Below are 122,536 nucleotides of genomic sequence, written 5' to 3' on the forward strand. Positions count from 1 at the left end.
TCCACAAAGGAAGTTCAGGACAAGGTCTGACCCTTGCAATTTGGTGGTCTCGAACTGGGCAGCTTAAGGGGTCCCTGCTCAGAGCACTATGTAGTAGTCTTGCTGGCAGGCAAGAAAAGTGCAGTTTGCCATGAATCTCACTGAAAAGCAGAGGTGACTGTACAGAAAACATTTTAAACAGGAAAATTTTCCCCAGATAACATGAGTTTTGAAAGACTGAAAAATCAAAGCTTGGCAGAGAGATAAAAAAGATGCTTTTCTTTGTAAGAAGAAATGACAAAAATAAGGGATTGTTCTTTTTTTTTTTTTCCTTTTTTCTTTCTTACCGTTTTCTGGTTGCTTACCTCTTTCCTTACTTTTCCTCATTCTATTTTGCCATCATTGAGTTGCAGGAGTGGAAAATGGCAGAGAAAAAAGAGACAACTCGAGTTTTAAATTGTCATTTAAGAACTGAGCAATCACAACTATTTGAAGAACTGTTATTATTCTATGCATTTTTTAATCAAAACAAACTTTTTTTTTTTTTAAAGATGGTATGTTTTTAACTTCTAATCAAACCTGCTTTTTATCAAAGAGGCTCAACTGAATTTGCAAGAAGTCCCAAGTGAAAAATGGGAAGTTGCTACCTACAATCTGTGTGTTACATATTTGTAATTATGGAACTGAATCCTTATCAGATTCAAAATAAATAAATAAATAGAAGGCATATTTTGCAATATCTGTGTGTCAAGTTTCTAAAATACACAGTTATTCCAAAACCCTGCATGGAAATGGTTAATGAAGCAGTTTCCCTTACCTCATGTTTTAGCTCTCCTGAACTACCTGGCAAATCCCAACAGAAAATTCTGCCTTAAAAAAAAATCATAAAGATATAAAAGTCACTCCCTGCAGTTGTACTCATGAACACTGGGCTTTAAAGCTAGACAAATTCAAATGATAAATAGGATGTATTTTTGCCTTAGACTTTAAAAAACTGTAAAACACCAGATGGCTTCTCTGTTAGTGTGACTTTCCGTGTAAAATACATTTTTAACACTTTCTGATTTCGCCACAAATAGGGCACGAGAATGATCTGCAGCTAATTTCAAAGTAATTTTCCGTGTGAACTTGGCCAGGCTGGACACAGTTACCAGCAGGCTGGAAGATGCCTTCCCACCACTGGATGGCATTCAAGGGCCATAAATACTCTCACATCAGCAACCGCAGCAAAAGAAAATGCCTCTTAGAAAAATTAAATCATAAAACGCCTGAAGCCTTTGGATCCTCAGCAATGCTTCCATAATATATATTCATATTTTCAAAATCCCAAGAAAATAAATCTGGAAAAATGCAAAGAAAAATAAATCTGAGGAGAAAGGAGCTTTTCTCTGAGACACAACTGAATACACATGTAGGCTGCGGGACAGGAGAGCTGAGGGATCAGCTCTGAAAGCAGTATTTCATTTAGGAGAATTCACCACATAAATTCTGCTGACTCCACCTATGGCAGCATCAGTAGGGGTTGGCAGGAGGTAACTGGAAGGGGCTTTTCTTCTCTCTTCCAGATATGGACACAATGGAGAGAGAAAAGATGAGATGTTAATTGATCTCACACAAGCCTGCTGTGAGCAGGAGCCTGAGCTGGGGGCCTCCTGGGATCCTTCTCACCCAAACAACATAGTTTTTCAGAATAAAGACACTGTAATTTTTTTTTTATAAAACAGAAGAGCACCCACTGAGGTAACAGCATTTGTGCATCTGAGACCATGAGTAAGATCACAACCAGGAGCGAGGGGTGAGCTTGGCAACAGATAAGCATTTAGAGCCATCACTAACCCGTGTCCCTTAGTGCCACAGTCAGAAATCTCTGAAATACCTCCAGGCATGGGAACCCCGCCACCTCCCTGGGCAGCCTGTTGCAATGCTTGGGCCACCCTATCCCTGAGGAAATTCTTCCTGATATCCAGTCTAGACCTCCTATGGTGCCACTTCAGGCCATTGTTGCCTTGCATCCTGTCACTTGTCACCTGAGAATAGAGACTGACACCCTCCTTGTTACAATTTCTTTTCAGGTAGTCATAGAGAGCAATGAGGTCTCCCCTCAGCCTCCTCTTCTCCAGACCAAGCAACCCCAATGCCCTTAGACGCAACTCATAACTCTTGTTTTCTAGTTGCTTCACCAGTTTTGTTGCTCCTCTGCACACACTCAAGCAACAAAATGTCCTTCTATCCAGATCCCTCTGCAGAGCCCTCCTACCCTCAAGGCAGATGGGCAGTCCTGCCTAACCTGGTATCTCCTGCAAACTTTCTGAGGGTGCACTCGATCCCCTCATCAAGATCGTCGATAAAAGTGCTAAACAAAACTGGCCCCAAGACTGAGCCTGAGGGAATACCATGGGTCGCCAAGACTGAAAGAGCACAGCAAACTACATGCTAACCACAGGCAAGGAGTGTTTGCTGAGTTTTGTCAAATTAAAGACTGTTAAATAAGAGGATATTTTGCACCTCTGTTAGTACAAAGAAAGGCTCGAATGAGGAGAGGTGACAGTCACAGCTTCTGTGGTGTAAAGACAGGGTCGCAGCAATGAAGTCTCACCAGGGAAAGCCGTGGTGTTCTAGGAAAACAGTGTCTCTGCCAAGTCTGTCATCTTTGTTGAAGAGCCTAACTATGAACTTCAGTTCCCACTTTAATTTCTGCAAATCTGCCTTGTCATGGCCCAGGGGATAGCTGCCTCAGGATAAAAAGGGGGAGTGTGACGATACATAAGTTAAAATGGGATCTTCTCCAGTTATAATATAGGACATTTTATAACAAGGAGAGGTGTACAGTTGATGGAGCTTCATATTTGTACTGCAGTATATGTGTAGTCAGGCAGTTCACCCATCCATCCATCTGTCTACTTACATATCTATCCATATTCATGTCCCTGGACGTGTCCTTTGCTCAGAGAACATCCCCAGTGGTGCATGGCATGCTCCCCTCACAACACACTGATGCTGTCTCAAAGCCCAGCAATGCACAGCTTTCAGGGGTGCCTGGTTGCTGGTTTTCTGGAGAGGATCATGTTGGTCTTTGATATATGATCACAAGTAGTGACCTCTCTGATACAGATTATGATGTCTAAAAAGAAGATGATGGAGTTACAACAGTCCTGCACATACTACCTTGTTCTTCCACCCTTTGCCTTTTTTTTTTTTTTTTCCACAACAGGGCTTAAGGGTAGGGAAATGTCTTCAGGGTGCAATCTTTGGGGATTTTACACGATCTGATAAGAGGACTCTATCAGATACAGAATTTGTCCAAACCTGTCCTGTAAGGCCAGTTTTGTGTCACCTGAAGAGGTAGAAGTGGGTGCTGTGGTTTCTAGCCTTAAGCTACAATCTACCATGCACAAGAATTTTTGCCCAGCTCGTTGAAATGATGTTTTAAAATAGCAAAAGCAGAAAAACACACTTCTTTCATGGAAGAAAACAGTAACAATTTTACTTGATATTTTATACTTCAGTGTAATATAAAACAGAAGAAATGGGAAATATCAAGGGCAGAGTTTCATCTATAAGTATCAAAACAATGACTGTAGATTGGGTTTTAGAATCTACAAAGCACAGTACAAATATACGATCATTTCCCAACAGACATTATGTATACAACAAAGAAAGGTGTTATAGTTTAGCACATTCCTCATTTAAGATTCCTGGTGTTTTCTTTGCCCCTTAGCCACTCTGTAATCAAGCAGCCCAAAAGGAAAAAAGCTTTGTTATTACCTGTGCTGAGTTTATGGCTACATGGACATAGTGCGTCATGTCAGCTACTAAGAAACGTTGTCCCATGGTCATCAGCTTCTGCTTGCAGCACCAAAAACCCAGTCCAAAAGTCAGGAGCACCAGCTCCTTCCTGAGCTGATCCACAACGCAACCACGGGCCGAACCATAACATCACCACCTTTCCTGTTTCCAAGCCCTTCATAGAAATCTATTAGACTCATGACACCAACAAATATCCAACGGGCTGATGGTGCCCAAGGTTGAGGAGACAACCCCAAGAACCAGAAAGGCCAGTCATCATGATAAAGCTTAACATTGTCTCCACAGGCTACCTTATTATTGTGAGCACTCAGCTTTTTTTCTAGTCTCCATTTGCTCCCCACTACCTGACAATATATCCAGAGTAAGAATGTGTTTTCTGCTTTGTTTGGGACAGAAAATATTCAGTAAGACTAAGAAACTAGAAAAGATCCTTGTTAGGAACCCTGTATCACTAGGAACTGCTGTACCATCGCCCCAGGAATGGATAATATCTCCAAGGAAAAGTAAATAAATATATAAGTAAATGGCAAAATGAAGAAAAATGGCCATGAAAAAGCATTTGGGCTGACCAAAAAACGCACAAAGAAAAACATTGTCGCTAATGCCTACAGGGCCAACTTCCTTCTTGAAGTGCTGGATTTGTTTATGCTTGCCATTATCTTTGCATTCATAGCTGCAAATGTTACTAATGGCCATGCAATTACACATTTCTTTTAAACGTTAAATTAGAGCAGTTTCAGACGCCCACCTCCAGCCCTCCACTGTGAGGCCCTGTCAGCTGGAACCCCTTCCCCCAGGCTCCTAAGCTCCCTTTATGTCTTTTCAAAAAATACACGGTCCAATGTTTTGCACTTTAATTTATTTGGTGACTTTTTGGAATTGCTTTGTTGTTATATCCTCCTCTGGGAGGATATTTGCATGAAAAGAACATTATGAACTGCTTAGGATAAAGATATAAAACAACTGAAATGACAAACACATGTTAAAACATAACTATTCCAAATCAAGCTAACACAAAAACTTTCAGGGGAAAAAAAAAATAATAATTCTCCCTTCATTCCCTCGCCTGGCCTTATCTTACTTGGCAAATTACTGACTGTACGCTCTTGTAAAAGAGTGAGAACAAGGAAGAACAACCTCGAGCCTTGTCTGCTGAGGATGAGAGCTGATGGGCCTCTGCACTCACCAAAGTATCACTGTGGAAAAGATGGGCGGAGAACGGCAAAAGGGAAAAAAAATGGAAAAGAAAGAAGAATAAAAAAGAGAAAGAGTATGCTGGCTCTTCCTCTTTCAGCACTATTAGCTGCAACTGTGCGGTGGAAGTTCTTGTGTTGATACAGGCTAACAGTAACTTACTATAATAATTCCTGGAAGGAGGAGAAGCAGGGACAGGAGCTGTGGTCGGAGCAGTGGTTTTGTTTCTGGCCCCATTCTTCTCTGGGCTCGCTCCATGCAGAGGTGCTGGAAGTGGAGATGCGGCCAGGAAACCTGGATCCTGCTTTCCCCAAGCCTAATTACAGCTAGGCTTGGTCCAGAAGAACATACCCACACTGATTTTTCAGGAAAGAAAAACAGGCTCCATTGCAAGCAAACCTGACCCCAAACCCAGTGGCAGAGTAAAGGCAGCTGTTCGGTCTGTATCAAGTAGCACTTTGAGGCAGCTTGACCTGGATGCTAAGATTTGGGGTGTTTTACAGTCATAACAACACAGAGAATGGAGACATGCCAAAACAATGCTGGAAGAGCATTGTTAAAGAAATTTACGTTGCCACAGGGTTGGAAGAAAGGCTTCTCTTATGATGTGAGAGCTGGCTAAAGGATGGAAAATGAAGGATAGGGCTTAACATGGCTTTTCACTTTTCAAGTAAAATGCTGGAACCAGTTTTGTTCAACATATTCGTAAGAGATCTGGTGAAGAAAACCCACAGTGAAATTTCCACATTATACTCAAGTCTTTCAGGCAGCCAAATGTCATGCTGATGAATAACTCCAGAAAGACCACACACAACTAAATGGGCAACCATACGGCAGATTAGCTTGGGAGGAGACAAATGTAAGGTAATGCAAGCAGGGAAAAATAATCAAGGCCACAACTATGTGATGCTGGATCCAAAACTAGCAGCAGTATGTCAAAAAAGAAAAAGATCTTAAAAGTCATCGTTAACAGGTCCCCGGTCATCAATAAAAGCCAAAACAATATCAAGAAAAACAGTCCCAAGAAGGCTGAGTGCATCATTTTGCTGCTACTTATAACTTTGGATTAACCACACTTGAGCACAGTTCATGGTCTGCTCTCTGCACCTGAGCAAGGATGCAAGAAAGTTAAAACAGGTACAGAGAAAAACAACCAAAATGATCAAGCAGCTGTCTGACAGTGGAGAACCTGGAAATGTTGGGCTCTCTGTCATGGAGAGGAAAATGCTAAGCAAAGAAACTTTTGAGGATTACAAAATCATGAAGGCAATATTTGGAGATAGTTTAAAACAGATTAAAGTGTGTTTCTGTTTTGTTTTGCTTTTTACAATTCTGTAACTTGTGACAAGAGGTTATGGAGGTAGATAATAGCAGCAGCTTCAAACAGGACTAGATAAATTCATAGAAAAGAAGTCCACAGGTAGCTACAAAAAGGACAAGGAAGAGAAGTACCCTCTAACACCCCCATCAGACAAATGTGGACACTGGGGGTGACACAAGGGGAACTGCCTGCAAGAAGTGGCCAGCCTCATGTGTGCCCTTTAGCAGCATCTGATATGGCCGGAGTCAGAAACAGAGTCCTTGGGCTTGACAGCTGAAAGCATTGACCTGAAAGGCATTTCTCATGCTTTTAGAACAATCAAACTGTGGAGAGAGAAAGATGTTTTCAAGAACAAATTACCAAATAAATAAAAAACAAATTCCCAAGAAACTGCAGTGAGCTGAAGCCCTCTCACAAAGCAAATTTGCTGTCTTTTTTTGTTACCCTTGTTGAATACTTGTTTCTATCATACCTCAACACCCTGAATGGTCTGGCAAGACAGAGACTGTGACATTTACTGCTCACATGTGTGCATATAACGCATAAGCAGAGAAGGCATCTTACTACAACCTGACTGCGGGCCACTTGCTGGGTTAGCATGTGCCAGAGACATAGGAAACTGCAGAGCAACAGGGAGGAAGGAAGAAGGAGGAAATCCTCCAGACATTAATGAATTGTTACTTTTATTCCATCACAAAATGTGTTTACACATTTACTAAAGTTATTTTCGAATCTCTCTTTCTTCATGGCGATGCTCTTTGACGTAGCCGAACAGCCTTCTCCCCACTGCAGGAGGCTCCTGCTATATATAAATATATTCAGCTCTCTTCCAAACCAGAAAGAGCAGCCTTCTTTCACCCAGCTTGTAGTCTGTACTTAGCCAGCACAGGTCCTGGGATAAGCTTCTCTTTCCCCCTCACCACTGTTTAAAATCATTGTTTAGACAGGGTGACAGGATGAGGAATGGAAGGCTACTGCTAATTTGCAGCTTCCCAGACTTCCTAAGAGTAAGAACGCCTGTCAGAAATTTCATTTCATTAAAATCCCTACAGCTCGAGAGCTTTATCTTCCTACTGAGAGCTCACCCTTCCTGATCTTGCCAGCTGGGGACTGGAAATTGCAATCTCTCTGAATCATTGGAAGGATTTTTCGCCCAGTACCTTACAGCATGGAGGCACTCACGCCGTCTGTCCATCTGCACATCTGCTTCTCAGTAATTGTGTAACCCTTTGATCAGTTTTGAGCATTTTTTAGCGGTGAGTAAATACCTCAGACCTCTGCAGGGAGGCAGGTGTGCTGAGGACATGGCAAAATGGGTCTTCAGCGAGGCTGGGCACAAACCCTTAGGAAATAGCTTGGCTGGCTTGCTTCTCTCGGCACTGAATGAATTTGTTATTAGGGCGATGGTGATGTAGGTTTATGTAGGTCACTGTGACAGTAAAAATGTATCATTTATATCTTCAGCCAGTTTGATCTCCAGCATTTTTAATCTGCAGTATTAGCCTGACTGATTTATTGCCACTTATAAACCACACTGACAAGGACTTCATTTTATCTTCATCCTCAAACACCCTGTGCCTGAAATACAGAAATGCACTTTGGCTACTGGCGTAAACAAGAGATTAGTCTCTCTTCTGATCTTGTGATGTTGTTTCTCCGCGCCCTCCTGAATATATATGAGTGATCTAGCCTCTGCCCCAGCCATCTTCTAATGTGAGGAAGCTGCATTATACTTTTCTTTTCCATTCCTCCTGGACATCTGGTATTTAATCTCTACATGCATGAGCCTAGACTGCCTTCCAGCCTATAGCCCTACTCACATCCCAAGCAGCTTCTCAACCACTTGTTCTCTATTACAGTCAGCCACATGAGCTTTCTTACGACACGTAACACCCACACCTCTCCACAATAAATTTTGCCCTTCCTGACACCCCATAGACAGCTTTTCACTGGCAAGCCTCCCTCAGATAACTCCCATGCTCAGGTCAGGCTTGTTCCCTCCACCACCACCACCACCCCCTCCACGGCAGAGGCAATGGTCCATCAGGCAGTGGCTGAAAGAGGTCTGGTCTCTGTTATTGTCTCCGTTATCACCTGCTGTTAGGTTTGTGTATCTGCATGTTTAATTTATCACCCTCCTTGTTATGCGGCGTTTCTTTTAAACTGCAGGGCTTTAACCAGATAATGAAGTGGATGCGCGCACATTCCACGCGCCCCCACAATAAACACTTGGCCAGCCCTTGATGCATGAGGTCCCTGTAGGGGGGAGAGGGACCCGTGAGTTGAGAAGTTCACGAGTAAGCAGTTTTTGTACAAGCAGGAGAGAAAGGCCGACGAGAGTGAAAAATAGAGCAGGCATCCTAGAATGACACGGGGCTACACCATCTTCTCGGGGCTACACCATCCCGTGTCTTCTCTAAAGCATGGGTCTCACTCTAATTTGTTGCTGTTTCTAAATATTTCTATGGTTTTACAATGAAAAATATTAACTTTTTTTTTTTTTCAGAACATGCAAGCAGAAGTTTATCGCATCACCAACCTGCTATCGTGGACAGCACAGGAATGGATAGACAAGCAAGTAAAAGATGCTGCCAGAGGAGCTCACTTGAGCAAGAGGCCGTCCAAGGAGAAGTTTGGCAGGGCAAAAAGGCACATCTCCACCACGACTTCAGAGAACGTGTCTCCCTGCTCTCCATCTCACTCCTGTCAAAGTTATGAGAGAAAGCAATACCATTCCTAAAGGCAGTTGGCTTGCAGCTTCAGATGACTCCTCTCTCGTTGCCTGGAAATCCCAGGCGGGACCTGACTCCCCTGCAGAAGTATCTGCATCAATCACATTTAATAAAATCGCACAACAGGTTGGAATTGTGAGTCAGCTTTAGTAGCTGCTTGACATGTATTCCTGTAATGTCTTGAGTGATGATCCAGAATGAGAAATCAGACTTCTCCGTATGAAAACTTATTCTGCTGATGTTACTAAACTCATCCTAAAGACCACCCTATTGGACTACCTCCCCTTTGACCAGAAGTAATAATGAAGAAAACAAGTCACAGATAAAACATTACCAAAAAAAAAAAAAAAAAAAAAAAAAACCTTTCCTGGAGAGGGATATTTTCTGGCATAGCAACAACTGTGAAGCAACAGGGTCAGTCTCTTTGGCAGTTTCAGGAATAACCACTGGAAGTTTGCTCAAGAGCAAGTTAGGCAAAACAGCTCCCAAGAACAGCTCAGTATATCTGATTCTGTGCTAAGACATGGGACTGGATCAAACTGGTGGTTCTGGGGGTGAGACTGAATCAGATGGGGTAAGGCATGGAGATCAGGCTGATGGGATTTACTGGACATATGCTAAATAATTTACCTTTGAGAATCTGATCTCCTCTATCTATGAGAAGTCTTCACCACAAAGCCCTGTGATTGTATTAGAAAACAGCAGTGAATTTACACTCTGGTAGACAGAAGGGTGGGTGTACTGTGGATTTAAACCATCATTAGATTCTGCCAGTCCTGGGCTGCTCCAGGGCCCCATCGCAGCTCAGCCCCAGAGGTCTATCTAAAGCACTGCAGTCACTCAGGACTGCAGCAGACATCAGCCATGACCATGCCCCTTGACTGAGCAGCCACCCTCACAGCCTCACCCCAAGGCAGCCTCCCCTTTCTCCATCAGAAACTCTGCGATGGATCCTTACTGCTACCCTCACAGCACCTGCTGCAGTGAAATACCCCGCAAATACATCTGAGGCTTTTTGAGAAAGCATATTTAAATCCTTGCATCCAGCAATCACTGCAGGACTGATGTTCGCATCCCAGATATTTGGGCTAAGGGAGTGGAATTAATTTACTTCAGTTCCTATGGGCAGGCACCAAACTCACAAGCAGAGGCCCTGCTCCAACCCATTGCAACTGAACAAATGCTATCTCTAAAATCCCTGTCTACAATTTTAAGGTCATGTGTTCTGAATACATACTCTGTGGTCCACTTCTGACCTAACACAGCCTCTTGCCTTCCTATTTGTATATCTCAGTCTGACACATTGCATTTGGGAATTACTAAAGCCCAATACCATGCTGCTCAGCCACACATTAAATAGCTAATACAGTTGCACTATGCCCCTCTTCCACCATTGCTAAACCAAACTGCACGGTTCTTTCTAACATATCATTCTGCACCTGTTTATCTATACAGGAGAGTCCTTCAAAGAAAAATCAAAGATGGCAGAGAAAGACAGGGCAAGATACACAGATGAACTACTGTTAAGCTTTCTACCCACAAGGTAAAGAATAAAAAAAACAGAAGAGATCCAGCAAAAACAAAATGTTGAGTCTTCCAAAAAAATCCAAACATCACTAAATGAATAAGGGGAAATTACTGTTTCTTTTTCCGCACACTATTCCATCCCTCTCTTCCTCCTTCCTTCCCTCTCCCCTCCCTCAAAAAAAAAAATCTAGAAGTTAACTCCAGCATATTTTTTTGTTTGTTTTAAGCTATTAAATCATCGTTTTTCCTCAAGAAACATTGGTAATTTAACTGACAGTTTATTTTAAAAATAAATTGAGCCTTTGGTTGTCATGCAAGTGCCATATTTTATCCCTAATAGAAATAGTTAAACTTACTTAAATGCATGAAGAAGCAAAGAGGAAATAAAACAGCCATCCATCTTATTCGAGGGCCTACTCAGTGTCTTGACCAGAAAACATAAGACTTTACACAGCAGTGCTATAAAAGCTGAAAAACAAATATTCCATTCACCGTTGTCCTTGATCATTAACAAAGGGACAGGCTTTAGGATTTATGGTAGTAGCAGGTACTGCAGTGACAGTCTGTGTGGTTCTCTATCTTCACATTGTCCTTAAGGGTAATCTTAAAAAAAAAGAAAACACACACATGTAAAAACATAATTAGGATTAGCTACACAGTTAAAACCACATTCTCAAGCAAAAGATTTCTGAAACCTTTTTCTTAACCCCAAGTAGTATGCAGGCTCTATGAAGCACATGAACTAGAATGGCCTCTGAACACCAGTGCTGAAGCTGCATCATCAGTGGCTTTTGGAGCCGTAATGAGATGGTTTTCAGAAGCGACATGCAGCCTGGTGTCCTTAATTTGGCACTTCTTCATGCTCCTATTTTTCAAAAAATGTCAAGTAACCAATCTATGAAAAATCAGGAAGTGCCCTTAGAACACTTCCCATGGAGAATATAAAAACAGAGACCACAAAACATTGTGAGTTATTTTTAAGCTCAACCAAATTCTACTTGCTGTTTCAGGGCAGGTATAATGTTGGTGGCCTAGAAAAAGATCTGTGCTCTACTCAGATGATGAGGCAGGATGGGTTCAGCTGTAGGGGTGTATAGGTAAGTCAGGTATTTAGCTCTCATTGCAGACAGTGGAGACCCAGGGCTTTATCCAGCTGCACACACCACAAGGTTGATTGACATTTGAGATGGGAGAGAGGATCCCACCAAGCCTCCAGCTGCCACTGCAGAAGGTCTTTTATGGGTCCTGTGTCTGCCAGCCATACACAGATGTTTTGGGTACCCCAGGGTATCTCAAATAGCACCGAATCTGTGAGTGGGTAACTGAACTGAGTGTCTAGTCAACACACTCATTGATCCTGAGTCAGATCACCACAATGATAGATACCTTAGCTTCTATCAGCTAGCTCACCATCGATTACATCAAATTTAAGTTTTCTTCACCTGGAGCTGAATCACTCCCAAAACAATCAACTATAGCAGAACCTTCCAGGACTGTTAGATGCTGAAAGTAGTTGCACATGTTTACAGTTCCCTCCTAGTTATACTATCAAAAGTAAACACAATCACAATTAATCTAATGAGTACAGACGGTTTGGGTCCCTCATTCCCATGTATGCAATTGATAGTATTGACCAGCCACCTTCCCAGAGGACTCCTGCCTATGCAGGAAAGAAGCAAGGAAAATGACTAATTAAAATAAAATCCACATTGTATGACATTTAAGGACAGGGTACACCTCCAGGAGAGTTAAAAATGAGGGGACAACAAATCCACCACCAGACCTTCACACATTATAAGTCACAGTAGTTTCACTGAAATCAATGGCACTGCACCAGTTTCCACATCCCAGCTGAATATCAGACTTGGTACTGGCCAACACTTTAGAAAAAAAAGCATGAACCCAAGCACAGATGATATAATGCTAAGGATGTTTCCTTCAAATAGCTGTTCAGTGTTCTCCAGAAAAAACGTATTTATTTCTATTCACTACTTCAGCTAAAAATTGCAATCTAAAACAAGCTTAAATGGTCTCATCTACATCCTCACCTTGGTGAAAGCCTTTGCTACACAGCACGTGGCTTCTGATGTAATGTTCTTTGGAACGAGCATGGTCTTCTTGGACCTCATTGGAGTGGGATAGGCCCGGGAGAAACAGCACCCAGTGCACTGGTAAATGGGTGCTCCTGGTTTGGAAAAGAATCTGTTCTCCCCTAGCTTGCACTCTGGACAACCTGCCATAAAAATATACAGAGAAGACTTTTATTTGATGGCCAGCAGTATTTTCATTTTCAAAAAGAGAGGGAAAGTGCAAGCATTAAGAGGAATTACTGGCTGCATTCTGCGGTTTGATGTGTGCAAAACAGAAAGGCACAGAAACAAAAGCTCTCCCCTTCAGGGTCCTTCAACTCTGCAACATCCCCTATTTGTAAAACTAGAGTGTGGCTTTCCAGCTAAGGCACAAGCATAGATATTCTTCCAATTTAATTTTGTTGACAAATCTTTTTTTTGGCATTTCTACTACACTAGTTCTCCCTAAAAAAAACTACTAGCTAAAGGTAGTTAGCTAGCAACAGCAAGATTAAGAACTAGTGCTTCTCAGACATCACTTGTCTTCAGACAAGGCTCTATTATCAAGAATTTTTAAAATGCCTACTGATCCCAAGACGTTTTTTTAGCTTGCATTTTTCTATATTCAGTTCAAGGCTAATTAAAGAAACCCAATTGGCAGGAGGCAAATGCTCGACACTATTACAAGATTAAATCATTTAAAGTGTGAAAATGCTTTTTTATCAGAGTGTTTGCATGTTAAATTATGAGACTAAAGGTTGAACACAGAGACTTGGTGATGGAGAGGAATAATGACAGGCAGAGGAACTCCTCCTAACCTAGTCATTGAAAGTTGAGCACTCAGTTCTCAATACCAGCAAAGGAAAAGCCATAGTCTGATGGCCCTGGTGGGAAGTAGGTTCAGGTGCAACTGGAGGAGACCAAGATCTTGATACCTGCTACTACATGGAGGTGAGCTTAAAGCAAGGGTCTAAGCCCATCTACTGGAGGGACCCATACTGTGTCCACATGTATGAACACTACAAACCTCTGTCCTGGTCAGCCAGAGAGGACAATCAGGATCAAGTTGTGTTTATGTTTGTGTGAGGATTGTTTGTTTACGAGTGGGTGCTAGGAAAGGCACTTTCTCCCTGTGTTACTCTATGGCACTGGCCTTGTTAGTGAGGAGTGTGCACGTGTTCCTGCTGGGAAGTGGTGCTCAGCATATTGTGTGAATTAGAGGCTAGACTGAAGCATCCATAATGCTGGGAATCTCTATGATATACTATTGTACACCATAGCTTTGTCCCACTAAACCCATTTGGGTCTTTCAGAGCCAAATCCCCTTGTAACTACGGTCTGTACTGGGTGACTTCTGTGACGCAGAGGTTTCTGTGGTTGCACCCCCGTGTTCCTAACCCTTGAATCCAGTGAGAGGTTCTAGAGGGATAAAGGTCATACTTCTAGGGTATTTATAAGCTTGAGATCAATTTCACAGAATCGCGGAATCATAGAATAGTTTGGGTTGGAAGGGACCTCAAAGCCTACTCAGTCCCACCCCCCTGCCATGGGCAAGGACACCTCTCACCAGCCCAGGTTGCCCAAAGCCCCATCCAGCCTGGCCTTGAGCACCTCCAGGGATGGGGCATCCACAGCTTCTCTGGGCAACCTGTGCTAGGGCCTCACCTCCCTGTGAGTGAAGAATTTCTTCCATATAGCTAAGCTAAATCTACCCTCTTTTAGTTTAAAGCCATTCCTCCTTGTTCTATCACTCCACTCCCTGACGAGTCCCTCCCCAGCTTTCCTGTAGGCCCCTTTAGGAACTGGCAGGCTGCTATAAGGTCTCCCCAAAGCCTTCTCTTCTCCAGGCTGAACAATCCCAACTCCCTCAGCCTCTCTTCACAGGCGAGGTGCTCCAGCCCCTTGATCACCTTCGTGGCCCTCCTCTGGATTTGTTTTAATAGGTGAATGTCCTTCTTGTGCTGGGGGCCCCAGAGCTGAACAGAGTGCTACATGCGTTAGCACAGAGCATACAAAGGAAGTGAAAAACAAACAAACAAACAAACAAACCCTCAGACACCCCAAAATATCCCTAATATGCTTCTTTTACAGAATGCTACAGTCCCAACATCCCATATTCTGGGATCTACTGAGGAAATATAGTCCTCTACTGAGGAAATACATGATGAGGAGCTATTGTTTTACTATTCCTGGTGTCACGTTGCCATTTTGATGTCAGAAGTACAACAAAATGAAACATTCCTATTTATTAATGTTTCAAGGATTAAGATCACACACATCAAGATGAGGACACTGTCATTTGGGAGACTTGTGACCTGGAGAAACCACGTTTAAAGAAGGAATAGGAAGGATACTTACAGCAAAATTATTTTGGTTAATTAAATTTTCGTACCTCAGCATCAATAAATGCAACAGAATGATGAGATTTATGACCATATCTATAAAACAAATTTAATTACTACTCTTCATAATTGTCCTATTTCTGAACACTGAGAGCAGCTTACCCTGCATGAGAAACTCTCCATCAGGGAAAGAATGAAGAAGATGCAGAAATACAGACAAAATGGTCAAAGTGACAGCTGCATACTTCCCGTAGCAATCCATGATCTTCCTGGAAATACAAGTAAACACATTTTAAAGGACTATTTCACGCTGGGTATGGAACCAGGATCTAAGCTACACACTAATACAGCATTCAGTGCAAGTCACAGAGACAATTTAGAAACAGGATCAGAAACTGAAAACGTGCTATACTGATGTGCATTTTATAGCCTCAGAAAATTGATTTCATCACCACCATCATAACAAGAATGTGCCTTTCCTTCTAGCCTTAACAATCTTTTCTGAATATTAACATAAACCATAGCACATCAACTTCAAGTATCATAACTGCCTAATATTTATGGTAGAGTGGAGAAAGACATCAAACGCTTATGGAGAAGACAACAGAATCTGCAGTATCTGCGCCATGGAAAGACTCATTTCAGGGAAATAATTTCACATTAGATCATAATTTCCTGAGCCAAGAGTCAGATTATTTGTCCAAATACCGACCTCTTTAGTACCCAAGACCTCACGAACAGATTTACACAGTCCTGTCCCTTGGTGGAAAAAAGCTCCTCTGACCTCTGCAGTGACAGAAAACTAGAAAGCCCAAGGGGACAGGGTGCCCAGGGGGAGCTCAGAAGGGCTTTGAATAGCTCCAGAGCCACCTCTGTGGTATGGTGGCCTTGTCAGGAGAGTCACAGGGAGTTCAGAGTCACCGTTATCTTAAGGACTGAGATTTCTGTCAGGCTTTGTCTTACTGACACACCAAATTGGGTTTTCAGTTCTGAACGACAGATCAAAAGTACAGAAAGCGGGTTTGGTATAAACACACCCTGCTTGGCTCAAACTTTTAAAAATCTTTTCAGTAGGTTAATTTTGTGCAAGATGGCAATATCTCCTGCACAGCACATCTGTTCTTGTACAGCTAGCACACGAGATGAAGTGGCCATACATATCGTATCACATGTTCTCTGGGTCATTCAAACAGGCATGCAGGTGTGTGGCTGTATTTGATCCAGATCAAATCTGTGCCACAGAGTTATGCATCCCTCTGATGCGAATAAATGGGGGACAATAGCATTAAAGATGTAGTGCATATAAACTATGGCCATATGAATATAATCTCAGTTTCTATGCTCAATTTTTAAAAATGAATTTTCTTGTCTTTCTATTATTATTATTCCCAGTAAGATTTCATGGAGGAGGACACAAAACCTCAGTTCTCTCTGAGCAATTGGACTGGCAATTTCAGTGTCCAATCAGACTGTTTTTGCCCAGTCTCTCATTCAGAAAACAGAACTTCCCACTTAAAACTGACTTTTCTTCCAAACCACAGACCTGAGCCCTTCCTTCAGAAGTGAGCAGGCATTACTCACATCCCACGAGGAAGCAACTGGGTGCACAGAGAAAAAACGCTGCAGAAAGGACGCTGCAGTACTCAGTTGCACAGCAGAGCATGGAGCCAGGCAGCACCCCTTTGTGCAACCAGCCTGCCTTGGGACAGCTTTCTCCTGGAGGATTTAGTTATAAGGTCTTTCGATTGCTGAGACAGAGTGCCTCACAACAGATCATTCCCTTGTAGATTATCCCCTGAGGGTCTCTGTGCTCATCACTCTTTTCATCCACCCTAAAGAGAGGGTGTTTTGCTGTGACCATGCAGCAGTGCATGCACTTGCTCCAACCTGGCTTCAGCAACGTGCCCCAGGCAGTGATCCCAAGCAGCCCACAGCACCACAGAGCCCACAGCTCCCAACCACCAACCTGTTCACCTGCCTCCTCAGAAACCTTATCTGATCGTGCAGGTCTCTTCGCTCCTGCAGTCACAGGCCCAGCCTGTGCTGGAAGCCAACTGAGTGCTGGTTTGGGCTGTGTCTGAATGGCAGGCTCCACAGCACCCCGAAAATGAAAAGGACAATCATGCCAGCAACACGGACATTAATCTTGAGATTTGGTGTAGAGGTTATTTAAGCACACCAAACTGTTGGAGAAGGCACTGACATCCCTACGAAATAAAGAGAGTAGAAAGTCAGGAAGGGAAAGTGTGATTCAGATAATGCCAGCTCATGTCTGGAGAGAGATGCAAACCTGAGGGGGTCCAAGGAGCGAAGCTCCTTGCCTGATATGATCACCTAACTGAGTAAACCTGGAGCACTGGAGTGTGTGCAAAGAGCATATGGATTAACAGGGGGATGCCCCATCACCCCACAAATCCCCAGAGATATGTGGGGATGTGAGGCTGCTAGGCACAGGTCAGCATGTCTTGGTTCTCTGAGCAAACAGGCTGCAAGATAGTCATCAAAGGAAGCAGTCAGCCTGCAGTGGAGCACCGGTCATAAAATGTAGCTTTGAAGTCAGGACAATGAAGGAAACAAAATCAAGGAGAGCGTCATGCTTCCAGCAGTCAGAGAGAGCTCACGCCCAGGCAGATGAGGCTGAGGCCAAAGGCAGGAGGAGGAGAACACAGCCTTTGCCTGACCAGGCTTAGCAAAATCATAGGAAACTAAGTTTCCATGGGAAACTGGGGATGCATGTTTAAACAATAAAAAATAAAAAGCCTGCATGACACAACATTGCATCCCAAGGGACAGCCACGGCAGGCTAGGGTAGTGCCCACCAAATCTGTGAGGCGAGAATCTCTGCTTCAGCTTTTATTTTCAGGCTCAGCTTTTATTTTAACATATCCAGCACTTGTCCTGATTTTTGTCCAGGTTTTCTGATGAGACAAGCTTTCTGCTCCCCTTCCTCCTTTCAGATCTTTAAGGCAGACCCAAACCAGCTTGACCTGACTGTGTCCACCCAATGAATTTGAGGTGGCCATGCTGAGAATGACAGTCAAGGGTGGGTGATAGGATAGCCTCACAGGAGCTTTCAGCAGGGCTCTCAGGTTCCTGAAAGGCAGCTGCCAGCTCTCTGCGCTTTCCTCCCTGGACAAAAGTCACCTTTGCCCACACCGTAAAGGTGGCATTCTTCATCCTCATTTTGCTAAGAATGCAGAGCATTATGATTTGGTACATTATCAGGGTTTGAGGCCATCCCAGAAGGAAGTTGTTTAAATTACATTAACCAAAAAGGGAATTGAAATTGCAGTTTTGCACTTCCTCTATTGAGTTCGACTGTCAGGCTCACACTAAAACCAACAAAGATACATGTCAATAAAACCCAGACATGATCTTCTGTGCTCTTCCAATGTGACAGCAATTTTGCCTGATGGTCTTATTCTGCTCTGTGGAACACATCTGCTCTTCAACCCCTTTGCTCTCCTGACTGTGCCCATGCTGCTAACCCAGTTAACAGCCACACCACTTCACCATCAAATCAAAGCAAGCTTTTACTTTGCCCTATTAATTGTCTTAAGCCATTGGAATGCTATAGAAGGCGTGAATTCTAGCAGCTCTTTGGAAAGACGGTAATTTCAAATGTTCCCCAGCAGTTAGTCTCACCTCACTATTTACAATAACTTGTATTTTTCTGTAAAAAAAAAAAAAAAAAAAAAAAAAAAGTTATCAAATTACCATTTATCACAACAAGGACAGCTGATCATCAGTGACTGCAAACAGGTCTTCTTGTCACGTGCACTTGGGACTCTGTGGATGTCTTTACAGTCATATCATGCTCCCTGGTACCAGAATTCCTACTCAAATTCTGTGGTCTGCATCCTTGCAGAGACATGCCAGAGAGCTTTGTTAGACGGGCCTGCTTTGTACTGACTGTATGAAATAATCTCAGGTCTTCAGCATAAACTTGAGATGCCCCTCTATATTTTTTTTTTGTATATTCTGACTGTGGTGATGTTGTGCCCAGCAAGACCGAAACACTCTGCACGCTGTGTTCATTTCTTCCCAAAGCACTCAGCAGTGACATATTGTGCCACAGCAATGACGAAGTGCCAGGACCTCGCTTCTGGCTGCGACTTGTATGCAGCAACCTGTTAGGAAACCACTGAAGAATAAGAAATCTCGACTAACATTTTATCCCCTTTATGTTTAGTCATGACTCGAAATCCAAAGACTCTAAAAGATGTGTTATTACCAGAAACTGCATAACATTTGACATCTGACAGCAGTACTGTTGACCAGGGGAAAAACAGGTTATTAATCAAGCATTACCAGATGCAATCAGAAATCACAAAATATCACCATTTAGCTGTCATGCAATCCTACAACCTTGTTTTCTATTATTTACAAAATTAGTTTAACCCCACGTACTGATGTCTTAGCTCCAATACAACCTTTTCAGTTAGTTTTCAGAGCAAGAACTTTGACAGAATGGAAGGAGAAAAAAAGTTTTGTAGAGAGAGGGAAGAGGATGTCAAAAGCATGTAATTGTTCCCCTTTAGCAGAAAAATAAAAATATATTACCTCCCTTGTTCACCAAGAATGAATCAGCTGAGAAACTGCAGGATGGTGTTCGATGTAAGCTGTCCTTGATGTGTGGATGTACCTTCCTGAAACTGATGCACGAAAAAGCTGCATCTTTCTTTTATACCAGTGAAGTTAGATCATATTCCTCGCCCACATCTAAGCCATAGGATCAACTGTACATTTTGTCTAATGACTGAACATCACTTTATGTAATTACCAGCCCACCATGCTGATCTTATCTTCCACTTGACTTTCATAGAGACCATTATTTCCTTATATAATGAAAGAAAGGGCAGCTTGCAAGCACAAACTCAATGCCACGTAAGTTTCCTGGGGAACTCAAATATCCAGCATCTAGTTATTTGCTGCAGCGAACAGAATCTCATTTTAAAACAAGGTAGAGCTACTAAGGTTTCCCAATGCTTCTTAAACCAGAGGGGAAAAAATCTATAGCAATGGCGTTGTTTTAGCAGAGAATAACAAAGAACAGCAGAGATCCATACAAACATTTAAGAGTATAATCTCTGAATTTAATGCCCAGAGAACAAATTCATGGATAGATACAAAACGATTACTTCTTTTAAAGGTCAGATGTCGGGCAAGATCTCATCTTGTTTTCAGAGTCAAGCTGGAGCAAAGGAGGCACTTTTGAAGATGGCATCTGGGTGCAGATTTTTAAGGCTTAGGGACTCGAAAGTCCCTTTTCCCAAGTGACAGACTGTGTCGATGCTGGCTAAACAAGACAGGTCCCACTCTGCCTGCTGGCACCGAGACCAAGTAGAATGGCAGGGCCTGCATCCACTGAGCTCTTCTCTTCCCCATCCCAAAACAGAGGTGTACGTCCAAGAAGCTCCTGGGAACATGCCCTGGCAATGCAGACAGCCCTGGGTCCCGTGGCTAGTCACAGAGTCTTGAGGAAGATTCACTTCAGATGTCTAAAAGTTACCTGCCTAAATCTGAGTTGCTCACTGTAGGCTGCCTCTGTAGTCAATGGAGAGACATAGGCCTAAACCCAAAACAATTGTCCCCAGCCTACATTTGGCTTGATATTCGCTTCTGTTTCAAAACTGAAGATGGATTTTTATTCTGTTTTTCATCCAGAAGTGTGAGCTGGTCTAATAAAAGATGGTCTCTCTCCCTACAACCTTGCTTCATTTAATAATAATAATAATTAAAAAAAAAAAAAAAAAAAGCATAAGGCTGAAATCCGAAAGCTGCTGGTAAACACAGTTTACTAAGAAATATTCCCTTGGAAGACAGAAGCTTAATATTTGATGAAAATTGCTGAAGGTTACAGAGTACGTCTGACTTGGCTCTAACCTGCCAATTTCATACTCCAACTCAGCTTGTAGTCCTATGGGAAGCCCAACTTAACTTGTGATGGTCAGAAAAAAAGCATAAAACTATCCCCATCATCAGGAAAATAAATACGTGTTGTATATATTTGGTACTTATTTACCTATGTATTGCAGTATACCATCAAAATAGGAAAAAATAAATGTGGTACAAAATAGTGCTTTCATTAGAATGATTCGGGAACACTGATGACATTACCCTCAAAGCATGAAGAAAAATAAAAGTGCCCACAACCTGCTACTCCTTTCTTATCAGAATGTATTAGAAATAAATCTTGTGGAGTCAATGGAATTACACTGGTATAAAAGATAGTTTAAAAAAAGCTCCTATTTTTATTAAGAGGATTTCTGACTTTAGCCGCTCCAAATCTCCAACTAAAAATACTTGGTCAGATCTGTCTTAATGTGCCACTGAATGAGAAATGAGAGAACGTCGCTCACTACTTTAAATGTATGAAGAAAATAAACTGCAGTTTATTAAAGAGGGTATTCTTAAATCACTTAGCAATATCATCACAGTTTTTATTTCATTGATATTACCATCTGATGGCTTACAGAAGTAAATGGATGAAAAGACAGCTAAGTCTATCTGCCAAACTGACCGTCAAATGTGCTTTGCCAAGATCAGTATTTTGTTTTCTATTTTTAGGAGCAAAAAAAGTAATTCTGAGGTGGAAAAAGGCAGCAAACTGCTTAAATTTCCAAGCTTCTTCGAGGCTGCTATACTCCTAAATTAGACTAGGACTCTATTAAAGAGCATAAGTTACACTAAATTTAGCACTCGTTAAGACTGAAATCAGTGTGAGCTCAGCACTTAAGTGTTACTGAGTTTCACAACTTCAGGCTCTTTTTAGGAGCTGGATCCCTACAGCTGCTTCTCAGGCTTTCTCTGGAAAGGAGGGTTCACGTCTCCTCCCTGTCTCTGCCAGATGCTGTCTCAGGGTATCTGTCCTACTTCCCTACTTAGCGATATCTGCTTATCAAGAGGCTGTTTCCTGATGCTGCCTTTTCCCCACTAGGGGAAAGCTTTTCTTCTTTGCTACTCTGTGGAGTTGCAGGGTATCCTCCTGCTCCATCAGTAAAACAATGGGGAAGGGCTCCAGTACAAAAGAAAGGGCTTCAGTACAAAAATTCTTCCACTCAGCAATGACAGTCCACACTATGGATAAATAGTCCCTACTCCCCCAAAAAAACTGTGATCAAAGATATGCACTGTAAAACAGAATTGACTTAGTAAGGGCAATACAAGGTTTGCTGTGCCTTACCCACAGCAGAAAGGATAAGGAAAGGAAAGGTCTCTCTTCCAAGAGACCCTGGAGGACAGAAGCTGAAGAAGCCCCAAGGCTTCTTCACACAGATATATGGCATTCTAACACAAAGACCTCCTGCCCGCTGAAATATATCATATAGCATTATGCAGAGAGTCAAAGTCAAGTTTTCTGCCATTTTACAGATGTCTTCAACAGATTATCTAAAATTACCTCTCAAAGCAATGTTTTTTGGCCTCTTCCTCCTTCCTTTAAAATCAATAAGAGTTCTGCCATTTTTTCAAATGAAACTGGATCTGGACTTTTAAGATTAGCTATTAGTGTTCTCAAGCTTCAGCCAAACATTGATTATTCTGAGATAATAAGGCTTTTAGTATTTATTCCACATAAATTATTGACTTCAGAGACTCCTCAATTCTAAAACCATAGCGTAAAGAGACTTCACTAATATGCATTTTTTTGCTTTTTAAAGGAATTAATATTACAGGTGATGGATTTCACCAAAGCTACCTAAGAATTCTGTCTCTGAAGAAAAATTGTAAGACTATAAGGAATACCTACATTTTTTTCTCCTTTCTTCTGTAACTTGTCAAGGTCAAAATGTTTATTCATGGCACCTTATTAGACAACCCATGGTACTAATAGGATGATGGCTTCTGTTCAGCTGTTTTCTCATGCTTCTTTTTGAAATAGGTTTATTTGAAATCCAACTCCTCTGAGCAAAATTAAAATGGATAATATTACAACTGTCACAGTATTGTGGAACAGCAAACAAAATGTCATTAACATGCAGGTTTGACTTCAAGGCCTTTAAAGATTGTATTTCAATATTCTTTTTCTCTGCTTTTAATTAATAGAAGTAACTACGCCTCATATAGTGACTAAACCAACTTACAAGGTCAGAAAGGACTATAGCTTTTACGTATAACATTGCTCAGTTGAAGATTTGACTAGATTTGTTAGACTTCTGAAACATTAAGTGCTCACTATTATTCAGAGGGAAAACACTAAATTTGACAGACTACTGATCTGATTGTGTCAGTGACTATGCTCCTGCAAAGCAAGGGTAGTCCATGAGAGACAGATAATGCGGTTTTATTTTAAACACACTTCAGTACTTAGCTTTTCTTAATGAAAACAGAAACAAAACCCTAGACATATGAATGAATCATTGCATGTCAGGTTCAGATCAGATACGTAGCCGTGTAAAAGGGAAATGTACACTTCCAGTCCGATGAAAAGAAGCCTGATCAATAATGCAGGATGTCTCATTTATACAACTAGCAATTTCAGCGACTCACACCATCTAATACAAAAAATAATTGTTCATACAATTATCTAGTAGCTCTCTGTAGCCCCAAATCTGAACACTCTCAAATGCTTGCTGCATCACTTCTTCTACTAGGAGAAATTTCTATTACAAATTGCTTTCCCGTTTCACAGAGCTGTATTTCTTGCTTTTTACAGATGAAAGCAAAAAAATGCTTAAGTCCACCAAATTCCAATCAAATTGTGGCAAGCAAGAAGTAGCCTAGAGCACTGATAATAATATTTTAAAAAATGCACTGACATAGAAAACGTAACTTGAAAATAGACTGAAGAAAACAGCTTCTTTCTATCACATTACCAAGAGACTTGTTACCAGGTTGCCGTTAGCCTCTCTGCTGTCACTGCACAGAGAAACCTGACTGTCAGGTCATCCAGCTGAATAACAAACTCGCCTTGCTTAGATCCCTATTCCAGCAGCACTTAAGAAACCCACACCGAGATCTAGCAGTCATGGGCCTGCCCAGCACTGCCTGAGATGGCAGCAGGCTTGTCCCAGCGATCCAGCCAATCTCATGATGCTCCTGTGCACAAAAGTCAGGAAAAGATGCCCCCCCCCTGGAGAATTCACTGTCTCATTTAATGTTTGGAGGAATAAAACCATTTCCTCCAACTCCTGTTCCACTCAGGTGCAGGTGACACCTGGGTATTGGCTGAAGACAACAGATCTGAAATATTCTGAAGTCCTTTTGGCTTCACCAAAATTTCCAGATGAGATTTTAGGTCTATGTAGTGCAGAAAGTCAGTTTCTATACCCACAGTGGTCTCTTCAACACATCTAAGCAATCCCTTTCTGCAGCCACCAACCCCTCCTGAGGAGCTCTGCATTGCATATGCTTCATGTTTGTGCCAGACTTTCAGAGCAACAAATGAAAGGAATTATACAAGGCATTTGGTTATCAGTGTTAGTGATTTAGTGCATGGAAAATGGTCTAGTGCATTATAATTAAAGCCATACTGGAAAGCAAAGCAGGCCAATATTGCCTGTCTCCATACAGCTACCTTTCAGAAATGAAAAGGGTTTACATTTTTATAATAACACTGCAGTAGAGACCTTAAGGTGCATTAATGCTGGATACTTGGCTGTATCTTCAGAAAGCTGCTTTGGAAGTTGATTTTCCATGTTGTTGAAATTTAACTGCTATCAAGAGGCAGAACAGCAGCCATTCTCTGCCCGCAACATTACGTGGCTGTCATCAGAGGGACAGCAATGAACCGTAGCAATGTCTCATATGTAAACTAAGTTCCTATCTAAATAGACCAGACAGGTCTAAGCCGTACATCCTGAGGGAGAGACAGGTCACAGAAGGAGATCCAAAACCCAGCAAAAAATGTAAAAGATACTATTTTGTGGTCCATCCTATTTCTTAAGCTAAGCTTAGATTATAAATGAAAGAAATTAAATAGAACTAAATAAAATCTCCTATTTGAAATGGTCTAGATGGTGCTTGCATCCCCCTTCCAGATACAAAAACACGCACACAAAAAAAAAACAACAACAAAAACAGTGCAAAATGTTTCAGGAGACCACTCGCTGCTTCAGCACTCAAGAATTATTTCATTCATGTAAACTTCTACATGTGCTTCAGTAAGAAATTTCATAGTTAGGAAAGTCCGAAACAGACTCTGACTTGAAACAACCATTTTACTGGGCTAGGACAGAGCCACGACAAAATTATACCAATGCCCAGCCAGATTCAACTTTTTAGCTGTTCATCTTTCTTCCCAAAAGGGCTGTTATCATGTATTTCATCGCCTGCATGTTCAATACGTGCTATCTGTCAAGAAGTACAGGTCATTTATATTTGACGCTTGCAGAAGTGTGCAGAAGGAGAAAGGATAACGCCGTCAGATTCAATTCCTCCAACTTCAGACATCTGTGGTGTCATTCATCTGACGGTGAATGTCCAAGCTGGTTGCTCTGACTACCTCCACGGTCAATGCAAAGAAACAGGCATTTTCAGACTGCACTTTATCTAACTTATCTTAGCACCCTTTTAGCATGAAATGAGTGATGCCTTACAACTAGCCCCAGGGTCAAGAAAACTGGCTCAGTCATACCCACTTTTTAGCTGTCCGCACTTGACCAGATGAATCCATCCCAAGGATTCTTTCATTTTATCGCTAACGTACAAGGAATAGAGATAATCATGCTTTTTTCACACTTAGACAATTTGGGGTCCCTGCTGTTTCCCAAGTTCTCTGAAACTTCCTACAGCCCAGCTAGGAGGCTAGGAAGGGGAGGAAGCTGAGAATTGATCTTTATCTATTAATTGCTTCCTATGTTCTTCCCCTTTGCCTGTGTTCATTTGTCATCTCTTGTCTTACTTGGCATTTGGTCTGAGAATTCTCTGAAGCAAAGGCTATCTTCTCATTCAAACTATCTTTCTCCATATCTACAGCTCCTAGAACATTTAACTATCAAATACCAACAGTCAGCCTTTCTGGATACCAAGAAGGGAATGCACCGCATGCTTTTAAAGGATGGTGCTGCAAGGACAGCTTCTGTGATGACAGTAGGCAGACTTTCAGGAGCATAACAGCCTTCCCAGAGCTATTGCTATGTAGGGTTGACTTCCCAGAGACCCAGCAGACATACAGAAGCCCACAGACTAATACAAAATGCAGTTAACGGTACTTGTTTTGATGTCACAGAAATACATATTGAGCTCCTTCAGCTTTTAGAGCATTTGGGACAGGCAGTTAAACGCAGTGACTGGAGAAAACCAAGTCTCCTAAGTGCCACAAAAGCCTCTGCAAACAAAGCCTCAGTTCCAGATTCGGGGTGTTGATTTCTTTCTCAGGAGTGTGCTGCACACTATTCCAAGCATGTAGCCAGAGCTTTTGGCTAGCAATAAAAACATCTTAGTATTTTAACCACCATTCATTAGCCGACTGTTTTCCTGGGATGCCCTTTAGAGTTTTTTCTCCATACTTTTTAAACATTTAAAATGCCGTATCTAAATGTTAGATAGGAAATTCAGAGAGAGCATAAGTTTGTCACTCCCACTAGCTATAAACAAGCACCACCACGTAAAGTTCCAGTAGGTAACAAATGTTAATATTTGATATGCCTTAGCGAGCTAAAAGTAAATATATATATATATATATTTTTTTTTTTTTTTTACTTTAAACAGTACTTTACTGCAACACTGAAGCAGGCAGAGCACACTGGCCATTTAAACCAGATCTGCTGCTCTTTGATATGGTGCAGAACATGGCAATACAACTGATTCATTACAGCAAATAAGGTCACAAGTTTGCCATTGATTTATTGGTTTAAAGGGTTGCATGTGTGAAATCAGCTCACTCTGACAGGGAAAAGTAAAGGTCGGTGCCCACGTCTTTGTTTTAACAGTTTCCTAACTGCTGTAGCTCTTCCTGCTTTAATGAGTGGGGGAACAGAGGAAGCGGTGTCCTTGGGAACTTCTCAGCCCTCATACCCATAACAGAGAGCTTTAAAAAGCACCAGTGGCTGTCCTGAGGAAACTGTGAATTAGGGCTCACATGCATAGATACGATCAGTACTCCTCAGAGCACAGCTTACAGAATTGCTCTGCGCAGCCTGGCTGGACAGGGAATGTAGCAAACAATGGGTCCAATTTCCTGGGCTGTACCAATGGCCCTGCAAAGGAGTCCTCTGAGCCTGCCTTTAATTTACATCAGAGTTACTTACCCTGCCGTCTGTGAACCACTGCTGGGCCACAAGGCATCTGGATGGTGGTCTAGAAAATGTCTGCAAGAAGTTTAAATGCTGTGCATATGCTTCCCAGCACTCAACCAAATCCTACGTACAAAGTTGCAATCAGCACCATCTACAAATGAGGAATGAGCAAGCACTAACCACTGAGAAAGTGATTCATCAGTCTAGCAAATTAAAGCCTAACAAAATCAAATTGGATGCAGATGAAAGAGTAGGGCTCAGAAGTTTAAAAAAAAAAATGAACAGATACTTTCATGTTTACCATATTTGAGATATATCCTTGAGGGTATGGCTACACATTCTGCAAAACTGACTTGAATAAGGCTGGGATTTGCCTGATCAAATGAGGGCAACTGCAATGCCATAGAGACACCCGAGCTAGCTCTCTAGATTCCCTCAGAATCAGATGAGAAAAAAAGGCATTTTTAAACCTCTTTTTGACAGCTCTGTCATGACAATATGAATTGACCACTCTCCTTGGTTTTAAGGGGAAACTAGACAACTAGCTCAGATGTAGGTATCTACAGCTGCACTGCACATTCTTACATCTGGCCAGACAGAGCTCACAGCAAGCCCCAGGAGCCCCCAAACTCATTTTTTAACATCCTGCCTGAATCTTCTTTGCCTATTCCCTATTTCAACCACAACAACTTTTCTCAGTAAACATACTGAGATTCTGAAAGCAGATATAAAAAAGGCCAAGGAGCACATCAGCCCAGGATCTAGACGCATCCGGCCAGCACTGAACTGCATCAGCACGTCCACTGGAGTGGTGTGCCCATACAAACACGCCAGCTTGGTCCCAAAAGAAGCAGGCACAGCAGCGTGATGCCCACCTGGAATTACTAAGCTCAGCTGTGACGCAAGGCTTATCGTCAGAGGCACAGAGATGTCCTGGTGCATCTATATCATGTCTATACGTGGAGCCAGCGCCACATGGGTGCCTCTGCATGTGCTTCCCCATCTGGCATGGAGCTCGTCACATCCATCTGCTCAAGGCCTGAAGCACAGATGCAGTGTTTGAGGGTAGGCAGATGCACACCCTAATTTAACACCTCTGCACACAACTGGCTTGCACTCACCTGGGACTGTGCTCACCTCTGCTCTCTTTCCCCACTGACACACTCTTTCCTTTCATCTGGGCAAGCAGAGAAATAATTTCCAACAAGAAGACATTCAAACGTGACCTAGGGCATGGGATCACACCAGGTCTCTAGTTTAGCAGCCTGTGATTGTTTGCAGAGCAGTTACTGGTGTGAAGTCTCATTAACTTCACTAATGTAGTAAGTCCCAGGGATTTCAGCAGCACTTAATCACGTACTTACAAGCCGGCTGAGCAGGGGTGTACATAAGCACACATCCTTTGCTGATTACCACAATTTTTTTGACACTAACCACACACACTCGAGAATCAGGCCAATCGCATCAGAATCATTGAGTATAAGCTTAGACAGCCCAGCCTTGATCCCGTGATGCTGGAAAGACGAAAGAAAAAAAAATGTTATCAGTGCTTAAGTTAGCAGGCTATGACAAAATTCCCAGTAAGTGTTCAGAGAACTCTCTGCAGTAATCTTTGCACTGTTAATGATCATTTTCAAGAAATAAGAGTAAGCAAGAAAGGATCGAACCCTAGAAAAGTAGAAATCCAATACTGACTTTTAAAAGAGAGGATAGAGGACTCAGAGCATTTTACACCTGTCAATCTGACTTTTACTCCTTGAAACAAAACAAAGTATTACAAAATTTGTAAATACCTGGAAGATGATGATAATCATTTAAAAAAAAAAAAATAGTTGAAATGGGTTTGTCAAGAAAAGAATTATATCAGTTGAAGCTAAGCTCTTTCTGACAGGATAATTGCCCTAGCAAATAAGTGGGAAGTAGCAGATATGATGCATCTTGACAATGACGAGCTTTTGACGCTGTTCCGCAGAGCATCTTCCTCAGTCTGATGAGAGGCAGCATGTTCACAGGCAATCAGTAGGTGCAACATATGAAAAAATCTTCTCCGAGTGCAGTAATGGGTGGTTTGCTGTCAATCTGGGAAGGTTTCTCCAGAGGACAGCCCCAGGTGTTCGTCCTGGGGCCAGCTTTATTCACCACTTCCATGTACACCTTGGATGACGGACCATGGGTGTGCTTCCATGGTTTGGTGATGACATCAGGTTGGGAAAAGGTGCAAAGTGCTTTGAAGGATGGAAAGAGCACTGAAAACAAGCCCCAGAAATTCAAGAAGCAGCTTAAAACCGACCAGACAAGATATAAGCCAGGCAATTACAAAGTAGTCCACTCTGCAAAAAGAAATCTAACGAGGAACAAAAATTAAATATAGAATAGGAAATGGCTGTGTAGGCAGAAAACAACGTGGGAGATCAGAAACTAAAGCATCGACAATGTAATGTGTGACACAAAAAGTAATCACTCCACTTTACTCAGCTCTGGCAAAGTCCCAGCAGGAGCAGTACTTTGTCCAGAACTGGTCACTGCACCCCGGGGAGGGTAACGACAACCCACAGGGGGACAACCCACTTCCAAGGAGGGCGTACAACTGCAAGGAAAGCTTAGGAAATACTAACTGCGAGGACAGCCGAAGGAATTTAGGAATAAAGCAGGAAACTTGGAAATGATGAGATCAAGGTGGAGCACTGTAGAAGCACTTCAAAGTGTAGATAGCAGCCATAAAAGATTTGGCGGCCATTGTTCCATGGGGACAACTAAAGGCAGGACAAAGATCAGATCAATTTGCAGCCGAGGTTTAAGTTGGGTATTCAACACATTCAAGCAGAATTGCTAAGCACTAAACCAGGCTACTTCAGAGACTGTGAAATCCTCCTTCCCGAAGTCCTGATCCTAAATCTTCCGAAAGAGCACGCAGCAACCTCGTATGTATGACAACTAAAAATACTAAAGGTGTATTTGTGTACATCACAGGTCATCACTGAGTCTGAAAGATAATTGTTTGGCCTCTGTAGGTAAAAGTTACTCAACTCCCAGTAAGCTCGTGTCTCAATCATTCAATGTTTCTGTGAGCTTGAGCGGCAATGGGATCAGCCCTACATTTTTCCTCCTGCAACTGTGCCTAAGTAATGGCATGCGTGTCTCAGATCTTTTAATGTAACATAATTTAATGCAGTTTTTGTATTTGAATAGCATGCATAAATCACTGCAAAAGAACTGCTATCTCCCCGTAAGAAGAGAGCTACTAAACTGTGTGTCCTAGACAAAGGAAATATTTTTCAAGTGGTTTGCCTCAGGGGGGATTTAAAGGAGGAAGTTAATGCATTCCAGCAAGAATCTCCATCACTATAATACCAATGGATTAATTGTAAGTAAAGCTAAGGCTGTGAGAGGAAAATTTGCAGCATAAGGAATGTTGATGAAAAGTGTGGGATGGCTGTTGAAGATAAATACATAGTTTGAAATGAATTTTATTTAAAAATGGCTATATTCTTTCAGCATTTTGTTATTCCCATGACTACCTCTCAGCTCTAAGAATGACTTTTTCATTTGATTCCAATAAATCATTTCTGAATCAAGAATTCATTACATTTCCATCTTTTCATTTTCACTGCAGTGGTTTCTTTCTCTGTGCAATGGTTTTATCATCTGATTGCAATCAATATTGCTGTAACAGGCAGTACATGTACTTCATCATCAGTAAGAGAATGGTAAGGGATTACAGGGCATTTATACTACCCTTGTTTAAAATCCATCCCTCTGCCTCCTCTTCCTGCCCTTTGCAGGCTGTACCTCTTTTTTCCTTCTGTTGACATTTGGATCTGTACTACACAAGAGACTTTCACTTATTAATTTCCTGGAAAAAAAAAAAAATCAAAGAAATAGTCTTCCTTAAAATACAAACGTTGCTGTAAAATGCTCTTTCGAGAAGCGTTTTTATGCTTTATGACAGCAAAGAGCTGTGTAGTGTACCACTAGGTACTAAGCTGATTAAAAAAGAGCTAAATTGCAAAGTCAGGAATACAAAAAGCAGACCAAAATAAAGAAATAAACCTTCTTGTAATTGACCTCACACCTGTCACACCTTTTAATTGACCTCACACCTGCCAGCAAAGGCTTCCTTTACCTTCAGCAGGATATTGGCAGTCATTATTTCAAACTCCCCATTCACTCCTCCTCCCCGAAGTTGTTCACAAGAGCTGCCGCATCCTGATGCTCAGCGAAGCTTTTGTTCCTGTGCTCATGAAAAAAGATCCACTTCTTACAGACAACGATTAGAAAGAAAAAAGAAAAAAGAAAAGAAAAAAGAAAAAAAAAAAAAGTAAAAGAAAAAAAAAAAAAAAAGAAGAAGAAGAAGAAAAAAAAAAGGCGTTTCTGTGGAGCCTGCTTAATTTAAATGTTTATTTTGCAAAATAGCAAAGGGAATGAAGGAGCATGCAATGATGGGAAAACACACCAGTCTCCAGGACACTGTTTCTTTCTTTCAGTAATTTCTTCAAGTACAGCTAGAACTCTGTTAGATTCATTAGATCAGCAAGCACCTATTGAGCATGCAGGCAGTGTGCATCAGTTAGTGAGCAATGATAAACAGAAAAGACAATGGAAAGCTAGAAAGGCACCTTTAATTCCAGGTAACAGTACTGCGGTTTCTATTACATTACTTAAAATGCGAACATAACCACTCCCCTTCTTCTCACACAGCTCCGAAACTGTTTTGAGAGGTTCTCTTTTGAGAAAACAGCTCCGTCCAGCTGTGCTTTTTGCATGCGCTGTCCTCTCTCATCAATAATTTGCTCCCTCTGGAAAGTTGGACTCTCCAGGCAATCTGAAAGGTTTTGCAACATCCTCTTTCTCCTTTCTCAGCTCATGCTGGAGACAACCTACAGACCAGACTCTGCACACTTATTTTTTTCCTCCTGAGGGACTTTTAGGCTGCTTTGATCACTGAGAAATACACAAACCTACACAGGTGATTTTGAATACAGGTGAAAACAGCCCCAGCCGGCAGCAGTAAGGAAGATGTGAATACAAGGGATGAATTTTGTTCCCCTTTTGGAATTTATTTGCAATCGATTCTCATCATCAGATCCTTTACATTGCTGCCTCGCGCAGATCTGCCTTTTGACTCTTTCACAAAGTTTCCTTTATAACACTGTGGAGGATCACATTAAGCTCCTTGGAAACAGCAGTGTGTATTGTCTAACATGATAGTTATGTCTGTTCCAACGCATTCAGAACTTAACGGCAAGTTTTCTTCACCCAGTACCATCCTTTGCTTGAAAAGCCTTTTGTCCCAATGGCTTAGTATTCCCAGACGAAAATCATACTTTTCACCTTTTATTTCAGCGAGCCAAAAGAACTGTTTTTATTCTTCTCCCACAAAACACATTCTCCATTCTACTTGTCATCCTCAGAGTCCTTCTCTGCACCTCCTGCAGTGCAATCTAATCTTTTCTGAACAATATTGACCACGATTGCACAAACTGTTTCGCATGAGATGAGACCAACGTTTTTGTTTTATTTTTATCTGCAATATCTAATGGAAATATGTGGCCCGTCATCTCGTATGATTTTAGCTTTGGTGGAGGTTGTTTGTGGTTTTTTTTTTTGAGGGGGATTGTTTTTCTTTTCACATGGATCATATCTATGACTTAGTCATTCTCAACTAACACAATGAGCACTTTCTATCCAGTCATACCCAACTGATCAGTTTTCCCTTTGCAGAAAGTATTGCTATCAGTCTCCTTGTACCTTGTGTTATTAAAATTAATCCCATACTATTATTTAGGTTTTCAAGGTCATCCAGTCTTGATCGCTCTCTTATTGAAAGTGTCTCACTATTTCACGTCATCAGCAAATTTCATTATTACAGCTCGTATTTTTGTACCTACATCATTAATGGCAGTTTCTGGCTGAATAAATATCTTCTGATGTGTCAGATGGGTATGCGATAGGTTTTTTGCTTTCATCTCAAATGTGGAAAAATTCATTTCCATATCTTCTTTCTCATTAGCCCCTGCTTTAATTTCCTTTGTAAGAAAACTCAGCTGGGCTTCTGACAATTCTCACTTTGTTCTTGCCCTTCTTCATATTTTTAAGCAATAATTTTGTTCCATTCCCTTCAAGCTTTTGATTGTTTCCAATAACTCTTCTGAGGTGGCTATTTATCCAGCTGGGAGCAGCCATCCCTCTTGTTTGAGATACGAATTGCAGATACTGCTTTGCAGGGACTTGACAGATGCCAAGCCTTCTCCACACGCAAGTCCTCAACCACCTAAATGCAGTTGTCATCCTTAACTCATTCCCTTCATTTCTCAAAGTCTGACCTTTGAAATTAAGAACTTTAGTTATCAACCTACTTTTGCTCCAGGTAGGTATTTTTCCTAATAATCTCATGAAAACTATTCATCTCCAGACTTGAACTGAAACATCTCTGGCACATCTTCATACTAACAGAAGGTCTTTGCCAGCTTCCCCCAACCATGATTCAAACAAGTTTGACTTTATATATATATTTTTTTATCATGGCTTCTTTCTTTAACACCTATCACACTGCAAATTCTATTCCTCTAACAATTTCTTCTACCTCCAAAACATCATGTCTTATTATTTGTGCTCCTGTCCCAATTTCTAGTCTGTCCTATCTTCTGGTATCCCTAAAGGACCTAGTTTAAGAATCAGTTTTAATCACTCCAATGTTGTTTCCTGGGCTCCAGTGACAGACAGACATCGTAGTTGTTCCTTGCCAATATGACATTCTCCCTAGGAAAGTTGACAGTTCTCCTCTCAAGTGTCAGCTACATACAATCCAAGAAGCACTCTCATTGCTATTTTGTGTAAAACAACTTTCTCTCCTTGACGTCCATTGTCTTCACCTCTGGTACTCCTGTTCACTTGGCTTTTTCTTCTTCCAGCATTTTAAAACCAATAGTGGGACATTCAGGTTGGAAATGGGGAGACATTTCTTCTCAGGAAGAGCTGGCAGGCATTGGAATGGCTGCCCAGGGAGGTGGTGGAGTCACCATCCCTGGGGGTGTTCAAGGAAAGGCTGGACGTGGTGCTTAGGGACATGGTTTAGTAGGGTAACATTGGTGGTAGGGGATGGTTGGACCAGATGAGCTTGGAGGTCTCTTCCAACCTTAATGATTCTATGATATTACACAACTTGATTCATTTTTTAAAGCTATTTCAAAACACTGATCAGTACATAATCTACATGCAGGAGAGCTTAGATCAGGAATCCCAAAACATACAACCAAAGTACCTGAAAAGCCGTAAGGCATGCCTCTTCTTGGTGACGGGTTTATCTGAGACACAATAAATGAAACACGGAGCCAGGAAAACACCACGCTGTGCATATATTGACTCGGGTCAAGGAAGCGGCAAGAGTGGGGAAGAGCATATCTGAATCCCAAATGAATTTTTGATGATGAAGAATCTTTACAAGTCCTTATTTCAAATCTTTATTTCTGGCACACCCTAGTAATAAGCCTGTTGATTCCTCTTAACAAGAAATTCCATCTTTGTACCGGTGCAAAACTCAGGTTCTTCCCTTTTCAGTATTCCATCTTTACTCTGTTCTTTCCAACAGTCTCCATCCCCTTTTTCTTCCGTGGACCCTTCTCAACCCATTCCCCCATGGGATTTCATTGTACCTTCCCCCTCCACGGTCTTCTGCCTCTTCTGTTTGTCTCTTCTGTGTATTTTACAGTGTAACAAGTCCATTCCTTGACCGTACTTCCCCTGCAATAGCCAGTCTCCTCTGTCTTATATTCCCCTTTTTGTTACTGTCATGTAGTCTACCCCCCAAGTCCATGGAGAAAATGAGTACCCGAAAAGCCATTCTTCTCTGTAGAGTCTCTGTCACTCCTACCATTTTGAGGCAGCTGTTATTCTCTTCCATAAGTTCTACTTACCACACTGTAGCTTCTGTCAGGATTCAAAGACTGGATGAACATCACAGCTTTGTACCTGGTCTTTGTACCTCTTCTTCAGGCCACTGATACACTTGCCTCAGTAGCTGCCATCATATTCTTATTGCTGTCAAAGAGGAAAAAAAGGAGAATCCCTCCTTCATTCACTGCTGCTTGCGGTCTTTCCTTCTAGTAACTCCTCCTTTGGTCCCTTAGGTGTAAGCTTAGCCATTAACAGCCTCTGAACCACGACTAAAGACAGGAGTCCTCCCTTACATAAGGCCCCTGGAGACCTTTACGCAAGTCCTCTTCAGAGCAGGACAGCTGAAGGGCAGGCTCCTTTCCACTTGATCCTGATGAGAACAAAACAAACGATGCTTACTCTACCCTCTCTGAGCGCTAATCTTTTGTATAAGCAAGAAATGCATGTTCTCTGTTTCTCCTCCCATCCTGGCCCGGCCTCAATTCAGAAAACCCTCTGGGCAAAGAGGAAACAAGACAGCAAGCTAGAACAATAACAGACTATGAATATGAACTTGGCTACTGTGGTTTACCCATAAGTGAAAATAACTACAAATAGGGCAATATACGACTGAAAGAGCTATCCAGAAGAGATATTACTCTACCTTGCACAGAGAAATTAAGTGATTTAGAAAGAGTACGTAGGCTTTTGTACAGTTGTTACTAGTATTTGCATCACTCATTAGTAGTGGTGCAATACATAGTTTGGCGGTGAGGAATACATGCTGTTAGATTTTTCTTGTACCACAGTAAGTCTAAAATGTGAAAGCTGAAAGTTTTCCCTTCCACTTGGGACTGAATGGCCGTTGTGTATACTAAGTGTTCAAGACTTTCAGGCTTATAACCACAGATAAGATACTTATCTTGGAAATTGGAAACATACCACTTCGGGTTTACTGTTGCGACTTGAGACGGGGTCTATTTTGAGCATGACCCCCAGGCCTCTCTCCAAAGTTCTGCATATTCAATACCATCACTGTGAACTTGTACACTTACAGGCCAGAGTTTCTACAATCTCTTACAAACCTCTTTTCTTTCCAACTCTTAGTAGTGTTCATTCCATCAGACGCCTCAGCTTTCAACAGCATGCAAGAGATAGGTAGTGCTGCTTTCCTTTCATGACTGGAAAAAGAGAATGCAATCACCAAATCGGTGCGATGGTCACACAAGGAGGTTAGTAGAAGGTCATAATAAACTGGGGCCTGAGCAAGACTGGACAAAGTGCCAAGGGACCTGCAGGTAATGGTCTCTTTGAGACAAAAAATGAGAAGCCTGATTTAAGCTAGTGCAAGATACCAGAGCATTCCTTGTTTTCCAGATGAGGTGACATGCCCAGGTTAGCTTGTGCACCTTCTCTCACTGCTGGCTGGCTGGGAGAAACCACCTGATTGTGTCAGCCTGCGCTCTCCCTGCAGGAATGCATTCCTGCCTCCCTTCCTGCATGTAACACCAGCAGTGCGAAGAGCACAACGCCATCCATCACGCAGTCAACCTATGGGGCATGAAACACTGTGAACGATGTCCTATAAAGACATCCCATGGGCAAGTAGTGATAGGAGAAGAGAGAATGGCCTCAAGGTGCGCCAGGGGAGGTTCAGGTTGGAAATGAGGAGACATTTCTGCTCAGGAAGAGCAGTCAGGCACTGGGACGGGTTGCCCAGGGAGATGGTGGTGTCACCATGCCTGGGGGTGTTGAAGGAGAGGCTGGATGTGGTGCTTGGGGACGTGGGTTAGTGGGTGACATTGGTGGTAGGGGATGGTTAGACCAGATGGGCTTGGAGGTCTCCTCCAACCCTAATGACTCCAATGCTAATTGGTGACAGGATGAGGGGGAATGGGCTAAAGTTGCGCAAGGGGAGTTTTAGGTTGGATCTTAGGAAGAACTTCTTTACCGAAAGGGTTGTTAGACATTGGAATGGGCTGCCCAGGGAAGTGGTGGAGTCACCATCCCTGGAAGTCTTTAAAAGACGTTTAGATGTAGAGCTTAGGGATATGGTTTAGTGGGGACTGCTAGCGTTAGGTCAGAGGTTGGACTCGATGATCTTGGACGTCTCTTCCAACCTAGAAATTCTGTGATTCTGTGACTCTGATACATCCACACAAGCTTGGGGACCACGGATCCATCTTCCCCTCGCGTGACTGAACACCATGAGCACTTCTGGTGTCCTCAAGAGCCGAGGGTGTTCCCTGGGCTGTTGGGGCAGACACAGCACCCTCCCCACCCCCCGGGGGCTCCCCAGGGCGCACAAAATGGAAGGCACAGCCGGGTGGAGGAGGAGGAGGAGGAGGAGGAGGAGGAGGAGGAGGAGGAGGAGGAGGCGCCATTTGCCGCCAAAACCCGTCGGCGGCAGGGCGGGGCGCGGCGCCACGTGACCGCGCGCGGGGGCGGGCAGACGGGAGCGCGCTCCCTCCCCCCCCCTTCCCCTCCCCTCCCCTCCCCTCGCGGCACGTGACCCCTCCCCGGAACGTGGCATTGTGTAATCACGTGACGCGGCGCGGGGGGGGGGAGGAGGAGGAGGAGGAGGAGGAGGAGGAGGAAGGAGGGGGCCGGGAAGGCCGAGAGGGAGGAGGAGAGGAGGGAGGGGAGGGAGGGGGGGGAGGTGCAGCACGGGGCGGGGGGGGTGGGGGTGGGGGGGGGGGGGCGCTGCGTACGCGCCGGAGCGGGGCGCGAAGATGGCGGACGAGGAGGCCGAGGCGGCGGAGAGCGGGCGGCGGGGCCTGCCCGAGCTGCGGCGCCTGCGGGAGCGGCTGCTGGAGCTGGAGACCGGGCTGCGGGAGAGCGGCCAGCCCGCCGTGCAGGCGGCCAGCGAGTACTGCCAGCAGCTCTGCCAGGTCAGCGGGGCCCCCTCCTGCCCTCCCCTCACTGTGTGTGTGTGTGTGTGTCTGTGGGGGGGGGTGGTGGTGGCGGTTGGCCGGGGGCGGTTGGCTCCCAACGGTTCTTTTCTCCCCCCCCCCCCCCTTTTCTCATCCCCTCATCCCCCCGGGGGTTCCGGGCCGCCTCCCTGCCTCCCCCCGGCGGGCTGCGGGCCCCTTTGTTGCGCTCCGCCGCTCGGCTTTATCCCAGGGCCCTTTGTTCCCGGCCCCCCCTCCCCGCCTGCCTCCTCCTCCTCCTCCTCCTCCCCAGGCTGGGGTTTGGGGGTGAGGAGCCATGGGGAGCCCCCCCCCCTTGCTGCTTCCTCCTCCTCTTCCCCTTCCCTGTCTCGCCCCCCCACGGGTGAGGGGGCTGAATTGGAGCCCCCGGGGACAGCAGAAGGTTTATGGGGCTGCCTCTCGCCCTGTCAAGGGAGCCGGGTCCCGCCTGGGGGCTGAGGCTCAGCACCATTGTGTGGGTGCCTGGGCATGGCCAGGCCCCGGGCAGGGCCCTCGGCAGGTGCCTCTCCTGAACTGGTGACCCCGCCGAGCATCCCTGGCTGAGCAAACTTCATGGCGTTGCCTGCTGCTAGGGCAGGCTGCTCCCATTTGGTCATCTACGCGCTTAAACAGCATCCCCGTTTCTCTTATGTATCCTTCTTCATCCAGCATTGGGTATGGCACAACCTCTACAACAAATTCTTACGTATTTTACTCCTGAAGCACTGAAATTTGCAAAAACTGCTTCAGCTTCAATCTCAATTTTCACAACCAGCATATCCAATAACAGTGGTAACATCTATTTACGTGTTGCGGCCAACCCTTCGTGGACCATAGACAACTTTCCAAAAGGTGTAATGGCCAGGAGGCAATTCAAAGATCGGTTTTACTCCTGTCTCATTTGTGATTCTATATCTCCTCTTCTAAAGAGTTTATTCCTGGTGGTAGCCATTGTAGCATGCTCATTTGCATGTCTGTCACTTCTGGATTAAACTGGGCACTACTTTTTGGTAACCAGGGAGATTCACTACTAAATATTTTGAGCATGCACCGTTCTCATATTTCATGTCACATATACAGCAGTTGTGTTTTAGGTTCTCTTTCACCAAAATTTATCACGCTGCACTGGGGTAGGATGCCTGCATAGATGCACGGGAACGAGATGGGTTTAGGTTGGCTCAGATCGCTGTGTTTGTTCTCAGCCTGCTCAAGCTTTGTGACCACTTTCTTAAATTTGGACGTGCTGAGGTGGAAATCTGGCTTTCCTGCCTCTGGCCCGCTTCTGACTTTTGAATGAGCTGTTCGTGATCTGATGGGGTTGGGTAAGTGGGAATGAAGACACCGTTTGTGACTGCTACCAAGTAGATCAGCAGTGTCAAAAGCAAATTTATCGCTTAAATTATGCTTGCGTGTGCTTAAGGAGTGACATTGTAGTTACTTGATGTTAAAGTTGAGCAAAACCTAATTATTATGGTTATAATTTTAGTGGCCGCTAATAGAGGTCCATTGTAAGGCCTGAATTCGTTAATTCTTTCTGAAACTCGCACCTTTTCCGAACAAGTCTTCTGTACCAAAAAGTTACGTAGACATTGACTTAGATAAAAATCTATGCTATCTGGAGATGTGTTACCGTCACTTCTATACCAAGGTTAGTGGGAGGCTGTGTGTGTTTCTGCAGGCTGGAGACTGATGTGTAACACTGAGAGTGGAGACATGCCAGGCAGTATTGAAAGATGCTGCTTTTCACACTTCAGGCTGAGGTCTAAACAGATGCTCGATGTAACGAGTGGTAATGCTGTTGGGTGGGGGCTTTTCCTGCTGGTTCAACGGAGGTGTTTTTGGTTTCTTAATCTGTTCACCTGTGCTGGTAGTGCCAAAATACCTCTTCAGCTTCTTCGATGGTTTTAATGCTTCATTGGAGCTAACACAAAATTGCATTCGTGATCTAGGTAGTAGGCTTAGCTACTGAGCATGCACTACGTGACAGAGGCTATAGAAGATTCATGTAATGGTAAAAGCCATCTCGGAAGTCTGTGTTTTAAATAAGTTTAAGTGCACCTGCTGTGATTTCTAGGATAAAGTCTTTTAATGTGTATACGTACAAGAATAATAATTGGTCTGACCATATGTACAAAACCAAGCATCTCTTAACAGTCTGGAAGTGTTGTGCTGAAGAAGCATTTTAGTGTTTATCTCAGTGTGACTTCACGTACGTGTTTTGGGGTTGTTGTTTCTCTTTATTTTCAATACTTAGTTTCTAGGCATGAAGTAAGTACGCAGAACTACTTGGAAATCTCGTGTCCTTATTTGATTTTGCCAGGTGTTGACACTGGAGAAACCAGCAACCACATAGCTTGTAGCCATAAATTGATTTTTTTTATTAATAAAGTTGGTAGCATAATGTGTGAGAAATAAGCATATTTACATACTGGAGGAAGCTAAAGAATCTGCAGTAGAGCACTGAAAGAGACTTGGATTCAAAGGGAAATGAGGGATTTAACTATCCTACTCTCATTAAATGACGTGGGAGATGTGCAGCCAAATCCCTTATCTAGATTTTAGAAATCTGTTTAAACTATTCCAACTATTATAACCCAGCATTGTAGATTAGTTGTTGGAAGCACAGAAAAACAGGACCCTTACACTAGAAAACCTTGCGCCTTGATGGAAAATAATGCTATTCCAGAACATTTTTTTCTCTCGGAAGAATAAAGTTTACTTTGATGAATTTTATATGAAGCATTCCATTAGCTATAAATATTTGGGTTCTGTCCTTGCTGCTGACTGCACAGTGAAACGTTACAATTATTCTTAAATTTTAAGTGGATTATAGACTGTACCTTGATCTCGTACCATATCTGCATAATTGTTGTGTTCTCCCTTGTCAGGATGCGGTAGAGAGCATTATTTTTAATTGTTATCAAGCCAAATTCATTGTTACGGATATATGTAGAATGACTTTTTAATTGTGGTTCATGCTCTTGTGTTGCAATTTTGTAATTAGCAAATTCATGGCAAACAGTTATGTTGTCAACAAACAGTGTGTGCAGACGGGCAGACAAAACAAGCATCTTCAGCTGGAGCGACTAGAAATTGAGAGTGTGAATTTTGCAAGAGTTCAGAGTGGTCCAAGGAGGGATTTTTGTTGTCACCATGCCATAGCTGGTTAGATTCTTTCCAGGCTTTGCTCTTCAAGGGTATCTGTTGATTGTATTTAGTTACAGAAGAGCAAAATGACTTTTATCTGTTTTTCCCCTGAGAGCTAGGGGAACATGATGCCAGGGGGCATATTCAGTAAGGGCTGCGCTCCTTTCCACTGCTCGCTGACTGTGGTAATCTTTATTTTCTTAAATGCTAAATTGGTAACAAAATTTCTTTTCTAGCTAATTAGTTGTGAGGTCTTTGAGGGTGCCTCTGCTTACCCTGAGTATCCTTCTGTAGCTGGTGTGTTACATCTTTGATATTATCAGTCTTTCCTCTGTTACTAGTTTTGACTTCTCATCTATTTTCTGAATCTCCTACAGAGGATATTTTTTCTCCTGCTGTACTTTGTGGTACAAACTCTCCCGAACTAAGAGGTTGTCAGGTTTGTTGTACTGATGTGCAAGTTGTCAACAACTAGTGAGTTACGTTAAAACTCTGAAAATAATCTGGGCTGCTGTGCTGTCCTTCTTCAAGAACTCTACCTGTGCTTTTTTGCCTCATCTGTTGGTTATCTTGTCACTGTTTTCTGCCTGTTATGAGAAAACTACCTTGATACCTTCAGGTCCTACCCCACTTCTCCTCCTCTCCGCTCATGTCTTAACGTGCTAGGTTAGGTCTTGATAATGTTGGGAAATACTAATCTGATAATAATTAGCGAAAACTTTATTACTTTATTGCGTACTGATTACAGGTAATCACCAGTGATTTGTCTGTACTGGAAGTTACTCTGACTTTCTTCTTGCGCCTGAATTGTTGTTTGGTTTTTATAGCTCAGGCTCTTCACAATGTTATGATGCTGTCATGTTCTTCACTGTTGTCATCTTCCTCGCTTTTAGTATCTACATTCTCAGCTTTCCCTTCAGACTCAAAATGACTGAAATAATCTTCAGTTCTGTCCATAGAAGTTGGAAATAAAGCCTTTCTTAAATCCTTCGACTACAACTTTTGGATTTATCCAAACCCAGACTGTCTTAATCTAATGACAAAAGAGCGTTTCAGAAGGCGTCTTTATTTTTCTTGTTGGAGTTAGAGTACGATCCCTTGCAAGGAGTCATTGTGTGTATGAAGACCTCAGCAGCCTTTGAAAGACTTGTTTGCTGTTTCATCGAGCACCTGTGTGATGTCCTTCCTCCTGATGAGACCATATGATCAGTATTCACTGGCAGTGAAAAACACCATCAGCAAAATTTCAGGTGCTCTTCTAGTACAAGACGTTTCCTATGTTTCTTAATAGCACGCCCGGTTGCTTACTCCAGACAACATTCACCAAACTCTTCGTTAAATGCAGCATCCTGCCTTGATTTTGCTTAGCTCAACAGCTAATCGTGATCTTTGGATGATACTGTCACTTTCTGCTGGAGTAAAGTGACTTTTTGGTGAAATCAGGTGATGGATGCTGGCAAGGTAAAGTTCTTCACTTGTAAGCAGAATCTGTGAAGACACATTATTATGCATTAACCATCGGTGGCCTAGAGTATTTTCAGTGGAATGGTTTGTGCTCTTGCTATTTCTTGAGCTTTCAGTTTAATGATTTCCTGCGTAATCAGGTCTCTGTATCTTCTTTTGAGTATGCACAAATTCTACAGCATTCTTCCATTTTTCATGTGAAAAGTATTTTCTTTAGAGTCCAGTGAGTGATTTCTGCACCGAGCTAACCCTTAAAGGCTTCTGTTTTGATGTCTCCATCTCTGCGCTTTTGCTTCTACCACGCTGTTTCTTCCTGATCTCACAGTAGATTTTCTTTACATACAGTACCACTGTGGGCGTAAGATTCACATCGTGACTTCTAATATTTCTGTTTTACAATAGTCCCTGTGACCTCTAGGTCATCTGCTGTTCAGGAGACACAGCTTCCAGAAATCGCAGTGAATCCTCTAACCGGCAGCATATCACACACGTTCCCAAGGGTGCAAAGAAAAGCACCTGTAAGCACTGCAAAACCTTGTTCAGACTTTGAGCTGCTTCAGGCACATTTCTGTTCTTTCATCACTATCGGACCTGCCACGTTAAGTCACATACTACCTTACTGACCTGAAAAAAAGACACCCCCTGGTTTTTATGTTAAACTGTAAGAGTCAAGGGAATTGTCATCTTTCCAGATAAACGTGGTATGGGTGCTTATCTGGGCATAATGTGTCTGTGCTTAGGAAAAGCACCCTCACAGTTCAGGGTAAGTCTAACCAATGACCTTGATTGTTCTTAGTTTTTGTCCTCAGTAATGGCAGAGCTACTTAGCACTGTGCCAGATAGGAGCTGATTTTCACTAGAACTTCTGAGTTCTGTCCAATAAGGTGTTTTTTTTTTAATTAATAAGAACTTTGTGTATCAAAGTAAGTGGATGTGATTGAAATAGTTAATTTTTCCTACCTGTGAATCTCTTTGAAAATCAGAATCACGTTGATGTGCTTTCCTACTCATGCTAAACCTTCTGCTATGCTGTCAGTCCTTTATTTTGTCTTGATGATAATTTCAGTCAAATATGTTTGAGTGTGAAGTTCTGGGATGTGATACGCATTGACTTCTTGGGATAGCGAACACATTCAGGTGGTGCATTCAGTTCAATGTGTATTTCACTCATGTCTTAACTTATTTGTGCTATAGCTCAAGTCTGATCACCTTTATAAAATGTAGTTTTCTGTAGTTTGTTTGAATTATTACCCAGTTACTTATTAGCTTACTTGGACAACTAGAACTTGAGCAATTAGTTTTAGGTGTGTGTGTGTTTTATAAACTGCATATGAAAAGAGCCGAATCTTTAATAGCAGCCTTCTAATAGTGTTGTTGGGCAGGTGGCAGGGACTCTACCTCAAAACTGCCACTAAAACGAGTTTAAGATCTACTGCAATAGGAATTGTATTTTCATTATTGTTCCTTTTACTTGCTGTCAGTGTAAAAATGAATAACAATTTATTCAAAACCAGGAATAAAATTTTCTTCTTTACTTAAAACTCTTCAAATAAAGGTAGAAGTTAAGTCAAAACGGTCACGATAATTCCGTGTTTCAATTTGGAAAACTTCCCTTTTGAACTGGCTGGGTTTGGCAGTGCGCTCCCAACACAGAACGTGCATCTGGAAGAGATCTCGGTCACATAGACCGTGATTCAAAAGCAGGATTAGTTTTTGGTGTAAATACTATAAATGCTTGTTTAACCTTTTCTCGGAAAATTCTGGTAAGAAAGATTCCCCAAACCCTATAGATCGTACGTTTTGGTTCAGTTATGCTTGTCTGTAAAGGTTTTGTTTCCCTTGCTTCCAAATTTAATCTCTAATCTCTTGGGGGAATTTAAGACTATTATGATTTATCCCCTCCCTAATAGACATGGAAAGTAGCATATTCCTTTCCTGATGGAAGCACCATTTATGTTCTCAAAGCTATTCCTCAGTCCTTCTCCAATCATCGCAGTTCTGAACAAGCAATTTAGTAAGACGGTGACTATCCATGTAAGGCTGCCTCATAGTTACCCTGATGCAGATTTTTTGCTGGATTAAAGTTACGTGATGTTTTTACTGGAGTTAAGAAAATCCTTCCTATCAGCAAACTGCCATTTCTTGAAGAGGAAATACTTTCAACCAAAAATGAATACTTGCTGGGTATGAAGTGTAGATTAGCTAATTTTGCTCCATAGCATCTTTGACACTGATCCTACAAAGATGGGGAGATTTTTTTAAAAAAAAAAAAAAAAAAAAAAAAAGGGGGGGGGGATCTTGCTTTACCTAACCCTTCAGCTATTTAAAAATAAAAATCTGAAGACCTTACTGTAGACTTCAATTTAATCGTAGTAGGTGGCGGCGTTTGCATCTGTACTACTATAATTAAACATACAAGGTACTTGTGTACCGGCGAATGTATTTCTGCCATTAGTTTTTTTCCTCACAAATCCAGACTTTTTTACCCCACTTTTGAAGCAATATCAATAATGTTGCTTTGTAAAAGGGCAATTATCTAAGCTTTACTGTTTAGCCTTCACTGCTTAAAAAAACACAAAATAATGAATGTTTAATATCTTTATTGTGCAGGACTGTATAAGGAGTGTATTTTTGATAATATTCATGTTCAGTAAGGTATCTCATCAAAACACCCATGTCGTGTTTCTTGTAAGGAAGGCATCTATCTCTTTGTTCAGGACATTTTCTGAAACTTTTTATTATTTCGTTAGAGAATGAACAGCTCGTGACTGTAAAACTTCAGGGAAGACAGCAAAAAAAAAAAGCTCTTTAGGAGAATCTTTTACTTCCACTGCGACTGAGAAACAAGGAGTTTCATGTGGCCTTTTCCACTTGCTTTGCTATTTAAATGATATATATCTGTGTGTGGATATTCACTCGAGACTTTATACATACAGGGTCTATATAGCAGGTGATTCTCTGTAAGACTTTGTTGGATTAGGGATCAAACTGGTACCACGAGTAGGAGGCAGCAAGATGTTGTTTCTGAAGTCTTACACAAGACACAAATGCTATTGGAAATTTGTGTATGTACAGAGCATATCGTCAGGAAATAGTGCTCCAGGCATTGATTTTATATCTTTATTATCCTAGTCCTGTTTATAAAGGTCTCTGTGAAAATCCTTGAGCAGTTACAGTACAGGGTGTTACAATGCTTCAGTTTTTGTGAGGGAAGCTGGCGTGACGTTCTTGTGTCATCAGCAGCTCTTAAATAGAGATGTATAATGACTTGGAAAGTTAATAGGTAAAAATGTGGGTTAGAACAGCCTTGTAAAATAGTATGCCCTGTTTATTAAGTCTGTGTCTTTGTACATGTTAAGAACTTAATGTGTTTTAAGAAGCATGCAGGTGTTTCTCTGAGGCGTGGAATGCTTTTTTTCTATTCTATTTGCCTTTCCAAATATGCATTAAAGACAACTCTGTGGTATTGCTTCTGGGATCTTTCATCTCTACGGATGAACTGCACTGCTTTCATTTGGGAAGAGTTAATCTAATAATACCTAGTACTCGGCAGAACAAAGGCATTCACAAAGAAAGGCATATGTGACATCAAAAAGATGATGGGACTTTATACAATTATTCCATGACAATAAGTCTCATCCAGTAGGAAATAGGACTAAACCTGCAAAAACACTGTGGCTGTAAATTTTGCAGGTTTATTCCAATCAATCTTTTTTCTCTATCTTCTCTTCTATAGCGGTTATGTAGTCTTGTAGTATGTTATATTTCTGGCTTGATGATGCCCTGTCTGGAGCTATTTATTCTGGGGAGCAGGTAAATCACGTTGGATATTTATGCGTCCAATGCACTGAATATCACTTCCGTGAATCAGTGAAGTACGTTCAGTGACCAGGCATTAAATCAAATTATGAATAAGGAGTTCCTCCTTCCTGTGATCGCTGCTTGCCTCAGGAATTTGTGATAGTAAGCTGTTTTGTAACAGAACGAACACAAGGAAGAGGACAAGCAGAGAAAATATTTAGAAACTCAGAAGAGAAAATCTGAACTTGTTTCTTTTATCATTGGGGGACAATAGTTACAAAGGGAATAGCTGGGATAAAAATCCATATGAGTACATAATAGTGAAGATGTATGTTTTTTTTTCATCTCCATGTCCTGCAGCCCTGGAACTTACTTACTGATCTAGTTGAAACTGGTGTGGCAATTAAATCCTGCTTCTGGATACCCAGGTGGACTTTACAAATCCTACTGGTGTGATGGCAGGAGCTCCTGGTTCTGCTATGGGCTGTTTGTTAATGGGATAGAGTGTAAACTTGGCTCCTCTCCTTCCTCACACGTGGACGTAGTGGCTGTACCTTGGCACTGCTGTAAGGACACGCTTGGTTATTGGACTCCCTGTGAATCAGGCAGACGTTGCCTTGTTCTTGCACAGGAAATTTGGATCAAATGGAAGCATCCTCTGGGATGCCAGTTTGACCGTACTGAACAGGCAAGCTAAAATGACAAGTAACCTTTCTGTGGAGGAGGAGATCATCAATTAGGTTCTCATCAGAATTAAAAAAGGTCTTCAGTAGTGCTAGAGGAAGTTGCATACGGCTGATAGACGGCTAATGCAAGTATGTTAAGCAGATGAACTACAGAAATATTTGTAACATCTCATTTTACTTGACCCACCAGAACAGGTTCAAGTCATCTATATTCCAGGAAATGCACATCTTTTCAGATTAGTAATAGTTATTTTTGGCTGTCTTCCTATTTTTAATCTGCCCATATGCCAGTCTGATAATTAAAAGAATAGGTAAATTGCATTTCCTGGCAGTGGATAAAAGTTTACTGTAATGAACATCCCACCACATTCCTGAAATGCCTGTTTAATAGCCAACTGCTGAATGTTGTTTTTAACTAAACACACCAAAACATGAAGGTTGGGAGGACAACATTAATCTGAGGCCTGGATGAAAACTCGAGTAGAGAGAAATGTAGCCTGGCACTATTGTAACTTCTCCCCTTATGTAAGGACGCAAGAGAGAAATCGTAACCGCTGACAAGATCAGAAAGAGCATATTGAATGCAAAATGCTAAAAGATTAAAGGCAAGCCTAAGGAAGGATAATTTCTGCTTTCTGCTACTGTGTGTGACAAAGGATGAGACTTAATGAAGTCATTTCCTGATATTTTAAGTAATTACCTTTTTTTTTTTTTTGAAGCAGTTTATGGATTTAAGCAGAGACTGGCCATTCATTTTGTAGGTAATTCTACTTCTGTTTCTAAAACTAGCTGGGTTTCAAATCATAATCAAAATAGTGACTAAAAATCAATGGGAAGAAAGGCACCTTTTATTTTGCCTCTCTCAATTTAATAATTAGCAGTCTGAGCTCATGAAGTATGTGCAGCGTGCCCTGATGAAAAACATACAGCGTGCTTGCTCCTTTGACGTATATCTGGGGAGAAAAGCATCTCTCTATCAATTAACAGCAAGTTCCGTGTTTGCTAATTAACTTTCCAGAGAGAGTCGTCTCCGTTCCTCGCTGTCTTTATTTGTGATATTTTCTTGGTGATGGTAGGCGGCCTAATTATGGCTCTGAGAGTTGTGGCAGCCTTGAGCCCCTCAAGCCTTTCTTCTGTTTCTGCCTCTGTGGCAGCTGAGGTGCTTCTGTCAGCCCCTGCTCCAGTGCAGACTCTGCCTTAGAAATGTAAATATGTCTTCGGGTGGCGTTCTTGTATCTGTCCTGGTTTAGCATCAGTGATTTGGGGGCAGTGGTAATTTGCTGTGAAGTTGCATGCATTGGAAAATGCAGCTGGATAATCTTTTCCTTTGTCACGGCAATTACTTTACCTGCACAGTGAAGTAGAAATAGGTGGTAAGAGGCCTGGTTAACTACAAGTGCTTGTGCACTGGAGACTTGGGGCACTCGTCTCCTTACAAACGGACTTGTAAGAAGAATTTAAAATTAAATTAATCACAGTGTGAGTTTCTTTGTCAATCATCATTGCATGGATTCTTCCTGCAATTAGTCCTAAGTCTCCTTCACGTAGATGTGCAACAGAGAGATGTGAGCTATAATCATGTAGTTGTAGAGAACCACCAAGATCATTAAATAACATGATGGGAACGAATGTAGGGAAAGGAGGAGGGAGTTCAAATAATGATTGTACTCCTGCATCTTCGGGAGTAATGAAAGCTGTTCAGTTAGTACATGATCATGGTAACTATGAGATTTGTAAAAGACTTCCATGAAGAAGACCTAAATAGATCTGTGAGTATGTTTTTAGGGGAAAAAAATAATAATAATAAAAAATAAAAAAATAAAAGTAGCTCATTACAATTATCATTATCGTCCAGACAACACCAAGCCGTGTGGTGTGGCCAACACGCAGCAGGGAAGGGCTGCCATCCTGAGGGACCTGGACAGGCCTGAGAGGTGGGCCTGTGCGAACCTCATGAGGTTCAACAAGGCCCAGTGCAAGGTCCTGCACCTGGGCCAGGGCAATCCCAAGGACAAATACAGGCTGGGCAGGGAATGGATTGAGAACAGCCCTGAGTTGCAGGACCTGGGGGCGTTGGTTGATGAGAAGCTCTCCATGAGCTGTCAGTGTGCACTTGCAGCCCAGAAAGCCAACGGCATAATGGGCTGCATCAAAAGAAGTGTGGCCAGCAGGGCGAGGGAGGGCTGTGAGGGATCAAGGGGCTGAAACACCTCTCCTTTGAGGACAGGCTGAGGGAGTTGGGCTTGTTCAGCCTGGAGAAGAGAAGGCTCCAGGGTGACCTCATTGCAGCTTTTCAATATTTAAAGGGGGCTTATAAAAAAGATGGAGAGCAACTTTTTGCTCAGTCAGATAATGACAGGACAAGAGGATATGGTTTTAAACTAAAAGAGGGAAGATTTAGATTAGAGGTTAGGAGGAAATTCTTCATTCAGAGGGTGGTGAGGCCCTGGCACAGGCTGCCCAGAGGAGCTGTGGATGCCCCATCCCTGGAGGTGCTCAAGGCCAGGCTGGATGGGGCTTTGGGCAACCTGGGCTGGTGGGAGGTGTCCCTGCCCATGGCAGGGGGTGGGACTGGGTGGGCTTTAAGGGTCCCTTCCAACCCCATGGTGATTCTGTGATTATTGACTTTTTATCTTCTTCCTCAATTTCCATGTTTTTTAATTTTCATAGGATGATATTCAAGAAACTTATTTTGTAAAATAAACTACTGTATATAGTGGATGTACGTATACATTATATATAATATATATTTTGTACATAGGGATGTATGAAGGGGTTGAAAACAATGAGAAGGTGAATCATTCATTGCAGGGTAATTGATAAACTTTACTGGATTTCAGGTATATTCTAATTCTCTTTATTACATGAAAATTAATTAGAAGTTAGTTCTTTAGCAGGTACCTTTTCCTGGAAAAGTTATTTTTCTGAACTAACTTACTGTTGCCTTTGAAAATCTCCAGAAGGAGAGCTTTCCTTCAGTATGGGTATACAAATGAGTTACTGCAAGATAAGCATACAGGGCTTGATTTCCTGCTGTTTCTGTGCATCTCCTTTTCCCTTTATGGCAAGGCTTGAGCATAAACCTTAGGTCTGTGTCTTATTTCTGCAGTTCTGCAGCAAGAAAATTGTGCCATTGTAATGCAATGTATTCTTTGTGTTCTGGTGTGATAGACAACGATTCAGCTTTATGTGGTTGTTCTGGAAACTCAGACTGAAGAAAAACGAAGAGGGTGGTGAGGAGAGAATGCTTATTTAAAATGTATATATTGTATATTGCCCGAGGCTTGCAGACGTATGGAATTTTGCAATACTGTTTTACAGATTACCTTTAAAACTGCTCAGAAAACTGCAAGTAGAAAGTGCTTGAGCTAACACCTAACCATATTAGTTCTTGAGAAGTGACAGTCATTTACAGCAGAGCGTGGATACCTACGTGTCTGGGTACAGCAGATACCATACAACATCTCAGTGCCATCACCTGTGTGGTACTTCACACCGAGTACAGAGTGGACTGTTTGTGTTCCAGAAGGAGAAACATTAATAGAGGCAAGGGCATGTAAATGTGTTTATACACTAACACAAGTATTGTCGTGAACATCTGTGTTCAGTAGATGAATGAAAGTAAATGGCTGAAAGAACAGCTTCCAGATAACGTAGCATATCCGTAAAGGCTGCGTGCACCAAAATAGCAGGTGCCTGTATGTTAGCAGTGTGGCTCAGACCAGAGCTTTGTTTTGAAAGTGGTGATCTCAGCAGCCCTGCTTACCATACGTTATTTCACAGCGTGTGGAGCATTCTGGCAGTGTGGAAATTGGCTGCGTTTGGGGTGAAACTAAACCAGGAGCTGTGCCTCAGAAGTGCTTGCAGGCGGTCTAATTCAGCCACTACAAGGTTATCTAGCGACTGGAACCAGCTGAAAGCCAGCCCCGGGTGGGATCTCTGGTGGTGCTGTCGGAGTCCAGTGCTCTCTGACCAGGTTCTTTCAGGTATCCCCTGCATGGACGGTGGGATGCTTAATACCAGGTGTTCTTCTTGGAAGATGTATGATGTTACACAGGGCTTTAATTTAGAAAAGTGATACAGCGGTGCACTGAAATAACTATACAAACACAAGAGAGCAACTGCAGTAGATGGTAGGATCTTAACACAAGTGTGCCCGTTACTGGTCTCTGTGCTTTGCTTTCACAATTTTGGGTGTCTCAGATGCTGGGGAGGAGTGTGGGTTGAAGCAAGCTCAAGCCCACTGCTCTGTTCAGAGCTCTTCTAGTTGTTAAGACGTTATCCTGTGCTTTGGGCTGAGCCATGTATTCTCTCCCCCAACTTGCCACTCTGGCTAACTCAGGGAGACATTAACACTTGCTTAATGAACATAGGAAGATTTATTCAGCCAGTTGGTCCACTCAACTGCTCATAGCTGCTTATCTAAAACCAAGGCCACTCTCCAGTCCCCCTTGTGCTGAGGTAAAATCAGCTTCTTTGCAGCAGCTGTGCTCAGTCACACCCAGCGTTATTCCCTGAGCTGCACGGGCACATCCTCCTTGCCCATCTCTGCAGAGCCTTTTTCTGTCGTAGGGATTTATTGGTCAGTCACATTCCACCCCGAGGGGCTTAGTCAGCCACGGGTGGATGTGTTGTGGTCTCAGCACCAGCTCTTCTGCTGTGTGGATCCGTCTTCATTGCAACGCATCGTGCTGAAGTCGCTGTGAGCTCTTTGTGGACCAGCAGTTACCTGCAAACTCCCATGGTGTGTAGTTTAGAAGTTTTTGCTGCTAACCTGCATTTCTGAATGAGTCTCTCGACTTTGCTGAGTAGTGTTTGGATTCGCTAATTCAGTGCTTAGTAATCTTGGCTTTGCTCTGCTTTTAACTGCAGGATAGAGCAGCTGATGGTGTAAGGATGGGGGTGTAGAGCAGCTGGAATTTTTTGTTTGAAGGAAAAGGTAAAAACATGGAGTGTTGGAACTGCTGCCTTTCAGTGGAGAAGAGGAATAGTAATGAGGAAAAAATTAGATAGTTCTGTACGATGCCTGCAGAAACTGAGAATGAAAATAATTGCCTAAATGCAATCTCGTAGTAAGTGATAGAATTGAGTCTGGCTTCAGCCCTCCCTTCTGGGCACAAGTCAATATCACCACAAGAATTAAAGCAGCATGAGCTGACTCTTCAGCCAAGGACATCTTGACTTTCCAGAGCTGTGCTTTGCTTAACTTTACTGTGAAACAATTCAAAAGCAGCACTCAAAATAAAAATAGTTCATTGGCAACTTAATTTTGAAAGGTTTTGAAAACTAATACTGAGTAAAAATTGGAACTGATGTTCTTCCATCATGTGTTAATCCTAACTGTAATTTAGATAGTACCTGCACAGTAGAAGAGGTGATCATATTTGGTGATGTAATCCTTTATTTTGTAAATGCAGTCTTGTGTTCCATACCTGCTGCAGTTTTGTTCTGTTCTGGATTATATGGCATGATAATACCAAACAGGTAAGAGCTAATACTCTCACAGTGTTTGTGTAGCTACAAAATTAAGATAACAGCGGTAAACAAATTGGTAAACAAATACAGAATAAGTTAACTGGTGTAAGTCTTAATTTCCATAATTAAGCTGGTTTGGAAATGAATTAGAAGTGCAGTTCTCTGACTTGTTGTAAAAACAACCTCTCCGTGCACAGATCTAAATAATGAAGATAAAAACTAATGTTGTTGTCTTCTTGATATGATCTGGTTCTTTATTTAGGCGTATCTGTGAGGGCTGGGTCATGTCAGAGGTTTCCGTTCTGTCTGAAGCTTTTGTGAATGTCTATGGCTTTCTGTGTAATTTTTGTGCTAGGCTTAGAATCCCTTTGCATATAAAGCATGCCAACTGAAAAAGCGAAAGGAGAACAGGCTGTTTGTGTGAGCTTCTGTGTTGGAGGCAACGTGAAATGAAAGGAAAGGTGGATTGCAGTGATGGTGGTAGGGGAAAAATACCTTGATCCAGAGGGTTAATGCATTACAGAGATGTGATAGATAGGCAAAATAATGTAGAGGTGTAGTTTGCTCTTTAAAACTCCTTGAAAATCATCTCAGCCGTAGTACTTGTTTAAATGTCTTCGATATTGAAGTCTCACAGGAAATCTGAGGTAGACTTTGTTTGAATTAGATATTATTTTATTAAGTTTTCTTCAACGTGTGGAACTAGTTCAAGAACTATTCAAATTTCTCCTTGAATATTCCATTTGACTGACATCTCACTTCAGTGGTCTGTCCTCACACAATGTGCACCTTAATGCTTGTTGCATCCCAGTAGTTCCTTAGCTGCCTCTAGCTTCCTTCTCATAGCAGCAAACCCAAATGCATGGGACCCGCAACTGAAGAATGCTTTTAAAAGTATCAACTTCTTCTATTTCTCCCAAGTTGCAAATCATAGGCAAGTTTAAGCACTTCTCAAGACTTCTTATACATGATGAAAGGTTTGTTCTCCATCTTCTGGTAAAACACTGAACAACAAGGAGGAGAGAAAGCAGCTCACAAGAAAGGTGGTCTTCAGCTTTAAGGAGCTGTACATCACTGAGGCTGAGAGTGATGATATTTTGAACAGCTATAAAGATGGTTCTGTTGTTCCTTTAGGTGAACAGAAGAACCTAAGGTTCTGGTGAACTTCAGGTTCTTCGGAAGAACCAGCAAGATACCAGCTTTGTTACCTGAAAAAGTTTTTATCCCACTGTTGGAGGAGACATCAGCAGCTGCCTACTCGATCCGAATGCAGATCAGTTCAGATATAGTTATGTTCCTCGTGTTTTATCACCTAGGTTCAGGGGCTCTGTCAGGAATTAGGCTGTCTTGCAATTTGTAGCACTTGATTACCCATGCTCTGATGCTGTTCAAGGACTTGTCACCTCTGCTTGCACATTGAGAAATTCCCTCTTGAAGAGGGAGGAAAAAATATCCTTAAAAAGAATAGAGAGCGTTTCCTCCTGGTGTACTTATTCCCATAAAGAGAAGTCTTTCTTACAACAGCCATTCAGTGTTTTTCCACTCCTTTGATAAAGGCATTTTATTTCTCACCATGTTGCTTTGCCCCTGATCTAAGCAATTGGTTTGTTGTGTATAATAGCTTTATTTTCATATTGCTGTTCGCATGCTATAGAATAGTTTGAAATATTCTAACTCATTGATCTGTGAAGTACTTGGGGTTTATATGGGTTTCCTGTAGGTGTTGCGCTAATGAATCTATCCGTATTAAAAAGCACCATTCTATTTATTTTTTAAAGAAACATGTTAATCTCATCTTGGAGCAAGCATATAAGCTTGTACATTCAAGAGACTGTTCTTGAAGCTTCTTTATATGATGGCTTAACTGCTGAAATGGAAATTCAATTGCCAGTTTCTTGAGATCTCAAAATGCTGTGGTGTCTACAGAATCATCATATGTGCACTACGATGTTCTCTGTTGTTTGTGCTCAGTTACCCTCCCTGCTTCCTTCTCCGTGCTGTACCTCTGAGATGTAGCAGTGTCTTTCATTTATGGTACTGGTCCTGAATGTAGGAGCTTTCAGTGACCACGTGTACCGTGTAAGAAGTGACTGGCAGAGACTTTGAAGGCTGAGCATGGGCATGTGCCTGTATGTGTGTTTCCAGCACTGGTGAACAATTCATCTCGCAGACCCGTGTAGCAAATGGTTTGTGGTGTTCTTATTCCCTACCCTACAAATAGCACACTTCTGGAAGTGTTACTATAAATAAAATCTTTAGGAGAGTTATTTGGAAGGGACCTACAACGATCATCTGCTCCAGCTGCCCTGTCTGAAATACTGGTCTCTTTTCTTTTGAACCAGAGTTAAACAGCCAATTAGTTGGAGCTCATAACTATTGCACCTAAAGGGAAGTCACCAGAGTGAAACATACATGTAGGAAATACTGTTTCAAAGAGAAGCAGATTTGGGTTTGGGGAATGAAAACTGCCCTAACGTTGCAGACCCTTGGAGTTGGTATTGGGGGTCTTTAATGTACTAACTGGGCTATTTTTTGTTTCTGAATAGTAGGCAGTTCCTTTGTCAGAGAAAAAATACATCAGAGGAGTGACCTAGTCAGACTTCTAAATCCTTACGTTCTGTTAATGATCATCTGCAAGGTACAGAGATGGATGAAAAAGGCAAAAAAAAAATGAAATACTGATACTTGAAGGGGAAGAAATGATTTTTTTTTAAAAAAGAGACACAGTAAATCTCACTTGTCTAAGCTTCAGTAAAATTATTTTTGAAGTGTCAAAACCAAAAAGATGGCAGTTAGTGCTAGAATGAGGACACATAGGATACTGGATATTGGGATACAGCAGGTGATGTTTGTTTTCAGTTGAAGTTTTGGTAGAAGTGTTAAAGCTTGCTTTCAAGACTACATTTTAACTTTGTAATCCAAAAGAGTGGGTTGTCCTGGTAATACAGACTTGGTTGGAATCATCCCTTCCTTTCTCCAGAGGTCAGTATGGCTGCGTTGTCAGTGTTTGTCACATCCAGCAGCAGTCACTTAGGATAGGAAGACTCCAAAAAGACACAACAAGCATTTTCATGGCCTTAGAGCTGCTGTGTCATCTGGCATTGCCTGATTCACCTGGCACATCATTGCATGCTTTAGTAACTTAGAGACTGACAAGCAGGAGGCATCTTAGCCTCCTTATTGTGCATTATGTTCTTAAAAATGCAGCTGCGTCAATTCAAAAGGCAGTTCTTGCTCCATTGAGGTAGTACACATGAAATTTAAGGCCGAGAGGTGGAATAATTGCAGGCAGATAGTAATGTGGAGTTCCTGGAGGCTAGAGTATTAAAGTTACTGAAACTCTTTGTGCATAGTTCAGTAGCTGACCACAGCCAATATATTTCATGACCTGAAAGAAGTAAATACCACAGCCTTTATCCTTCCTCGGTTTGTATGGAAAAAGAAAGTGCCTCGGCTGGTGAGTACGATTTGAGCAGTACTTACATGGAGCAAACAGTTCACAGCACTTCAACTAATATTCCCGCTCACTTTTGCTGTGCGTTTCCAAAAGTCAGTGTCTGCCAATGAATATGAGTTTATAATGAGAGCTAATACAGAAGGCAGCAGTTTCCAACGAATATGTATTTAAATCATATACATATGTGTGGCATGCTCTGTTGCTCTTAAAGCCAGATAATAGTAGCACCACAGTAAGGTGATTTAGCCTTCAAATGAAAAGAATTTTTTCAGGCTTCTGACTGATGGTTTACGCGCTTCTGTATGAGGTGTGTGTGTCTCTGGCACTCAAAGCTAAATAAAGAGGATTGTCTGTTTTTCCCACTATCTGAAATGTAGGATTTTGACAGGAAACTCCTTTTACAAAAAGTACAAAGAAGGATAAAGATTGTGGCAGTTGATGTTTTTGAACTAACTCTAAGGCAAAAATAATTGAGATTTTTTTCAAAGCAGTCTTGTGAACTCAAAGCCTTACAAAGGCAAACTTCAGAGGTTCAAATACAGAAGGAAAATCATGGATATGTTGCTTCCCATCTTCCTGTGCACTTTAATTTCTACTCCCTAAGTTGTAATCTTCTAGGGAGGAAAAAGAATCTCACAGGTCAACGTTTTGTATTGTTTCACTAAATCAAGAGAAATGAAAATTTATCGGAGTGGTTTGAATGTATCAGTATAGGTACACAGTTGGATTAAAAATGGAGAAATGAAGCAGGTGCAAGAAAGATACAAAACCAGAATGGGCCTGTACAGTGCAACGAGAATTAATTCTTTGGTGTTTGTATCTAGGCTTGTTGCTTTGCAAATAATGCCTGAGAGCGTCGCTCAGGATAGCATGCGGTTTCTGTACGACTGTCGCTGGTCTTCAGCCCAGCTGCACAGTCACACGCTGAGGTGGGAGAAGGATATGGAAGGAAATTAGAAAATTAATTCAGAAGACTCCTAAAAGAAAACAAAAGGAGAGCTTTAACTTTGTGGCCAGTGAAATTCTATGGCCAGTAGTTTAATTACTGGTCTTATTCAATTCATTAATTAGGTATATGAAGCATACCTAACATACTACAGAAACGTCTGTGGCCAGTTCTTAATTTTCATTCAATTTCAGAGCAAATTCTGGTCGCTAATTTCAGAAAGCATACAGTGTACAGTCTGCAAGGCAGTTACCATGAAACTCACTGCCTGTTAGTTGGTATTAGTGTTCTTCAGAGAAGAAATCAGATATATCTGTCCATGTTGTCCTACTGATTTCATGCAGTAGTTAGAGTCTTAAGACAACGCTTTCCTCCAAAGAAATAATTCTGCATTCTTTGCTTTGTGCTAGCACAAGCACTTGAGTCTACACGCTGAATGTATTTGGGGAGCTGATAGGAATTAAATCTTGTTCTGTTTCTCGCTGATTAAGGATTAGCTCTGGTCACAGATTTCCTCAAGGTCCAAACAACCCTTACCCTATAAATGGTATTTAAGAGATGATAACGAGTGAATGTTAGGAAAGTAAAGGGCTGCATACAGTGCAAGTAAAGCTTGCTAGTGCTAGTAAGCACAGAATCGCTGCTTGTTTCAATTGACAGTAGTGTCAGTGATGCTGAGAAAAACTGTTCCTTCTCTGTTTGTATTAACTTATGTAAAGCTGTTCTTCTAGCAGTGAACTGCATGTGGAGCAGGGAAAGAATGAAGATGTTCCCATGCCCTTAAACTGGAGGACACGGAGACAGGGCAGAGAACTGGGGTCACCTGTGCTCTGTGTAACTCGGTCTGTACTGGGAGCTGGCCATGGTGGTGGTGATTTTTGGTGGTCTGTTTTTGTGTTCAACCCCTGAGAGTTGGAAACCAAGTGAGGAGGACTGTGATGTTCCCCTATGCAAGAAACTGGATTTATTGGCTTAGACCTATACCCTGTACCCCTTCCCACTACTTCTTGGGTTTTCTGTTTTTGAAATCATGATGACACCGCAGAACAAGAGAGGGGCAATGAGCTCATTGAATTCAAAGCGTTGCCTCAAGGACCTTGATCAGTACGGGTGTTTTGTGGGGAAGGGTGGCTTGTATGCCATTTGAAGAGTTAAATAGCCATCACTGTATCAGCTAACATCAGGAAAAAAATCAAAGAACTAGAAATGATTTTCTTTTAAACAGAAGCCAAGACGTTGTGGGCTTACAGCCCACAGATCAGGTTCCAGAGTTAATTTTGTGGGCTGGATCCTTGTATTGAGACCTGGATTTACATATATTTTTGTGTACATACATGTTAAAAATTAGATCTGTTCTACTGATGCCTATGTCTTGTTATATACTTCTCTGAGATACACTGTTTTATGTAATCCTAAGTCTTTTCCAAGTCTAGAGCTTCAAGAAAAGATGAGCGGTGGCAAAACAAATATTTTCAGGACTTGCTAATCCTTAAATCAAGGTATTCTTTATTATAAACTGTAAGTGCTGTAATGTTAGAAGTCCCGTGAAGCTGGAAAGTTATCAAGATACCCAAAGTCTGGGTGGCTTTTGAGTTGGACAGTCGACCAAAAGTTTTTGTTCAAGTATGAAGTGCTGCAACATCAGAAATTAAGCACTAAATAGTCACATTTTAAAATGGCGCGTACCCAATGTTCGTTCAATTGCCAGCTGAATAGTGTAAAAAATCAAAACTGCTGTAAGTTTTGTGGTGCTGATACTTCTTACATCTGGAAGATTTATTCCTGTACTGAGCTACTTGCTGGTCCCACTGACAGGTGGAGAAACATTGTTTGTTTAAAAACTTAATTATGGATGAGTTTTGATTTGAGTGGATTCAAAGTTAAAGTTTGTGAGCTTGGCTTACGTACATCACAGACCTGCTAGGTGTCTGTGTGTCCGTGAACACCCTAGGGTGTCACACCCACCTTATCTTAATCATTTTTATAATTATGTAACGTTACTTGCCTTAGCTACTTAGATAACATGTGGATACGATGGGGTTTGTGTTTATAAGTGGAGGTGTTAACCACTGGATCCCGTGGTGGTGTCTATAGGTTTGGCCATGCACATAAAAGAAGCAGGATTCCTTACTTTTATTGTTTTGGGGTTTAAATTGCTTCCTGCCACATCGAGGGCAAGCACAACGGTCATACCTGAGAGAGGAGGAGCGCTGGCAAAGCAGCTTGAAGATGAAGTGTGAATTTTTTTGCTTGCATTCATATAACACTTTGCAAGAATTCCCTAAGTCGCATGACTCCAGAACATACCAATTGGATAGGAGTCCATGAGAGAGTTTAGAACTTGAAATTTCTCTTATGCTCTTATTATAGATACTTTATCCCTACAGTCTCCACCACCAATAAACATCTCAAGTCCTCTTCTTCACCCACCGAAGTAGTATGCACTGTTTCAAATAATAAATGGTTCCCTGTTTAGCTTGGCTTCTTCCTTATTGCTGAACTTAGCTTCTTACATACCACAGAGTATGTATTTTGCTGTATAAAATGTTCAGATGCCAAGTAGTGTAGTTTTGAGCTTTGCTCACGTGGTACGTTAGCCAGAAATGTTCAGATGTGGTTGTCTTGATCTGTCAGAGTAATTGGTACTGTGAGATTTGGAGAAGGAGTGGAGTTTGCTTGTAGGGGAGCTCTAAGACTCGAGTCTTTGAGTTATTACAGAAATGCTTTACAGAAAACACAGTTTATGACTTCTAAGAAATTAGAATCGTTTCCAAGATAGATTTACTTAGACTTTCTGTGGTTGTTTAAGCTCATTTGTAAAATTAATTTATTTTCAGGTAACAAACAAATTTGCCTGGCTTGAGAATAGCAGAATTATTGTAGTCCCAAATGAAGAAAAATGTAACTGAAAGGCAACTTGTCTTAATATGATCACCTGCATGTGTATTTGCATGTGTGTGGATTTAGGTACACACTGATGGAAGAGAGAAACTTCTTTACCCTTGAAGTGTTGCTAGAGGTTGTTCCCCTGCCCCATCCAGTTCAGTATTTGGGTACGTGAAGGAGAATTCACCTGGCCTTGCCGTTCCTAAAGGAGACATCAATACCGAGTACTCAGGAGTCACTGCTGCAGTGCCTTAGGTTCCCTGCTCAAGCTGCTGCATCTCTGGCATCGCTGCTGGCGATCTTTGGTGCCATCCAGCTCTTGGCACCTTCTTGTACCAAGCCCCACGTGGATCAGCTTTCTGCCCAGCAGTGGGACCTGGCAGGCCGTGACCACGCGCTTACAGCTGCAGCATGCTTCATTCTAATTCGCTCACGATCAGGCTGACAACACAAGCTGTGAATGAATAAAGCTTGCCCTATTTCTTGAATCAGCCCCTTCTGATGCTTCTTGTGAAGATGGCCTTGGTTTTGGATCAGCCAGTGACTGACACGTACTGGAGGAGAGGTCAGTGGTGGTGCGCCAGCTAAGGGTGAGCCCTGCCGTGGTGGGAAGGTGTCTGGGGCATCTCAGGGAGTGCTGCTGTCACCCTTCAGCCTGGCTGTTTGCTCGGACTTGTTGCTGGTGCTCTTTTTCCAGCAAGGATGTGCTGGTGTCCCCTCTGGTTCGTCCCCTGGGCTTGGGCAGGTATGGAGGCAGCAGCTCCAGGCACGTTCCTGCATACCAGGGCAAGCTTGCCTTTACTCAGCTGTCTACAAGGGGAAAGAATCCGAGCTGAGGAGCTGAAGAAACATGTAGGTGTGGACTGCACACGTGGAACTGCAGTTAATAGCAAATAATCCCTTCCTTTTGTATGGGACGGATTTTTCCCACAGCTGCAGTACTGTAGGGCTGCTCTCAGCAGAGGAGGTTGCCCAGTGTGACGTTTGGAAGTAGAAACAAACACATCCTCTGGTAGGTGCATTGCTACTGCAAGCATTTGTGTAAGCGCTCTGATAAAGGTTGGAAAAGATAAAAATGTATTGTCTGAACGTTACCCGTGGCTAAATATTTTCCACAGCTTAAATCACAGATAGGACATTTCTGTTTTTGTTTTTTTTTTTTAATTGCACAAATTGAAATGCTTCCATTTTTTGAGCATTCTCGTGTGTACGCTGCAGCTGAAATAAAATGCAGTTTGGGTCTCACAGAGGAACAAAACTTCGCTGCTGTGCTCTGAATACAGCACTTGGCTTGATTAACAAGCATGTCCTGACTAGGGAGATAAATAACTTAATGAGGCCCAGGGCTGGGGGTAAAATTCTTTCTTTTTATGGTCGTAAACGGAACACAACAATGATTCATTAGCAAAGCAGAATGTATTTGATTTTCTTTGTACAGTGGCAGTGCTGTATAGTCTGGGGACATCCAGACAAGGAAATCTGTCATCCTGAAGAATACTTTTGAAGGGCGTGGTGGGCGTAAGTGCTTAATATAGTTCATGTAATGGCTTGGAAGTGGTGATCTATATACGTGAGATACAAATAACACTATTTAATGCTGAAATCAGTGTCGCTATGTTAGAGTGCAAGCCTCCCTGCTCGCTTTATGCAGTGTGTGTGCGTCTGCACTTGCTACTTTTAAAGAACAGTAACAGTAGTAACAGATGGCCAATATGCCAAATAATTTTTGAAACTTGCCAATTTGTTGATGAAGTCTACTTCTAATTTGGTTGATTACTTATAAACCTCATTTTTTCAAAATAAAACTTTACTTCAATTTATTAAGCTGCACTTGGACTGGAATAGTGTTGGTAGGGCTTTCGTAGGTTCTGCAAGTGCTTCAGTGATTCCTCCTCAGTCCAGTTTTCTGGTGTTAATGACTATGTGATAATTCTGTGAAGTTCCTAATTACCTGGGAGAATCCCAGCTGGGCTCTGTCATAATAGGCCTGCGGTCTTAAATACCCTCTCTGACTAAGATCAGACTGCGATAGTGCCTACTGGAGATCTGTCAGCATCCTGATTACCTACAAGCTCTCCCTTTCCTGCCCCATGAAACTTGAGATCTGATCTGGTTGTTACAGGGCTGTCTGTGTGGTCACTTTTCACAGCTTGCTTCGGTTTCTGTCTACCAGCACAATTAATTTCTTCTTCGAGGTGTTGCTGTCTCTTCGCAGCAGCTGGCCAGAATTCTCTCCAGTCGTGCTTCTCAGATGACCAGTTGCTTAAGTTACATCTCCCTGCTTCCTCACTCCCTTTCTTCTTTCCTGTGTCAAAGCCTGTGTTAATCTTGGTGCTTGCTGTGGGCTTCTGAAGATGCAGTTGGCCAAGTTGGCTGTAAAGGGTTTAAACTATCAGCTGAATAAAAGTAAAGGGCAGTGGTACAACAACCTGCTACTGCTGTGATCTGATATGGTGATTACCACCAAGTTGTATTTTTTTGTTGTTGTTTACTCTAAGTCAAAACAAAGGAGAAATAGCTTGTTTCAAATTAATCAAAATGGAATGTAATTCATGACAACATTAGCTTTAATAATTCATCCCTAATTATGAAGCTGCCTCACTGTTTCAGCGAGGTTGCATTCGGTGCTAATGCAGGCAAGTTTCCTGGCTAATTTAAGAATCCATGTGAACAGTAAGCAGTGCTGAATGCTTTATTACCATGTTTGTTCCTCACTTACAATGTCACCAACAACTTTCACATTTTCACCAGAGAGGAAGATTCACTTCTTTCAAAAAAGTATAGAATTAGTTAAGCCATATTGTTCATTTTTAATGCAAAGTGCTTGCGTGTTTTTTCTAGTGCAAAAATGTCATCGCTGAGTGCTTAAAAGGAGAAGTTTATTCCTTTTCAAAAAGGATTACACAGTTAACGCTTTTTCTAAATTTTGTGCGTTGTATGCTATAGTGTAATACTCTGTGAAAGATACTGCATTGATTTCTCTGATGTGTTCTTAAGAAAGAAACAGGTTCACGAGAAAACATTTTCTTCTGCAAGACTGTGGCATTCAAATAAAGCTTCAGATCCAGTTCATTCTTTTAATGTGAATGCTTCTATCAACTCAATTAGGTGGATGTGTTGTTGTGCATACTGTCCAAACAGTTGCTCCTTGACCCAAAAAGTGAATGATGCAAAAGATATTCTTACAGTTCTTGTTCTTCAGGTTTGCAATTTTACCACTGGCATCCTTAAACGTGTCACCTAGGATAAATCAGTAATAGAAATCACAGTACGTCTGGCTGCATGAGTATTTGGGAAGAGGGAGACTCTTTGCTGGAGTTTCTTAGAAGATGCAGGTGGAGATCAGTAACGAGCGGTGTTCCTTGGGGTTCAGTATTGGGGCTGATGCTATTTAACATCTTTGTTGGTGACACAGACAGTGGGATCAAGTGCACCCTTACCAAGCTTGCCGATGACACCAAGCCGTGTGGTGTGGCCAACACGCAGCAGGGAAGGGCTGCCATCCTGAGGGACCTGGACAGGCCTGAGAGGTGGGCCTGTGCGAACCTCATGAGGTTCAACGAGGCCAAGTGCAAGGTCCTGCACCTGGGCCAGGGCAATCCCAAGCACAAATACAGGCTGGGCAGGGAATGGATTGAGAGCAGCTCTGAGGAGCAGGACCTGGGGGTGTTGGTTGTTGAGAAGTTTGAAGCTGGCAGTGTGTGCTTGCAGCCCAGAAAGCCAGCTGTATCCTGGGCTGCACCAAAAGCAGGTGGCCAGCAGGTCAAGGGAGGTGATTCTCCCCCTCTGCTCTGCTCTTGTGAGACTACCTGGAGCCTTGCATTCAGCTCTGGGGCCCCAGCACAAGAAGGAGAGATTTAGTGTAGCTAAAAGGAAGAAATTGTTTACTCAAAGGGTGGTGAGGCCCTGGCACAGGTTGCCCAGAGAAGCTGTGGATGGTTGCAGCACCCATCCTGTGGATCCCAGGAGGCTGAATGCCTCCAAGGACGTGCAGGCTTCCTGGCCTTGAACAGGCTGCCTGGGGCTGTGAGCACCCGGTCAAGTGGGAGGTGTCCCTGCCCACTGCAGAGGGCTGGAAGTAAATGATTTTCAGATCCCTTCCAACCCAAACTGTTCTGTGATTTTCTGATTCCTTGAAGCTGACTTCTTATGATCTTGTTGTTCTAGTACATTGATCAGATTTGCCAAATGATGCAGGAATAGACATTTGCTAGCACTGGTGGCTTGTTTATCCTGTCCTCCTCTGCTGCTGCCTCTTCCTTGCTTCTGCTGTGTTTTGCTCTCCCTTGATTGCTCTGCCATGGGCTGTGGTGCCTTTTAGCTGCTGTTGTAAGAGGATCAGATTATTTGCTATCGTAAAGCAGACAATATTCTGGTAGCATCCAGGGTTCCAGCAGGGAGCACTAGGTGCTGCAGAAGCTATCTTCTGCTGCAGCAGAAGGTAGAGTGTGTGACTTCTCCTAAAGGTGGCTTTGTATTGAGGCTTCCTTTTAAGATAAAATCAGTTTCAATGAAGCTGTTTGCCAAAAAATGCATGTTTTTCTCTGTTATCCTTGACGGGAATACCCTGGGTCTATGTTTTGTCTGGGCTCTAACCAGGCTTTGGTACAATGACTGCAAATAACCACATTAAACAGGGTGGGTTTTTTGATTGAATTTAATACAGATAAAGTTTTTATGGAGAGAGCTTGTTTTGGATACCACCAAATAAGAATTTTAAGCATGTTCTGAATAGTACCGCTAGCTAACTGAGGGCAGATGTATAACGTAGACAAGGCAATACTGAATGTAACTCATGCTCAATTTAGTAGAGTCGAAGACTAGAATAAACCTAGTTTTCTTTTGTCTTGTCTTTTAAAGTGATGGACTTGTCTTTCCTGAAGAATTAATGTTCTGCTCTCTTCTAACACGTAACGCCAGAGTCAGCCTGCTCGAAGTTGGATTTTATAGTTTGAATTGCATCATATCCCAGGCATAAAGAGTTCATTAAGATTGTTATATTTGCATGCTAAAATCAAAATGTAATATTTGCACATTTCAAATTAGCTGAGAAACACTTGGTTCTGGTTTTTACTCGGGTGTATGGGAGGTTCTTTAGCAGAAGAGGTTTGAGGGCCCCAGAGGGCTCTGACAGGATTGATTTTCTTTGCCAGAAAAAACCTTGTCAGAGTTGAACCAATATTGTCTAGAAAAGCTTTAATTACAGGTGACCTTAATTAAAAAAAAAAAGGGAAAGCATGAATTTTGGTAAATGGCCTTGATGGTAGGAGCTATGTAAAATGCTTTCACATCGGCAAACTTTATTTCTTTCTACACTGAACCAGCTGGTTCTGCAGATGGGGGGACAGCAGCAGATGGGTTTTTTTACCTGACATCAGCAATGCCTTGAACTTTGTCTCCCAGTCTCCTTATAAACCGTGAAATAGTCCGCTCACCCAGGCAATATAACGAGGTGGCTGAACTGTGGGTCTCCAAGACTTGTAATTAGTAGTACGAAGTCCAGATGGCAGCAGGCTACTTGTGGCGTCCTGTCAAGGCTCAACACTGGTGAAAATCCTGTCCCGCTGACTTACTGGTGAACTGGCTGAGGGGACAGAGCACGCTGTCAGCAGGCTTGCAGGTGATACCGACTAGGTGGAAGCACTCAGTACGCTACAGGTCAAGGATATTGTTCGAGAGGGACCTCAGCAGCCTGGAGGAATTGCTGATGCAGAGCCCTGCGTGCAGGAGGGAACAGCCCAGCCCTGTGCTTCTGCAGCCTGGGGAGCAGTTCTCTGGGACAGCCCCAGAGAACTGGTGCACAGAAAGCTGAACAGCCAGCGGTGTGCCCGCACAGCAGTGCTGCTGCACCCTGAGCTGTGTTAACAGCACCGCAGCCAGCACGCTGAGGGAAATAATCCCTTTATGTTTATGGGACTGCATCTGGGTACTGGCGGGGAAGAATCACAGTAAATGTCAGTCCTACACAGGAAGAGGTTGCCCGCAGAAGCTGTAAGATGTCTGTCCTTCAGGATACTCACAGATCCATTGGATGTTACTCCAGACATCTTAACTCTAATAGCTTTGCTTTGATCAGGTTGTTAGACAACCTGAATTGTGATTTTTCTACCTGTTACACCCCCAAGAAGCATACAGCAACATTGATCATCTTACTACATCAGTTGGCAACATGCAACAGCGTAGGAATTGGCTTGCAGTCAGATGGCACTGCCTGAGGCTTACCTAATTCAACTTAACGTGTGTCTGAAACAAATGGAAGCCTTTTGTACTTCTGGTGGTGGTAGCTATTCCATCTCTTGCAGTTTGGTATGCATCACTGTAATTAGTTTTATTTCTAAGTCATCCTGTGTAGGTATTCACATGGCAAATAGGAAAACAGCTTTTTGACTGAGTTTCAGGTGTATATGCTGTCTTTAAAATGCTTAGTTCCTAAAAAGCAATATCCTGAAAATACCTATATTAACAAAATGGCAATAGAGAGGAAAATTAAAACTTACCAAAAATGTAGAAGTTATTTACTTGCTTTAGAAGCTGAACTGTAGAGATGAGTGTCTTTAAAAAAAAAAAAAACAAAAAAACTTCAGTCCATCAATTGTGAATATTGAAGAGGGTGGGACAGGAGTATCTTTGTTCCCAGGCGTGCTCTTTGGGCTTCATATTTGGACAAAAATGAATGTAAACTGAATTACACAGTGATACAACTGGGGGAAGTGTCAGCCATAATATTACTGGATTATCAGAGAACGATTTTTAGGGGGTGTGGGGGTTAAGTTTCAATCTTTAATGAAACAACACATTTTAAGCAAAAAGTATGTTTTGAGAACATGTAATTCATATTAAGGAGATGGATAACCCTTCTTGATGGTTACTTTTTATTAGGGAGGAGTATAAAATTAAAAACCTGTAATTGCTCCTGAATTTTGTGTTTGTTTCTCTTCCTAAACAGACTTTGCTGGAATATGCAGAAAAATGGAAAACATCAGAAGATCCTCTGCCCCTCTTAGAGGTGTATACAGTGGCTATCCGAAGCTATGTCAAAGCACGACCTTATCTTACCTCCGAGTGTGAAAATGTAGCCTTTGTGCTTGAACGTTTAGCACTGTGAGTATTTTTTTCAGTTACTAATACCAACCTGTATAGCATTAACTTTTTGCTTCCTAAATACTCTCAGTTCAGTTTGCAATCTATAAAAAAATCTAAATAGGTTGGTGGTGTGGGTTAAGCCTGTTGGACAGCTAAGCACCACACAGTTACTTGCTGACTTCCCCCACACACACACACTCCCAATGTAACAGGAGAAGAAGAAAAGAATAAAAGCAAGAAAACTTGTGTGCCAAGATAATTGTTTAATAAGCAAAGGAAAAGCTGAATGGGAGAAAGAAAACAGAAGAAATCAAGGGATGTAAAGGCAGTCGCTACTTCCCCCTGGTAGACTGATGCCTGGACAGTTCCTCAGCAAAAGACAACTAGCTTACGTAAATCTCCTTTTTTTCCTATTGTATTGCTGAGCATGACATTATATGGCATGGAACACTCCATCTGCCTGGCAGTGTCCCCTCTCAACCTTGTGCACACCCCCTGGTCTCTTCATGGGAGGCAGAGTGAGAAACAGAGAGGGCCTTGATGCTGTGCAAACATTGTTGAGCAATAGTTAAAACATGGCTGTGTTATCAGCACTGTTTTGGTCACAGCTCTTAAAACACAGCACCATACAAGCAGCTATGAAGAAAATTAACTCTATCCCAGCCAGCATAATAATAGTTGCAAAAACATTCCTCATGGTGAATGGTGTATCTGAGAAAGAATGTCTTTGGTTGTTAGCAATGGAGCTGTCTTCAGAGGGACTCCCCTGATGTAGGAAAAGCCAGCATCTCTAGCTTGAAGCATTTTTGTCGCTACTGATCCACCTGCAGTCTGAAAATGCATCAATTTACCAAGGTTATTACAGGGTTGGACTTCAGTGACAAATCCATTGTTTTGTTGGAATTAGTTGTTTTTAGAAAACCTGCTTTTATAGGTTCTGCAAGAGTACGCAGGACTTTCTCTTTATATGTTCAGACAAAAATAATTTTGTGACTTCGACATTTTGTATGATCAACAATTCTTTATTTTAGTATCCATTTAAAAAAGATGCCTCAAATAATATTTACATTTGCATTCCAGAAGCTGTATTGAACTTTTACTGTGTCTGCCTCTTGATTTACCTGAAACTAAATGGGAAGAATTTCAGGCTTTTGTACAGGTGAGTTTGGGTCATGAAATAACATTATGTAATATGGCTGAAGACTTGTTTCCTGTTGGATGATAAAGATCAAGCCCTTCAGCTATAAATTCAATGTACTCCAAAGCAATTGCTGTCAATCATATCACTTCTCTATGTCATAGTTCACGTAGCAGCTTTGGAAAAAAAATATTTTTAGATGCTTCAAAGGAAGTCATGTTTTAAAAGCTGCTTGTCTCTCAACACTGTTAGAAATTGAATGTTGTGGAAGTTATTATTTTTTTTTTATTTTTTTTTTTTTTACTGTTTGCTGTTGTTCATTTGAGGTTTATTTTATGAATGAAAGATGCTTCAGGATTTTTAGATCTTCCACAGGGCAGTAGTTGGTTAATGATTAGAGCTCTGCTTTCAGAGAAGGGCGTTGAAGCAAGTTCTGCTTTTTTGTCGACTGGAAGCTAGTAAATGTTATTCCAATTTTCAAGAAAGGCAAGAAAGATGACCCTGGTAATTATAGGCCTGTCAGTCTCACTTTGGTGCCTGGCAAAATTATGGGAAAGATTATTCTGGGAGTTATTGCAAAATACTTGAACAACACGGAATTCATCAGTTAAAGACAATATGGGTTCATGAAGGGAAAGTCATGCCTTACTATCTTACTATCCCACTTAGTGGGCAAAGGGAAGGCAGTGGACATGGATTTGGGGGGATTTTAGCAAAGCTTCTGATACTGTCTCTCACGGTATCCTTTTAGATAAAATGTCCAAAATACAGCTAAACATGCACGCAGTATCATGGGTGAACAATTAGCTTATGGGTAGGGCTCACAGAGTTGTAGTAAATGGGGTAAGATCAGACTTGCAGACAGTCACTGTGTTCTCCAGGGCTCAGTTTTAGAGCCAGTACTCATCAGTACTGGCTGATGTCACTATCAGTGACCTGGACGCTGGGTTTGAGTGCCTAAATTAGGAGGTACTGAATTAGGAAGAGTTGTTAATTCTCTTGAGGGTAAAGAAGCCTTAGAGTGACATCTTGATAGGTAAGAGCACTGGGCAATAACAAATTGTATGAAAATTGCCAAGAACAAATACCAGATGCTGCACCAGAGGTGGTGTGCAATCCTGGATGTGTACATGTAGGTTGGGGTACAAGTGGCTTGATTGCAGCCCTGCAGAGAGGGGTTCGGGGGTTTTGTGGCTCCTTTCCAACTCAAGGTATTCTGCAATTTGCTGGAAATATGGGGGCTGGGAGATGTAAGGAGAATGAAATAATGACAGTGAAAAAGATGAGATACGGTTACCACAGGATTCTCAGCCTAAATAATGCAGAAAAAATCAAAGCGATTTTCAGAACAATTCTTTTTACTAGCATCTGCCTAATGTAAATTAATTCTTAAGAGCTGTGCTTGAGCCAGGAAGCTCTGTAGCTTTCTGATCGGGTTTTAAGTAAAAGAAAAATGAAGAGCTTGAAATGAGCCCTTCATTCTAGGACCAGTGTTAGTTGCGCATTTCTATTTAATCCATGGAGTATTTAGACTATTTACTTTGCTCCCAAACACAACTCTGGTTCCAGAATCAATCCTGCTATCTAAGTGAAGTAAAAGGTATTTTGGTTGGATTTAGGAATTCAGTCTGCCTTGTATAGAACCATTGTGAGTGAAGTCTTACAGCTTAAGACTTTGCCTTTGCAAAAATACTTTGTTCAGTGTGCCCAGTGCATAAAAACAGTCAAGTGCTGAAGAGTTGAGGCAGCTGATGCCACACAAAGATGTGGGCAAGAGATTTCTCAACCTCCGTTTTCAAAAGGGGGGCATATTTCAAAAGTTAGTTTCAGAAATGTAAGTAGCATCTCTAGTTGATAAATGACAGTGTGAGTTTGGGATGCTCCATCTCTTTGGTTTTCTGCCTAAATCTTAGGAGACGGAGGCAGAAGTAACACTGATAGGATAAATGTTAAGATAGTTTTGATATACATTCAAGTCTTTATCTGGTAGGTGGGTGGATGTTTTGTTATCAGCATAAGGTATAAAGAAATATTAAAGACATGTTCTTAACTTTTTTTTTTAACAACATTTCATTTTGTAAAATGTATCCTTCAGGTGGCTCATAAAAATTTGATGGAAAATGGCAGCCGGGAACTGCATATTTTAACTACACTTACTCAAGAGAAGGGAGTGTGGAAGAACCCAATATTGTGTGGCATTCTTTCCCAGGAACAGTTGGATCCAGATAAAGGTAAAATTCAAAATGATTAGAAAAAAATATGCCTCGTTATTATAATACTCTGGAATATTATTTTGTTAAATTAATCTTCAACATAGCTTGTGATAATTTATAAGCTTTTTAAATAAAATGCACTTGTATGACTCTCTGAATTATTAAAACAGTATGTTCCTAAGAATGTACGAATAATTTCATGTTAGTAATTTGCATAAAATGTAATAATAGATGGGTATCTCTTGCCATTTTCTTTATAACTTACGTGAAAGGGAGGTTGCATATAGGTTATTCTGTGATGGGATTAGTTCAGTATTGGTATTCAAAAACTATTTTACATAAAATATATTTAAAATGGGTGGTATTTACTGAGCTATGAAATGCAAAGTGGGATAGCACTGAAAATTAATTTACAGCACAGTTCTGAGATTGGCTCCCAGCAGTTGAAAAGGGAAAGGTATAGGAACAGTGTTAGGTGTACGATGATATTTTCCCAATGTTTTATTTCAGGTGCCAGAGATTTGCAATTCAGAGTTGGTATCCTTGTGTTAATGAGTCTTGGCTGATTGGTTTGATTCTTTGAGGCTGCCTAATTGGTTTAGAATCTGTATGAACTGGCATACAGAAGTGTCTGTGGCAGAGTTGCACAGTTCTCACATCAAGTAAAGCAGTTCCTCTTACTGTCAGCCTCCTTTTAGCCCGACACCTGCTTATTTTGTGTGGTATTCTCTACTGACAAAAAAGAAAAAAAGTGAACTGTTACTCAGATCTTTTAATGAATGCATCCTTTCAGTAAGACATGATTCATTAGACTGCTATCATATCCCTATGCTTCTGTTTCTCCTGTAGTTTCTTCAGTCTTTCACACTGTCTTCCAGTTCTACTGTCCCATTTCTAAATGAGATGAGTCAACATGTATATGTAGTGAATTCCTGCTTCGTTCTGTGTTCCTATCATGTTATTTCCTAACTTTAGACTTGCTTTTTGCTTGAGATACAGGAGACCAGTTTTTTCTTAAAACTGAATGGTTTAGTACCACTTTGTTTCTTGAGTATTTAATTTACAGTATTAGATTTTTTCCCTTACACACAGACTATTTTTCTGCATGTAAGGTTGTTATTGTGTTTTTTACCCTACAAAAATCACTTTAGTGTTTTATTAACATTTGAATGTTGATAGAACAAGTTGTTAGAACTAGTCCAGAGAAGGACCACAAGGATGGTCAAGGGGCCTGGAGTACCTCTCCTGTGAAGAGAGGCTGAAGGAGTTGAGGTTGTTAGGCCTGGTGAAGAAAAGGCTTTGGGGAGAGGCCTTATAGTGGCCTTCCAGTATCTAGAGGGGGCCTACAGGAAGGCTGGGGAGGGACTCTTCATCAAAAAGTGTAGTGATAGAACAAGGGGGAATGGCTTTAAACTAAAAGAGGTGAGATTTAGCTTTGATATTAGGAAGAAACTCTTTACTCAGAGGGTGGTGAGGCCCTGGCACAGGTTGCCCAGAGCAGTTGTGGATGCCTCATCCCTAGAAGCATTCAAGGCCAGGCTGGATGGGGCTCTGAGCAACCTGGGCTGGTGGGAGGTCTCCCTGTCCATGGCAGGGGGGATAGAAGTAGATGGTCTTCAAGGTCCTTTCCAACAGAAACCATTCTGTGGTTCTGTGCATTTTGCATTATGTCACTTAATGTACTGTGGTCCTCCGGTCTTCTGCAATAGACTTTTTAAATAAACTTTGTCAGCAGATTTTGTCAGCTTGTACTCTTCCCCTTTTTCCAAATACTTATGGAAATGCTGGACAGCAGAGGTCCTGGTAGAGATCCTCATAGAACCCACTGAGAGTTTTTCTTTTTTTTTTTTTTTTTTTCATTTAACTAATAGTTTATCCATATAACAATCTGGTTTCTAATAACAAGATTGGTATATTTACAGGTTCTGAGGGACTTCTTTTAATGCCCTTAGAACATTAATTGGATCTTCCTTATCCTCAGTCTCGTAACTCCCTCAGATAAATACAATAAATGTATAGCACGATTCTGTTTTAAATCAAAAAAAAAGCTTATATTTAGTCTTCTGCAGGATTTGCATTTTGCCACTTAATCATTTATTATGTACCTCATACGGTTGTTGGATTGTTACACAGTTCTCAGAATCCCCTCGGATACTGTTTTACTAGCTTCACGTCAAGAGCCTTTTAGCAACAATAGGGTACTTCTATGAGAAATTTGGAATTAGTGTATAGTTGTCTTATATTTGAGTTCCTTTAGAACTTGCTTGTGAATCTTGTGATGAGTATTCATTTTATCAGTGTTTTCCTATGAAGACTTCTCCTGACGTTTCTGGATTCCTTTTAGTCCTGAACGTTTTTTGCTCAAGGACGTCTCTTCCTACGACTGACTGCTCTTTTGAGCAACTCCTGTTAGTCATTACTTGTCTTGATGGTAGAAAATGGTACCTACCTAAATTACAAAAGATTACATGTCATGATAAAATTTCATCAAAAGAAAGAGTTACCCCTTCCACAAAGAAAGCCAAACAGCAGTGTACATGACATTCAGGAGAGAGAGAATTCTGAAGCTACTGATGAGTTTTTCTGTTTCTGAATTCTGTTCAGTGTTAAAATTGATTTTTTTTTTTTTTTAAAAGCCATTGATAGTGTGCTTGGTGCTTATGAGTTTCTCTGACTCTTTTTTTTGTATTGGAAGGTGTTTGCATCCCCATTCAGGTAATGATTCCAATGTGCAAAATATTTTTGACGTCTGTACTAGTATTTCTGTATGGCTTTGAGACTCGTTAAGCCTAGATGTTAGTATAACTCAAGTTATTTTCATGTTGTAACCTCATTCTGTTCAACTTGAAGGTCCAGGTTGGTAGGTTTGTAGTCTGGTGATTGTCAGCCTGCCTTCCATCATTTTATACCATGTTCTCATCCATTTAACCACTGTGAACCGTTTGGTCCTGTTGCTATGTTTTTTTTAATCTCTTCTATCAGTGGCAAGATTGTAATATTACATATCAACTGAATATCAAGAATATGGAAAAGCTGTACTTTAGCTACTGCTGTTCTGTAATACTGCATTGTTTTCTGCTCTCTTGCTAATTTGAAGGATATTTTAGTAATATAAAAACTCAAAAACACAGGGAGTTTTCTTTCTTGTCTGTAATCCAGCACTCCCACTGGTTACCAATTAGCACTCTTTCACTGGACAGCTGCCTCTCAACAGTTTTCAACATTAATTTTTGTATAACAATCTTCAGAATATTAGTAAACTTTCTTTACAAGATCTTGTTTTTGTTCTTAACATCAAACAGTGAAGGCAACATTGCAGAAGTTCCCAAGTGTTGTTACACTGAGATGTTATCATTTGTCAAGTTTGATCAGTTCAGTCTTTAAATAACAATTAGTGTAAGCGTTTATCTGTTTGGTATTGTAGAATCATATAGGTTGGAAAAGATCTTTGAGATCATCAAGTCCAGCCATGAATCTGACCTACCAAGTCCCATCACCAAAGCACGTCCCTGAGGGCCATGGCCACGTGTCTTTAAATACCGGCAGGCAAGGAGACTCTGCCATTTCCCTGGGTAGCCTGTTCCAATGTTTGAGCACCCTCTCCGCAAAGAAATTCTAGTGTCCAATTCCCTGATGCAATTTGAGACCATTTCATTGTGCCCTGTCACTTGTCACCTGGGAAAAGAGATACGGGTACAGATTTGCATGTATACATGTATAAAATCTTTTCAAACTGTAAATATTCTCTAGGTGCTTGATTTGTCACCTCTTTGAGTGACAAACATTGGAATTGCCCTAATTCTTTAGCACACTGGTGATTACAAATGTTGACAAATTTGTCAACAAGCTATCATACTCTGTGTGATAGATGTTACCAAATAAAAGAGAATCTCCTCTATGGCGAGTCTTACAGTGCTGAAATCCCACTTGAGTTGTTTCTGAAGAAAACGAATCTCTCCTCCTACAACTGGAACATCAGCACTGTCTTTTTGGTTTCTGTTTATGCCTTTGAGTCCTAGGGTGGAAATGGGAGTTTGGATTCCTAATGAGATGAGGGGTATATTTTTTTTGTTGTTATTGTTGACCCGTGACTCTGAAGATAACTTATTTTCAGAAACCGAAGTGTCAATAGGGACTTGGGATGTCATTTGTGGGGCCCCTTGGGTGGACGTCTGAGTCGATAGCACTGCTTTTGGCTGTCACATGAGATTTACTGTGAGAATCTCCTTTTGAGTTTCCTGAACCTGCTTGGAATGGTCTGTCATGAATCAACCTACAGTCATTTGAAGAACACCCACACCATCTTCCACTGCCCTCAGAGCAGTTCAGTGCCCAAAGAGAGATTCTCCCATCGGTTCCACAAACTTCTTTCTTCTCTTTCCTGAGCCTTGCCCATCCAAAATGATGCACAAAAATGTTTGATGCACAACAAACAGCCCTGCAACTTCTTGATTGAAATCATGGTTCTTTAAGAGAATTTTCTCTTAAAAGTGTGCTTGGGATCTGTAAATTCCTCATGCAAATTTTCTTGTTCTTTTTCTACCTAAACCTGTCTCCTGTGCCTTTAAAGAATGCGTCAAATTTATGTTTTGGCTATGTAGCACCATACGTACATATAATCTCTAAAGGGGACACTTCAGAGATCACCCAGAGTTACATGAACCCATTGGGTCATGACAATAGCAAAGTACCGGTGTTCTCATACAACATTTCAGGGATGCCTTGTGAATGTGTTGCTAACATTCTTTACTGTGGACCAACACTCAACCAGTTCCCATATCCCTCAGATAATGGGAGTAACCAGTCCCAGCACCAAAGCAGGAAAAAACTGGGAGATACGTACTAGACATGAAAATATAATCTCCTCCACATCATGAAATTCAAGATGACTGGACCTGTCACTACTACAGGTTTCAACTGCAAGGCTTTTTTTTTTTTTTTTTTTTTTTGAGATTGCATCAGAATGCTGATGAACAGTCGATGTTTATATCTGGAGTGAGGAATTTTTCATGTTTCCCTGCTTCATTATCTTACCTAACCAGTCCAGTATTAATTCTTCACGTGATAGTGAGTCCTTTGTCTTACTGCCTCCTGAACTACCATTTTAATTTTGAATGAACTATTGATTTTAATTTTAGGTCAGTACTGATTTTGGTCTTGAATCAAAACTCACCTGAATTCATGACAATTAGAATTTACACAACCAGAATTTACCTTTCTTGAAGTTGTATGTCTGATCTGGTCAGTCTTAATGCTTAGTGTCTGAAAGACTGAAAATTGAAATATGGCTTATGTATTTTGAGTTATGTAATAACCTTTACAATGGCTAAAAATGCTCAACTATTACACTTCTGCTACCAGTTTCTGTCAGTATGGCTTGTGCTCTTCAGCGTGAACCTTCTTTCCATCCTAGAGGTTGTCATTTCCTTGCAGTGATCATGAAATCCTCCGAAACGTAAGGCTGTACTGTCGTTGGTATCGCCTCATCTGGTACTGAGGGTGAGTGGAAGAATTGTCCAGAGGAAAATGATCTGAGATAACAGTACAGAAAGTGAGGCGGCTGCATTTATTAAATCTCATTCCAATTATCCTTAGAGATTTAAACCTTGATGTCAAGAATGAAGTTATTGAATTTTTCATAGATTTAAATGTAGTAGGCAGACTTCTGAAGTACAGCCCACTGAAGAGATGTTCAAGGACACAACCATCGCTATTTGGAGAATATCAAGGTGGATAAAGGGCAGGCTAGAATTTAAATAGCCAGCACGGAACTATTTTGGGTAATCAGAGCGCTGCTACCAGAAGTCAAATGATACCAACAGCATCACTTAAAAAAAAAAAAAGTGTTTTCATCCTGGGTATATGCAAAGCAGCCACCTGGAACTTCTACCCTTTCATCAGACAGTGTGCCCTCGTAGAAGCATCCTGGATGGGTGCTGCATTCAGCAGAATTGTGCTGAGATGTTGTTTGCATGAAGGATTCTGAGACTCAGCTCCAGGTAATTAACAAAGCATCAAGTACAGATCAGAGTCACCCCCAGTGTGAACGCACACGTGGGCTAATGCTTGAAGATGACTAAGAAGGTTACTTCCCTAGTAACTGAAGTGATTTGAGATGGATAGTCCTCATGTACGTTCACCTCCTGCCTTCATCCTTCTTGGCCAGAGCGAGGTTGAGAAGAAATAAAGGTCTTTGGCAGATTGACTTACTCAAGAATTGGCAAAGGGTAGGATAGTAGGATTATGAGTGCTTTGATTAAGGCAGATGTTCATTGCTTTGTGTTCTGGAAGTCTTCCAGTCAGCCAAAACGTGACATGCATGTGGACTGTCCACATGGAGAACTTCTTACTTACAAAACTGTGCTCACAGCTAGTGCGCTCTTGTGTGCTACTAATCTCAGGATTACCTCTTCTCTTTTTTTTTTTTTGTGTGTATGCTGTAAGCATTACCTGTAATAAAAGCTCATAGTAGTTCTTGCGGACTTGCTGTAGAAACACTTGGTAGTATGACCTGAGACAGCAACTGTGGCATGCAAGGGAATAATGGGGAAACTCTCCCAAAAGGTTAGATTCTAGTATCACCGGGTTTGACAGAGTTCCCAGGTCAGAGTACCATCCATCAGATGTCACCTGCTTGTTTTTTTTCTTCTCCTGTTAACTGGATATTTTAAATGAATGTTTCACGTGGCTTGTACAAACAAGTTTGTGAATTTCAATGAACAGTGCTCAGAAACAGCATTTAATAATTCTTCAAAGAATGATGCTATCATTAAACTGTCATTCTTATTAAATACTTCAAGTTCTGTACTCACAGAGATTAACTGCCTTGACCTGTAAAGATGTAAAGCAGAGTATTTTTATAAAGTTATATTTGTTACAGTAAACTAGCAATTTGTCTGCACTAACTTTTAAACAAGACATCATACTATAAAACACATTTATAAAATGCAAAAAATAAATCCAGGAACAAATAAAATCTTACACTTGAGGCTGTTCACCACCATGGACTTACTCCCTCAACCTTGGTCCTTTCTTTTGTCTTTAAATACACCACGTAACTCAGTTATGAAATAAATATAATTAAAACTTAACGTTTGACAGCTCACTCAAAACATAACTGTAATGATTATAATCAGTTGGATTAGAATAAAGACTTAAGAGCTAATATGTAGCTTTAACCCTGAGGTCTTCCTGTGTCTTGTTGAGGAGATAACAGAAAATGTTCTAATGATTATGTAAGGTAAGCTAACTGAAGCAGTAAACACTAAAGGGAAGGATTACTGAGGATTAGTAGATAGAACAAAGTCTCTAAAATATTAAGTGTAGTAATTAAATCAGAATGAAATGTCCTGCGCTACCAACCTAGCTTAAAGTCTCCATGGTCTTCCTGTATTGTGTTACAGAAATAAGGTAAAATGTTCCAGTGTTATTCCAAGCAGACTAGCTGACCGTAAACACTGTGGGTGAAGGGATTACGGGTCCTACCTGGTAGGAGGAAGAGCAAAGCGAAGCCTATCAGCTGTAATTAATCAGTAGGTCAGGTGTGGGTTGACAAGAGTGTGAACATTGGTAATAAGGCACCTGAAAGGACACTGAAAGAACATTTCTGCTGTTTAAAACAGAAATGCACTATAATAAACATGAAAATGGCTACCATCTATCTGTTGTGTGCTACGTAGTCTTACTTTATTTCCATGTGGATAAAAAACTGGCTGTATCTTCAAAAACTGGCTATATCTTCATTGACAGAGAGAAGGGAAGAAAGAAGTCTTACTTGATTGAATGTTCTTACGCATCAGTGAGCCCTGGATGATCATTTGTCATGTTGCACAAGAATCCTGAACAAATAACTACCAAGTTGGTTGAGATAATTCAACCAGATATCTTCATGCGTAAAAATAATGAAGGGGTGTAACAGGCCTGCTCTTTGCAAAAGACAGTATTTCCTGCCCTAAAATTCTGTGCACTAAAATGATTTAAAAAAAAATGGTTGACCTAATTTTGATTGTAAGATAGTCTTCCAGTAATATCCTGTATGAGCAGCTAGAAGAAGGAGAAACCATGAGATAAAATGAAAGACAGTCATGAATCAAAAGCTAACTAGGATGGGAAGAAGTAAAGAATAAAAGATGGATCGTTTTTCCTTTCAGTAAACATCATGTTCAATATACTAAAATTTCAAATACTAGACTGAATTAATCAATGTTACAGATGCTGAAATTATTTATTTCATCAAGACCAAACAGGACATTGGAAATCAAGAGAATATAATAGATTAGGTGAATGGGCTACACGATGCAAATGAAATTCAATGCAAGTAAATTCAGGAGAATATAATGAATGTTTCTACCAATATGTATCGAAAAATGAGCATTGCAAATGCCCAGAAGGTTTCAGGAAGGGGCGATGCAAATCCTCAAAGGCTGGAAAAAATCCCATTTAGTAAAGACCAAGAGTTTACTCTAACACTGAGAGAATAGTATGAATCATACGTTTTTCGCAAAAGAATGGTACAGAGGAGGTATTTAGGGAAAGCATGTGTTTATTGTTTAAAATGCTGTTTCATTAAATTAAGATATGGGAAATTGAAAAAAAAAATCATGCAGTACATAACTGGCTTGTGGAAACAGTTGTCACAGGGCAGTGGTTGATGTCAAAAGGATTAAATAAAACTGATTGTGTCTATCTGGATTAAATAATTAGCTTTAAATATTTTGGAAGTAGTAGTATATCTCACGCTTCAGAGCTCGAGTAATTGTGATCTTGAAGACCTTGATGGCACCTGAGCTGTATTCATAAAGAGTTGGAACAACCCGTGCTCTGTGCTCTCCTTTTCTGTAGGATTCATAAGCCTTCCACTGACGCGCTTAGCTTTGGATTGTATGAGCAGCACACTGGAGTTTTAACTCTGGTAACAGAGCATCTACACGATATAGTTGAATGAAATCTAGCCCTTTGTGTCTCTTTGAATTTTAACCTATATACAGTCAAATGTATGCATCCAAGACATACCTCTTTCTGTAAAAAACCTGACTGAAAAAAAGAGAATTTGACTGCACTGTGTAAGTGCTTAACGTGCAGTATTTAACAGCATTTCAGAGAATTTCAGATAATTTGTCACCTTCATCCTTCTATCAAGGTCTTTAAAAAGCAACTTTTAGCAATGGCATGGCAGAAAAGCATGAAGATGGATGTGAGAGCTGGGACTTTCTGTTGTCTTTCTGTAGAGCTATAATTAAATGGTACCTAATCATTTTAATTTCTAAATGCTTTCTAAATCTGTTTTGTGTGCAGCTGTTTACCAAGAAATTAGAATGAATTAGAACCTGCAGGTAGATAAAAAGTCTGCTGTAGCAGGGAGTCCTTGTAATAAATAAACAAGTACAGTTCTCAGATTTTCTATCGTCTGTGCTTCGTACCTTTTGTACCTGTTATGATTTGCATAGAATTTCTGGGCTAGCCACAAATGAGTAAATGTGATCTGTTAATTCTGTAATCTGCTATGAAACGTGTATGTAACATTTTGGCTTGTTTTTCTTTGAAGTGAATGAATTTTTAGTGTTTGAAGGCCCTGTCCTGCTGGATATGCGTATTAAGCACCTAATGAAAACAAAGCAATTAATGCAAGCTACTGCCCTGGCAAAACTGTGCTCTGATCATCCAGAAATTAGTGCAAAAGGCAATTTCAAGCAAACCTACCTGGTCTGTCTTTGTTCAGGATCACCAAATGAAAAGCTAATGGAAGAAGTAAGTAAAAAAAAAACTTTTTTTTTAGACTTCTTTCTTTAATAATAATAAACTCACTAGATATAGTTAGGCTGTTTTTTATGTAGAAGATGTTTAGTTTTAAAATATGATCTAACATACTTTGGGTGTTCTGCTTTTCTTTGTGTTTAAGGCACTTCTAAACTGATCAGAAATAATTCCTGACTGGAACGCTTGTGGAGGTGCAGTATTAGGTCACTAGAAGGCATTTTGTGCCTCTGCCACAACGTTACATTTAATTTTGCGTAGAGTATTTTAAATCTGTACCTCAGTTCCTTTTCCTGAAGTGGAGATAATGATTTTTCTACTCTTACTGATTTAACTGTAACTTTCTGCATAATATCTAGCACGTAGAATGGAGCCGTTTAGGTGCTACTGTACATTCTTCCTCTGAATTGAATGGTTTTGACCCATGTCAGGAAATCACAATTTACTTCTAATAGGAGGTGAAATTGCAGGTGAAATCAGATATTTGATCTGGTTCGAAATACAAAATTCTTCTCATTTTTAAATGCAAAAGTCAAAAAAGAGATGACAGCTTTGCTATTCTGCGTTCTTTCAGGTGACATCTCCATTTCTCACTCAACCCCAATATTTTACTGGAGCTTTTTTTTTTTTTTTTTTTCCTTCTTAAAGGAAAATAAAGGAAAACTAACTTCAGTTGTCGGGGTTTTTTGTCTGTCTGCATCTCTTTGCTGTTTTTTGTCTCTATCATCTTTTATGTTCGTAATAAGTATTAAGCATGTTGAAATTGGTCTTAAAGGGATGAAAATTATGCAATGATTAGAGTTGGAAGAGCTTCCTACCCGAGATATAGACTAAATTCTAAGATGACAGCATCTCCCTGGGCATGTTCTTCTGACGGAGGTAGGATCGGTCTTACACTCCCACCTCTGGCTGCAGGGGGCCATTTCAGAACAGGCTCAGTGATCCCAGCAGGAACTCCGTAGGAGAGGCTGTGACAGGACTGTGCTTGTGTTAGCGTGCTAAACTTGGAATGTGTGACCCTGCAAACATGCTTCCTTCATTACTCAGCCCTGCCACGCTCCCAAAGCAGACTGGGCTCAGTCAGTGAATGAATCGTGAATCCCGTGTTTCTTAGCACACAGAAGAGTTAGAACTGAGGTATCCCAGATAACCTAATGCAGGTATTTCTTGGCTTGCTTAGCTTGGCTTGCTTAGCTTTGAAGCTTCAGTGGCAGCACTGTTTGTAGTATTACTAATTGTTTTGGGAAGTTGATGTATTACAAACAGAAGGCAGGTACACTATTAATGTGTCAAGGTGGGCTTCTGAACTGAAAGGGCTCGTAGCCCTTCCATAGCCTGAGAATGGTAGGAGAAAATGGAAATTCAAGGTAAATACAAAAAGCACAGATCACTCGGAAACGTTATGGAGCTTTTGATATCAATTCGGAATAGGCAGAAAAGTTGCATTTGCAATCATTTTCATCTTAAATTGCTAAAAAATGTGGAGAATTGTAATCTGCAGGACGTTGAAGTGCTTAGACTGACAGACTTAGTGGCTTGATCTGTACAGACTATTGCTGGAAGCTGGGTCCATATAAATCCAGAGAGGCTGGAAAAACGTATCAGAAAAAAAAAATCCTTTTATTTTTAAAACCAGCTTCATGTGTTCTTCCCTAAGCTTTTAACTGAGAGTCTCTGTCTGAGAGAGGGTGCTGAGTGAAGCAGACCTTCGATCTGAGTTGGTACGACAATTATGTTTATCCATCCTCTCTGAGGTTTTGAGAGAAACAGTTTTCTTTAGAAGATGAATTTGAGATTCTTAAGCCTAAGTTCAGTGAAGGGTTATTAGCAGATTTACAGTGTCAATTTAGAGGAAAAAAATGAGTTGCTGTACTCTTCAGAATGGTAGCTTAATTGCTGGGGAAATAGCTAGATAACCATCATGCCGAACCAAGCTGGGCTGTCACCCTATCCAAAGTACTAAAGTATCTTGTTATTTGGGTTGGGGCTTTTGTTTCTTGCTTTGGGATTTCTTCTGATTACTCAAAAGAGACTTTCGGTAGTGCTGTTGGAATGGCCAAGTTTAATTTCAGCTGCCAACATCGAAGAATAAATACCAGCATGTCCTGCCAGATGTGCTAATTGATGTAATCAAATCAGTCTGCTGAGAATCAAAATAGACAGTAGTAGTTACAACAACGATGCTGATTCATTATTGATGCAATTGCCTAGTACTACTGAGTGACTGGTTTTTGCTTTGTTGTGCTATGAAACTAAGTGCTTACATTGTGGCTTAAATTACATGGCGCAGACTGCAGTATTCCTGTAGGAAAGCATTCACTTGATCTGCTCCTTGCTGTGTAGCTTCCCTTTTCTTTTAGTCTTTGGTTTTTAAAAAATACTGGAATGCTCACGTTAAACTTCATTTATCGACCACCTGCTGTATTCAAACAGTAGTAACATCAGTGACTGGGTTAGAACTTCAGGTAATAGTAGTCTTTTTGTGTTAGGCTGCGATTTAATGTTCTAAATCTGTTTATTATTCCGCTTACCATATGCATGTAGTATGTACGAAAAACTAATGCTGTACTTCAAAAAGTTTAAGTAACTGGGACATTAGACATAAGACTGATGTCTTTGAGAAACAAGTTTGTATTCAATTCAGGAAAAAAAAAGTTTTTCTCTTAGCATGATGAATTTTGATGCTGTCTAGAAACATTCTGATTTGCTTTCAAATGTATCTCAGTTTGATATTTAACTACCCACTAAGTTCTAAATTGTCTTTTTGTAAAGGTTTAGCTTCATGTATGTCTGTAAATGAAACCACTTGCTTAGTCTTGGTCTTGTTTTCTTTCCTCCCAGATTGCAGAAGTAGATTGCAAAGATGCTCTAGAAATGATCTGTAACCTAGAATCTGATGGAGATGAAAAAAGTGCTCTAATTTTATGTGCAGCATTTTTGTCTCGCCAACTGCAGCAAGGAGAGATGTACTGTGCCTGGTGAGTTTGGATATTGTTTTATGTCTAGTGCAACAACAAAAAATATTTTGCGAAGATAGAACTGATGCTTAAGCCATAGGTTAACATTCTTTATTTGATAAAATCTGAGCTAAACAGGAACGAGATAATGCTGTTGGAAAGTTTGAATTAAAAAAAAAAAAAAAAGAAAAAAAAAGCTTGGAGAGGAGAAGGCTTCAGGGCAGCTTAGAGCAACTTTACAATACCTGAAGGGGGCCCACAGGAGAGTGTTGAGGGACTCTGTCAGAGAGTGGAAAGATATGACAAGGAGTAATGGTTTTAAACTAAAAGAGGGTAGGTTTAGATTAGATGTTAGGGAGAAATTTTTTTACTCAGAGGGTGGTGAGGCCCTGGCACAGGCTGCCCAGAGAAGCTGTGGATGCCCCATCCCTGGAGTTGCTCAAGGCCAGGCTGGATGGGGCTTTGGGCAACCTGGGCTGGTGGGAGGTGTCCCTGCCCATGCCAAGGGAGTTGGAATTAAACAACCTTTAAGGTCGCTTACGATCCAAACCAGTCTATGATTAAAAAAATTAGACTAAAAAAAAAAAAAGATTTTGATCAGATTAGCTTCCATTATGGGAGGTTGAAGGCTGTACTGTGTGAGGAGGCATTAACAAATACTAGTAGCTGACTAATCATTTTTCTTGACAATAATCTTGTGTTGTAGAAATGAGGAATTTAATATCTGCAGGCAGCTAGTCAGCATTATGATGAATTTAACGCATAAATACTTTTCCCTTCTGTCCTTATTTCATAACACAATATTTCTTCCTCTGTCAAACTTCTGGAAAAGGAGGTGCTGTTCACTCTATAACTGGAGTAAGCAGCTAGATTAAAATATTTATTGTTTAGGGCTTGCTTTCAGTGATGTGGGAACAAATAACTGGCCTTTTTTGGCAGATACTGGAGCTGCTAGTCTGAGCTCCCATCTGCTCGCAGCGTGGTTGTGCTTCCAAACCTGTACAGTTCCTGAAGGATTTGCTGTGCTCTGTTTGTGCACCTCTTTTCCTTGTGCAGCAGCAGCAGAGCACCTGTTCATGCAGGATTTTGCATTAACAGATAATAATAAATATTTGTGGGTTACACCATTCTGTAGGATACTAAGCACTCCTTGCTGTTTGCACCTAAGGAGGACCTGTTATTTAGGAAATGTTTAATGTCAGGGGTGAAGTAGTGCGTTAATGTAGCTACAGTATTACTGTTTGTCTTTTCTGACTAATTTCTCACTAAAACAGAGTAAAATTCAGCTCTAAAAGCAGAGCAGATCAAGAAAAATGTTGGTACCACAGAGAAAAGCCATCCTCTTATAGCTATTAGTTATTACTAAGAATACAGAAGCATAAAATTCCAGTTAGTAAAGAATAAACTACTTTGCAAGATGTTTTTCAAGACAACATCGTGAGTTTGCAAATTCTGTAGCATAATATGTGGCATTACTGCTTTTCTTCTGATCTGTTCTTCTGGAATTGAGCCATTGTGATAGTTTTGAAAGTTAAATATTAATCATGTGAGTATAAAAGCTTTTCTCTATATGATAAGGTGTGAATAAATTCATATTATTATTTTCCCAAACACAAAATAGATACTGTTCTCAACCTTGCATTTCTTCTGATCAGATTAGTGGTTGTGTTGCTGGCCTTGAAATATTGTTCTCTTGTTCTAGGGAACTGACTCTTTTCTGGAGTAAACTGCAGCAAAGGGTAGAGCCTTCTATTCAAGTGTATCTAGAGAGATGTCGTCAACTTTCTGTGTTAACTAAGACTGTTTATCACATTTTCTTCCTGATTAAAGTAATTAATTCAGAGGTAAGGACAATCCTGAAAGAATATTTTGATGGGACTTTAAATGGAACTGTAAGCAGGAAAATTAATGATAGCTGCTTTTAGACATGCAGTCTCTTTGTATAGAATCAGCTGTGGAGCAATCATAATTGGTTTTAGGAAAGACCATAGCAACCTCCTTGCGTAGGTAAACTCTAAGTTGATTCATTTTAAATCATTAGAACTCTTCGTTCCAGTGGAATGAAAAAAAAAAAAAGGATAAACAAAAGATCTGGATGCCACAACTGAGATGAAATAAAATGTAAAGGTGAAGTTGTAGACTTCTGCAATTGTCTATATCCGGTATTTTTTTTTGCCAGGTCCTAATATTCCCCTTCATTATTTTCCATATTTCAAATATTTTAAAAGATGGAGACTAAATGAAGGCTCTGTATTAATATATAAGAAAATCGTTGAAAGAGGGAAAAAAAAGTCAATCCCACAAAAGACAAAGCCACAAAGAATACAGTTCGTTTTGATAAATGCAGTACTTACCTTTTGTGGACTTAGATCCAGTGTTGCATTAAAAACTCAGTTCATATATCTCAGTTACCTTTTTATCTCATTTTCCTAGTTTCTTATCAGTAGTTGCATTATTTCAGGTTTATAGCTAAGTTTAACTCTTCCAAAAGTTTTTAGTTGGAGGATTTCTGTAAGTCATATAGTTTAAGTATGAAAGTTGCTTTTTTCTTTTTGCAGTGCTCTGGCATGGCTCATCATGGGCTTCTAATCTTAAAGATGATTTTTCCTCAAGACCTGAACTAAATCAGAGGGGGGGAGATGATTTTTGCAAAGGCTTGTGATATTAAGAGCTGTCTGCTCCATGCAATACTGATTTTTCCCTAGTGAACTGTAGGTTATTTTACTGATGGCTGAAATTTGAAGCCATATGTGTAGAAGCCGTATGTGTAGAAGACATATGCATTCATAAATTTGCTTGACTTTATTCTCATGTACACTGTGGCCTCTCTATGCATCTATGCATATGGCAGCATAGAGGAAGTGTAAAGTGAACATAAATGTAATTTTCTTTGCTGGAGGGCATAAATGATAAAGGGCTATCTACATGAGCTTTGAAACACTTAAGTGATGGAACATTTACCTGTACTTACTACTTTCGGTTGGAATGAGCCCTTGTGTTCAATTATAGTCAGTTGATTTTGAAGTGGTATAATCTTTAAAAACAAAAATAAACCCTTACACCTTAAAGGATTTCCAAATTACAGAGCTTTTTGAAAATGATGTGCTTCTCATCCTGTAGCTGTAGCACTTTTAATCATTTAATTCTACCTAGTGTTAACTTAGTGCTCCATAGAAGCTTATCTCAAATAACTATAACACAACTGGCAGGTTTTATGTTACGGAAAAGTCTCAGTATTGCTCTCTAATATAAACTGAACACCCCTACCATGCAAGCCAAAAGTCATCAAACTAGGCAGAGCATAAAATTGATGAGTATTTTAGTTGTATGAAAACTTCCACGGTTTTTAGCAGCATGAAGACAAATGACATAACTTAAAAGAATAGCATCTAAAGATAAACCACCATGTTTCTTAAAGTAAAAAGTATTCTATAAGTGTATTTTCCTGACACTGAGGATTAAATAATGATACCTTTTACTTACAAATATAAGAAGGGTTATGATAAGCTGACTTACTAAGTTTAATCTTGCTTTACAGATTGATGGTGCTGGACTTGCAACCTGCATTGAGCTGTGCGTGAAAGCCTTGCGCTTGGAATCCAGTGAAAATGCGGATGTCAAGATATCTATTTGCAAGACTATCTCCTGTCTGCTTCCAGATGATTTGGAGGTTAAACGTGCTTGTCAGCTGAGCGAATTTCTTCTCGAACCCACTGTGGATGCATATTATGCTGTTGAAATGCTTTATAATCAGCCTGACCAGAAGTACGATGAAGAGAATCTTCCAATACCAAATTCCTTGCGCTGTGAGCTCTTACTTGTACTGAAAACTCAGTGGCCTTTTGATCCCGAATTCTGGGACTGGAAAACTCTAAAGCGTCAGTGTCTGGCACTGATGGGAGAGGAGGCGTCGATCGTGTCATCAATAGATGAACTTAACGACAGCGAAGTTTATGAGAAGGTTGAGGATTGCCAAGAAGAGACTAAAGAAACTTCTGTGAATGGGCTTGCTGGCACTTTTGATGACGCTACAAGCCTTCTTAAGGGTATCAGAGACGAAAAGCAGAAAAAGAGAGAAATTAAAAAACTCAGAGAGAGGGGTTTCATATCAGCTAGATTTAGGAATTGGCAAGCTTATATGCAGTATTGTGTGTTATGCGACAAAGAATTCCTAGGTCATAGAATAGTTCGGCATGCGCAGAAACATTATAAAGATGGAATTTACAGTTGCCCTATTTGTGCCCAAAATTTTAATTCTAAAGAAAACTTTGTTCCCCATGTAACTTTGCATGTTAAAAAATCCAGCAAAGAGAGACTGGCTGCTATGAAACCACTGAGAAGGTTGGGAAGGCCTCCAAAAGTAGCAACTGCCAATGAGAATCAGAAAACTGATTCTGTATCCAAACAGGAGCAGCGACCCATTAAAAAGAACAGTCTCTATTCAACAGACTTCATTGTGTTCAATGATAATGACGGCTCCGATGATGAAAACGATGACAAAGATAAACCTTATGTACCAGAGATAGTGCCAGTTCAAAAGCCACTACCTGTTAATGAATTCACTTGCCCTGTAACGTTTTGCAAAAAAGGCTTTAAGTATTTTAAAAACCTAATAGCACATGCAAAGGGGCATAAAGATAATGAGGAGGCTAAGCGTTTTCTTGAAATGCAAAGCAAAAAAGTGATTTGCCAGTACTGTAGGCGACATTTTGTAAGTGTTACTCACCTGAATGATCATTTGCAAATGCACTGTGGCAGCAAGCCTTACATCTGCATACAGATGAAATGTAAGGCTGGTTTCAACAGTTACGCTGAGCTGCTGACTCACAGGAAGGAGCATCAAGTCTTCAGAGCCAAGTGTATGTTTCCTAAATGTGGCAGAGTTTTTTCTGAAGCCTATTTACTGTATGATCACGAAGCACAACACTATAATACCTATACCTGCAAATTCACAGGCTGTGGAAAAGTGTACCGTTCCCAGAACGAACTGGAAAAGCACGTTGAAGATCACAACAAGCAGCCTGAAAAAGTGCAGCAGCCCGAAGGCCAGACTAATCCATCTGATCTTGGTCAACCTTGTAATGCTAATGAAAGTACTGTTGGAGTTGCTGTTAAAGAGGAGTTGACATCTGCTCCGGCTGACAACCGCAGTGGTTTTACTGAAGGAGAAAACAACATCTGGAATCCAATCAAAGCAGAACCCGTGGGGAATGGAAGCGTAAGCGCACCTGCAGGCGCTCTGCGGCAGAGTGATTCCTTGCCAACTGCTGGTCCAGAGCAGTCTGCTGCAGGTTCGGTGAAGACAGAAGTAGCAGCTCCAGCAGGCAGTGTTAAGGTGCCTGCTGTTAACCAGAAGGTCCGAGAAAACTTTGTAAAAAGAGGTAAATTGGCTGCTGCTACCAGTAAAGCAGATACCACTAAACCTGGAGCCCAGCAGTTGTGCTCACCAGTTGATTCTTGTCTTCCAGTTTTCCAGGAGAGAAAAGAAGAGAATTGTCTCAGTCAGTCCCAAAATAGTCAAAATATTCCTGTGAGTGCAGACACACTAAAACCAGAAGCCCTTGAATCCAAAAGCTTAGAAAGGCAAGTGAGCATTGTAAATCCCTTCAGCGTGCAGAATCAGGCAGGGTACCGAAACAGCGTACCCATTTCCAAGCTTGAAATTGAAGACAGTATTAAAGCTGCAGCTAATCTGTATAACCTGCCTCTAAAAACTTTAGAAAGTATTACGTTCATTCCATCGCAGCCTAACATAAATAGCTCGTTAGTTCCAGCTGCCTCACCAGCAGCCCCAGTTCAGAAATTCAATTGTCAGGTCGAGGGGTGCACTCGAACATACAACTCATCGCAGAGCATTGGCAAGCATATGAAGGCAGCACACCCCGATCAGTACGCTGCTTTTAAAATGCAGCGTAAAAACAAGAAACCACGGAAGTCCAGCAATTTACCAACCGTGGCAAATGATGGGAAGATCGTCTATCTGATGCCACCGCAAGCAGGCAATCCCAGTGGTGCTGCTTTCACTGCGCAGAACAAAACCAATGTGAATCCCACCTGTTCCAGTCAAGTGCAGCATGTCTCCAGCCCGCTGTTCCCAACCCACTTAGAAAATCTGGCTAATCCTATGCTGCCTGTAGTGGAGAGTGTGATGAATCCAAGTTTGTCTACTCGTATTAAAAGTGAGCCTGAAAGTGTTTTGTGTTCGCAAATGGAAAATCTGTCGGGTGCAACTTTACCTTCCCAGTTGGAAGATCTGGCAAAAACAGTCATGCCTCTGAATATTGACGGTGGTTCAGATCCTTTTCTTCCTTTGCCCGCAGAAAATGGTTCTATGTCTCTCTTTCCTTCACCAGCAGAGACTGCCCCAACTTCAGTCTTCTCACAACTGGAAAATAGTTCAAGTAACTTTCCGTCTCAGCTAGAAGGGAACACTAGTTCTGCTTTCCCAAAAGAAGAAACTGTTGATCAAATGTTTCCCTTGCGAGTGAGCAATGAAAATAACTTTAATGAAACTGGTTCTCAACATCCAACCTCAGACAAGGTAAAAAAGGACCGTGGCCGGGGCCCAAATGGGAAAGAAAGGAAGCCAAAACATAACAAGCGGGCAAAATGGCCAGCAATAATTAGGGACGGCAAATTTATCTGTAGTAGGTGCTTCAGAGTTTTTACTAATCCTAGATCACTTGGTGGTCACTTATCCAAAAGGTCTTACTGTAAGCCTCTGGAAGGGTCAGAAATCTCTGCGGAAGCTCTGCAGGCTAATGGACAGTCTTTGCTTGCCAGTATGATTCTTTCCTCAAATTCGTTAAGCTTGCAGCAGCCCCAGGAGTCAGCCTTCAATCCAGAGTCGTGTTTTAAGGACCCATCCTTCCTGCAGTTGCTTGCAGCTGAAAATCGTTCCACAGCCTTATTGCAGACGATGTTTCCGCGGGCCAACGTGACTAACTTTAATACCGGTGGAAATGAGGAAGGGAATCAAATCATAAAACAAGCCTTGGAAACTGCAGGCATCTCAAGTACGTTTGATAACACAGAAGTACTTCCACATGTAGTGACCACAAGTTGTGTCACTGGTACAACACAAATAAATGCAGCTGTTCTCCCCAATTCAACCGCGTCACCTCTGTTGCAGACAGTCTGCAACCCCAGCACCCTGCTAACAGACCAAAACAGGACCCTCAATGCCAAAATACCTTCAATAAATGAGTGCAAGAGTTTGCCTGGTTTTGCAACAGATGACTTAATGCTAAAGACAATTGAAAATGGCTTATGTTCTAGCTCGCTTCCTAATGCTGTTGCAGCAGCACAAACCTTTGCAGGGAACACTTCACGAGTTACGGTTATAAATAGTCCCAATAATTCAGGATCGAGTAACTCAAATAAGAAGGGAACCAGTGCTTCAAAGAGGAAGAGAAAAGCAACTACACCCTTGCTTGCACCTAACACAGCACAGAAAGTAGCAGTAAATAATATCACAGCGATGGGACTTCTAACCAAAAGCACTGATGGAAATGTGCAAATACAGGGAGATAATTTTCAGTCCAACTTGCTGGCAAATTGTGACTCTCAAGCAGTGGTGGAAAATCTCACACAGAAACTCGGTAACGCTGACAATCAGTTATTCATGGCCAGTATCAAAGAGAACTTCAAAACAAATCTCGAGACTCATACCCCATTAACAGTAAAAACTGAAAATGGGGATTCCCAAATGGTGGCTGTAAATTCGTGTACGCAGACAAATTCGGAGGAACAAATTTCAGAAGACAACGTTATTCAGAATTTTGAAAAAACCCTCGAAATAATTAAAACTGCCATGAACTCACAGATACTCGAGGTGAAAACAGAATTTCAGGATGCTGGCACTGCTTCGGGGCAGAACTCGCAAGGAAGTAACGCACAGGCTTCTTCAGGAAACTCTTCCAATAATGTAATGCTGCCCACTCACGCACAGTTTGCAGTGCATGCAGGCAATGCCACTGCTGCAAAGAGCAACTCTGCTCAGTCTGAAACATCTCAGAAAGATGATACTCAAATACTGGAAATCTTGGAGGGCTTGCAGAAACTGAAACTAGAAAATGATTCATCCATCCAGGTCTCTGAGAGTGTTTCCCAGTGTCCTCCAGCAGATACACTAGCACCAGCAGTTCCTGTTGTATCAACTGAAAGTAAACCCCTGGTCCAGACAGCCTCAGAGACAACTCACATTCACTTCAGTGATAAAGTTAATAAGCCCTTTGTATGTCAGGACCAAGGCTGCAACTATAGTGCTATGACAAAAGATGCGTTATTTAAACACTATGGCAAGGTTCATCAGTACACTGCAGAAATGATACTCGAAATTAAGAAGCATCAACTGAAGTACGCTCCTTTTAAATGTGTTGTCGCTAGCTGTCCAAAAACATTCACAAGAAACTCTAACCTCCGAGCACACTGCCAGCTTGTACATCACTTTACAACAGAGGAGATGGTCAAATTAAAAATTAAAAGGCCTTATGGCAGAAGATCTCAAAATGAAACCGCAAACGCAGCCCCGCGCCCTGTTGAAATAAAAAATGTGCAGACACTAATAATAGAAAACAAAACTCCGGCTCCCTTGGTGAAAGAAGCTCAGATAAAGGAAGCTGTAGAGCCTGTGAAGGTCTTAGAAAAATTACTACCAGAAAAAAGTATTCCCGAAAGACTGGAAAAACCTCCCCAGGTGGTTTCCGTTCAGCCTGAGCAGCCTAACGCAGCTGCTTTTGGTAATTCCCAGGCACAGTCAAAAGTGCGCAAAGCGAGGAGACACAGGAAGGAAAAAGAGGAGAGGAAACGTCGGAAGCCCGTAGCAAAATCTCTGGAGTTTCCTACCAGATACAGCCCCTACAGACCGTACCGATGCGTCCATCAGGGCTGCTTCGCGGCGTTTACGATTCAGCAAAACCTGATCCTTCATTACCAAGCTGTGCACAAGTCAGACCTTCCTGCCTTCTCTGCTGAGGTGGAGGAGGAGAATGAGCTGGGCAAGGAGGACCGGGAAGAGGCTGAAACCAAACCCGCCGTCAGGGAATTCAGGTGTGAGGTGAACGACTGCTCTCGAATATTCCAGGAGGTGCCCAGCTTGATACAGCATTACATGAAGCTTCATAACATGACCCCCGAGGAAATCAGAAGCATGAAAGCGGCTCCAGAGGTGGGAAGGTTTTCTTGTGATCAGTCTCAATGCAAGTCCTCCTTTACAGCGTATTTTAACTACATCGTGCATCTTGAGACAGAACATGGTGTTAAGATAAGGCCAAACAAGGTAGAAGATGATGGCGTGTTCAAGTGTGACTGCGAAGGTTGTGACCGTATTTATGCTACTAGATCTAACCTCCTCCGGCATATTTTTAATAAACATAATGACAGGCATAAAGACCACCTCATAAGACCCAGGAGGCTGACGCCAGGTCAGGAAAACATCTCCAGCAAAGCAAATCAGGAGAAACCATTGAAGTCCAAACAGAGAGGGTTGAAAAACAGATCGGGGAAAGAAAGTAGCAGGCTGTCGGTGAAAACAAAACGAAAGAAAAACATTAACTTAGAAAACAAAAACTCCAAAGGAATGCAAATTCAAGAAAATAAGGCGTATTCACTGAAACGTGGCAAGCACGTGTATTCAATAAAGGCGAGGAACGATGCCTTATCGGAATGTACGAGCAGGTTTCTAACTCAGTACCCATGTATGATTAAGGGATGTTCGTCTGTGGTTACGAGTGAAAGTAACATCATACGGCATTATAAATGTCACAAATTGTCCAAGGCATTTACTTCGCAGCACAGAAATCTTCTTATTGTATCTAAAAAGCACCCTGTGTCACCAGTAAAGGAAACACCGTGTGAGCAAGAGGAGACTGATAAAAAAAGCGATGTGAAAGAGGCAGAACCGGCTCCGTTAGCAAGCAATAATGATTCAAGCACATCTACGTTACCACAAAATGAAAGTGAAAAAGGTGAGAAGGACGAGGTGGACGAACTGACAGAACTCTTCATTACTAAACTGATTAATGAGGATTGTTCAAGTGCTGAAAACCAAGCAAAAATCTCTTCCAGTGTAAATAGTGACTCGCAGGAGACCAACTCCTGCCCGGCAGAGAAGCAAAAATCAAACAACTTAAAAAGAGCAAGCAAAGAGAAAAATGTGTCTCAGAGTAAGAGGAGGAGAGTCGAAAAAACAGAGGAAGTACCGCCAGTCGAAGTGAGTAGCACGCACAGGGAGGAAGAGACTGCAGTCGCTATTCAAACAGCTGAAGAGCAACCTGCAGCTTTCGACTGGAGTTCATTTAAGCCTATGGGTTTTGAAGTTTCCTTCCTCAAGTTCCTGGAAGAGTCTGCTGTGAAGCAAAAGAAAAACACTGAAAGAGACTACCATGGCGGCGGAACCAAAAAAGGATCTCATTCAAACTTACGGAAATCTACCGAGAAGACCTCCTCCCTAGCAAGTAATAATGTCACTTGGTCGTGTTCGGAAACTGAAACCCTTGTACAGTTTGCCAATCCATCCCAGCTTCAGTGTAGTGAAAATGTAAAAATCGTTTTGGACAAGGCTCTTAAAGACTGCACTGAGCGCGTGTTGAAGCAGCTTCAGGAAATGAGACCTACCGTCAGCTTGAGAAAACTTGATGGACGCTGGGAGAATAATCCAGACGTTACAGCTGCAAAAGAAACTGCTATGGGTAACGAGGAAGGGGAATCAAAACTGAAAACCTAGTGTGTTTATCCGTGATCTGTAATAAAGTTTATTTTGAATAGGAAGCCATCAAGCATGCTAGTAACTGTGGAGCTCTTTTTATTTTGAAGTGATCTAATCTAGCAAAAAACATGGCATCAGTCATGTAAATTTCTTATTTGTTTTTATCCCTATGGGACTTGAAGAACAGAATAATTGCTTCAGCTTTGTAAATACTTGATCAAAACCTCAACTTTCTATCAAATTGTCCTTTCCATGAACTAAATCTTTGTGAATTGTCTGTGATTGGTATCTTTCACCAGGTCACTGCTCATGTATAACAGTACTCTTTATTTGTAGATACATTTTTTTTGTATATATTTATTATTGTAAATCATTTGCTGCCACCAGCAGTCTGTAAGTCTAAACTATTAAATGACACATTTATATTCGGAATTTTAATTTGTAACTAAGTGATCAAGTTTTTAAAACTGTCCTTTAATCATTTTAAATTAAGACCTTTTGAACTAAAGCTAGGTAAGTCTGCCATATCCAGTTTATTTTGCATAAAACATTTCTTTACAGGAGAGGAGCTGGATAAGATAACATTTCATAGGTTAAACGTACTGACACACTCATTTTTGTAAATTTAACATCCAGTATCTATGGATGATACTCATATGTAGTTAACTCATAAATATAATAGTTTTCTTATAGCTACATTTTTCATTGCTTTTAATTGGATACAAAGCATTTATGATTCCATAATAAAAATGGAAATGTGAATAAAAATAGTTTGCTACATTGGAGATTTAAAACAATATTTGGTATTAAAGAATCCGTTGTGAATGTGATAGAAAATTAGTAGTGTGGAGCAGTGTATATATTTGAGGTGGTGATTTGTGAAGTAGCCCAGTATTGCCTTAAATAAAATCACATTTCATTTCTTGTTTTATACATGTGATCTTATAAAGGTTATTTTTGTTTCTGTAACTTAGATTGGTGTATAGTTTAATTTTTGTTAAAAAAAAAGAAAAAAAGAAAGAAGAAAAAAACCTTCAGAAACCGTTTCTGTAAATAGTGGGTTTATAAAACAGATGGTTTATTTTGATAATACCACTTTGGTATCTATCTATCTATAAAATACATGAGTCCTTATGCCATACCGTTACAAACTGAATAAACGAGGCACTTTCTGAAAGGGAAGTGAGATTGTGATCTTACAGATAACCGAGGTGCTTGTGCTCTATCGATGGCACGGGCTCTCCCTGCACTCCTTTTCCTCTCGCTGGCTGCGCTCGGCAGCCCTTCTGCCACCTCGGTGTTTCCCACACTGGAAGGAGCCCCAGAAGCAGCGCTGCGCGTAGCAAGCACCCGGGTTTGGAGTGATTTCTCTGTTTGCTGCTGACCGAAACGACAGGCGTCCAGTTGGCTGAGTAACCCAGAGAGCGAAGGCGGTAGTGGGAGCTGTCGGTATCCAGGAATCTGCCGTGGTGTTTTTAGGACAGGATTATGCTTAACTCCCGTGGGACAAGCCAGCTGGATTGTGCGGTACCAAAAATTTTTTGTTGGATTATTCTCGTTACTGGATGTGACCTACCTTCAGTAATATAAAATAGTCTTTATCTTGGGAGAGATCGGCTTGCTTTTTTTTTTCTATCAACTTGTCTTGCCGTGTAACGCTTTGCATTAAATGCTACGCTTCGTTGCTTGTAAGCTATTCACCTGGAATCCTTGACAGCTGACTTGCATACCAGTTCAGAGGGCACATTCCTCCGACAACACGAAGTGACTTGTTTGGAGAGTGAAAATTACCTCTGAAAGCAGAAAGGCGGCAGCGTTTCAGCCTCGGGAGTAGCTCCTGTTTGTCGGTGCTAACTTGCTCGCCTTCCCACAAAGCACAGGCTTCCTTTCGAGCAGGGCCCGTTTGCTGCTGCAACTTTCAGTCCCTCCTGAGTGACTGACCTGCTGGCTCCAACAAGTCAGTAAATCAGAAGTGCCATCTGAGAACGATAGAGGCGAAACAAATGCTTGGGTTTTCTCTCTAGGAGAGATGGTTGTAGGTACTTGGACTTCAGGAGCGGGCTCCTGCTGGATGGCAGCAGCTGGGTGTGGAGAGGAGAGGATCTGCAGGAGGAGAGGGCAGAGCACCTCCGGAGAGGGATCCCGGAGCCTCTCGTGAGACCCACTGCTGTCAGGCAGTTGGCTGGGCGCTGTCGACAGACCTCACAGTTGTTAATTTTTTAGATGTTAATCCCTTTTTGTGTTCTGTAAGTAAAATACTTCCAACCGTAACGTTCCCAGTTAGAGTTACTGCACCATTTGCACTTTTTAGACTGAGAATAGCATAAAACTATTTAGGTACATAGTGTTACACTACGATGCTATAAAACAGAACAAAAAAAAAACAAAAAAAAGGAAAAAAAATCCAATGTCGTAAACATCCAAGAAATAAATTCTGATCTGAATGTAGGACCTGAATTTCTGAGAAGTAAATTTTTAATGTTCTCTTAGCCCAATAATCCACACTTCTGAGGACCAGCATAGCCAGCTTCGTGGCACATTCCCTGTTAGACAGGTACTGACAGCCTGTCCAACAGGCAATCTAGTATGGTATTTTTTTCCTTTTTTTAATATATATATATATATATATAATTTTAATAGAGACAGAAAGGAGGGTTTGGTATGAGATGTCACAGACTGCAGAGGGTACTGTAGTTTGCTAAAGCCACCTGCAAAAGTTGCTGATGAAATAAATTTCTCTGGTGCTTGCATCTAGGCCTTTCCCCGTGAGTGATGTATCACGCCTCCTGCTCGAGCGTGCTGGCAGCCCCACAGTACCCCACGGGCCTTACCTGTGCCTGTGGGACAGGACAGGGCTCTCGGGGTGGCCGAGGCCAACCCCATTGATGCCTCCTCAGCCTGTGGGGTGCCCAGAGCTCTCCCTGCTTCCCCCTTGCCTCCTCTCTACCTCAGCATCTCTCTCCTCCCCGCTCCATCCCTGTCTCTTGCTGCTTCTCCCTCTCCCGCCATTCTTCTCCCACCTGTTTCTCTCTCCTTACCCCTCTTGCTCTCTCCTTTAGCCTCTCTTGTGGTTAACTGTGTTCCTAAAAAGAAATTCTTACACTGTCTGAGCCCTAATCGAGCGCAGTGCAGGTCCTCACTTGTTTTGGGATGGCCGACATTGACGTTCTGGAGGCACGTCCTGCCCACAGCTGTTACGAGGTCAGGGAGAGAAGCTTTTAAGAAACACCAAAAGCAGATTTCAGCTCAGGTAAGGAGAAGCAGGTGGCCATACTCCTGCATTTGGGTTCTGTGCCACCGGAGCCCCCGGGCCGGGGTCCCACCTGCACGGGCACCAGGCCCCAGGGGAGCTGCAGGGCGCGAGGAGGCTGCGGGTGCTGAAACTACCAGCACATAGGGAAGTGTTTTTTTCCTCTATTACTTTTTTAAAACTTATCTCTCAAAAGACAAGATTTCTTGGGTTTTAAAGGACATGAGGGTTTATAAAAGGTTTGGAACTTTTCAATGTTTGCGGAGAAGTTTTAAAAAAAGGCATGAGGTAAATATTTCTGTGTGGATGTGTATGGAGGGATTGTGGTATTTTTCCATTACAGTAAGGGCTGAGGTCAGCTTCCTACCAGTTACTGTGTGTTAAAGAAGACAGTTCTTTTAGCTTTTAAAAAGAGAAATACAGCATTAGAATGGAAAAAAAAAGAAAAAAAAAAGGTATTTTTGTCTGGGTAGCATGGAAGTTTGATATATGAGGGGGAAAAAAAAGCCATTTGAGTTTAGGCTTCGAGTCTACAAACTCATTTGAACCAAAAACACAAGCATGAGTGACTTCAGAGCAGGGTGGATGAGGAAGATTTAACCTAGAGAGGAATGTAAAGGTGATAGGGTGGGGAAGGGGCTGGGGTAGGAAAGAAACCAGTAAAAGACCAAATGTTGGACAAGAGCAAGGCTTTGGAAAGTAGAGGAGTTCCTGCTCTCGTGTTAAGTAAAATCTGACAGAGCTGCCTTGTGTGATGCTCATTTCCTTTACCTTAATGGCTCTGCTAAATACTCCTAATTTTGCAGCTTGATGCAAAAGCCACTTGGGTGTTTGCTACCAGGGAGTCAGGGCTTATGCAGCTAGTCTGTAATACCTTGTCAGAATAAAGTGGTTTACATGAGAAATGATTTCTAGTTGTATCAAACCTGAAATGTCTTCCAAGACTTGAAACACTGTCATCTGGAATATAATTTATTATTTCATGATTGTTGAGGATAGAAATTAGCGAGAAATAAAAACTTGTATACGCATTTTAAAAAGTTCTTGTATCACATGAAAATTTTTGGTCCAAGCAGGAAGTTCTGGCCAGCTGCAGAGTTTGGAGGGATGCTCTGAAGCCCTTCAAGCCCTGACTTAACATATTTTTTATATTAGAGAGCAGCTATGACAAATTTAATCAGAAACCTGTTAGCTAAGCTGCATTTGCTTCTTTTGCTCTCAAATAAACCCTGCTTTAAAAAATAAAGAGCTTTTTCATTAACGTGCTATCTTCAAATCTGTCCTCGATAATTGCAAAATAGTCTTTATGGCAGCATTTTTCATTTTGATAGTGTTCCATTGTCTTAAGAGATGATGCATTAGGGTACAAGAAGGACGAGATAATTTTGGTTTCCTTTCTCAGTTACTGAAAGGGTGGCAGTACCGTTACACGGAGCAGACCAGCAATGGTTTTGCTTCACGCAGTGCTTGATGGGGTTTGTGCAGTAGTTGTAAAAGACATTGTAATTGCATCCCTCTCCTGAGCCACTCTGCCTATGTAGAGACTCAACAGAAGACGTTTGGAGCTGTAAAGCACGTTGTCTCGACAGACACGCTGCTACCGCACCGTGCGAGATGTAAAACTTTAACTGGCCGCAAGCTGGCAAGCTAGTCGTATCTGACATGCTGCTGTTGCAAGATCAGCAGAGGCAGTGTATTTTCACCTCTTATAAAATCAGGTTTATAGAAAGAAAAAAAAAAAAGAAAAAAAAAAAGCCAACTCGCATGAGCTTGAAAATCATGGTCAAAAGTACATAATTTTTTCAATATTTCCTAAAGTTAATTGTGTAATTGCTGCCCCAGTACTCATAAAAGTAATGCTTTGTAACCACAGCTGGAGTTTCTGGAGAGAAAAAACAGTTAACGTGCTTTCACTACTGTTTCCTCCTGTATCCTGGAATGAAATCGGTGCAACATCCTGGCAGCTCCGCTTATTGCAGGCAGCTTTTTCTCTAAAAGCGTGTGTTTTGATCAGACTCAGCACTGATGTCAGGTCTTTGATCACGGCAAAGGAAGGAGAATGCTAGCCTGAAATAAGTCTTTTTAGGAATGATTTCTATCATCTCCGAACCTTGAGTTCAAAAGAAGACTCATTTCTGTCCCTTTCCTGTTAGCCCATGTTACAACCGTAACAAAGAGCGGAGATGTGTAGCGTTCAAGAGACGTTCTGAAATTTGGGGGGCAGTAAGTCATTATTGTCTACTGAGTTTCCATGGGAGGCTGCGAGTGTCTTTACATTGCACATCTTCTTCAACAGCACATATCTGCTGAAGGAGCAGTGGTGTTTTCAGCCCTACCAAAGGGACCAGGTTTGGGGCTACTGAATGCTAGGACCGCTGGCCCACATTTTGCTGCATTGCAGAGTCTACATTTCTCTGCTTGGATCCTAGAGAACTGTGGAAGATTTTTTTTCTTCACCCACTGCAACCACCAGGCAGATGAGGTGTGTGGTGGCTGGGGTGCTGCTCGGTGTGGGTGACCAGGAGTTAAATCCACGCGCCAGGATGCAATGCCTGTGTGAGCAAGGACCTTTTCTTATGGGATGTGTTCTGCTGATAAAGGTCCTACAGACTGCAAAGGGCTCAAGTACCTACAGGAGGAGGTGTTCCACAAATAGCTAAATAACCTGCTCTGCCTTTATCGCCATTGGCGTAGCTAGATGTATTTACCCCTTATTATTTTTTCGTTTTTTTGAAATGCTTCATAGGAGGACAGCTGGGATGGGCTTGGGATGATCCAGCCCACTTTGAGACACGAGTAGCTGTTGTATGCCAACACCTTCTGGTCACTACCTCAACATTTATCAGATCCACCTACCTGGGAAACGCTCTAAACCCCCTCACTGTCCAATGTCTTAATTGCAGGTTCTCTAATAATAATGGTATCTTAATTCCAGGTTCTTCCATCTCTGGATATAAAAATCCCCTTTTTGCTTGTACCAAAGCAATTCCATGTAATATGCAAAACACAGGTGTTCGAGCAGTTGTTTCAGTGTGATTTATCTTAAACATTTGCGTAGATATCAAAACCCCGTGGAATTTTCAGGCCTCTTCAACATGAACAGATCTAGGTAATTCTATGCATGACATACATAATGCAAGTGGATTTATTTGCTTGTATAACAGAGGGAGGGAACTAATAGAGGAAAAATACTTCCTAGATAACTCTCCTTTCGCTTCTGTGAAGCACTGATGGGAACAGGGCGATTCACGAGATACAGCAGGTGTAACAGGAAGGTGTTGTCCGACCTTTCAAGTCAGTGGGGAGATATTCTCCCGTCCATCTTGTTCATTCAGAGGCAAGGACAGGGGGCTGTCATGGGTTGGTCTTGCAGCTGCTGCTCTCCTGTGACTGATGGTTCCCGATTTGTGGCAGCCGCTTGCTGAGCCTCGATGTTCCTTGGTGTACCTCTTCAGATAACGCTTCACGGAGTATTTGCAAAGGAGGTAACTCAGTTCACTTAAATTTAATACAATGCACAGACATGAAGTTGCCACCAGAAAGTAGAGGAAAATCATCTTCTCAGTCGGCTTGGAGATATAGCAGTCAACAGTATTAGGACACGGTCTCACGTCGCATTTGACGAGATGTGGTATTTTGAATCCGTTGTACAATTTGTAAAACAGAATGAGAAAAACTATTTCAAATCCTGTTTTTAAAACAAGACTGATGAGGTAAGTGCACAGCAACCCACCATCGATCTCACCTGGGCTTTTGTAAAGTGTCTGGTTGTGCTTTTTTTCTCTGTTCTCTCGATAAGCAACATGGAAAACAACCAAGAGCGAGGGAGTGGAGACCAGGATTAACTGCAAAGCCCAGAGCCTGACATGAGAGACAGGGAAAAAATGGTCAAAGCAAACATTTTCACAGCCAGGCTGCTTGATGTTGCATTCAAATTCATCGTGTTCGTATTTCCAGATGTTTTCTGCAGCTGCAACATAAACCAGCAAGCGGAATATGAACACAACTGCTACCCAGATTCTTCCGATTCCCGTTGAATATTTATTCACTCCACTCAGCAGGTCACGCAGGAATGCCCAGCTCATCTTTCTCTTCGGGGGAGGAAGGAAGTGCTGTATAAAAGAAGCACAAGATCAGAGATGCTTCCTCTTGGCTGAAGAGAACGGGAAGCGTGTTCAAGGTGAAATGCAGCCAGGAGTTGAAGCAATTTAAACTGACTAAGCAATTAATAAGGAAGGGGGGAAAAAGGGAAAAAATAAAAAGCAAATCTTCTCCTACCTCTAATAACTTGTACCTTCTGAGGCTATCATACGAAAACTATTTGCTGTTAAAGTAGGCTCTTGTCAATTAGGCTGAAGCCTAATTGTTCTGTCAGGCGGTGCTCCCTGCAGGTAGATGTGCCTGTTCTTACCGAGGGCCTCCTGAGCATCCCTGGCTGAGTTCAGATGAGTGCTCCATCACCAGGGCACACTCCATGTAGCACCATCCATTTTGCAAATAGTAGGCATCACCAAATCCCATTTAACTTTCAGATTTATGCATAGGAGCCAAGTATCCCAGAATAAATTGACTACCAGGATGCAAATTGTTTTCTTTTTGTCTCAGTAAATTTATGCAGTATTTTAAGTCCTGTACTGCTGCACTGCTGTTTTGTTGTTGCTTTGTTTTCAATTTCTTATCGTTTAAGAAATGCACAACTTTATTCCCAGAATTTATAGATTTTATATATATATATATATAAATAATAATAGTTTTTTTTCAATGTGAGTCTTCCCCTGCCCTAGCTCTGGAGCTTTTCTTTTGCGAAGGGATGCCCCTGCGTACGAGCAAGAAGTACATCCATCCACGGGAGGCAGAATGGCTGGGAAACATCAGGAGGGGAATCTGAGAAGCCTTCAGATCCATATTTTAGATCTTCATGGCCTCGTCCCATCTACTGAGAGAAAATGCACCCACCTATGGCTGCCCCAGCGTTTGGGAACCCCCTGCCGGTGCTGTAGCTGCAGATTTAGAGCACCATAATTTGCACCATTAGAGCTGGGGACTTCCTGGAGGAGCTGAGGAATGGCCATACAGCCAGTTCACTGGGAAGGATGCTGAAAAGATGTTCTCACCACGACTTGTTACCAGACTACTCTTTTATGCTGTAGGTATAAAGGAGTAACAGGAATACCGTTTGGCTTGTATCCTATCAGACATATGCTTTTAAATATATTTGGCAGACTGGTGACTTCATTAAGGAGCTATTTCTATCCTCTACATCTGCAATTAGAGCTCAAGCAGATGTTTAAATCAAGCTCTCTGAGGTATGAGCACTATGCCTGTAACGATTCCTAGGCAAGTAATATGTGTATTAGCCTCGAAGGGGCTGAGTAGCAAAGGGTGAAGATGCTGCCGACCCTGCTATTCGATAAAGCACGGGCCAGGAAACAAAGCGTTCACACGAGCAAGTGCAAGCATTCATACACGTCAATACTCACAAACAAGCTGTCCTCCTGAATGGATTTCTTGCAGAAGGAAAGCCTCAAAGGCCTTTTTCTGGGATTTTTAGATGTGCACAGGCACTGCAGAGGGAAGAGTGAATTTTATTATTCCATGGAAGACCAGTGTGGTTTTTGCTAATGACCATAAGAACCGTGCCTGTCTTTCCTGATGCCAAAAGCCTGGTGTCACCCACTAGCCCGTGCTTACAGGCACCTTCAGAGTGGCTGGAGGTGCACCAGTCCTGAGCCCCCCGCTGAATGAGTGAGGCCAGAAGTTGCAGATAGGCTGGGTCTCCCTGCCCAGGGACTGCAGTGGTCAAGGCCTCGACAAAAATCTTGAGCAGGTCTTGAGCAGTGGGCAAATTCCAGCTAGGCAAATGATGGGATGGGTGGAATTGCTGCAGAGCTATTGAGAAATACAGCAACAGAGGCTGGCACCTAGAAATCTGGCCCTTAAATGAGTCAAATGTTCAAGAAAGCAACAAATGGGTCATAGGGGAATCTGTTTGGCACAAAGGAAATAAAGACCACCACCAAAAATAGAAAAGCTTCTATTGGAAGTTGTAAAGGAGACACTACAGTGTCAGATCATTAACTCCAAGTGCTCAAGAAGATGAATGTGGCAAGAGGAGCAGGAATTTGAGGTTAGATTTAACTCAAACTCCCCGTGCACATACACACACCCCAGCTTGGACAAAAGATGAAGGCTAGAGATACCTTGACGTGCTCTGCTGACTTCTGCCTGATGTAGCAGGGATGAGAATGAAAACAAATTCCTGGGCTGCTTCTGCTCCCTGCCGGGAACTGGAGCAGCTAATCCCCCCTCTTCACATCTATCTCCTCTTCACATACAAAATGTGTGTCCTGGATGTGACTTGGACACCCCTGGTGAGACACAGGTGACCAGAAGACCTCTCGCACACCTTGTTTCCCTCGGATATGGACGTAGGTTCAGTTCTGCCTCAAGCCTGCCCACAAGCTCTGCCGAGCAGACAGAGCAAGCCGAGTGCTCCAGCAGCTCCAGGAGTGAGGAACAGAATTCATTGAGTAAAGCGTTTGGTAACGCCACTGCTGCTGAACATACCCAATAATCCTTTCCATCCTTCAGCGAGGTCTACGGAAGGTTGGCTAATGTGCGTGGAGTAATGCATCCACTGAAGAGCATTCAGAGAATGAGTTCATCTAGATTTCTGTCGGCTCTGCTACTTTAATGACGTTAAAAGCAGAAAAGGTATCTCTGTGTAGAGGAGAATTGGGGGAAAAAGTATGAAAATGCAAAAACCACCTACTCAGAAAGAAGGAAGAGGGGAAAGCATCCACACTGTTAAAGGTACACAGGGGGCAGGCAGCTCGGAGCAAGCAGGCACATCACAGGTCGAAGGTGCTGCATTAGTGGAAATGGAAATGGAAGGGTGAGAAAGAGCAGAAAGGATGGGTCTGGGCACTGCGGGTCTAGCGCTCGCGCAGGCGGACACAACCAGCCTTGTGGGCTGAGAGATGGAAAGTCAATTCCTTTTTCTGATACAAACATTGCTAATGGGAGCTTTCTGGTGCACCTATGGCTTAACCTTGTCTTTTTTTTTTTTTTTTTTTTTTTTTTTGATAAGGAAAGAATTATAAATAGTGTAAAATAAAGCAGAAAACAGTAGTAGAGGAACACAGAGTATCGGATCATAATAAAGCAGATTTGGTAGCAATCTTGAGAGGTCATCCTCTGGAGCTTTTATATATGTAGGGTTTATATATAAATGTATATATATATAAACAAAACATAATCTCAGCCCTTTTCTTTTAAAACAGCAATCAGCTCTGCATTTTGAGAAAAGGAATAAAAGCATTGGCACGATGATTTCTGTAAATGACCAAACAAATAACGAAACTTAACTTCAGATTCTCGTTTTGTAATTTCACTTTCCCTTTATTTTCTTTGTTTGGTGGTATAAGGAAGTTTTACTGTTGCTGATCCTTTGTGCTTGTTTCGTGGACTACCCACTGCTTCCTTACTGAGGTCCACAGGCTGAGCAGCACCGATTCACCAGTTCCCCTAAGAAGGCTTTGTCATGCTTATAACTCTTGCTGACAGGTGTTTGTTCAGCCTGCTCTGAAATTTATGGAAGCTCCGCTCCCACCCTACCGTGGTGCATCTATTCCAGCGCTCTGCTGCAGGAGAAGAGGCAGCAGGAAACCTCCTGGGAACGCAGAGGGACAGCCCAGCTCCAAAGCCACCCCGCCAAGCTGGGCCTGCAGCAGCTATTCACGGTGCTGAGCATCAGCAGCAGGAGCTGAAGAACTACTGCTGCAGGTCACTCACCTTGCAGCGCCTTTGCTTCTTGCTCAACAGTCAGCGTGCCGACGTGAGTGGTTTTCCAGGTCCTTGTGAAAGAGCCAATGAAAAAATACAGAGGTCAGAAAACCTAGCCTTGGGTGGTTTGGATAACCCGTCTGCTTCCTCTCGCAGATCAACTTAAGATCAATCTGTAGGTTCTTTGGACTGAACTTCCCTGGCATAAATCCTTCATTAACTTGATAAAAAATTGAGTCCTCTGCTCAAAACATCAAGAATCTAGACAGAGAAAACCTGTGCTGTGGAGGAGATGTCCATAAGGGAGGTGATGGGGTTTATCCAACATCACCCGACACATCAGGGGCAAAGCTAAAGAGCCAGGGTCTCTCATAGCCCGGTCCATTGCCTTCATCTTCCTTAGCTTACTGATTTTAGGCTCTCGCTATTTCGTGCTTATTATTAACTTTTAACTCCTCAGAACAAGAAACGTGTCCCTATGTAAGCCTCAGGGTACTGCAGTAAGTTATACTAAATGCAGAATTCTGTAAACAATTAAATCCTGCTTAAAATAGACGTGGTGTGTAAAAACATCAGCCTAGATATTTATTTGCCAAGTGACTACAAAAGGAAAAGAAAAGGCTAGATGGAAAGAAGTTCATCTGGTTGACTGGAGATTTACATCTGACTTTGGCACAGGCTTTCCGAGTGGCTTGGGACAAATCCCTTTCCTTTCTGGGCTTCACTACCTTAGCTGCCAAACACTCACTTCTCTGAAAGCATCCCATATAAATTACGTCTTCAGTAGGCTCCGTAACCTTAAGAATGTGTGGCATTCTTTTTCACAGCCAGCAGTGGCAAAATCCCATCTTGTTTTGTGCTTGGGAAAACCACAAACCCCACTTAATAACCCAGCAGCTGCTGAGAGCACTGCTTTGCCAGCTGCTAATTGCTGTGGTCTCTCCTCCACAGCAGATGAATGTTTTTTGAGAGAGGGCAGACGCAGTTCACTCTTGCCTTTGTTACTTCGGTAAATCATGTAATTTAAAAATAGAAACTCAGAAGAAGCCAAAAGGGCTTTAAAAGAAATGGCACCCATATTTCACCCGTGCAACTGGTAGAGCATTTTCCATCAACTTCATGCCAAACAGATAACCAGCAAGTGTTAGAAACGAAGTCATTTGTCTGTGGCTACACTGAGTTTGCAGCTCGTTAGTAGGTACAAGCAAGGCACCAAAACTGGGATTTGATCGGTGTCTCATGCTGGCAGATGGGACACTGCCAAGAGGCTGTTATCAAACCCGTTCAACCTTAAAAAAACAAAAACAACCCCTGGTTTGGTAAGACTATATTTTATAACAAGAAACCCGAACTCACCTGTGTGGCTGTGAGCGATTGCAGCTGGACCCCCATTTTCTAGTGGCATTAACCCCCAGCGGTTCATTTCCCAGAAAGGGAGTCGCTGCTCTAAGCCTTGAGAAGGGAAACCGCCCATCTCCCGGGCAATGCAAACTAACCCAGCGAAACGTGATCGCCTCCTCCAGCACACCCTTCACCCCGAGCCCTAACGCGGCCACTATCAGCAGAGAGATGCCAGGAAACCCAGGCATTTGTTTAACTTTCTTTTCATCCTTTGAGCGCACTCTCCAGCTGCACACCTCGTGTTTTTAGGCTGGCGGAGGCAGGGTGTCATTAGCTAACACACATGCCTTTTAGCATGATGCTCCTGGCCCCAGAAAAGCCTCCGGGCACACAGCTTGGTGCCCGACAAAAGCCACAACCAGCCAAGCCAAGTTTCATTCGCATCAGTGATTGAAAGGCCAGAGCGATGGCACGAGTATCGTCATTACCTGAAGGGCAGTCACTGCGGGAGCGAGAAAGCTAGAATTTAACTTTAAAGCTAGACTTTATTACAGCATTAAAGGCACCTGAGCAATTACAGAGATGGAAAAGAAAGCTGTAAAAGCCCCGGCAGCCCATTCTTTATTAATCAGAAATGCATAGTTGTGATCGGGTCACTTAAATGTCAAAGTTGTTTAAGTATCTTGTGCCACTGGCTGCTGTATCTCCAACCTAACCAGTACATAAATGTTAGGCACTGCTGCTCCCCGATGTGTTTCGGTATGCGGTGATATTTGTATTTAAAAAGACAACTCTAAGGTGCAGAAAGTCAAAAAGCACACAGATTACAGAGACAGATGGATTTTATTCTGTTAAACCTACGAAATTCCTGCCCTCCAGAGTCCTGCCAGGAGCTGTGTTCCCTGACTCCAACTTGAAGGGTGCCCAGCTCTGAGCAACAGAGAAATCCCACCTCTGTGAATGTTTCTCTGCCCCTTCTTTTCAGGAGAAACTGTTTTTCTCCTTCCAGAGGGGATGGTCTGGGTTTTTGTTTTATTCTTTTCCCAACTGGAAACAATTTGCCCACTCCTTAATGAAAGTAGAGCCCAACTGAATGTGTTTTCTCTTCTGTATTGAATTCAGTTCAACAGACTTATAACCTTGATCAGTAGCTGAAGAATAACAATTGCTTGAATCTTGGCTGGCAAGCATGGCTGGGGGATTTTTCTGTCTCCTAGAGACAAAGCTGGTTAACAAGTGTTTTAACAGACACACACAATGCTATGAAACGCAAAAGATTCCCTTTAACAGATTCTCATTTTTAAAGAGTTTATTGCCTTCAAACTATTTTGCATCACCAGTGGTAGGGGCCCAGCAGAGGCATGCTGCTGTCTGAAAACTCTGCTTTCTTTCAGCGAGGATGAGACGAATGAGCAGCAGCCGCTGAAAGGGCTCTTGAGACTGACACGAGCTGAGCAGCGCACACAGAGAGCTCTCAATGGCACCTCTGTCTAGCTGCACATCGGTTTGTTTCTTCTTCAGCATTTATTTCCTCGATATGAGTGAAATTATTGTTCCCTTTGCCATTAACAGTGACTAAGGCAGAGGAAGTACCTGTAATTCCCAATTTTTTGCTTTTTTTCTTCCCACCCACTGTCCTTTCCTCCAGACTTGTTTAGCTTTTTCTGCCAAAAAAAAAAAAAAAGGTCCCAATTGCCAGCTCTAATTAAAATATAAACTCACAGGGTCTAAAACATTGCAAAAAGCAGGCAAAACAGGCATGCATTTACACAGTACTCAGTCACGTATGAAAATCCTAACAAATTCATGGTGGAAATTGCCTCTCTCTGCAAGTCACACCCGTGCTGAAGTCCCAGTGTTTATACAGAAGGAAGAATTCTGTGTCCCTGGCAGATCTGTAACCGTGCGTCTCTAAAACAGGGCGAAGCTTATCAGCAGCTTGAGGCATCCTATCTTCATTTGGAAGACAGCGCGGAGCTCTCCCCTTTGTGTGGCACTTGAAAGGAGCAGGAGCTGTGAGGTGAATCAGCAAAGGCGCAGGCTGCCGTGCCGAGTGCTGCATTAGGCTGGCTACTGCATGCTAACCATGTCTGCGGGTTGCGCTATCAGATCCCTTCTGTCCTCCACAGAGACTTCTGCGGCTCAAACGATAAGGGGATGCGAGTCTCGGGAAAAGCAGGAGCTGCTATTAAGTTCTGAATGGCCACAGCACACAGCACAATAGCGAAAGCGAAATCCCGAAGGAATTCGCTTAAAAGGAAAATAAATCTCAGTAACAGCCTTGGATTTTGAAAAGGAGGGTTTTGTGTGTGTGCGTTGACTTTACAGGAGAGATACTCAGATAATAAGATGATGGCTGACTTGTAAGGACTCAGAAATACCACAGATTTTTACAGTTCTACCCTTTAAAGAACACCTTCTATAAAAAAAGATGCCAGACAACTTTATAAGCATTGATGGACAGAGCTTTTCAGCTTCCTGAAGTGTCATACACCAACATAATATTCACACTGCAGACAAAATAAAACACTTTTCCACAGCCATGGAGCAAAACTAGAAACAGCAAGCAGCCCGAGCTTCCCTCCACTGCAGAGCTAATTTGGATATTCAGCACCTGCATAATGCATGCTGAGCAACAGCACTCACACCAAAGCCCAACCCCGTTTCTCAGCCCCTCTCTTTGTATGCATAATGCTTCATCCCAAAACTCATCCTATGGAGAACATCTTCCCTTCAGCCAGGGGTGTTCTTTGTACAGTGTGTGCTTTCTTCCCCCATCAGCGATGTCTGTGGGACCTACCTGCCCCTTACAGGAAAGATGGGAAGCGCCAGAGAAGTACCAGCAGCCTAACAATCTGTCTGCATGGCCAAGTGGCTGCACTTTCTGGCATAAACCCATCCTACCACGACCTGGAAAATATTATAATGGCCCAGGCTGACTTTGAGGCAGGAGTTTTATCTGCGTGGATGCGGTCAGTTAATGGCATGAACTGCTGTGAAGGGGTGCATGTGCTGATAAGGGAGCATGTCTCATGGTGGCGATGTAAAAGTTTTGTGTCCCCACGTAAAATGTGTTGATTACTTTGGAGATATATGCAGAATGTCTCCTGCAGTACTGTAAAAACTCTGATTTACCTCAAGAAAGCAAGATACCCCCCAAAACACAAGGGTCGTGTTAAGACTTGGTATTAGCTTCTTTAAATTACACACGACCCAAAACAAGTGAGAGCAATCATCTTCACTCAGAGTGACTTTTTTTTTTTTTCTACTCAGTGGATTCTGAACAAAATCAGCTGTGCGGCATATGCTGCCAAAACAATAGCTATGAGATTAGCAGATGGTATGTTGTGAATTAAATGTTGACAGAAAACACAGATATTAAACACTGAATTCTCTCCTGATACCAAAACTTCAATGTTAAGCATCACACTGCATTTCTGCCTGCCTATTTTCACCATGGAGGCTTCATCTGGATAATTTTAACAAAACACCGCAGCGCAGTGCACTGGGGTGCCCAAAATCTAAATTGTGGATCCAAATAACAGAAAGGGGAAGCTTTAATCAAAACTTTATTAATTTTTTTTTCCTGCTCAGATGGACTGCACTTCCAGAGGCACGTGTGATTCCCGATCGAGGAGATAAGGACGGACACAGAGGGGAATTTGGGGAGGGTTTGGGGCCGCCATTTTGTGTCCCCCCCTCCGCACCCCAGCCCTGAGGGGACGCGGGGCGGCCTCCGCCCAGCAGGGGGCGCGAGCGCGCATGCGCGCCCCGCTCCCCCCTCCCGCCCTGGGAGGGCCCCGGCAGCGGCGGGAGGTGAGCGGTGGGGGAAGGGCGGGGGGAGGTGGCCGTTAACGGCCGCCCGCCGCCGCGTGAGGGGCCGCTGAGGGGCGTCGCTTCTAACAGGGTTTTTATTATTTTATTTATTTATTTTTCTTGAGAAGACCCTGGCCGAGGGTCTGGTGGTGGCCTCTCGCCGAGTCTGACGTGCCCTTGTGCTTGGAAATGAGACCGGGGGCTCCTGGGGGGGGGGGTGGTGGCTGCCTCGCTGGGGTGGCCCCACACCGGCTGTCCTGTCACCCGTGAGATTAAAAAAATAAAAAATAAAACAATCTGCCATGACACTGATTCTCGTGGCAAAGCTCTTTCAAGGTTCTTTCTGACTGTGTTTTATAGGCTGGTGCTAGGGGTGCAGGTAGCTAACGCGTTAGCCAAAGGTAAGAAACAAAAACTAGCCCAGGCATACATTTAGTGTATAAAACTACACGCTGCCAGAAGTGTGTTTTAGGATGTGCAAATTTGACAAGATTGAAAATCAGTGTGCTTAAGCAGGGAATCTTAGACCTAACACCAGAAGCAGTCAGTATTACGTAAACAAATTAAAATTCACAGTGGAAGAAGACAAGCTAAGCAGAGTGAGCAGTCATGCTCAGTGTATTTCTATTATTATTTCTAAAATGCAAATGACGTCTATTTTTCGTTCTGTTTTTAGGAAGTGTTCAACATCAATTACAATGTCTTCCAGCAAACCTCTGAATGAGAATGAAAAACCCAAAGGGAGGAATCCAGGACTGAGGGGTGTTCAGACAACTATGTTGTTCCGAGCTGTGAACCCCGAGCTTTTCATCAAACCTGTAAGAGGCTTATTCGGAGAGAAACTAAATGTGCTTAGAGAGACACATTTGCTTTAAAATGATAATCGCAGTGCTTTGTGCATTATATAACTCTCTTGTTATGCAAACCACCCAGTAACATAACTAAAAATATTTTTGCTTTTTTTCCACTCTGATTGTTAAGAGCCCAGAATTTGCATTGTTTATTCCAGCTTTTATTTCACTATTACGTTGTCTGATTATTTAGTACCTAGTTGAGTTACTTCAGGAAGAAAATAATTTGTCACTACTCGTGATTTGACGGGTTAAGTCACAGCAGTCCTCTTTAATATTTGAAAAGGAAGAAATTAGAAAATGGAAACTTTTTGATATGAAAGGAGGGGCTTTTGGGTAGCTTTTCATTATTTTGGATTTTTCTTTTTCTCTGTTTTTAATATGCCAAAAGTTTCAGGAATCCAAAATTCTGGTGCGCTTTCTTATATCCTTCATAAAACTATTACCGTCTATGTATATGCAGTTTTTCTTTCATTTATTAAATGAGTTAATTTAATTGTTTGTAAAATAGTCAGTTTCATCTTGGTTGACCAGAGGTAGCATAAGTTATTTCACACATTTTGTTGGACTGAGTCACCTGGTTCTGTGCTGTTAGAAAATCTACTAGTATTGTTAGCTCTGATGAAATTTTGTGCACATAATAAAAATAGATCTGGTGATGATAAGTGATTTGTTCTAGAAAAATGTAATCAAGGTTACTTGGCAGGAGCGGATTGTGTTGTCCCAGCAGTATATCCAGATAAATTCTGGTAGAGGTCTGTAGTAGTTACCCTTAGAAATTGGCTGTGGCCAGTTCAGCCATGCTCAAGCAGCACAGGGACCTGTGCACTGGCAGTGGGATGTTCTGGGATGTTCCAGAAATGAAGAGCCCTCTTTTTTTCAGAGGGAATTCCTTGTGCCTTGTGAAAATTGTGTCTCTCTTCTTGCTGCTGGTCAAAGCCATTTGGAGTAGTCTGAAGGAAGGCATGGTAATTGTTGCAGACATCACAGTAGTTCACTCTTCGATTTGTAAGCTGAGATTGAAGAACGTAATGTTTGTGGTGAATGAAAAATGTTGTGATTTAAAATGCATTTTTTTTTTTCTTGTCAGAACAAACCTGTGATGGCATTCGGGCTCGTAGCAATTACCCTCTGCGTGGCCTACCTTGGTTACTTGCACGCAACAGCAGAGAATAAAAAGGAGCTCTATGAAGCAGTCGACAGTGAGGGGTCCAGATACATGAGGAGGAAAACTTCCAAGTGGGACTGATGACGTAAGAAAAGAAAGAAGCAAAGTGTTCACAGAACTTTTCGAGGCAACTACTGTTTTTTCATCTCCTCACTAAACTAATGCTTAAATATCTCTGTTGGCATTTAATCCAATTGAGGTGCCATTATAAAATACTGCGCCTGTACAAATAAATTGTAATTATGATATACACACACATAAAACTGGTTTTAAGAATTGTCATCTGCAATCTCCACGGTATGTTAGAAGAGACACGATTAACTTGGATGTGCAGTCTAGACTGGTAAATGCCTCATAAATTCATATAATGGTTCAAGTCATTTCTCTTTCCTTGAGTGAAAGCGGGGCTTTGTCTTTTATTTTTTAAGCACGAGGATATAGTGCACTGTGTGAAAAGCAAAAGTTGGTCTCTTGACCTGCTGACAGTTGATAATGGCAGTGCTAAAAGTAAAATAATTCTAAAGCAAGAGAGATCTGATAGAGATCTTTATCAAATGGTGCCTCTGTGAGGGTGGCTGCAGGGCAGGTAGTAGTTGTGGCGTTTCCTTAGCACGTGAGGCTGCCCAGCATGAGCTTTCCTGCTTCCCTTCGCCTTGAGCCAACTGTACGGGTGGGTACTTTCCTGCTGCAGCGTTGAGGCCTTCTCCTCTGCTTCTCCAGCAACTTCGGTGTGTCAGAAGCTTCCTAGGCAGAGCACGTGGTGGGAGGCTGCGTGCCAGGCCAGGCCCTTTCCACCTCACACCCTTACTACTGTTCTGGTCGCGTTTTTTCCGTTCAGCAACTCTTATTTACACCGTCACCACAGGTGGCCAAGAACTCGAGAGTCCTCCTTGTTGAACCCTTCTGGCCAAGGTGGCTTCTGTCAGGCCAAAGAAGAAAAAAGATGTGAAAGGGCATCTGCTTTCCTGTTCTGGGAGTTGTTTCTGTTTTGTTTTGTTTGGAAAGTGGTTTGTTTGTGTTGTTTTGTTTTTTTTTTTAATTGAAGATAACAAAAAGGTGACCGGCTGCCTTGAGGTACAGCGGTAGCTCTGTGGGATTTCTCTGTCTCCATCTAAATCCTTTGTTTTGAGCCTTTCTGTTTTTCTTCCTGCCCATGTTTTATAATTATCGGTATCCAAAGTTCAGCTTGGCCTTGGTTTAGCTGCTTCCCTCGCAGGAAGGGAAGTGAGCTCTGCCTTTGATGAAGCTGTATAAAAGCATTTTGCAGCCTTTAAAAGCGTATTCCCCTTCGTGAGCCTAGAAACATCACAACAGCAAGGCTCTGGGGCACATCCAAAGGCTTGCAGGTGAGCAGACTACCTGCCTTGTGATGGGTGAAAGAATTTCCTGGTAAATTGATTAAATACCCAGAACTATCAGATGCTCTGCATAACCTGTAAAATATGTTTTTGGGGGTAGGATGTGATGGATCATTACAAATAGCCTTGTAAAAAGGGTTACACAGGATTTTAGCTCCCTTCAGATCATTAAAATTCACGAGTCTTGTATGTTTGGTGGCCAGACTGGAGGAAGGATTAATATTGAGACTTGTTCATATTTTCAAGTATCTTCTCTGTATTTATTTGTGGTAGCTGTTGCACAGGTGACTCTTAATGCTATTTATGCACATAAAAACTGTGTGTGAATTGGGATTTAAGTGAAAAAAATACACCAAACAAAACTACATCAGTAACAATTTGTTCACTTTAACAGGACAGTTCCCCTTATGCATCTGGAGGGTAAGTAAACAGCACCGATACAGCCTCTTTTGCCCTGTTTCTCCCTGTTTTCTCCTTGTTTTCTCTGTTTTCTCCCTGATTCTGAATTTAGTTTTCAGTATAGCAATAAATATTTACAAGGCATGATAGCTGGCTTGACAGGAACTGCAACAAAATGATTTCCTGGGCAGAGGCTTTTTCAGCTTTTGCCAGTCCCTCATCATCTCTGCTTTCACATCTTTACCAGTAAGGGCAACAACACGCTATGATTAAAACATCTGAAGCAGTGGCTGTTCTGCTCCTCAAACCTCTTCCGAGGACACGGTTTGTGCAGGAATCGTGGAAATTCAACAACAAAAAAAGGCACTACAGAGCCTGAGCCCGCTGCCGGAGCTTTGTGAGCACCGAGTCCCGCCTGGTAACAGTTGCTACGCCTCGGGGCTGAAAGGGGTCACCTCATACCAGCCTCCCTCATCATCTGCCTGCATCACCCGCCTGCCACCGAGCTCTCAGCATGCGCGAGTCTGAATCTGAAGGCAAAAGCTTCATATAATACAAAACACCAGCCGGTGATTTGTCTCCCTTCTCTGGCTTGCGTGTTGTCTGTAGCAACAAGAAGCGTTTCGCCTGCGAGCAAGAGAGCTCTCTGGAGCAGAGTCCTGGCGTTTTTGTGAGTGTGTTACAGAAAGATCCTAGAACACCACGATGATTAGAAGTCCGGATCTGGAATCTTTTGTTTGTTGCGCTGTATGTTCAAAAATAATACCACCGCCGCCTTCTAACGCCACTTTTGATCGGATCCGGGAGTATAAGCCCTTCAGGACACGGTATTACACTCATCGTGATATACTGGGTGAGTTTCTGTCTGAATTCCTTTCCTGGCGAGCTCAGATTTAGGAAAACTCCAAGTGTGGCAGTATCCACGTGTTGTTGAGAGTCCTGAAGGCACCCGAATCTTGGTAAGGAAACTGCACCGACCTCCTGAACATAAATAAATGCTGCGTGTTCAGAGGGAGGCGGGGTCAGCTGTCCTGTGGTGCATGAACGCACTCAGATTTGTGCATAATGAGGTGCAAAAAAGAATTCACTGTAAGACTTTGCAAATGTTTTTCAAAGCTCACATACTTTGGAAAGAACTACGCCTGTCTGGCATTTGCAAAGATCATCCCCTCATCCTTCAACAGGACGCAGCTGGGATGTTTAAACCCGATTCCTAACTTCTCACACCTGATTCTGGCTGCTGACCATCGTTTGAGCCTCTAAAGAGCCCGGGTTCAAACTCTGTTTAAGTCAACAAAGAGTTTTGATGGAATAAGGACCAAAAATATCCTTCATCCTACTATTTTTAGCATAGTTATCCTAAATCTCTGTGTTCTGTTACACATTGCACAACTTGAAAAATAAAAATAAGCATAATTATTGTCTTAATTTTTGGAAAGAGGTAAGCAGCTGACAAACCTCTCCGAAGCGTGCTGTGCTGATAGGAACACGCTCCAGAGCTGTGGGTTGATTTTTTCTGGCACCACAAAATGAGGAGGGGAAGCGTGTGGCGGGAGTCCCATGTCTGAGGATCTAACAGGAGCCTGCAGCACCTTCATACGCTATGCCGAATTATCCCAGAGGTTTCTGATCACTGGTGTAAAGTTTTGTAGAAATTATATTGTGCGTTTTAATCACCGTGTGGTGCACGAGGAGTATGCTTGGTTTGTGCTTTAAACAATGCCAAGAAATCATCGATCCGTGTGCTGAGAGCCCCAGGGACTGGGTGAATGCCGGACATTCCTCAGGAGACAAATCCTCAGCCCTGTGTTGACATACACAACATAAACCACATGCAGAAGGCCTCAGAAAGTCTTCTTACATTATTTTCTCGCTGCTGCTTAGCGTATTGGGCTGGGGCAAAGCGATGCAGGCAGGGCCCAGCATGCTTGGTAAGGTTTCTGCCTTGCTGGACTTGTTCAGTTTGCTGATTGCAGTCGCTTGGCCCCTGTGCCCCATCCTGCTGCCATTTCACGTGTGCTTCGTGTGAACTCCACAAAAGGGCTCTGCCCACCCGAGAAGTGGAATGGGGAAGAAGACTGATGTCAAGACGCAGCCCTCCAGTGGCTGTTTGACAGCTTGGTCTCATGGCTCTGGTGCTTTTTTGTTCTCCTATTAACGCCGGGTAACAATATGTCGCTCTTAGCCCCGCCAAGCATGGAGAATGGGATCCAAAGCAGTGCTCAGGTCAGGCACCGAGTAGGAGGGGAGGATCTGAAATCCCACTTTTGGGGGGGAGTTTGGGGTTGCAGAAAGTCAACTTTATCCACTTTCCCCTACAGCAGCTTCTCCTCTTGTGGGCAACGACTGGTGCTGAAGATCATTCTTTGGAATGAGTTAGCAAAGCTACTTAATTTCTTGCATAGTAAGTCCACAGGAGGAGGTGGTGGTGCAGCTATTTTATTTAGACTCCATCCACACTGCTAAAGGAAGCAGCCCGTGTCTTGGACCCTGTGAAGCAGCTTGGCACGCTTCCATGCTGCTCCAGTCCCCCTTTGCAGAAGGGATTCACTGTGCTCCCACAGCACTTGGTCTTCCTTGGGTCTTGTCTTGCATGAGCACAGCAGCCTCAAAGACGGAGAAGGAGTTTTGTATGTGCATGCCCTGTTCCAAACACCCAAAAAATGTCCACCTAGGAATATTTGTCATTTGCATGAAGGCACCTGAGCACCTTCCTCAGCTTTGAGAAGTTCAAATTAGCACCTTCAGAAAGAAGACTGAATTATTCTGAAGTCCGGTGCCAAGGACCTAAGTCTTTTTGTGTTTCCTATCCTAACTCCATGGGCAAGGCCCTTTGTTAAAGCCAAATTACATTTGTGGAACTACGCAAGCAATAATATATTTACCAGTACATAAATATATGTGAAATGAAAGTGCTTGGGTTTCAGCCTTTTAGTGTTGTGGTGTTTATCTGTGGGACCAAAGGGGCCAGGGCAGAGTTTTCAGCATTCATTCGTTTACTGAGCAAGATTCGCTTCTGTTGGTTGTACAGAGATTGGAGCGAGCATTCAACAAGAGCAGCATGAAAGGAAGGAAACAGAGATACAAGAGCGCATCGAAAAAATGAAAGCTGAACTTTGGTCTCAGGTAAATTAAATTGCACCATTGTCATTTAAATGACAACGATGTTTTGGAATAATTGCTCTAGCATAAAGATAGTTAATAGAGACCTCTGAGGTCACTCCTACAGAGCTGTCATTAATTTCTGCTCATCCTTTGCTCACAGATTTCTCTGTGCACATATTTCCCCAGTTTCTGATCCCAACAAAGCCTACTCTGAATCAACACCAAATTTTACATCTGGCCAGAAAATGGCCTTTAAAAAGCACGAAAGTTAATGGTTGGTAACGCCGTTCCCCACAGTGCTGTGTAAGACTCTGAAACTGCCCTTTGTGTTATATGTACGGATGGTGGCAGCTCAATGCTATTGCTGTTGAGCACATTTTTAACAAGATGTTAAAATGTTAAATGAGATGCTCTTATTAAATTGCCAGAGGGGCCAAAATGCGCTTTGCTGTCTGGCTTTAAATTTAACTTGCCCTGATTTTTTAAAGAGAAAATACAGAACTATTGATTACATAACCTCTGCTTTATCTTAATAGGGCATTAGTAGAGCACGAGCAGCTATACTTACATAATAACTTCTTTTAAAGGCTGAAATGCACAAAGAAGATGCAGTGGATAAAGCTCTCAAAGAGGCAGCCGCTAACCACAATACATTTGTACAAGACCTTAAACAAAAACTTGGAAAGGAAATAAGGGTATGAACTGCTTTGCTTTTTATTGCCTCGGAAGTAGCCATCATGACAAAATCATTTTTTGACAACCAGGAATGTCATTCCACGTTAAAATATACGTATTTCTGATGCTTGCCATACCCAAGACCTTCATTCATTTGAGGTTTGAACTCCAACGTCAGGTGAAGTGGTTGGCCTGAAAGATGACTGGGTTTCCTTTGTGCCAGGTGGGATGTGAGCTTGGGCTAGCTGGATTTTTAGTTCAGTTTCAGCATGTTTCACTTTTTTCTGTAATTGAATGAAGTTTGTGGGCCCTGTTGGAAATTCCCCATACGGCCCTAGCTGCTTAAGCTGATGAGGTGCCTGTTAAAGGGCAGTTAAATACAGGCTTAACTTTAACTGTGTTCTGAAGCTTTGTACCTGTAAAGCTAGATATTATCTGAGTTACTGAACCTGGAGCATAAATGGTGCGGTGGAGAAGGAAAACTACTAGCATATGTATATTTCTAAATTAAGCACACCAAGTGCAGCTTTATATTTCTATATACGCTTAGCACATGCTTTATATGGTTCTTTGGGTGTCTGAGAGAAGACTCAAAGACACAGCATCCACGAGCTCCTCGGCCAGGCACTGCTCAGCACCTGCCAGTGGATGAGGTGCCCCCAGGGAATCGCTCACTGGAGCGTTTTCCTTCGGAATTTTATCGTGTGCAAGTTTCTAAACAGCTAGCTGTTTATGCTGCAGACAGTCAAAGCAGTGTGCTTGGCATTTCAAGAGCAAAAGCAGCGAGGTTTACAGTGGTCTGAAGTTTCTGGCAGAGTTCTTTTTACGGAGCTGCTTTCCAAGGCAGCTCTGTCTTTTGCTGTCACAGCACTTGCCAACAATAGTTGGCAGAGGCTGGGTTCCTCGTGTTTAACCATTCAATTACTTGCCATAAGCCTATTACATATCTTTGCAGACCTGAGTGCTCAGGGTCTGAACATGAGCTTTTTTTTTTTTTTTTTTTCCCCATACAAACAGTACAAGTGCAGAGCAGAGGCAGAATTCTACAGCTGAAACAAAAAATCTATCAGTGCCTTTTAGCGCCTTAAGCTGAACACATGGATGATGTGGAATGATGCTCTTAAGGACAGAGCAAGAGTGTTAGTGCCCTGTTTGCTGGAGATCAAAGATGCAGAGAAGCACTTAGTAATGCCAAGCAAGGTGTTACGCAGATATCCAATGGGACTGATGTGGTGAGGGGGGCTGCGTGGAAGCAGAGGGCATGAAATTGGGAAGCTTTGTGGAAAGCATGGTACTAAAATGGCAGTTTTCACTTCCAGATCTGGCACCAGGCAGTCATAAGGATACCCGAACGTTTAAAAACATTTAAAAAACAGCCCCAACAAATGTTGGGGTTGCATGTATTGCAGTATGTTAGTTACTGTTACCCCTGTTACACCACAATCCTGAGCTGCTGAATAAGCTCTGGCCACTTGTAAGCTAAGACCCTGCAAGGAGGCACTGCACTTGCCCTGTAATGTTTCCCTGAAGGCTGTTGTTTTGCCAGGCTTTGCTTGAAGATGACTGAACAATCCTGCCTCTCACACCTACTTTTCACTTTACTCAAGGAAGCGGTGAGGAAGGCGAAGGCAGAGATGCAGCAGTACATGGAGGAGCAGCAGAGGAGGGAGGCCGAAGCTGCAGAGCAGCGCATGGCGCACAGGCTGCGGTGTGCCCTGATGGAGTGCGCGCAGGAGAAGATTCAAGCGGTGGCAGAAGCCAGGAAGCAGGAGCGGGAGGCAGCACTGAACGAAGCAGCCAGGCAGCACAGGTGCTCTTAGTGTTTCCCCTGACTCGGCTGGTGGATGTGCTAAAGGAAACAACAAAAAATTCATCAGTGTAGCTGGTCTTCTAGGAAAAGATCAATAGACTCTTCAGAAAAAAAAAGCTACTTGGAACTATCAAGTGACTAGCAAGAGTCCTAGGCTCTCTCTGCCTCACTGACTCCATGTAAAAGTGAAACGTATTTTTATTCCTAAATGCAAGTATCCTAAATCAAATTGAGGACCCCAAAGTTTTGCTTTTTATATCTCATTTGCAGTCAATTGGAAATGGGTCATGTGCCTGTTGTGCCATTCTTGACAACTGTGCAAAACTGGAGGGGAAAAAAAAGTGTTTCTAAGGAGATCTGCAGGGTGGAGCAGGATATACAAATATAGAAAAAGTGTTGTGAATCAAACAGTTTTGATTTTGTAATAGTAATACACCCCAATACACAAAAATGAATGCATTTCATTTTTGAGAGCACAAATGACAAAATAACTATAGTTTCATAGTGAAAAGATCGGTTCTTCCAGAGTGTTCCATTTTAAGATGTTGTTTGTTTGTTTGTTTTACTTTTTCTGGACAGAGTCACACTCAAATTTTGATCCACTACATAGTACCTTCATAGTACCTTCATTTTCACTATTAACACCTGCCCTTCCTGGCAGAGAGAAATCACATTCTGCATAAACTAGCTAGCCTCTTTAATTCTCATGTTAGTAGAACGCCAGCTCTGGTGAACAGCACCCATAATATTTTGGCTTATACATTCTGCCCTTTATTACTGACCTGCTTGTACAAAAATGTTGTCAGGACAACCTAATAAAAAATTGTGGATGAATCTGTAGTCTAGAAATCAGCTCTCAGATTTCATTTCAAGATAGCATTTTTACCGTGGGGGTAGAACTGCTAAATCTCTATTTGAAAATTAGTGTGAACTTAAATGCCAGCTCAAAGAGAGACCTGAATGAAGCATGAAACACTAGTCCTTTCAGTTATATTTTTCATTTGGAAGTAATCATGATTAAAATATCACTGGAGACACTTGCAGAAGCAGAATCTTCTGCAGCTGGATACCAGCTACCCTTCTCTATTACCAGTGTCCTTCTTTTACACTGTTTTGTTACATAAATTCTGATTTCACGTGTATTTGTAGTCGAATAAGAAAGGTTTTTAGAATAGACTTAAATTGTTTTCTTCTTAATAATATTTAATAGCAGGTGTTCTCTGCCATTTTTCTCTTCCTTTCTTCCTTTTTTTTTTTTTTTTTTTTTTAATAGAAAGCACCTAGAGCAACTCAAAGAAGAAAGCCTGTTAGCTGAGGCACTGTATCGTAAGAGAATAGATCAATTAAACAAAGAAAAATGTAATGAGATGAATATTGCCCTGAGCATCAAACAAAAAGAGAATCAGATTGAGATTGAAAAGCAGCTCAAAGAAGCAGAGATCCTACATCTTGATGAGCTGGAAAAAGTGATGGCTACGCTGAAAGCAGCAGAAGAACAGGTAAAGACTCTCATGCAAAAGCTGGAAAAGATGACAGCGTGGAAGGACAGCCTGGAAAATGAAATACAAGCAACAAGAGAAGCTTTTCAAAAGTATATTGATGCCACGTTTCCTGACTTGTCCCCTGGACAAGCGGATTTTATTCTGCCTTTCAGAACAACGTTGGAGCAGAGGGACATCCCAGAAGAAACAGAGGGAAGTGACAGGGAATGTGGGAGAAGGAGTAGTGGAAGTGTGAGATTCACAGCCGGGGGTAAAGAGAACTTCAAGTAGGTGATGCTGAAAAATAAAGTCATGTCAGTTCAGTGCATTACATGAGCGTGGTTGGAATGATTCAGAGAAAAATAATCAGGAATGATAAGCCTTAAAAATTATCCATTAATCTCTCATTTACAAATGCTGGGGAAGAGGTTAGAACATGTAGCACCTGAGGGGGTTCCCACTGAATCCTTCCTTCCTGAAGAGAGTCCAGAAAATTTGTCTTGTAGTGAAGCATCAGCATTAGGGCTGAGGACTGGTGGCTCTGCCCTGGATACTGATGTATGGAGTCACGCAGACAAGCTTTGAACACTTGTGGCTTTTGTTATGAGATTTACATGGTGGTTATTCTATGCAATTTTAATGAAAAATGCTCATTATCTCTGGATCCATTCGTGCCTGGTCACTTGGAGGAGTAAAAACAGCCTGAGGCAGTACAGTGTGAGAATGAGGGTTCACTGGGAGAATCTGATAATTTTCTGTAATTAATTATGCAAGATGACCCAACCCATGCTTCTTCTGTAAAGTGGATCCTCTTGTCTGTTCAGGTGGATTATTGCACAATTTTTGAGCTGTCACTTAGAGGCAAGTGAGGTAGGACAGGTTTAGAGCTCGCCTCCGTTGTGTTGATGAATAAAGAGAAGACAGAAAGCTGGCAGTTATAAAAAATACATTATGAATGTAGAACTTCTGTAGAACTTCTTGAGAGTGAGCTGAGGAATGAAAACAAGCCGGTCTTCCCCTTTACTGCAGGTGACATGAAGTGTAATACCATGAAATCTGTATGCATCTTGTTTAATAGAACATTTAAAAGACTAATCTGTGCAGCCTTTTTTTCCTCATGCTCAAAAACAACCCCAGAAAACAAAACAAAAAAATAATCTGAGTGAAAATCCATCGCTCTATCAAACCAAGAAGCAAAGACAAATGAAGTCACTGGTTTGTTGTGGAACAGCTTAATTCACATGAAGCACTTTGAGCAGATGTTTGGCATGTTCTGATACTATTTCCAACCTAGCTGCCTATAAAACCTTACCCCACAGAACTGTGGAAGCTCCTTCCGTACAGCTAATGCTGGCTGCTCACTTTTCCTCTTGAAATCCAGATGAAAAGAATCCAAGCCTTGCTTTCACAGTTGTCTAATCGAATGCATAAACTGCTCAGAGCCCGAGATAAAACTCCTGTTTACATCTCAAAGTTCTCCAACAGCCTGAAACACTCCATAAAGTCTCTCAACTGATTTTATAAAAACATTTGCATGTGTGATAAACATAAAAGTCTTTTGAAACCGCACCACGAAAATACTCTAACTGGAGCACTAGCAGCTGCTCCATGAAATAGCTGAAGCTGGGGAGTGCTGGCGGGTTAGCTGGCTGGAGGCACATCTCACACACACAGCAGATCCCCGTGGACCAGGAGTGAGACCTGTCACCGTGAGTAAATGGGGGAGGCTTTCTGGAGCACCTTGCAGACTCCAAGAGAGGGTGGGTGCTGCCTAGGAGCTGTGGGACTCCTTAGGATGTAGGGAAGAGCATCTCAGGATTGTACAAGGCTTACTGTGGCATGTTTAGAGGAC

General features: G+C 41.9%; 5 protein-coding genes across 8 annotated transcripts; 3 read left to right on the forward strand and 2 right to left on the reverse strand.

The window, feature by feature from the left end:
* Positions 1 to 11,085: 11,085 nt before the first annotated feature.
* Positions 11,086 to 15,236, reverse strand: CGA (glycoprotein hormones, alpha polypeptide; the record flags this gene model as incomplete). Its single annotated transcript, XM_084284778.1, has 3 exons — positions 15,134 to 15,236; positions 12,609 to 12,793; positions 11,086 to 11,163 (listed from the first exon to the last, which is right to left on the reverse strand). The coding sequence occupies exons 1-3, from the start codon at positions 15,231 to 15,233 to the stop codon at positions 11,086 to 11,088; spliced, it is 363 nt and encodes a 120-aa protein (XP_084140904.1). The 5' UTR covers positions 15,234 to 15,236.
* Positions 15,237 to 37,743: 22,507 nt separating this feature from the next.
* ZNF292 (zinc finger protein 292) lies at positions 37,744 to 95,254 on the forward strand. Of its 3 annotated transcripts, XM_084285157.1 has the most exons (9): positions 37,744 to 37,913; positions 66,740 to 66,894; positions 67,957 to 68,035; positions 70,110 to 70,245; positions 79,772 to 79,974; positions 82,822 to 82,958; positions 84,640 to 84,781; positions 86,476 to 88,318; positions 88,406 to 95,254. In XM_084285157.1, exons 1-9 carry the CDS (start codon positions 37,755 to 37,757, stop codon positions 93,661 to 93,663), a joined length of 8,112 nt encoding a protein of 2,703 aa, XP_084141283.1. In that variant the 5' UTR covers positions 37,744 to 37,754; the 3' UTR covers positions 93,664 to 95,254. The 3 variants fall into 3 exon arrangements, with proteins under 3 accessions (XP_084141283.1, XP_084141282.1, XP_084141284.1); XM_084285156.1 differs by having other exon boundaries at positions 86,476 to 95,254; XM_084285158.1 differs by lacking the exons at positions 37,744 to 37,913; positions 66,740 to 66,894; positions 67,957 to 68,035; positions 70,110 to 70,245; positions 84,640 to 84,781 and having other exon boundaries at positions 79,848 to 79,974; positions 86,476 to 95,254.
* A 4,931-nt stretch (positions 95,255 to 100,185) lies between these two features.
* On the reverse strand, positions 100,186 to 100,980 carry GJB7 (gap junction protein beta 7; the record flags this gene model as incomplete). Its single annotated transcript, XM_084284432.1, has 1 exon — positions 100,186 to 100,980. The coding sequence occupies one exon, from the start codon at positions 100,978 to 100,980 to the stop codon at positions 100,186 to 100,188; it is 795 nt and encodes a 264-aa protein (XP_084140558.1).
* Positions 100,981 to 109,786: 8,806 nt separating this feature from the next.
* SMIM8 (small integral membrane protein 8) lies at positions 109,787 to 112,232 on the forward strand. 2 transcript variants are annotated; one of them, XM_084285407.1, is made up of 3 exons: positions 109,787 to 109,837; positions 110,514 to 110,655; positions 111,779 to 112,232. In XM_084285407.1, the coding sequence occupies exons 2-3, from the start codon at positions 110,536 to 110,538 to the stop codon at positions 111,935 to 111,937; spliced, it is 279 nt and encodes a 92-aa protein (XP_084141533.1). In that variant the 5' UTR covers positions 109,787 to 109,837; positions 110,514 to 110,535; the 3' UTR covers positions 111,938 to 112,232. The 2 variants fall into 2 exon arrangements, with proteins under 2 accessions (XP_084141533.1, XP_084141534.1); XM_084285408.1 differs by lacking the exon at positions 109,787 to 109,837 and adding an exon at positions 109,850 to 109,928.
* Positions 112,233 to 114,318: 2,086 nt separating this feature from the next.
* On the forward strand, positions 114,319 to 121,097 carry LOC311208016 (uncharacterized protein C6orf163 homolog; the record flags this gene model as incomplete). Its single annotated transcript, XM_084284433.1, has 5 exons — positions 114,319 to 114,466; positions 116,618 to 116,739; positions 117,306 to 117,413; positions 119,001 to 119,203; positions 120,477 to 121,097. 5 exons carry the CDS (start codon positions 114,319 to 114,321, stop codon positions 120,973 to 120,975), a joined length of 1,080 nt encoding a protein of 359 aa, XP_084140559.1. The 3' UTR covers positions 120,976 to 121,097.
* Between the last annotated feature and the right edge of the window lie 1,439 nt (positions 121,098 to 122,536).

The sequence above is a fragment of the Netta rufina genome (assembly GCF_964035555.1).
Source record: "Netta rufina genome assembly, chromosome: 3".
Taxonomy (NCBI): Eukaryota; Metazoa; Chordata; class Aves; order Anseriformes; family Anatidae; genus Netta; species Netta rufina.

What these genes read in the sequence shown, in the direction of transcription:
- ZNF292 (XM_084285156.1), top strand. Translation starts at nt 37,755, where the DNA reads ATGGCGGACGAGGAGGCCGAGGCGGCGGAGAGCGGGCGGCGGGGCCTG. An exon ending in AATTTCAGGCTTTTGTACAG is followed by an intron (nt 68,036 to 70,109) that starts GTGAGTTTGGGT and finishes TGTATCCTTCAG; the next exon opens with GTGGCTCATAAAAATTTGAT. An exon ending in ACAGTTGGATCCAGATAAAG is followed by an intron (nt 70,246 to 79,771) that starts GTAAAATTCAAA and finishes TTTTCTTTGAAG; the next exon opens with TGAATGAATTTTTAGTGTTT.
- SMIM8 (XM_084285407.1), top strand. Translation starts at nt 110,536, where the DNA reads ATGTCTTCCAGCAAACCTCTGAATGAGAATGAAAAACCCAAAGGGAGG. An exon ending in CCGAGCTTTTCATCAAACCT is followed by an intron (nt 110,656 to 111,778) that starts GTAAGAGGCTTA and finishes TTTTCTTGTCAG; the next exon opens with AACAAACCTGTGATGGCATT.